The sequence below is a fragment of the Sphaerodactylus townsendi genome, linkage group LG03, assembly GCF_021028975.2.
Source record: "Sphaerodactylus townsendi isolate TG3544 linkage group LG03, MPM_Stown_v2.3, whole genome shotgun sequence".
NCBI lineage: Eukaryota > Metazoa > Chordata > Lepidosauria > Squamata > Sphaerodactylidae > Sphaerodactylus > Sphaerodactylus townsendi.
The window spans coordinates 71286338-71429134 of record NC_059427.1 but is presented as its reverse complement, the minus strand read 5'-3'; the positions used below and the strand labels follow the sequence as shown (position 1 = coordinate 71429134).

The 142797-nt window shown below is 42.2% G+C and overlaps 6 protein-coding genes across 8 annotated transcripts in view; 1 reads left to right on the top strand and 5 right to left on the bottom strand.

The window, feature by feature from the left end:
• LOC125429477 (epidermal differentiation-specific protein-like) overlaps positions 1 to 2937 on the bottom strand; it is a 3477-nt gene extending 540 nt beyond the window's left edge. Inside the window, exons 1-2 of the mRNA XM_048490610.1 lie at positions 2903 to 2937; positions 1 to 1956 (exon numbers count right to left, since the gene is read on the bottom strand). The exon at positions 1 to 1956 is cut by the window's left edge and continues 540 nt beyond it. Of these exons, the coding sequence (XP_048346567.1) occupies positions 896 to 1894 (999 nt within the window). The 5' untranslated portion in view covers positions 1895 to 1956; positions 2903 to 2937 and the 3' untranslated portion in view covers positions 1 to 895. The remainder of the gene's footprint in view (positions 1957 to 2902) is intronic.
• A 31894-nt stretch (positions 2938 to 34831) lies between these two features.
• On the bottom strand, positions 34832 to 51006 carry NLRP3 (NLR family pyrin domain containing 3). Its single transcript, XM_048487742.1, has 7 exons — positions 50983 to 51006; positions 49007 to 49284; positions 45321 to 45341; positions 42598 to 44314; positions 39909 to 39995; positions 37060 to 37227; positions 34832 to 35503 (listed from the first exon to the last, which is right to left on the bottom strand). Exons 2-7 carry the CDS (start codon positions 49272 to 49274, stop codon positions 35407 to 35409), a joined length of 2358 nt encoding a protein of 785 aa, XP_048343699.1. The 5' UTR covers positions 49275 to 49284; positions 50983 to 51006; the 3' UTR covers positions 34832 to 35406.
• A 2210-nt stretch (positions 51007 to 53216) lies between these two features.
• BRK1 (BRICK1 subunit of SCAR/WAVE actin nucleating complex) lies at positions 53217 to 55498 on the bottom strand. The gene is made up of 3 exons (XM_048491905.1): positions 55325 to 55498; positions 55115 to 55197; positions 53217 to 53878 (listed from the first exon to the last, which is right to left on the bottom strand). Exons 1-3 carry the CDS (start codon positions 55440 to 55442, stop codon positions 53852 to 53854), a joined length of 228 nt encoding a protein of 75 aa, XP_048347862.1. The 5' UTR covers positions 55443 to 55498; the 3' UTR covers positions 53217 to 53851.
• Positions 55499 to 58395: 2897 nt separating this feature from the next.
• FANCD2 (FA complementation group D2) lies at positions 58396 to 118078 on the bottom strand. Of its 2 annotated transcripts, XM_048488526.1 has the most exons (44): positions 117999 to 118078; positions 116193 to 116308; positions 115358 to 115495; positions 111908 to 111975; positions 110544 to 110647; positions 109683 to 109746; positions 108721 to 108773; positions 107405 to 107483; positions 106773 to 106897; positions 105003 to 105090; positions 104144 to 104248; positions 103183 to 103283; positions 97703 to 97811; positions 96598 to 96633; positions 95813 to 95956; positions 94974 to 95108; positions 93978 to 94109; positions 93312 to 93419; positions 92065 to 92174; positions 89376 to 89436; positions 87915 to 88034; positions 85632 to 85705; positions 85406 to 85546; positions 84321 to 84421; positions 83835 to 83950; positions 81740 to 81848; positions 80625 to 80726; positions 79386 to 79495; positions 78197 to 78343; positions 77637 to 77753; positions 76529 to 76657; positions 75564 to 75682; positions 75083 to 75193; positions 73570 to 73697; positions 71277 to 71376; positions 69590 to 69712; positions 68607 to 68700; positions 65034 to 65105; positions 63378 to 63416; positions 62457 to 62531; positions 61763 to 61837; positions 61075 to 61221; positions 59819 to 59899; positions 58396 to 59013 (listed from the first exon to the last, which is right to left on the bottom strand). In XM_048488526.1, the coding sequence occupies exons 2-44, from the start codon at positions 116257 to 116259 to the stop codon at positions 58936 to 58938; spliced, it is 4335 nt and encodes a 1444-aa protein (XP_048344483.1). In that variant the 5' UTR covers positions 116260 to 116308; positions 117999 to 118078; the 3' UTR covers positions 58396 to 58935. The 2 variants fall into 2 exon arrangements, 1 of the variants encoding a protein (XP_048344483.1); XR_007243833.1 differs by lacking the exons at positions 58396 to 59013; positions 59819 to 59899; positions 61075 to 61221; positions 61763 to 61837; positions 62457 to 62531 and adding an exon at positions 64266 to 64424.
• Positions 118079 to 130529, top strand: EMC3 (ER membrane protein complex subunit 3). 2 transcript variants are annotated; one of them, XM_048488528.1, is made up of 9 exons: positions 118079 to 118180; positions 119477 to 119696; positions 123050 to 123107; positions 123929 to 124022; positions 125288 to 125392; positions 127045 to 127126; positions 127258 to 127337; positions 127886 to 127968; positions 128926 to 130529. In XM_048488528.1, the coding sequence occupies exons 2-9, from the start codon at positions 119542 to 119544 to the stop codon at positions 129052 to 129054; spliced, it is 786 nt and encodes a 261-aa protein (XP_048344485.1). In that variant the 5' UTR covers positions 118079 to 118180; positions 119477 to 119541; the 3' UTR covers positions 129055 to 130529. The 2 variants fall into 2 exon arrangements, with proteins under 2 accessions (XP_048344485.1, XP_048344484.1); XM_048488527.1 differs by having other exon boundaries at positions 118089 to 118180; positions 119520 to 119696.
• Positions 130530 to 131712: 1183 nt separating this feature from the next.
• On the bottom strand, positions 131713 to 138078 carry LG03H3orf62 (linkage group 03 C3orf62 homolog). Its single transcript, XM_048490680.1, has 3 exons — positions 137227 to 138078; positions 136048 to 136139; positions 131713 to 132076 (listed from the first exon to the last, which is right to left on the bottom strand). Exons 1-3 carry the CDS (start codon positions 137628 to 137630, stop codon positions 131838 to 131840), a joined length of 735 nt encoding a protein of 244 aa, XP_048346637.1. The 5' UTR covers positions 137631 to 138078; the 3' UTR covers positions 131713 to 131837.
• Positions 138079 to 142797: the final 4719 nt, after the last annotated feature.

Here is a 142797-nt window from a genome sequence, read left to right as displayed (position 1 = left end):
ATCATTGATCAAGTATTGTGTAAGGTACTTTATGATTTATGCTAAGATTTATTATTATGCTAAGATGTATTATTATGATAATCACCATTTAATGTTTATTAGTATATAACTATCTACTGTTCATAATTGCTATCATCCTTTATTGTTTACTGTTTATGATACCATAGTCTATTGTATTATATTTTACTTTTTCTTCTTTTTTAATATACTTGTAACTGCTATTGAGATGTGATCTACATTTTTCCTCCCCCCCCCCCCCATTTTACAGAGTTATATAAAATCTTTTAAAAATTGTTTAGGGATTGTAAATTTTCCAAACTGCATGTACCCCTCTTTTTATGATTCCAAGAAAGGAGATGTTTTTGACCTTTCTTGACCACAGAAATACTCTTAAGTAATAAATGAGTACAAAGTTTTTTGTTTGCTTTATCCAGGCACAAATACAAATGTGGGATAATGGATTTGGAATTAAAGATGCCATCAAAATACAGAAGAAAACATGCTACAATCCAGAAAATATCAATTGTCCTTCCTAAATACAACTGAATATGGCAGGGTGGGAAAAACACAGAAAAAAGATAAAAGTATCTGGGGCTGGTGAGAATACCTGTTACACTGGAGTCTGATAGCACTTTAAAGACTCCTAACATTTTTTTCAGCGTCAGCTTTCATGAGTCAGAGCTCACTTTCTCAGATACATAGAACTGTGCATTTTTGAGGCTTGGTTAAATTAAAGTAGAAGACAAGGAGGTGTGTATAATTCCATGTCTTCATCTTCCATTCTGAAAATTGTCCAGTTCCATGGAAACTGTAATTCCCTTCTTGATTATATGGATACTCTAAACAAGGACAGGATGTTAGCTGGCATCATTTTTTATGTTGGTGATGAATTAATCTATGTTTTCTTCTTAATTTGCTTCACAATATATTTGGCACAGATGCTGCTTCCTGAGACACTACGATATTCTGCACATTCTGTTTTTGATTTCCCATTCTTGGTTATGGTCAGTTCGACGGGAACAGAAGCAGTGATTACCTTCCTGATCACACGGATGTTCAGTTCTGATTGTGGTGGGATCTTGGCTGGTATGCTCACCTCAACTTTGTCTTTGGTGACAGTAGAGTCCATGCTTCCCTGTTCCACCAAGAGATTAGTATTTGGATCAATCCTTAAGTAGAATCTCCCATCTATTTTAAGAGCAGAGCTTTTTAACTTGAAACTATGGTTAGTGGTTGTTTCATAGATTTTGCTGGTAGTGGTGGTAAATATCTGCTCAGAATCTGTGTGGTTGACACCATTTATCTCATCAATCACTACATCCCTCTCACTCTCTATTTTCCTGCTATCCCATAAGATGTTGGAAATTATTGTAGGCTGACCACCTTTAAGGGGATACACATGGGAACATTTCTTATTAATATGAAACACAGACTCGTAATTTGAAAGTTTATTTCCTTCCCGAGCTATGTATTGCCAGCCCCTTCTATTTCCGTGTTCATACAAGACCCAGACGCCTTTCTGGACAACGTGGGAAGATAACTTATCATTGAAATATCCATAAATCAAGTTGGTTTCCTCTGTTATTATTTTACTTGTCCCTTTAAAGTCAGGTTTGTCAAACATTGTAATCTGAGGATGTTCCAGGTCTTCACTCACTAGCTGGAGAGAAGAAATGCTATCATTTTGGCTGATGTGGTCATATTCTCCTTCTTCATATGCATGGACCACACCTTTGTAGTCTTGGTCACTGAAGGCCAGCCATGGTTGTCCAATCACCTTAATAGAGGAGATACAGTCCCCAAAGTCCATACTGTGTAGGTCAGGAACATCTGAAGTAAATTCTCTACAGAGTCCTTTAAAGTATCCATGTTCATAAACAATAATTTTATTCATTTTACACTTTTTGATGAGGAGCTACAAAGGGGAAAGCAGCTTTTCCTTCGAAGAATTCCACCCTGTCATGAGAAAAGTCAGAAGAACATAATGAAACAAAAATACATCTAGCAGCATCAACAAATTTTACAGATAAAAGGGGACAGAAGAGGGATTGTTTTTCATCAATGATGAAAACATGTTCTCAGTTTCCAATCTTCCTAGTATTAAAACACTAGCTGCTCAATCCTCAGTAGTAGGTAGGGCTGTCAGTGGTCCAGAATGCACACACATAAACCCCAGCCTTTTGAGCAAAGTGTCAGAAAAGCAAGGGGTAAGGCTGTTTTGTAGGGAAGGCAGAATGGTATAGCCTGATATCACCAGATCTTGGAAGCTATGCCAACTTGGGTGCAATTAAGGTCCTCTAAATGTTTAATGGCAGCTTTTTTTTCACCAAATGGGTAGTTTTTCTATATAGCTTCTAGAGCTGCAGCTACTACAGTCTTGAAAAGATTGACCAGTCCAGATTCCTTGAAGCTGAATGAAAAAAATTAATCATCACAATAATCTCTCACTCAAGAAATGCCTCTGAGCCTAATATATACCTCCAAGGGTCCATTAAGTTGCAAGGAGAACTGCTGCCCCAAAGCTTAAAGGTGTGGGAGGAAAGAAGATTTGTTCTTATGATGCTCCTGCAAGAACTGTCTACCAAAAAATCTACAGATACACTCAATGACATTTTTCACAAAGCATATTTATGATTAGAGTTTTCTTCCACGTGCAGATAGTGGGTTTTCTAAAAGCATTACAAAGATGCTGAGACAGACCTAGAACTTATGAAATGTATTTCTCTAAGGTGTAGAGAACACCATTGTCTGTCTCTTCTGAGTCCTACTTTGTCCTGTTTATTGTGCCAGTTCTGAACTACAGCTCCGTGAACCTTCTGCAACCATGATCATATCTCATATTTTTTCCTGACAAAAAACTGAAGGCTTTACTTGCAGTAATGTAAGTAAAACTTGAACTGACCTTGATATGCGATCTGTGTAAGTGTCCAAACTCCCTCAGCAGCCTAGAATTCCGGCAACTTCTACTTGCTTATATAGGGAGAGATTCACTCAATATGAAACCAATTAAAATGTTTTCAAGGCTAGGGAGCCTTTCTATAAACTTTATTGCCAAGCAAAAAACCACAGATTCATGGGAAAATTTCAGGCCAGTTCAACCCACAAACTACCCAGAGACAACCTTTTATCTTGATTTATAGATTCACTTCCAGTCTGCATGAGGTTCTGCTCTCAGGCAGAGATTAGTTAAAGATAATTCTGACAAGCCAGAGTAGGCATAGGAAGGAGCAAATGAGACATTCCTGGGACTGCCATTGGCAGCCTCGATGGAGAGTGTTCAAAGGGGATTTTATTTTTAACCTTCTCATGGACTACATCTATATGAACAGCATAAATTGCCACATAGCTATTCTACTGCTGACAATAGTAATGATTCTTACTGAGTGAAATGAGTTAGTGAAAAGCATATGTTAAAATAAAATGGGACTTGAAAGTGCTTAACATGGCTGGATTGCATTTCTTCCCACATTGTTTGGCAATAGGCAGGGTACAGGATGTAGGCTGCCAGTGGATTTTCAGCATTCATAAATGGGCAAGACAAGGGAACAGGCCAAGAACAGACAAAAAGAACAACGGGAAAGAGGCAAGGGAGAGAAGAGATACATCTATATAAAGAACTAGCGGGCCCGGCCACGCTTTGCTGTGGCAATTGTCCTTCTCATCACAGTCCGCAACCCACACAGATGTTCATGCAGGTCCAATGATCCCCAACATAGCCTTTTGGGGTGGTCAAATGGAATCCCTCTTTCCCTTTTCAATGCACATCGTTATATGGTCCTGTCTTGTTTTTTTAGTATAAGGTAACCCTTCCCATTCCACAACGGAACTGTCCAAAGTGTGAATCCCACTGCCCATGAGGCTGGTTGTCATGCACAGTCCTGGTTTGGGTAAGGCAGAACTGGGGCAAGGAGGCTATCCTAGTCAGGCAGCAGAGGCAGGGTGGTGAGACGCTCAGATAGAGGCCAGCTCCCTGGGTTCTTAAAGGGCCACGTGCAAAAGAAGCAGAGTGTTGGTTCGCCCCCACCCCGTGGATTTTCTTAGAAGAAAAAGGCAAACTCCGAATATGGGTGAGGAAGTTGGTAAGTAGTGGTTGGATGTGAGGGAGGGCAGAGTGAGGTGTGTGAGGATGAGCTGGATGTGTATGAGAGTATGTGTGTTGTGTGGTAGCAGTGGGTGAGGCACAGAGAGTGAAAGTTACCAGCATGTGAGGGGGGGAACCCCACCTGATGTCTCACATGGCAAAGTGTGTGTGTGCTTCACTTCCACTCGTATTACCTAACAGTATTACCTATTGACTGTTTTCACTGCTCATCTGTGGCCATCTCAGCAAACATTCTAAGGGTATACCAAGCCCTCAGGCAACAGACATGCTGCACGAACATTCTAAGGGTGACAGTTGAACACAAACAGCTTCATGGCCTGGTGCGCCAGGAAAAAGACATTTTACCTGGGTCAGGTATGGACTTTCAGTGATTTGAAGGTCCCATTACCTGCCCGCAACAGGGAGGAATGTCCTGTGAAAATCTGGGGGCGATCCGTCCAGCTGCTTCTGAGGGAGACCATCAGGAACAAACACACGTTAGATTTTTATATATATAGATTTAACCAGTTTAAAACTGGTTTTATTTTCATGACTTTCCCTAGAACTCTGGGACTTAACAGTTTCGTTACATGAGTGGTGCTCTGTGGAATGTTTCACCACTGTTAGCAGTTTTTGTCGGGATTACAGATCTGAAATTTGGGTGCAGAGTCAAGGAGCCATAAAATGCAGGAAGTATAAAGGGAAAGCTAATTATGTAAAACTTCAGCAAGAAAAATACAGAAACCATGTCCCTTATATGTTAAGCTATTCAACAGATGTAAAACATGAAACACATCATTATTGGAGAAGAGCAAGGTATCCCTGGCACAGGTAAGAAGAAATGCCTAAGAAAGAGCAATAACAGCATAAAAGCCAAAGCAGACATGAAGCCGGGGTTCCATTAACAGAACTGTGAGCATTTCTTCCTTTAAAAAGCAGCTGCATAGAAGCTAGATGTGAATTGGAACCATAGCACGAAGCACTATTTTCCCAATCTGAAATGGATCCATGGGACTACAATTTGCCCCATTGGGGAAACTTACAGGTATCGGGGGTGACAATCATGTGGGAAAGATCTATGTGACTGGTACCACCTACATGGTACTTATAAAGCAGTGCCAGAAAAAGTACTCACATGTTGCTGCTCTAACATATAAATGGCACCTGAGTCTGTGGGGGTGCTGTGAATGCAAAATGCTAAAGATTAGAATAGCAGGCAACACTGTCCAGCACAGCCTGGGGAAGGGGGGTGTAGCTCTGGGGCAGGGGTGGAGCCCTGCCCCCAGGCACAGTGAGGGGGTCGCCCAGAGACAACTTGTCTCCAGACACCCCATACGCCTCTGGAGACAGGGACAAGGGGACCAAGGAGTTGAGATGTATAAGGTAGGAGAGAGAACTGGAGAAATCAGATGCAGAAAAATCAGCTGGAGCCAGGGAAGGAAAAACTACCTAGTCACACTCAACAACAGCTTATGTTTTCACATACATGCCTACTGTTTGGTGAGGATTTTACTAGAAAAGACACAAAGGCTGAGTTTCTAGAACATCCTTTCGAATAAAAGAATCCACCCATTTGTTTTTTTTTTCAAAAGTAGTTAGAATTGACTAGACGAGCCATGGACCAGCAATGGCCCTAGAGGTATTTTAGTCTGAGCAATCCCCTGAACAGGGGGATTGTTGAGTTTATGAAATATTGGATTCTAGCACTATGTTTGAACTAAATGTCGTCTTCTTTGTGGTACTCAAGGCTCACTTGTCTCTGGGTAGTTTGAACTGTTCCACAGCATCACACCCTTGTGAGATACACCATCAGCACCACCTTGTGGGCTTCACAGACTCGTTTTGCAGTTGTGTTTTGAGTGTGGGCACATTTCAGGATTTCAGAGTGATTCTGACTGAACTAATAAAACAAAGTGCAAAAGTCCTTGAAGTTGTATCAACAAAAAATTAGATGCATCGTGAAATATACACAGGTGAAATATAATTCAGCCCATATACAAGTGACTATACAATATTTATTTATTTATTTATTTATTTATTTATTTATTTATTTATTTATTTATTTATTTATTTATTTATTTATAATTTGTCTTGTATACCGCCCCTCCCCCGAAGGGCTCTGGGCGGTGAACAACATGATAAAAACAATAATTACAATACTCCCATTAAAACAGATTAATAACAATGCATTGCAGTGGCGTCCAACATAAACAAAGACTTCATAAATCCACCCTGGAAAAACAAAACAGAGAAGTGAAGAACCCAGGAAGTAAAGGGGGAAAAGGAAAAGGGAGGGGCGGGGTGCACCTCAGCGGCCGGCCTCCCCAAACGCCCGGTGGAATAATTCGGTCTTACAGGCCCTGCGGAACTCTCCAAGGTCCCACAGGGCCCGAATAGCTGGTGGTAAGGTGTTCCACCAGGCAGGGGCCAGGGCTGTAAAAGCCCTGGCCCAGGTAGAGGCCAGCCGCATCATCGAGGGGCTAGTATATATTATACATGTGATAGATAATACAATTATAAAAAATGTACAATATGAATACAATATAAGATCATACATTTTTTGTAACACTGGCAACCATTAGTCGTATACTGTGATGAATGGGCAACAGTCCTGCCTCTTTCTGTCTCTCATCAATCCTCTAAGTACCTGCTTATTTTCTGTATGCACAAAGCAGCTAACATCCAACCAGGACCCACGGAATGCTCCAGGAGTCAAATACGAGGAGATTGTTTTGAAGAAAAATCTGTAAAACTGTCATTTTGGGTTAAATAAGGTTTCAGCCACTAGAGTCCGAGCAGGATAAGTGAATGCTTAAGGAGATAAGGTTTGTGCCTTTAGAGGGTTAGGCAGGCTTCAGGGGGATTCTGTCTTAGGACACTACATAGTTCTCAGAGTCCGGCTTTTAGGAAAAGCAGGCCAATTTAGTGAATGCTTTTGGAGGAGGAATGCTTTCTAATTTCATTGGCAATTTTTCCCCCTACCCCTTATCTTAATGTATCTAATCCTTCCCAGGTAAGGGAAGGGTAGGATATATTATGAATTTGACTGCTGACTATTATATTTGTATTTTATTTCCTCTTGAGGAGTCATTAGGCTGTATCTGAGCTGATTTCTTTTTCTTCTTTTATTTTTGAGTCATTTATTTTTATATTGTTTTAGATAAGGCTGTCCTTGAGCCTTCTGGTAGGTTCTTAGTTGAAAGTGCTGCCTTAATCTGAGTATATTTATTCTGGCTTTGCAGCTACTTTTGCAGCTACTTTTGTTTATTTGTTTCCCCCATAACAGAGGCGTAGTTAGGGTCAAAATCTGAGTTTTGCGCCCCCCCCCCCGGTAGGCAAACCTCCCCCACCATGGCCAAACAACAATATTTTGCACCAGGTCACATTATAGGACATGCCACAAATCAAAATCAGCAGCAGAAGAGACTTGGCCAGGAAGAGCAGAGTGACCTGCTGGTGTTCATTTTGGAGGGCTTTTCTCAAAGCCACAGCTTTTAAAACAGTGTTATTTTAACAGGGGTTATCTCTTTTTCTCCTTGTAAGGCTGCTGAATCTGGAAGGTGGGGCTTAACAGGGGTTAACAGAGTTCATCTCTTGTTCCTCTTTGTCCTCAGAGGTGGGGCTTTTGTCCTGAGAGGTGGGGCTTTAGTTCAGTCTCTGGAACCAGCAGAGAGGAGTAGCAGCAGAAGAGACTTGGCCAGGAAGAGGAGAGTGACCTGCTGGTGTTCGTTTTGGGGGGCTTTTCTCAAAAGCCACAGCCTTTTAAAACAGTGTTATTTTAACAGGGGTTATCTCTTTTTCTCCTTGTTAGGCTGCTGAATCTGGAAGGTGGGGCTTAACAGGGGTTAACAGAGTTCATCTCTTGTTCCTCTTTGTCCTCAGAGGTGGGGCTTTTGTCCTGAGAGGTGGGGCTTTAGTTCAGTCTCTGGAACCAGCAGAGAGGAGTAGCAGCAGAAGAGACTTGGCCAGGAAGAGCAGAGTGACCTGCTGGTGTTCATTTTGGAGGGCTTTTCTCAAAGCCACAGCTGTTAAAACAGTGTTATTTTAACAGGGTTATCTCTTTTTTCTCCCTTGTAAGGCTGCTGAATCTGGAAGGTGGGGCTTAACAGGGGTTAACAGAGTTCATCTCTTGTTCCTCTTTGTCCTCAGAGGTGGGGCTTTTGTCCTGAGAGGTGGGGCTTTAGTTCAGTCTCTGGAACCAGCAGAGAGGAGTAGCAGCAGAAGAGACTTGGCCAGGAAGAGCAGAGTGACCTGCTGGTGTTCATTTTGGAGGGCTTTTCTCAAAGCCACAGCTTTTAAAACAGTGTATTTTAACAGGGGTTATCTCTTTTTCTCCTTGTAAGGCTGCTGAATCTGGAAGGTGGGGCTTAACAGGGGTTAACAGAGTTCATCTCTTGTTCCTCTTTGTCCTCAGAGGTGGGGCTTTTGTCCTGAGAGGTGGGGCTTTAGTTCAGTCTCTGGAACCAGCAGAGAGGAGTAGCAGCAGAAGAGACTTGGCCAGGAAGAGCAGAGTGACCTGCTGGTGTTCATTTTGGAGGGCTTTTCTCAAAGCCACAGCTTTTAAAACAGTGTATTTTAACAGGGGTTATCTCTTTCTCCTTGTTAGGCTGCTGAATCTGGAAGGTGGGGCTTAACAGGGGTTAACAGAGTTCATCTCTTGTTCCTCTTTGTCCTCAGAGGTGGGGCTTTTGTCCTGAGAGGTGGGGCTTTAGTTCAGTCTCTGGAACCAGCAGAGAGGAGTAGCAGCAGAAGAGACTTGGCCAGGAAGAGCAGAGTGACCTGCTGGTGTTCATTTTGGAGGGCTTTTCTCAAAGCCACAGCTTTTAAAACAGTGTTATTTTAACAGGGGTTATCTCTTTTCTCCTTGTAAGGCTGCTGAATCTGGAAGGTGGGGCTTAACAGAGGTTAACGGAGTTCATCTCTTGTTCCTCTTTGTCCTCAGAGGTGGGGCTTTTGTCCTGAGAGGTGGGGCTTTAGTTCAGTCTCTGGAACCAGCAGAGAGGAGTAGCAGCAGAAGAGACTTGGCCAGGAAGAGCAGAGTGACCTGCTGGTGTTCATTTTGGAGGGCTTTTCTCAAAGCCACAGCTTTTAAAACAGTGTATTTTAACAGGGGTTATCTCTTTTTTCTCCTTGTAAGGCTGCTGAATCTGGAAGGTGGGGCTTAACAGAGGTTAACAGAGTTCATCTCTTGTTCCTCTTTGTCCTCAGAGGTGGGGCTTTGTCCTGAGAGGTGGGGCTTTAGTTCAGTCTCTGGAACCAGCAGAGAGGAGTAGCAGCAGAAGAGACTTGGCCAGGAAGAGCAGAGTGACCTGCTGGTGTTCATTTTGGAGGGCTTTTCTCAAAGCCACAGCTTTTAAAACAGTGTTATTTTAACAGGGGTTATCTCTTTTCTCCTTGTAAGGCTGCTGAATCTGGAAGGTGGGGCTTAACAGGGGTTAACAGAGTTCATCTCTTGTTCCTCTTTGTCCTCAGAGGTGGGGCTTTTGTCCTGAGAGGTGGGGCTTTAGTTCAGTCTCTGGAACCAGCAGAGAGGAGTAGCAGCAGAAGAGACTTGGCCAGGAAGAGCAGAGTGACCTGCTGGTGTTCATTTTGGAGGGCTTTTCTCAAAGCCACAGCTTTTAAAACAGTGTTATTTTAACAGGGGTTATCTCTTTTTCTCCTTGTAAGGCTGCTGAATCTGGAAGGTGGGGCTTAACAGGGGTTAACAGAGTTCATCTCTTTTTCCTCTTTGTCCTGAAAGGTGGGGCTTTTGTCCTGAGAGGTGGGGCTTTAGTTCAGTCTCTGGAACCAGCAGAGAGGAGTAGCAGCAGAAGAGACTTGGCCAGGAAGAGCAGAGTGACCTGCTGGTGTTCATTTTGGAGGGCTTTTCTCAAAGCCACAGCTTTTTAAAACAGTGTTATTTTAAAAAGGGTTATCTCTTTTTTCTCCTTGTTAGGCTGCTGAATCTGGAAGGTGGGGCTTAACAGAGGTTAACGGAGTTCATCTCTTGTTCCTCTTGTCCTCAGAGGTGGGGCTTTTGTCCTGAGAGGTGGGGCTTTTAGTTCAGTCTCTGGAACCAGCAGAGAGGAGTAGCAGCAGAAGAGACTTGGCCAGGAAGAGCAGAGTGACCTGCTGGTGTTCATTTTGGAGGGCTTTTCTCAAAGCCACAGCTTTTAAAACAGTGTTATTTTAACAGGGGTTATCTCTTTTTCTCCTTGTAAGGCTGCTGAATCTGGAAGGTGGGGCTTAACAGGGGTTAACAGAGTTCATCTCTTGTTCCTCTTTGTCCTCAGAGGTGGGGCTTTTGTCCTGAGAGGTGGGGCTTTAGTTCAGTCTCTGGAACCAGCAGAGAGGAGTAGCAGCAGAAGAGACTTGGCCAGGAAATGCAGAGTGACCTGCTGGTGTTCATTTTGGAAGGCTTTTCTCAAAGCCACAGCTTTTAAAACAGTGTTATTTTAACAGGGGTTATCTCTTTTTCTCCTTGTAAGGCTGCTGAATCTGGAAGGTGGGGCTTAACAGGGGTTAACAGAGTTCATCTCTTGTTCCTCTTTTCCCTCAGAGGTGGGGCTTTTGTCCTGAGAGGTGGGGCTTTAGTTCAGTCTCTGGAACCAGCAGAGAGGAGTAGCAGCAGAAGAGACTTGGCCAGGAAGAGCAGAGTGACCTGCTGGTGTTCATTTTGGAGGGCTTTTCTAAAAGCCACAGCTTTTAAAACAGTGTTATTTTAACAGGGGTTATCTCTTTTTCTCCTTGTTAGGCTGCTGAATCTGGAAGGTGGGGCTTAACAGGGGTTAACAGAGTTCATCTCTTGTTCCTCTTTGTCCTCAGAGGTGGGGCTTTTGTCCTGAGAGGTGGGGCTTTAGTTCAGTCTCTGGAACCAGCAGAGAGGAGTAGCAGCAGAAGAGACTTGGCCAGGAAGAGCAGAGTGACCTGCTGGTGTTCATTTTGGAGGAGCTCTTCTCAAAGGCACAGCATTAAAACAGTGTATTTTAACAGGGGTTATCTCTTTTTCTCCTTGTAAGGCTGCTGAATCTGGAAGGGGGGGCTTAACAGAGGTTAACAGAGTTCATCTCTTGTTCCTCTTTGTCCTCAGAGGTGGGGCTTTTGTCCTGAGAGGTGGGGCTTTAGTTCAGTCTCTGGAACCAGCAGAGAGGAGTAGCAGCAGAAGAGACTTGGCCAGGAAGAGCAGAGTGACCTGCTGGTGTTCATTTTGGAGGGCTTTTCTCAAAGCCACAGCTTTTAAAACAGTGTATTTTAACAGGGGTTATCTCTTTTTCTCCTTGTAAGGCTGCTGAATCTGGAAGGTGGGGCTTAACAGAGGTTAACAGAGTTCATCTCTTGTTCCTCTTTGTCCTCAGAGGTGGGGCTTTTGTCCTGAGAGGTGGGGCTTTAGTTCAGTCTCTGGAACCAGCAGAGAGGAGTAGCAGCAGAAGAGACTTGGCCAGGAAGAGCAGAGTGACCTGCTGGTGTTCATTTTGGAGGGCTTTTCTCAAAGCCACAGCTTTTAAAACAGTGTTATTTTAACAGGGGTTATCTCTTTTTCTCCTTGTAAGGCTGCTGAATCTGGAAGGTGGGGCTTAACAGGGGTTAACAGTTCATCTCTTGTTCCTCTTTGTCCCAGAGGTGGGGCTTTTGTCCTGAGAGGTGGGGCTTTAGTTCAGTCTCTGGAACCAGCAAAGAGGAGTAGCAGCAGAAGAGACTTGGCCAGGAAGAGCAGAGTGACCTGCTGGTGTTCATTTTGGAGGGCTTTTCTCAAAGCCACAGCTTTTAAAACAGTGTATTTTAACAGGGGTTATCTCTTTTCCTCCTTGTTAGGCTGCTGAATCTGGAAGGTGGGGCTTAACAGAGGTTAACAGAGTTCATCTCTTGTTCCTCTTTGTCCTCAGAGGTGGGGCTTTTGTCCTGAGAGGAGTGGGGCTTTAGTTCAGTCTCTGGAACCAGCAGAGAGGAGTAGCAGCAGAAGAGACTTGGCCAGGAAGAGCAGAGTGACCTGCTGGTGTTCATTTTGGAGGCTTTTCTCAAAGCCACAGCTTTTAAAACAGTGTTATTTTAACAGGGGTTATCTCTCTTTTTCTCCTTGTTAGGCTGCTGAATCTGGAAGGGGGGGCTTAACAGAGGTTAACAAGAGATGATCTCTTGTTCCTCTTTGTCCTCAGAGGTGGGGCTTTTGTCCTGAGAGGTGGGGCTTTAGTTCAGTCTCTGGAACCAGCAGAGAGGAGTAGCAGCAGAAGAGACTTGGCCAGGAAGAGCAGAGTGACCTGCTGGTGTTCATTTTGGAGGGCTTTTCTCAAAGCCACAGCTTTTAAAACAGTGTTATTTTAACAGGGGTTATCTCTTTTTCTCCTTGTAAGGCTGCTGAATCTGGAAGGTGGGGCTTAACAGGGGTTAACAGAGTTCATCTCTTGTTCCTCTTTGTCCCTCAGAGGTGGGGCTTTTGCCCGGAGGGGTGGGGATTAGTTCAGTCTCTGGAACCAGCAGAGAGGAGTAGCAGCAGAAGAGACTTGGCCAGGAAGAGCAGAGTGACCTGCTGGTGTTCATTTTGGAGGGCTTTTCTCAAAGCCACAGCTTTTAAAACAGTGTATTTTAACAGGGGTTATCTCTTTTCTCCTTGTAAGGCTGCTGAATCTGGAAGGTGGGGCTTAACAGAGGTTAACAGAGTTCATCTCTTGTTCCTCTTTGTCCTCAGAGGTGGGGCTTTGTCCTGAGAGGTGGGGCTTTAGTTCAGTCTCTGGAACCAGCAGAGAGGAGTAGCAGCAGAAGAGACTTGGCCAGGAAGAGCAGAGTGACCTGCTGGTGTTCATTTTGGAGGGCTTTTCTCAAAGCCACAGCTTTTAAAACAGTGTATTTTAACAGGGGTTATCTCTTTTTCTCCTTGTTAGGCTGCTGAATCTGGAAGGTGGGGCTTAACAGAGGTTAACGGAGTTCATCTCTTGTTCCTCTTTGTCCTCAGAGGTGGGGCTTTTGTCCTGAGAGGTGGGGCTTTAGTTCAGTCTCTGGAACCAGCAGAGAGGAGTAGCAGCAGAAGAGACTTGGCCAGGAAGAGCAGAGTGACCTGCTGGTGTTCATTTTGGAGGGCTTTTCTCAAAGCCACAGCTTTTAAAACAGTGTATTTTAACAGGGGTTATCTCTTTTTCTCCTTGTAAGGCTGCTGAATCTGGAAGGTGGGGCTTAACAGAGGTTAACAGAGTTCATCTCTTGTTCCTCTTTGTCCTCAGAGGTGGGGCTTTTGTCCTGAGAGGTGGGGCTTTAGTTCAGTCTCTGGAACCAGCAGAGAGGAGTAGCAGCAGAAGAGACTTGGCCAGGAAGAGCAGAGTGACCTGCTGGTGTTCATTTTGGAGGGCTTTTCTCAAAGCCACAGCTTTTAAAACAGTGTATTTTAACAGGGGTTATCTCTTTTTTCTCCTTGTTAGGCTGCTGAATCTGGAAGGTGGGGCTTAACTGGGGTTAACGAAGTTCGTCTCTTGTTCCTCTTTGTCCCTCAGAGGTGGGGCTTTTGTCCTGAGAGGTGGGGCTTTAGTTCAGTCTCTGGAACCAGCAGAGAGGAGTAGCAGCAGAAGAGACTTGGCCAGGAAGAGCAGAGTGACCTGCTGGTGTTCATTTTGGAGGGCTTTTCTCAAAGCCACAGCTTTTAAAACAGTGTATTTTAACAGGGGTTATCTCTTTTTCTCCTTGTTAGGCTGCTGAATCTGGAAGGTGGGGCTTTCATCTCTTGTTCCTCTTTGTCCTCAGAGGTGGGGCTTTTGTCCTGAGAGGTGGGGCTTTAGTTCAGTCTCTGGAACCAGCAGAGAGGAGTAGCAGCAGAAGAGACTTGGCCAGGAAGAGCAGAGTGACCTGCTGGTGTTCATTTTGGAGGGCTTTTCTCAAAGCCACAGCTTTTAAAACAGTGTATTTTAACAGGGGTTATCTCTTTTTCTCCTTGTTAGGCTGCTGAATCTGGAAGGGGGGGCTTAACAGAGGTTAACAGAGTTCATCTCTTGTTCCTCTTTGTCCTCAGAGGTGGGGCTTTTGTCCTGAGAGGTGGGGCTTTAGTTCAGTCTCTGGAACCAGCAGAGAGCCACAGCTTTTAAAACAGTGTATTTTAACAGGGGTTATCTCTTTTTCTCCTTGTTAGGCTGCTGAATCTGGAAGGTGGGGCTTAACAGAGGTTAACGGAGTTCATCTCTTGTTCCTCTTTGTCCTCAGAGGTGGGGCTTTTGTCCTGAGAGGTGGGGCTTTAGTTCAGTCTCTGGAACCAGCAGAGAGGAGTAGCAGCAGAAGAGACTTGGCCAGGAAGAGCAGAGTGACCTGCTGGTGTTCATTTTGGAGGGCTTTTCTCAAAGCCACAGCTTTTAAAACAGTGTATTTTAACAGGGGTTATCTCTTTCTCCTTGTTAGGCTGCTGAATCTGGAAGGTGGGGCTTAACAGAGGTTAACGGAGTTCATCTCTTGTTCCTCTTTGTCCTCAGAGGTGGGGCTTTTGTGCTGAGAGGTGGGGCTTTAGTTCAGTCTCTGGAACCAGCAGAGAGGAGTAGCAGCAGAAGAGACTTGGCCAGGAAGAGCAGAGTGACCTGCTGGTGTTCATTTTGGAGGGCTTTTCTCAAAGCCACAGCTTTTAAAACAGTGTTATTTTAACAGGGGGTATCTCTTTTTCTCCTTGTTAGGCTGCTGAATCTGGAAGGTGGGGCTTAACAGAGGTTAACGGAGTTCATCTCTTGTTCCTCTTTGTCCCCAGAGGTGGGGCTTTTGTCCTGAGAGGTGGGGCTTTAGTTCAGTCTCTGGAACCAGCAGAGAGGAGTAGCAGCAGAAGAGACTTGGAAAGGAAGAGCAGAGTGACCTGCTGGTGTTCATTTTGGAGGGCTTGTCTCAAAGCCACAGCTTTTAAAACAGTGTTATTTTAACAGGGGTTATCTCTTTTTCTCCTTGTTAGGCTGCTGAATCTGGAAGGTGGGGCTTAACAGGGGTTAACAGAGTTCATCTCTTGTTCCTCTTTGTCCTCAGAGGTGGGGCTTTTGTCCCGGGAGGTGGAGCTTTAGTTCAGTCTCTGGAACCAGCAGAGAGGAGTAGCAGCAGAAGAGACTTGGCCAGGAAGAGCAGAGTGACCTGCTGGTGTTCATTTTGGAGGGCTTTTCTCAAAGCCACAGCACTAAAACAGTGTATTTTAACAGGGGTTATCTCTTTTCTCCTTGTTAGGCTGCTGAATCTGGAAGGGGGGGCTTAACAGAGGTTAACAGAGTTCATCTCTTGTTCCTCTTTGTCCTCAGAGGTGGGGCTTTTGTCCTGAGAGGTGGGGCTTTAGTTCAGTCTCTGGAACCAGCAGAGAGGAGTAGCAGCAGAAGAGACTTGGCCAGGAAGAGCAGAGTGACCTGCTGGTGTTCATTTTGGAGGGCTTTTCTCAAAGCCACAGCTTTTAAAACAGTGTATTTTAACAGGGGTTATCTCTTTTTCTCCTTGTTAGGCTGCTGAATCTGGAAGGGGGGGGCTTAACAGAGGTTAACAGAGTTCATCTCTTGTTCCTCTTTGTCCTCAGAGGTGGGGCTTTTGTCCTGAGAGGTGGGGCTTTAGTTCAGTCTCTGGAACCAGCAGAGAGGAGTAGCAGCAGAAGAGACTTGGCCAGGAAGAGCAGAGTGACCTGCTGGTGTTCATTTTGAGGGGCTTTTCTCAAAGCCACAGCTTTTAAAACAGTGTATTTTAACAGGGGTTATCTCTTTTTCTCCTTGTTAGGCTGCGGAATCTGGAAGGTGGGGCTTAACAGGGGTTAACGGAGTTCATCTCTTGTTCCTCTTTGTCCTCAGAGGTGGGGCTTTTGTCCTGAGAGGTGGGGCTTTAGTTCAGTCTCTGGAACCAGCAGAGAGGAGTAGCAGCAGAAGAGACTTGGCCAGGAAGAGCAGAGTGACCTGCTGGTGTTCATTTTGGAGGGCTTTTCTCAAAGCCACAGCTTTTAAAACAGTGTATTTTAACAGGGGTTATCTCTTTTTCTCCTTGTTAGGCTGCTGAATCTGGAAGGTGGGGCTTAACAGAGGTTAACGGAGTTCATCTCTTGTTCCTCAGAGGTGGGGCTTTTGTCCTGAGAGGTGGGGCTTTAGTTCAGTCTCTGGAACCAGCAGAGAGGAGTAGCAGCAGAAGAGACTTGGCCAGGAAGAGCAGAGTGACCTGCTGGTGTTCATTTTGGAGGGCTTTTCTCAAAGCCACAGCTTTTAAAACAGTGTTATTTTAACAGGGGTTATCTCTTTTTCTCCTTGTTAGGCTGCTGAATCTGGAAGGTGGGGCTTAACAGAGGTTAACAGAGTTCATCTCTTGTTCCTCTTTGTCCTCAGAGGTGGGGCTTTTGTCCTGAGAGGTGGGGCTTTAGTTCAGTCTCTGGAACCAGCAGAGAGGAGTAGCAGCAGAAGAGACTTGGCCAGGAAGAGCAGAGTGACCTGCTGGTGTTCATTTTGGAGGGCTTTTCTCAAAGCCACAGCTTTTAAAACAGTGTATTTTAACAGGGGTTATCTCTTTTTCTCCTTGTTAGGCTGCTGAATCTGGAAGGTGGGGCTTAACAGAGGTTAACGGAGTTCATCTCTTGTTCCTCTTTGTCCTCAGAGGTGGGGTTTTTTGTCCTGAGAGGTGGGGCTTTAGTTCAGTCTCTGGAACCAGCAGAGAGGAGTAGCAGCAGAAGAGACTTGGCCAGGAAGAGCAGAGTGACCTGCTGGTGTTCATTTTGGAGGGCTTTTCTCAAAGCCACAGCTTTTAAAACAGTGTTATTTTAACAGGGGTTATCTCTTTCTCCTTGTTAGGCTGCTGAATCTGGAAGGTGGGGCTTAACAGAGGTTAACAGAGTTCATCTCTTGTTCCTCTTTGTCCTCAGAGGTGGGGCTTTTGTCCTGAGAGGTGGGGCTTTAGTTCAGTCTCTGGAACCAGCAGAGAGGAGTAGCAGCAGAAGAGACTTGGCCAGGAAGAGCAGAGTGACCTGCTGGTGTTCATTTTGGAGGGCTTTTCTCAAAGCCACAGCTTTTAAAACAGTGTATTTTAACAGGGGTTATCTCTTTTTCTCCTTGTTAGGCTGCTGAATCTGGAAGGGGGGGCTTAACAGAGGTTAACAGAGTTCATCTCTTGTTCCTCTTTGTCCTCAGAGGTGGGGCTTTTGTCCTGAGAGGTGGGGCTTTAGTTCAGTCTCTGGAACCAGCAGAGAGGAGTAGCAGCAGAAGAGACTTGGCCAGGAAGAGCAGAGTGACCTGCTGGTGTTCATTTTGGAGGGCTTTTCTCAAAGCCACAGCTTTTAAAACAGTGTATTTTAACAGGGGTTATCTCTTTTTCTCCTTGTTAGGCTGCTGAATCTGGAAGGTGGGGCTTAACAGAGGTTAACGGAGTTCATCTCTTGTTCCTCTTTGTCCTCAGAGGTGGGGCTTTTGTCCTGAGAGGTGGGGCTTTAGTTCAGTCTCTGGAACCAGCAGAGAGGAGTAGCAGCAGAAGAGACTTGGCCAGGAAGAGCAGAGTGACCTGCTGGTGTTCATTTTGGAGGGCTTTTCTCAAAGCCACAGCTTTTAAAACAGTGTATTTTAACAGGGGTTATCTCTTTTTCTCCTTGTTAGGCTGCTGAATCTGGAAGGTGGGGCTTAACAGAGGTTAACGGAGTTCATCTCTTGTTCCTCTTTGTCCTCAGAGGTGGGGCTTTTTGTCCTGAGAGGTGGGGCTTTAGTTCAGTCTCTGGAACCAGCAGAGAGGAGTAGCAGCAGAAGAGACTTGGCCAGGAAGAGCAGAGTGACCTGCTGGTGTTCATTTTGGAGGGCTTTTCTCAAAGCCACAGCTTTTAAAACAGTGTTATTTTAACAGGGGTTATCTCTTTTTCTCCTTGTAAGGCTGCTGAATCTGGAAGGTGGGGGCTTAACAGGGGTTAACAGAGTTCATCTCTTGTTCCTCTTTGTCCTCAGAGGTGGGGCTTTTGTCCTGAGAGGTGGGGCTTTAGTTCAGTCTCTGGAACCAGCAGAGAGGAGTAGCAGCAGAAGAGACTTGGCCAGGAAGAGCAGAGTGACCTGCTGGTGTTCATTTTGGAGGGCTTTTCTCAAAGCCACAGCTTTTAAAACAGTGTTATTTTAACAGGGGTTATCTCTTTTTTCTCCTTGTTAGGCTGCTGAATCTGGAAGGTGGGGCTTAACAGAGGTTAACAGAGTTCATCTCTTGTTCCTCTTTGTCCTCAGAGGTGGGGCTTTTGTCCTGAGAGGTGGGGCTTTAGTTCAGTCTCTGGAACCAGCAGAGAGGAGTAGCAGCAGAAGAGACTTGGCCAGGAAGAGCAGAGTGACCTGCTGGTGTTCATTTTGGAGGGCTTTTCTCAAAGCCACAGCTTTTAAAACAGTGTATTTTAACAGGGGTTATCTCTTTTTTCTCCTTGTTAGGCTGCTGAATCTGGAAGGTGGGGCTTAACAGAGGTTAACGGAGTTCATCTCTTGTTCCTCTTTGTCCTCAGAGGTGGGGCTTTTGTCCTGAGAGGTGGGGCTTTAGTTCAGTCTCTGGAACCAGCAGAGAGGAGTAGCAGCAGAAGAGACTTGGCCAGGAAGAGCAGAGTGACCTGCTGGTGTTCATTTTGGAGGGCTTTTCTCAAAGCCACAGCTTTTAAAACAGTGTATTTTAACAGGGGTTATCTCTTTTTCTCCTTGTTAGGCTGCTGAATCTGGAAGGTGGGGCTTAACAGAGGTTAACGGAGTTCATCTCTTGTTCCTCTTTGTCCTCAGAGGTGGGGCTTTTGTCCTGAGAGGTGGGGCTTTAGTTCAGTCTCTGGAACCAGCAGAGAGGAGTAGCAGCAGAAGAGACTTGGCCAGGAAGAGCAGAGTGACCTGCTGGTGTTCATTTTGGAGGGCTTTTCTCAAAGCCACAGCTTTTAAAAACAGTGTATTTTAACAGGGGTTATCTCTTTTTCTCCTTGTTAGGCTGCGGAATCTGGAAGGTGGGGCTTAACAGAGGTTAAAGGAGTTCATCTCTTGTTCCTCTTTGTCCTCAGAGGTGGGGCTTTTGTCCTGAGAGGTGGGGCTTTAGTTCAGTCTCTGGAACCAGCAGAGAGGAGTAGCAGCAGAAGAGACTTGGCCAGGAAGAGCAGAGTGACCTGCTGGTGTTCATTTTGGAGGGCTTTTCTCAAAGCCACAGCTTTTAAAACAGTGTATTTTAACAGGGGTTATCTCTTTTTCTCCTTGTAAGGCTGCTGAATCTGGAAGGTGGGGCTTAACAGAGGTTAACAGAGTTCATCTCTTGTTCCTCTTTGTCCTCAGAGGTGGGGCTTTTGTCCTGAGAGGTGGGGCTTTAGTTCAGTCTCTGGAACCAGCAGAGAGGAGTAGCAGCAGAAGAGACTTGGCCAGGAAGAGCAGAGTGACCTGCTGGTGTTCATTTTGGAGGGCTTTTCTCAAAGCCACAGCTTTTAAAACAGTGTTATTTTAACAGGGGTTATCTCTTTTTCTCCTTGTAAGGCTGCTGAATCTGGAAGGTGGGGCTTAACAGGGGTTAACAGAGTTCATCTCTTGTTCCTCTTTGTCCTCAGAGGTGGGGCTTTTGTCCTGAGAGGTGGGGCTTTAGTTCAGTCTCTGGAACCAGCAGAGAGGAGTAGCAGCAGAAGAGACTTGGCCAGGAAGAGCAGAGTGACCTGCTGGTGTTCATTTTGGAGGGCTTTTCTCAAAGCCACAGCTTTTAAAACAGTGTATTTTAACAGGGGTTATCTCTTTTTCTCCTTGTTAGGCTGCTGAATCTGGAAGGTGGGGCTTAACAGAGGTTAAAGGAGTTCATCTCTTGTTCCTCTTTGTCCTCAGAGGTGGGGCTTTTGTCCTGAGAGGTGGGGCTTTAGTTCAGTCTCTGGAACCAGCAGAGAGGAGTAGCAGCAGAAGAGACTTGGCCAGGAAGAGCAGAGTGACCTGCTGGTGTTCATTTTGGAGGGCTTTTCTCAAAGCCACAGCTTTTAAAACAGTGTTATTTTAACAGGGGTTATCTCTTTTTCTCCTTGTTAGGCTGCTGAATCTGGAAGGTGGGGCTTAACAGAGGTTAACAGAGTTCATCTCTTGTTCCTCTTTGTCCTCAGAGGTGGGGCTTTTGTCCTGAGAGGTGGGGCTTTAGTTCAGTCTCTGGAACCAGCAGAGAGGAGTAGCAGCAGAAGAGACTTGGCCAGGAAGAGCAGAGTGACCTGCTGGTGTTCATTTTGGAGGGCTTTTCTCAAAGCCACAGCTTTTAAAACAGTGTATTTTAACAGGGGTTATCTCTTTTTCTCCTTGTAAGGCTGCTGAATCTGGAAGGGGGGGCTTAACAGAGGTTAACAGAGTTCATCTCTTGTTCCTCTTTGTCCTCAGAGGTGGGGCTTTTGTCCTGAGAGGTGGGGCTTTAGTTCAGTCTCTGGAACCAGCAGAGAGGAGTAGCAGCAGAAGAGACTTGGCCAGGAAGAGCAGAGTGACCTGCTGGTGTTCATTTTGGGGGCTTTTCTCAAAGCCACAGCTTTTAAAACAGTGTATTTTAACAGGGGTTATCTCTTTTTCTCCTTGTTAGGCTGCTGAATCTGGAAGGTGGGGCTTAACAGAGGTTAACGGAGTTCATCTCTTGTTCCTCTTTGTCCTCAGAGGTGGGGCTTTTGTCCTGAGAGGTGGGGCTTTTGTCCTGAGAGGTGGGGCTTTAGTTCAGTCTCTGGAACCAGCAGAGAGGAGTAGCAGCAGAAGAGACTTGGCCAGGAAGAGCAGAGTGACCTGCTGGTGTTCATTTTGGAGGGCTTTTCTCAAAGCCACAGCTTTTAAAACAGTGTATTTTAACAGGGGTTATCTCTTTTTCTCCTTGTTAGGCTGCTGAATCTGGAAGGTGGGGCTTAACAGAGGTTAACGGAGTTCATCTCTTGTTCCTCTTTGTCCTCAGAGGTGGGGCTTTTGTCCTGAGAGGTGGGGCTTTAGTTCAGTCTCTGGAACCAGCAGAGAGGAGTAGCAGCAGAAGAGACTTGGCCAGGAAGAGCAGAGTGACCTGCTGGTGTTCATTTTGGAGGGCTTTTCTCAAAGCCACAGCTTTTAAAACAGTGTTATTTTAACAGGGGTTATCTCTTTTTTTCTCCTTGTAAGGCTGCTGAATCTGGAAGGAGGGGCTTAACAGAGGTTAACGGAGTTCATCTCTTGTTCCTCTTGTCCTCAGAGGTGGGGCTTTTGTCCTGAGAGGTGGGGCTTTAGTTCAGTCTCTGGAACCAGCAGAGAGGAGTAGCAGCAGAAGAGACTTGGCCAGGAAGAGCAGAGTGACCTGCTGGTGTTCATTTTGGAGGGCTTTTCTCAAAGCCACAGCTTTTAAAACAGTGTTATTTTAACAGGGGTTATCTCTTTTTCTCCTTGTAAGGCTGCTGAATCTGGAAGGTGGGGCTTAACAGAGGTTAACAGAGTTCATCTCTTGTTCCTCTTTGTCCTCAGAGGTGGGGCTTTTGTCCTGAGAGGTGGGGCTTTAGTTCAGTCTCTGGAACCAGCAGAGAGGAGTAGCAGCAGAAGAGACTTGGCCAGGAAGAGCAGAGTGACCTGCTGATGTTCATTTTGGAGGGCTTTTCTCAAAGCCACAGCTTTTAAAACAGTGTTAATTTAACAGGGGTTATCTCTTTTTTTCTCCTTGTAAGGCTGCTGAATCTGGAAGGTGGGGCTTAACAGGGGTTAACAGAGTTCATCTCTTGTTCCTCTTTGTCCTCAGAGGTGGGGCTTTTGTCCTGAGAGGTGGGGCTTTAGTTCAGTCTCTGGAACCAGCAGAGAGGAGTAGCAGCAGAAGAGACTTGGCCAGGAAGAGCAGAGTGACCTGCTGGTGTTCATTTTGGAGGGCTTTTCTCAAAGCCACAGCTTTTAAAACAGTGTTATTTTAACAGGGGTTATCTCTTTTCTCCTTGTTAGGCTGCTGAATCTGGAAGGGGGGGCTTAACAGAGGTTAACAGAGTTCATCTCTTGTTCCTCTTTGTCCTCAGAGGTGGGGCTTTTGTCCTGAGAGGTGGGGCTTTAGTTCAGTCTCTGGAACCAGCAGAGAGGAGTAGCAGCAGAAGAGACTTGGCCAGGAAGAGCAGAGTGACCTGCTGGTGTTCATTTTTGGAGGGCTTTTCTCAAAGCCACAGCTTTTAAAACAGTGTTATTTTAACAGGGGTTATCTCTTTTTTCTCCTTGTAAGGCTGCTGAATCTGGAAGGTGGGGCTTAACAGGGGTTAACAGAGTTCATCTCTTGTTCCTCTTTGTCCTCAGAGGTGGGGCTTTTGTCCTGAGAGGTGGGGCTTTAGTTCAGTCTCTGGAACCAGCAGAGAGGAGTAGCAGCAGAAGAGACTTGGCCAGGAAGAGCAGAGTGACCTGCTGGTGTTCATTTTGGAGGGCTTTTCTCAAAGCCACAGCTTTTAAAAAACAGTGTTATTTTAACAGGGGTTAGCGCTTTTTTCTCCCTTGTAAGGCTGCTGAATCTGGAAGGTGGGGCTTAACAGGGGTTAACAGAGTTCATCTCTTGTTCCTCTTTGTCCTCAGAGGTGGGGCTTTTGTCCTGAGAGGTGGGGCTTTAGTTCAGTCTCTGGAACCAGCAGAGAGGAGTAGCAGCAGAAGAGACTTGGCCAGGAAGAGCAGAGTGACCTGCTGGTGTTCATTTTGGAGGGCTTTTCTCAAAGCCACAGCTTTTAAAACAGTGTTATTTTAACAGGGGTTATCTCCTTTTCTCCTTGTAAGGCTGCTGAATCTGGAAGGTGGGGCTTAACAGGGGTTAACAGAGTTCATCTCTTGTTCCTCTTTGTCCTCAGAGGTGGGGTTTTTGTCACGAGAGGTGGGGCTTTAGTTCAGTCTCTGGAACCAGCAGAGAGGAGTAGCAGCAGAAGAGACTTGGCCAGGAAGAGCAGAGTGACCTGCTGGTGTTCATTTTGGAGGGGTTTTCTCAAAGCCACAGCTTTTAAAACAGTGTTATTTTAACAGGGGTTATCTCTTTTCTCCTTGTAAGGCTGCTGAATCTGGAAGGTGGGGCTTAACAGGGGTTAACAGAGTTCATCTCTTGTTCCTCTTTGTCCTCAGAGGTGGGGCTTTTGTCCTGAGAGGTGGGGCTTTAGTTCAGTCTCTGGAACCAGCGGACCAATTTTAATTTAATTTTTTTGTTTTTTAAATTAAATTAATAAGGACATATTTGACAGATAGTATGTGCAGATAGCTCCAGGGGGGCAGTGACTAAAAGCTTAATATTTAAATATCTAAACAAATCAGATATGAAGGAAGAGAGCCAGCAGGGTGGTGGGGGGTTTCCAGTGTTTTGCACTGGGTGTCACATGTATGACTATCTGCCACTTGGACATAAGTTGTGAGTGTGCCCTCAGCTGCAATGAGCTCCTGGCACTCAAAAGGAGCGTGTCTGCGTTCTCTTGAAGCCAAGGTGGTAGACCTGAGAAGCTGAAAGAGGCAGAGGGGTGACAGACGAGGCTTTCAGGGACCTAACAGCGGGGTCCACTCCCAAGGTGACATCTCTTCAGATGTCATGGAGAATGAAGGCCTTGGGGATGGAGGGTGCCAGTTCGAGGTGGGGAAAGATGATCCCTTAGATGGGATCCCCTTCCTTAACTGGTGTTCAGCTATCCCTCTCGCACTGAGATACCCCTGGCGGGAGGTGGGGGGGCTCCTTGTAGTGGGTGATTCGATCATTAGAAATGTAGAGAGTTGGGTTTGTGAAGGCGTGATGACCGCATGGTGACTTGCCTGCCTGGTGCGAAGGTTCACGGATGTCCACGCTTCATCTAGATAGGCTTTTAGACAGTGCTATAGAGGTGGAGTCAGCAGTTGTGGACCACATTGGCACCAACGACATTGGGAAATGTAGCCGGGAGGGTCTGGAAGCTAAATTTAGGCTGCTAGGAAACAGGTTGAAGTCCAGGACCTCCAAGGTGGCATTCTCAGAAATGCTACCCGTATCCTCAGCGCCAGAGGCGAGCTAGACAGCGAGGAGATACAGGGTCTCAATGCGTGGATGAGAAGGTGGTGTAAAGGCAGAGGGTTTCAGATTTGTCAGGAACTGGGGAACCTTTTGGGGACAAGGTAGGCCTGTACAAGCGGGGCGGGCTTCATCTTAACAAGAGGAACCAGGCTGCTGGCTCAACATTAAAAGGTGGCAGAACAGCTTTTAAACTGATCACTGGGGAAAGCCGACAGGAGCTGAGGTGACTTTGGTTGGGAATACAGTATCTATGGGGATGCAGTCAGAGAGGGAGGTTTTCTAAATCAACCACATACAAGCGAGGAACATAGCAATGTGCATGTGACAAGGGATAGTATCTACAAAAGACTTGAGGGTAAAGCACATAAATCCCAGGTTAAGGACAGAGACAAGGGGTATACAGGTGTCTCTATGCTAATGAGTAGAAGCATTCACCTAAAATGGAGCTAGAGTACAGAGTTTTGAAGGAGGGACTTTGATATAGTGGAGCATTACAGAGACATGGTGGAATGAGGGAGAACCAGTGGGATGCTGTTATACTCGGCTACAGGCTCTATAGGAAGGATAGGACAGGGCGCATTGGGGGTGGAGTTGCCCTTTACATCAAAGAGAGCAGAGTATCACATAAAATAGACAATGCAAGGGGAGCTGGTTCCCCTACAGAATCACTGTGGATATCAATACCAGGTGTGAAGGACAGTTTAATATTAGGAATATATTATTATACGTCCCCTGACCAAAGAAGTGCACAAGAGGATTCTGAGATGGAAAAAAAAGAATTAGAAGGCCAACAAAACAAAAATGTAGTGGTAATGGGTGATTTTAACTATCCCCATATAAACTGGAAAAATGCATGTTCAGGTCATGCTAAGGAGAGAGCATTCCTGGATATGCTAAATGACTGTGGCTTAGAGCAGATGGTTATGGAACCAACCGGGGAGAGGTGATCCTAGATCTAATTCTATGTGGGACCCAGGACCTGGTGCAGGAAGTCAGTGTTGTTGAGCCATTAGGAACAGCGACCACAATGCTGTCAGATTCAGTATCTCAGCATGTGAGAACAAGTGGCAACTACTAATGTAGTTACATTAAGCCTTCAGAAAGGGAAATTTCTCAAAAGATGAGGGGATAGTGCGTAGAGGAAGCTGAAAGGGAAAATCAAGAGAGTCAAAACTGTCCAGGATGCTTGGTGGTTATTTAAAAACACAGTAATAAAAGCTCAGCTGGAATGTGTTCCACAGGTTAGAAAAGGCAGCACCCAGTCAAAAAAGAAAGCCACCATGGTTAACAAGAGAGAGGTTGAGAGAATTATCAGAAAAAAAAAATGTCTTTTAGAAAATGGAAGTCCAGTTTGGCTGATGAAGAATATGAGAGGGAACACAAATGGTGGCAAAAGAGAAGCAAGTTAGCTGTAAGGGAGGCAAAAAAGGATTATGAGGAGCATGGCTGCGAACATCAAGACCAGCAACAAACAGTTCTTCAAGTACATCAAAAGCAGGAAGCCAGCAAAGGGAAGCCCGGTGAGCCCGGATTAGATGACAAAAGGAACAAAGGGTGTGCTAAAAGATGACAGGGAGATTGCAGAGAAGCTGAATGAATTCTTTGCATCTGTCTTCACCCAAGAGGAGGTGAGGAACATTCCTGCACCTGAACCAAGCTTCTTAGGAGGCGAATCAGGAACTAGCGAAGATAGTGGTAGACAAGGAAGAAGTTCTGGCAGCCATTGATAAACTAAATGTTACCAAATCCCCTGGCCCAGATTGCATTCACCCAAGAGTTCTTAAAGAGCTCAAGCATGAAATTGCTGATCTTCTCACTTTAATATGCAACTTATCCCTGGAATCAGGCTCCATCCCTGAAGACTGGAAGATGGCCAATGTCACACCAATCTTTAAGAAAGGATCTAGGGGGGACCCGAAATTACAGGCCAGTCAGTTTGACATCTGTTCCTGGTAGAATTAGTAGAATCTATCATTAAAGATAAAATTATAAAACATGTAGAAAAGCAAGACCTGCTGAGAAAGAGTCAGCATGGCTTTTGCAGAGGCAAATCCTGTCTTACAAACTTACTAGAGTTCTTTGAGGGGTGTAAACAGGCATGTGGACAGAGGTGAACCGGTGGACATTGTCTACTTGGATTTCCAAAGGCTTTTGACAAAGTTCCCTCACCTGAGACTGTTGAGAAAACTCAGCAATGAAGGAATAAGAGGGAAGTCCTCCTATGGATTAAAACTGGTTGAGAAACAGGAAACAAAGAGTGGGTGTAAATGGGAGGATTCTCACAATGGAGAGATGTAGGGAGTGGTGTCCCCCAGGATCCGTTTTGGGACCAGTGCTCTTTAACCTATTCATAAATGACCTGGAAGTAGGGGTGGAGTAGCGTGGTGGCCAAGTTTGCAGATGATACCAAATTATGTAGGGTGGTGAGGAACCACAAAGGATTGCTTGAAAGAGCTCCAATCGGACCTTGATAAATTAAGGTGAGTGGGCTCCAGAAATGGCAAATGCAGTTCAATGTAGCAAAATGTAAAGAGTGATGCACATAGGGGCAAAAAATCCAAACTTTCACATACAGCTACAGGGGTCAGTGCTATCAGTCACAGACCAGGAAAGGGATTTAGGCGTCTTAGTTGATAGTTCCATGGGAATGTCAACTCAATGCATGGCAGCTGAAAAAAAGCCAAACCCAATGCTGGGGATCATTAGAAAAGAACTGAGAATAAAACTGCAAAGATTGTCATGCCCTTATATAAAGCAGTGAGATGCGACCGCACTTAAGGTACTGTGTCCAGTTCTGGTCAGCCGCATCTCAAAAGGATATTGAGGAGATAGAAAAAAAAGTGCAGAGAAGGGCAACAAGGATGATTGAGGGACTGGAGCACCTTCCTATGAGGAGAGGCACAGCGTTTGGGACTCTTTAGTTCGGAGAGGAGGCTGGCTGAGGGGGATATGATTGAAGTCTACAAAAATTATGCATGGGGTAGAAAATGTGTTGACAGAGAGAAATTTTTCTCTCTTTCTCACAATACTAGAACCAGGGGGCATTCATTGAAAATGCTGGAGGGAAGAATTAGGACTAATAAAAGGAAACACTTCTTCACGCAACGTGTGATTGGTGTTTGGAATATGCTGCCACAGGAGGTGGTGATGGCCACTAACCTGGATAGCTTTAAAAGGGGCTTGGACAGATTTATGGAAGAGAAGTCGATTTATGGCTACCAATCTTGATCCTCTTTGATCTGAGATTGCAAATGCCTTAACAGACCAGGTGATCGGGAGCAACAGCTGCAGAAGGCCATTGCGTTCACATCCTACATGTGAGCTCCCAAAGGCACCTGGTGGGCCACTGCGAGTAGCAGAGAGCTGGACTAGATGGACTTTGGTCTGATCCAGCTGGCTTGTTCTTATGTTCTTATGTTCTTATGAACACAGAAATGATCCTGTGATCCATGGGCAGGGAGGTGTGCTGGGGATTGGGTGTGGGGCTGGCAGAGTTCCTGTGCCCATGGATTAGAGGATCCATGGGCACAGAAAGCTCTGTCAGCGCCCCAGTCCCCAGCAAGCTTGCTGTGCCCATGGATCACAGGATCCAAAGGCACAAGAAGCTCTGCCAGTGTAGCCTCTTTCTGTGGGTTCTGTGGGGCAGTACTTGGAAGGAGTTGCAAAGAACTAAATTTAAAACAAAACAGTTTACTTCTCTTAACAAATAACACTTTTAAAACATTTAACATATAACATTTACACTTTACAGTCCTGTTAAGTTTGCATTTTCAAGTCCTTATATTTACAGTCTACTGATATTGCCAAGTCCAATTCTTCTTTGCTGGTGGTTGACTTTTGAAGACTTCAGAGGCTTGGTGAACAAGATTCAAGATGCCAGTGAATGTTCCTGGAAGCTCCCTCCTTCTGAACCCTGTGCTGTTCCGGAGCCAGCTTTGTACAACGCCAACTATGGCAGGACACCTTGGGGAGACACGTGGAGGGATCCTCTCCCACAAATTCTGCTTTCCTGAGTCCAGGGGGCATGGAGGAGGGTGAACACTTGCCTTATTTATCATCATGAGGAGCTCCTCTGATTCCGAGGCGGAGGGAGCTGGGGGCAATAGCCGCTTGTCCACTCCAAACCATATGGCTCTCATGATTGTGGGTAGGATTGATCTTCCTGTCTTCCAGGACAATCCTTTCAAGCTCCTCATAGAAGAATAGGGCTGTGGTCAGTTTTAGGTTTTGGGGTTTTGTTGCAATTTTGGGAATAATTTAGGACTGAGTAAATTAAATAAAAATAATAAGTTAGGGTTAGGGTTAAAGCAAGGGTAGGGGCTCAGATTTGCCTTAGTATTAAGTTGAGTTTTAGGGAGCAGTCCGAGAATAGCGCAATGGTCAGGTTCATCTTTCAGGTTTTTATAACTATTTTGGAAACAATTTATGACTGAATAAATTCAATAAAAATAAAAAGTTAGGGTTAGGGTTCAGGCAGGGGCAAGGGTTAAGGCTAAACCCCAAAACCTGAAACTCATCATAGCCCTATTCTCGGACTATGCCCTAGAACTCAATGTAACACTAAGGCAAGCCCGAGCCCCTGCCCTAACCCTAACTTATTATTTTTATTTCATTTATTCAGTCATAAATTGTTCCCAAAATTGTAACAAAAAATAAATTAAATAAAAATAATGGGTTAAAATTAGGGACAAGGCGAGGGCAGGGGCTCGGGCTTGCCTTAGTGTTATGTTGAGTTCTAGGGGAAAGTCTGAGAATAGGGCTATGGTAAGTTTTAAGTTTCGGGTTTTTATAACAATTTTGGGAACAATTTATGAATGAATAAATTCAATAAAAATAAAAAGTAAGGGTTAGGGTTCAGGCAGGGGCTAGCGTTAAGGCTAAACCCCAAAAGCTGAAACTGACCATAGTCCTATTCTTGGACGGTGCCCTAGAACTGAATGTAACACTAAGGCAAGCCCAAGCCCCTGCACTTGCATTAACCCTAACCCTAACTTATTATTTTTATTTAATTTATTCAGTCATAAATTGTCCCCAAAATTGTTTATAAACCCGAAACCTGAAACTGACAATAGCCCTATTCACGGACTGCACTCTAGAACTGAAGGTAACACTAAAGCAAACCCAAGCCCCTGCTCTTGCCTTAACCCTACACCTAACTTATTATTTTTATTTCATTTATTCTGTCATAAGTTGTTCCCAAAATTGTAACAAAAAAAATTAAGTAAAAATAGTGGGTAAGGGTTAGGGTTGAGGTAAGAGCAGGGGCTCAGGCTTGCCTTAGTGTTACATTGAGTTCTATGGCAGAGTCCCAGAACAGGGCTAGGGTCAGTTTTAGGTTTCGGGTTTTTGTTACAATTTTGGGATCAATTTAGGACTGAGTAAATTAAATAAAAATAATAAGTATGGGAAAGGGTTGAAGCAAGGGTAGGATCTCAGGCTTGCATTAGTGTTATGTTGAGTTCTAGAGCGTAGTCCGAGAATAGGTCAATGGTCAGTTTCATGTTTGGGGTTTTTATAACAATTTTGGGAACAATTTATGACTGAATAAATTCAATAATAATAAAAATTAGGGTTCAGGGAGGGGCAAGGGTTAAGGCTAAATCCCAAAACCTAAAACTTACCATAGTCCTATTCTCAGACTACGCCCTAGAATTCAACGTAACACTAAGTAAATCCCGAGCCCCTGCCCTGTCCTGCCTGCCCTGCCCTGCCCTTAACCCTAACCCTAACTTATTATTTCTATTTAATTTATTCTGTCATAAATTGTTTCCAAAATTGTAACAAAAAATAAATTAAATAAAAATAAGGGGTTAGGGTTAGGGTTAAGGCAAGGGCAGGGGCTCAGACTTGCCTTTGGGTTACGTTGAGTTCTAGGACAGAGTCCGAGAATAGGGCTATAGTGAGTTTTAAATTTTGGGTTTTTATAACAATTTTGGGAACAATTTATGACTGAATAAATTCAATAAAAATAAAAAGTTCAGGTTAGGGTTCAGCCAGGGGAAAGGGTTAAGGCTAAGCCCCAAAACCTGAAACTGACCACACCCCTATTCTTGGACTGCGACCTAGAATTCAACGTAACACTAAGGGAAACCCGAGCCCCTGCCCTTGCCTTAACCCTAACCCTAATTTATTATTTTTATTTAATTTATTCTGTCATAAATTGTTCCCAAAATTGTTATAAAAACCCGAAACCTGAAACTGACGATAGCCCTGTTAACGGACTGCACCCAAGAACTCAACATAAAACTAAGGCAAGCCCGAGCCCCTGCTCTTGCCTTAACCCTAACCCTAACTTATTATTTTATTTAATTTATTCTGTCATAAATTGTTCCCAAAATTGTAACAAAAAATAAATTAAATAAAAATAAGGGGTTAGGGTTAAGGCAAGGGGTTAAGGTTAAACCCCAAAACCTGAAACTGACGATAGCCCTATTAAGCAACGCGCCCAAGAACTGAACGTAACACTAAGGCAAGGCTGAGCCCTTGCTCTTGCCTTAACCCTAACCCTAACTTATTATTTATATTTTATTTATTCAGTCATAAATTGTTCCCAAAATTGTTATATAAACCCAAAACCTGAAACTAATGATTTCCATATTCTCGGACTGCACCCAAGAACTCAACATAACACTTATGCAAATCCGAACCCCTGCTCTTGCCTTAACCCTAACCCTAATTTATTATTTTTATTTAATTTATTCTGTCATAAATTGTTCCCAAAATTGTTATAAAAACCCGAAACCTGAAACTGACGATAGCCCTGTTAACGGACTGCACCCAAGAACTCAACATAAAACTAAGGTGTTCTCGAGGCCTGTTTTTTGTTTTAACCCTAACTCCTATCTTATTATTTTATTTAATTTATTCTGTCATAGGAATTGTTCCAAAATTGTAACAAAAAATAAATTAAATAAAAATAAGGGGTTAGGGTTAAGGCAAGAGAGGTTAGGATTAAACCCCAAAACCACAAATTGTGATAGCCCTATTAAACAGCCCAAAGAACTAGTAGTAACACTAAGGCAAGGCTGAGCCCTTGCTCTTGCCTTAACCCTAACCCTAACTTATTATTTATATTTTATTTATTCAGTCATAAATTGTTCCCAAAATTGTTATATAAACCCAAAACCTGAAACTAATGATTTCCATATTCTCGGACTGCACCCAAGAACTCAACATAACACTTATGCAAATCCGAACCCCTGCTGTTGCTTCAACCCTTACCCTAACTTACTATTTTTATTTAATTTATTCTGTCATAAATTGTTCCCAAAATTGTAACAAAAAATAAATTAAATAAAAATAAGGGGTTAGGGTTAAGGCAAGGGCAGGGGCTCTGGCTTACCTTAGGATTACTCTGAGTTCTAGGGCAGAGTCCGAGAATAAGGCTATGGTCAGTTTCAGGTTTTGGTTTTTTTTACAATTTTGGGAACAATTTATGACTGAATAAATTCAATAAAAATAAAAAGTTCAGGTTAGGGTTCAGCCAGGGGAAAGGGTTAAGGCTAAACCCCAAAACCTGAAACTCACCATAGCCCTATTCTCGGACTGCACCCTAGAACTCAATGCAACACTAAGGCAAGCCCGACACCCTGCCCTTGCCTTAACCCTAACTTATTATTTTTATTTCATTTATTCAGTCATAAATTGTTTCCAAATTGTAATAAAAACCAGAAACCTGAAACTGACGATAACCCCATTCACGGACTGCACCCTTGAACTGAACGCAACACTTAAGCAAACCCGAGCCCCTGCTCTTGCCTTAACCCTAACTTATTTTCATTGAATTTATTCTGTCATGAATTGTTCCCAAAATTGTAACAAAAAATAAGGGCTTGCCTTAGTGTTACATTGAGTTCTAGGGCGGAGTCTGAGAATAGGGCTATGGTCAGTTTTAGGTTTCAGGTTTTTGTTACAATTTTGGGAACAATTTATGACTGAATAAATTCAATAAAAATAAAAAGTTAGGGTTAGCATTCAGGCAGGGGCAAGTGTTAAGGCTAAACCCCATCCCCCACTGCTTCCAATGGGAGCTAATAGTCGATGGGGCTACCCTTTTGAGGGTCCATAACTTTGGACCCCCTGAACCAAACTTCACTAAAGCTGGGTTGTTTCATCAGGAGAGTCTCCTGAAGATAGCCTAAAATTTTGATACTGTTAGCTTAAACATTGTTCCCCTGAAATGCACCCTCAAATTTTTCCCAGGTTCTCCCTTTAAATCCACCCGCTTTGGAATGGATTTAAAGGGAGAATCTGGGCTCCCTAGATTAAAAAAAACATTGAAAGTATTGTTGAAGGCTTTCACAGCCAGGTTCAACTGGTTGTTGTGGGTTATATATATATAGACTTCTCTCTGTGATACACCTCTGAAGATGCCAGCCACAGATGCAGGTGAAACATTAGGAACAAGATGACAACGAAAATCAGTCTGTGTATTTCACAATATACCTATTTTTATTCTTTTAGTCTCTAGGACTTTTGTACTTGGTTTGTCTGTGAGGTTTACCTTTTCCTGATTTTATTCCTGAAATGTTTTTTTCTGCCATTTAAGGCACCAAACACTGCTTCTGGAACCTCCTCTGAAGCAACCACAAATTTCTAAGGCTGAAGATATGATTGAAACTCAAGTGATTTACATGTTGATATGAATGCACCAGAATTAAGAACAAATTGTATGGGATAAGGTGAAAACCTACAATTACAATGTGTGAATTAGCTGCCTCGGAGAGAGCATACGAGATGGCCTTACATTTCCTGCTCTCCCTTGCTGTTGTTCTCCAAGGCAAAGGCTTATGTAGATGCCTTTCCCCTATCCTCCTAGGTTCCTTTAGAGATGTCAGTGTTTGAACATGGGAACTTATATATACACAGAGTGCACTCTATTGTTGAACAAAGAGATGTACTTGTATTAGGTGGTACTCATCTTGTCTTGGCACACAGACACCTGACAATTTGTTTTCCTAACTCACAAGTGTGAGTTATTGCACCTTCTATAGAATACTGTTGAGACACCACAAATTGATTTCTTAAGGCTACAGCTTAAGTCCAAAATGAGAATTCACATATTGGTTGCCTAGTCCTGTAATAAAATCATCTTCTCAAGCTGTTTGTGTCTTGTTAATCCCCTGAGCATATTCATCACATTCCTCAAGTCCATCTGCTCCTTTTGTTATGTAACATACTTGTTTTTAATTACGATCATCATCACTTAACAGTTTCTGGGAACCATATTTCCTGCATTAATACATAAATTGTCACATCTGCTTCTGCTTAGAAGCCATTCTCCATTTGGCACTTTCAGAACTCCAAAGACTTGCTAGGGAGGCATCATCCGTGCGCCAGGACAAGAATATCAAGGGCACATGAAGACGCATATTTAGCAATAGTTCCAAGACTACAAATTCCTTTCCCTTGAGGTCCATCCAGGCCTTGCTGTGCTCTGGAGGCAATGCAAAACGTTTTCAAGATGTGGGGGAAGTTTCCTTTTACAGATAAGTAATAAAAAAGACCCTAGCTGAAGTTGAGCACTTGTGAAGTATGGGCTCAATTATTCTGCTGGATCAAAGTGACAAAGGATTCAAGCCTAAGCATGTTTTCCTGGGTGTAAGTTCCACTGAATAACATGGGATTTTCTTCTGAGTACTTACTTAGGATTGTTCCCTTAAGTATTTACATTTTGCAGGAGTATGCCCAGTGACTTTAATTCTTTTAGTCAACTGCATGTTTTTATATCATTACTGTGAAATTTCACAACTTAGCTTATATAAAGATCCATACTGTGTTTTATTGACTGACCTGAACAACAGTACTGGCAGTATAAAAGTGGGCATGTTATCTTTATTGTTTGAATAAGCAACAGGCAGGGTGGGTAAAGCTGATTTCCCCCCCCGTACATTTGTTACTGCTGTTTGCCAGGTAACAATAAGTGAGTTCAGCTCAGCAATGTAATGAGGCGCAGGAAGCAGGCGTTCTTCAAAGCAAAAGGATTTTATTGCAAGTGGTGGTCATAGCTCGGTCAGGAGAATTGCCCCTTGCAACGCAGTGCAAGAACTTTTATTCCCAAAACCTCAAAGGGGGCAAAGGGGCAGGAAATGGGAGGTGAGGGGGGGCAAGTCCCTCACCCAAACACCAATCAAAATAAACAACACGCAAACAAGATACATTTACAACTTCTGAAAGAGATTACAAATCCACAAGCTGTCAAAGAAGAGTCTTCAACGAGACCTCGCTTTTTGGAGGTGCTAGAGCTTGGGAAGAAGCAGATAAAGTTCATTCAGAAAACTCCAGGTGGGCTCGCTACCGCACCCAGCTAAGTCCCTTATCAGATGGCTGTACTCCTTAGTAATACCCTGGGGCTCCCGCCCTGCATCGCTGTAACAAAGGAAAATTCAAACTGTCCAATGGTGGTCCCTGCATGTCTTCCAACAGCTTGGGGACCTTTGGGTGCTGGCAACAGATTCGATTTGCAAGTCCAAAGAAGGTCTTTGTCTTTGTCCAAGTGTCAGCTGGGCATTGATCTAAACTGCATTCCAGGGTCAACTTTCTTGTCCCTTAATATCAAATCTTTCTGGCCACTGCTTTGGCCATCAAACACAAATTTCAAAAATAACATTTCTAAACGTAAACATTAGGGAAACCTTAAGGAGATAAACACATGTATTTATACTTATGGGCAAGACTTTACAGATACTTATTGGCATGGCTTTCTTAAATCTAACAATAACAAAACCTTAAACTAGCTGAAGAACCTAACTAACATCCTAAACTGCAGACACATCATAAATTCAACTTAAAGGGTCTTTTATTACATCCTAGAAAGGCATAAGCAAGAGGGAAACCATATAGTATTGGCACAAACACACAAATGCGTTCTCTGTGAACCTTATGGAGGCTTCTGAACCACACAAGTCTCCGCGTCCGGGCATGGAGCCAGTGTAGCCTGGCAACCTGACTCAGGAAAATATTTTTTTTTATTTTCCTGGCGGTAACACTTTAACAATGCTCTATGTGCCTGCAATAGAAATAAAAGATTAAGAAATCCTATTAAATGAATAATGCTAGCTGTACAAACTTAATTAAGGAATTTTGAAGAATTTTGAATCTTTCTGGTGAAGTAGTTCTAACAAGTTGAAGTCAGATACATACACATACATAAATATGTATTTATTTATAGCCTGCTTTTCTCCCCTCCCCCCTGCTCCCCTTGGAGACCCAAATCAGCTTGTAGCACCATTCTCCCCTGTTCCATTTTGTCCCCATAACATTAAGCCTTTGAAGTAAGTTAGTCTGAGAATGGTTGGCCCACTGTCGGTCACCCAGTGAGCTCTCATGTAGCCTTTTACCTATGGTCCCTGCTTTTCAGAATGTCCAGGTTTTGCTGCTACCCGACTCCCTTCTGCAAAGGATGAACAACTCCACTGGATTCTACCAGTATAGGAACTTTGAGTGTCAAGGCTCCTTCTGAGTAGACTAAAGTGAATGCATCACAGCCACAACCAAAAAGGACGCTCCAGCTCAATTTTTTTCACTTGCTGTTTCAGACGTTTTTTTCCTAGGTCATCAAATCCATTTCCATTCAAACTAGAAGTGGGGAAAAAGAAAATAGGTAGATAAAAGCAAATTCCTGGATGGGACACTGCCATTATCGATAAACTACCATGCCGGCCTCAGTGTCCCTATTCTCTATGGCAATGAGTAGCACACAGAGAAAGATTCCATTGTTTTATGAAAAACAATTAAAACTGATTAAGTGAATATAGAATTTCCTTTAAAGAAATACATGGAGAGCAGGCAGGTGGGCCTAGCAAGAATGGAACTAGCTGACTTGTTATGTGACAAAAATTCCTATATAGACAGCACCTCCACCTAAGAAACAGTGTACAACAGCTCATTGCAAAATGTGCTCTTGAGTTAATCATACGCAACAATCTACTTGCAGGCTGCTTGCATGAAATTTCCTATATAAAACTCACTTCCGTGTAGGAAATCTGTTTTATATGAAAAACCTATAAGCAGAAGCAGGGAGGGGACTGGATGGATAAAACTGTTACTGTACATATCACAAAATATGAAAGCAGCATCACATCTAATCCTATCAGTAGATGCCTCTTTTAACTAATCAAATCTATACTTTTTGTATTCAGGAATAAAAAGCCATGAAATTGAAATACAAAAAATATATACATAATGCCATAAATTGTAAACAGTGGACATTTGTTTAAACTACTGAATCTCATGGCAATAAACATGGAAGTAGGGCTCAGTCATTTCCCAATCACTCTGCTTCCATTTGTCACATAGGAAAAATTGGCCATTTATATGCCCTTGCCCACACTATGCACATATTTTGCACAAAGAGCTCTTTTCCTTCCCATGTTCCCAGTCCTCTCCCAAATCCTTCTACTCACCACTCTTATTGTCCCTTTAAGAGATGGTCCTGATTTTGACCCACACAATGTTTGCGACATTGTTTGGAGATGCTGTGGACAAGCTATTATCTCCCCCCACTGTATCCTCTATCACTGAATTTAGTGAGTCTTCTACTGGCTAGAAGCAAAACTGGTTGGTGATGTCTGCAGAACAATCTGTCTCTAGATAAGACCTAGTGCCGAGCAGAATAAAAGAGGCTGCACAACAAACTGTTTACTGCAGAAATACTGCGCTGGATAAGATGTTCTTATGACAATGTGATTTCTGCGTCTTTGCAAGATGTCCACTAATTGGTTTTATTCCTGAATATTTACATTTGTAATGATGACTTACCTCCTACTTTAATATTTACCTTTGTGCCAGGAAGAGGATTTATGATATCTGGGAATACATGCAAGCTTGTTATTTTAGTCTGTGTAAATATGTTTGAAAGGCAGTTAAAAACCTCCGAATAAATTAATCTTTCTAAATAAATGCTTGAAGAATCTGCTGCTGATCTTTTTTTACTGGCCAAGCTGTGAGGTTTGTTTTGTTCAGATAAAGCTTGCTTGTGACGTCTCACTATTCTCTCAAATTGGCAATAAATATCACAGAAAGAGGGTTCAGTTCCTAGTCATCTTGGTTTTATGAGCATCTCCAGTGGAACAATAGTCTCCATTTTCTTTAAGGCAAGGTAACTTCTCATTCCCACCCTTTCCAGTACTCACTATAAAACAGACAGGCTTGTGCAAGTCTTCAGGAGGTGTAAGATGAACGGCACAGATGCCTCTGAGAAGGAGTTATCATTAAGGTTTAGACTGATGAGTGTTTTGCTAGTGCTAAGAGTCGCAAAAAGTTCTTGGGCACAGGCATGCGTGAGGAAGTTTTCATCAAGACTGTCAATGACAAAAAGAAAAAGAAACACTAGCATGCAGGTCATGGAACTAGGTCTAAGCACTTTCATCTTTTCTTCAATGTCATGGTGACAACACAATCAAATGACAGTACAGAGCTCTACTTCTGTAGAATCTGCTCCCAGCCCAATCCATAGCCTTTGGGATATGTTTCATCTACAACATGACTCAGTTTTGTAGGTCCATTAATGCTGAGTGACACTGATTATACAGAAGGGTTCTTGGACACTTACCACAGACACAGACCACTGCCACATTGGGCACTGATTGCTTCATTACTATAATGCACAGAAGTAACAAAAGTGGGTTGATGGTACCATCAATACCTTCAGAAAATTGCCATGCAATTGATGACCACTTTCAAGTCAACAGGTTACTGAGAGACCATTTTCTGGCATGTGACATCCTAACAGAGACATTGTGCTCCTTTCTGTTACAGGTTCAAACTATGGTCAGAATCCACAACGAAAAAAATTACTGGAAACTCTCTAAACTGGATTCTTTTCACCAGAATCTTGGGAGGAAAATGAAGTGAGACAGTCTTTAGAAAAATAGCCCATTCCCACTACAAATTATTATAACTCCACCCTCAAGGATGATCTCCTTTAGGACGTCCCCTGTCCCGCTGATTACTGGACTGGAGTGTTTAGGCCTCCATTGGGACTCCCCGGAGAGACTGGATGTTCTGCTGGTGTACTGGTTGCCTAGCGCGCCAGCAGACAGCCTGTCTTGGCTCCTGGAAGTTGTCTCTGAGTGGGCATTGTTGTACCCTAACCTATTAGTGTCCATTTGACCTCCTCTTCTGTATCCGTTGATCTAGTGACAACCATGGCGACATTGGGCCTCTCACTGGTAAATACTGGGAGTTCCACACATCAACAAGGTCACACTCTGGACCTGATTTTCACAGCAGGTGTGCATGTCAGCTTATCCTCTATTGACAGAGTGAGGTCTGACCACTACATCCTAAAGGCCCAGATTGATGCTGCTGCACACCCTGTTTAGCCAAAGAATGTGTTTTGGCCCACCCGCAGAGACTAATGGACCCAGAGCGGTTCCAGGACACTCTGCAAGAGACCTTACCCACTGGTGACACCCTTGATGAGCTGGTAGAGGGCTGGGATACAAGGCTCTGAAGCCATTAAGGCTGTCGCTCCAAGGCGCCCTCTCCGCACCCACACCAGACCAGCTCCTTGGTGTACTGAGGAGCTGCAACAAATGAAACAGGAGCTGAGATGACTGGAGCGATTGTGGTGGTGGGTTTTTGATGAAGGATCAAGACACTCGTATCGAGTGTTTATGAGATCATTCGAGGGAGCTGTGAAGGAAGCGAAGAGGATATATTGCCCCATCAGGTCCCTCCGATCCTCGGAGGAGAACCTATTGGAGGCCTCCGGCTCAAAACACATCTGGCTGTCCTCCAGCAGCCGGCCTCCGCCATAAAAGGCCTGGCCCCCCTCTGGTGAAAGGCTCCCTAGAGAGTCCAGGGCCCTACAGGACTTGCAAAGCTTCCGTAAGGCCTGTAAAGTGGACCTGTTCTGCCAGGCATTTGGCCAGCCGGGTTGACTGTAAAATCATTACATCTAGGCCTCCTGTGAGCACAGTAGGGAGTGGGGGGTGGGGTTTTTATCGCCATCCACTGCTGTATAGTTCCTAATTATAGTATTTATTCTTTTTTTGTTTTAATTGTTAATAGGATTGAATGTGAATTATATATTATAAAATATTGTATTTTATGTTATTCACTGCCCTGAGCCCTTCAGGGGAGGGCGATCTAAAAATAGAAAGGAAGGAAGGAAGGAAGGAAGGAAGGAAGGAAGGAAGGAAGGAAGGAAGGAAGGAAGGAAGGAAGGAAGGAAGGAAGGAAGGAAGGAAGGAAGGAAGGAAGGAAGGAAGGAAGGAAGGAAGGAAGGAAGGAAGGAAGGAAGGAAGGAAGGAAGGAAGGAAGGAAGGAAGGAAGGAAGGAAGGAAGGAAGGAAGGAAGGAAGGAAGGAAGGAAGGAAGGAAGGGTGGGTGGGTGGGTGGGTGGATGGATGGATGGATGGATGGATGGATGGAGCAAGTGTCTCACATTTCCAAAGCAAGAATGGACTCAGCGGACAAAAAAAAATAGCGAGTCTGGACTCCAGTTAGTTGACTGGGAAGCTTGAAGATCCACCCAATAAATCAGCATGATCAGTGTCAAAGGCCCTTCATGAATTACTACCATAGATTCCAGAAGGAATGGCAGGAGAGTGTAATGTATATGTATCAAGCTGCAAGCCAAAGACTGCCCCCCGCCCTTACTGAAGGGAAAGGCTGGAGCTGTTACTGAGGCCTGCACCTAGCTATAAGGCCTCATATGAGATCTGTACCTTAAGGGAAATAATCCTCTGTCTTGGAACTGACCCCGGTTCTGATGATCCTGCTGTCACTCCACCCATCTCTGCTGCACCCTATACATCTTGCCACCTGCTCTCAGCATCAGCACCCAACTACTTCTTTCTGCTGACCACTGCCTAACACTGGTTTCTCTTTTGCTGCCAGTTCTTCCAATTCACACTCAGTGCTCCTGGATGTCTAGCAAGCCTACTCAAGAACAATGCAGCTATCGAAAAATCTGAACATGAAGACTGGGAAGGCTACACGTGAAGTTCTAAAATCTCTGCTCCAATGTTACTCACTTCAGGGTATTCACACTACAATCTAATTCCTTCAGAATGGTGCAGAGAACATGCACGCCTGAATTTCCAAGTCTGTTGCTTCCAAGTCTGTGGAGGGAAGAAAAAAGAGTCTCAGAGGCATATTCAAAACTTCCAACAAATATATGAAGTTGCAGTCTACATGGCTGGTTGTTGTATTGCAATTAATTAGCAGAATAAATAATATGGCAGAGATCCGAATGAGTTTTTTGGCAGAATTTTACTAGATAATGAATTTACACTAACTATAGGAACAGCACACTCTATTTATGCAAGTGCTCAGTCTGGGTGCCTGTGCAGTCTATCTGTGCCTGTGTGTCTGCCTCTCCTCTTTTTCTGAAAGAAGATCGAGAGATCTTTCCAAAAGATCATATGATTGGAGGCATGCAACTTCAACTGTTAACTCTTGCTTCACTGAATGAAGCAGGAACTTATAAAATCTTAACACTGGTCCTGCCATTTCAAGAAGAAACCTCAGATTCTATGACGGCCTCAAGTTTTCTTTTAAAAAAATAAATTTCTAGTAAAAATGGATGTGAAAAAGCTTGAAAAGATGTGGTTATTGATAGTTTAAATATACTTTCTAGTACTTAAGATGGAAATCCTGCATTTTGCACGCTTTGGCTGTTTCCACACGGGCGGTACACTTCGCCCCAGGGACGCCAAAATGGGGAGGAGTTCGCACATGCTTGTGCCACCTAAGCAGCACGAAATTCCACTTTTGAACCTTGCTCCATGAGCGAGGTTTTTCAAAAGTGGAGCCTTCCACCCGCTGCCGTGTGAACGGCAGCAGGTGGAAGGCGGCGTTTCCCTCTAACTTTCCCCAACCGGCTTACCTGCTCCTGCTGGTTCCTGTCACGTTGCTTTGGGGAGGCCAGGGGACACATCTCCTGGCCTCCGTCTCCAGAGCCATTGCTCTGGCCAGGGGGGCATGTCCCCTGGCCTCCCCAAAAAGACAGGAGCCAGCAGGAGCGGGTAAGTCGGTCAGGGACGGAGCAGCCTGTGCAAAGCCTATGCGAATGGTCTCGGGGGGGGTGCATTGGCATAGTTTATGTTGATGCACCCCCGCTCGCTGGCTATGCGGAAAGGGCCTTTGTTATCATCCTTTTGGCCTCTCCACACTTATTGCTTCCATATGTGCATTCCTTCCTGAATTTTGCAAAAATTCCAGAATTTGCAGTTCCAGAATTTGGCAAAAACTCACAACATTTAATGTATATTTTTGGTTTTTTAAAAAATTCTGATTGACTGCACTGAACTTTCTAAATGCAGGTTTTTGTGTTCTGAGCAAACCTACATCCAATACATAGATGAAAACTCCTACTGATCAGATCAAAATGAGATTTTTATGAGGAAGATTAGTACCCATTAAGCAAATGCACTTTATTTTCTTATCTCAAGTTTCCCATCCAAAAAGAGGATCAAGATCTAGAACATGTTAAATGATCAAATCAACCTTTTCCCCCAGGTGTAGGATGCAACCAGTAACATATATCACAGTTTAAATCATGACTATATGTTTGATTTAGCAGGTCTAGTATTTCCTGGCATCCATAACACACTATTCCACGCAGGAGAATAAGGAGATTGCATAGAAATTTGCACGAAGTCTACAACAAATGAGCTATTAATATTCAGCTTTGTGACACCTACCAAATTTTGGCCAGCCTATTTCTCATCTGGTCTATTTTGTGTGAAGTCCACTTTAGCTCTGGGGTGCCTGCCATTCAAACAGGAAATTCTCAGGCAAAACTTTTCTTCTACAGGTAGACAAACCATCTATTAAGAAAGTTATGTTCTGACACGAGGGAACCTTGTACCATTTATCAGTTTTAGATCACTGGGTAGCATGGGCTCTTCTTATATTCCTTTCAGCTTTATAAGGGAATCTAGCATTCTCAGTTCCTAACAAAGAGGTAAATTTGAGGAATGTCTCTGCCAGCTATGTAATATCTATGGTGAACTTCTGTTTCCCTTCCTGTTTGCATGTATTAAAGCATGGGGTTAGCTGCTTTGAGCGTGAACTGAAGGGCAAGATCCACAGGACTCCTAGCCATTAGCTTGTCATCCATGGTCCAGAATGAGGCCTGCTCATGGATCCAGGACTAATCCAGGATGTGGCATATTATACCAAATTGCATTTTGGTATTTTGAAAGCCACTCTGGGTCTTTACTAAGGAGAAGAAAAACAGAACAAAAATTCCTAAATAAATAAATCATGTTACAGAGGAAGGAGAGCTTCATATCAATTCAGCCCTTTAAACCACCATTCTCTGCTGACATGCATAATGCAGTAATATCAATGAACAGGGAATCATAGAGTTGGACGAGACCCCAAGGGCCATCAATTCTAACCCCCTGCAATGCAGGAACGCATAATCAAAGCACTCCTGACATCCAGCCTCTCTTTAAAAACCTCAAAAGCAGGAGACTCCACCACACTCCGAGGTAGCGCAATTCTAATGATGAACAGCCCTTACTGTCAGGAAGTTTTTCCTGATGTTTAGGTGGAATCTCTTTTCCTTCACCTTGAACCCATTACTCCTAGTCTCTGGAGCAGCAGAAAACAAGGGGTAGCAATAAAAAAAATTAGGTCATGATATAGTCCTTCTGCACACATTTCACAATCTTTTATTTATGCCTACAACAATAATAGGATGAAGTCACTTACTCTAAAACTGTACAGTTTTTTATTCCTGGGGCCAAAGCTTTTATATGATGAGATTTCAGCCTGCAAAAAGTTAGATCAATGGAGTGATCTTGGATTGTGCTGTGCTGTAAACAGAATGCCAGAACCCTGCAGTCCAACACTGAGAGCGTCTTGAAAGAAATGTCAATAGTCTGGAAACGATGCATCACGCGCCTTGCAAATTCTGCTTCCTGGCTCTCAAACAGACAGTGGAAAAAATTCAACAGGTCATAACCTGCTCTAGGAGGATCCTCAGCAGCCACTTCTTCTGCTCTCTGCAATAACAGTGGCTTGACAAGGTCAGATGTCTTACACTGCAAGGCTTCCTCCAGGAAGGCTCGAACCTTATCACTGCTCAGGCCAAATATGAAACGTACAGTTAAGGTCAGGTGTTCATTGCCTAGCTTTTCACATACATCTAAGAGGTTCTTCAGGTCCATCTCATTATCACCTGGGGCTCCCTTTTTCTCATCTGTCAGAATATAAAACAAGGCAGCACAAAACTCCTGAAAGCAGAGGTGGAGAAAACTGTAGAGGCTGTGGAGGCCAATCCCCCTGTGGAATGTTCTTCTGTCAAGAAACAGGCCTTTAAGATCAGACACAGCCAAATCATGTTTCTTGAGGTCATCTTCTTCAAAGAGGATTTTCTGTTCTAGAATGCCTACTCGTGCTAAGGAACAAAGATTCCTGAATTCGTCTAGAAGGGACTTCTTCATTTTCTTGGAATCGTGCTTAAGGAGACTACGAGAAAAGTGCACAAAGACCTTGGTTGTGGTATCCAAAGTGTCTGCAATCTTATCCTCAGTTTCCAGTTCCACTTTAATGACAGAACAGATGATGCAACATACCATAGGTACAAAGCAGATGGTGGACACTGCAGTGGTATTTTCAATAAATTGCAGTGCCGTGTTGGCTTTCCCCTCATCTTCAAAGAATTTGAAAAAATAGTCACGGCGACCCTTTTCAGAAAATCCAAGGATCTCAGCGAATCTGGGGAACTTCACATATCTTTGTAGTCTCTCTGCAGCACCAGGCCTTGTGGTGATTAATAGATAGGATTTGGGCAACAGTTTCTTCCTCAGCAGGTTGCTCAGAATATCTTCCATGGACATCTTTGAACAAGGATTGGAACAGAACTTATCATCTTCAGGCTGTAAGGAGAAACAAAGCTCATCGAAGCCATCAATGATAAAAAGTAGTTTTTCAGGGAAGGCTAAGATCTCTTTCACTGGGGCAAACATGTCCTGACATTGTTCTACAACAAGGTCAGCCAGACTTTTGGCTTCTTCAGTTAGGCCCAGTTCTCGGCAGCGAATGCAGAATACATAGTCAAACATGCCCTGGTAGAGCTCCCCCACAGCCCAGTCCAGCATGATCTTTTGCACGGTCATGGATTTGCCAATCCCTGCAGGTCCCTGGAGCACCACTGTTCTTGGGGTTACTCCAGATTCATCAGGTTCAAAAAGGTTTTCAATGGCAGTTGATGAATAATCAGAAGTGGTTTTTTCCAGGATCTCCAGGTGCCTCCGGCCAGTCGCACATAACTCATGCTCCCTCTGCTGCTGAGGCCGATGGTTCCTGATAATAAGCAGCCCAATGTACCGTGCATTTAAAGGGCTGCTCTCACCAAGCAAACTATTCCTGTCCTCTATTAGCTGGTAGTTTTCCACCACAGTCTCTGCATACTTCGGTTTGTAACCTAGTGCAAAGCAAAAAGAAGAGACTCATCATTTTGTGATATTATTGTAACGCAGTAGCTTCATGCAAAAGGTCATCACTTCCCTACGGTTCTTCCTCTATTTAGCCTTTTGCTCAGAACAATCAACTTCTATATTTACAAGCTTACTCCAAAGCAGACACAGTGGTTGCTTGCACTGTAACTGAAGTGACTGGGTAGATATGGGAAACAACAAGGCTAGCATTTGTCTCTTCTGCTTCTCCTTCCTTATACAACCCACCACTTCTCAGCATATTTGGGTGCATGTTCCTACAGAGCCTACATCACAGTCAGTTTCCGCTCAGCAGCACTAGCAGAGCCCTTCCATTAAAAGGGAGTTTATACCCGCCCCAAAAAATCTTGCTGGTCTCTGTGGTGCTACTGGACCATCCTAAGCAGAGTTATACTCTTCAAAGTCCACTAGTCCGCTATTATTTCTGATATCATGTTTATCCCAAGAAAAACGAACCAAACACTCCAGCTTTAACAATGAAGTCCTAAGTAGCCTATTCAGTAGTACTCCCATGTAAGTGTGCACTTGGCCCAGGTTGGTTCAATCTCGTCAGATCTCAGAAGCTAAGCAAGGTTAGTACTTTGATGGGAGACCACCAAGGAAGTCCAGGATCACTATGCAGAGGAAGGCAATAGGAACCCACTGCTGTTTGTCTCTGGTCTTGAAAGCCCTACAGGGTCACCATAAATTGGGTTCAATTTGATGGCAATTTTCACTATCACCAAGTGTACACAAGACTGCAAGTTTTGCACTGGGACAGCAGAATTCTACAAACCAAGGGAGTGATGTGCATTCTTTCCTGATGCAAACTTTGTTCATTGTCATCCTCTGTTTCTCTTCTCAAAAATGTTGCACAGCTTATTGAGCCCTGAGACTCTTCTTGCCTCTATGGCTGACTGCAGTGTAATATGAGAAGATGTCCACTTATTTAAATTCTAGACAAACAATTGTAAAGGCAATTAAGTGCTCACCTACCTTGAACTTGCTTCCCAAACACTGAAAAATAAATGAAATGATCGGTAAGGCATTCTTGTATTGTCAAAGGAAAATTCTTAACTCTAATGGGCAAACTGAATATAATATAACATGTGGAGGACCTGCTAGGGCCGTTGTGGGCCACCTCGCTACTCTACGCCGGCAAGAGTTCTTGGCGTGGGCGCAAGGAAGGCCGCTCGCGACGCTAGTGCTGCGAGCAGTTGCCGAGAATTCTGCAGGAGAGGCGGCTCCGTGCGGAGCCGCCTCTCCTGCGGAGGCCTCTGCTTGGCCTTCCCGCTCCTCCGTCCGACTCACGATGTCCTCGTCGTTGCCTGCTGGCTGTCTAAGCCCCGCCCACGCTGCCCTCCGACCCCTGGAGGTCGGAGGACAGTGTGGGCGGGGCTGCGACGGCCAGCAGGCTGGCTAACGAGGGACATTCTGCGAGTCGGACGGAGGAGGGAGACAGCTGCTTCCCCAACAACAACCCTTTGTGCGGGGGTTGTTTAGGGCTGCCTGACGCCGCCCTGGGGGGAGGGAAGCGGAGTCAGGCTGTAGCAGCGGAGTCAGGTCACGGCTGCTGCGTTGCAGCAGCGGCGCTTCGTTAATATGGGCCTGGGGGCTGCATTTTTACCTTGCGTCAAGCCGTCGTTTATGGGCCGCGGCGAAACTGCCTAGGACTTGCTGGGAGCAGAGCATCCCATCCCATCCACTGTTTCCTCCTTCCTTCCCTAAAAATTCATTAGCCTCTCATCTTTTCTTATATCTTCTCTCCTTCCCAGCCAAAAGCCAACATACCTTGATCTGCCCTCAATGCATTCTGGATCGTCAGGTTTTCTTCCCCTTCACAGCCTCTACCCAGGAAAACTATGGTTAAGTTATGTAGCGTCAGTTGCCAGACTTTGCCCAGTTGCTTGTTTCTGGCCATTGGGCTCAGAGTCCTATGGTGGGGACCTCATTTTGCCCATCTCGCCCTCACCATACCATTTCTTTTTTCTCTCCTCCTGGCAACATTCATTGTTTCACCTTTCCCTGCTTTCTTCTCCTTCCCACCCACCAACTAACCAATCTTTTATCTACCCCCATCTTCAGGCTGTATGCATTATTTATTTACTTCATTGATGTCCCACCTTTTTTCACAATGGTATCCCAAATCAGCTTACATAATTTTCCCTCCTCCATTTTATACATGTAACAACCCCGTGAGGCAGATTAGATTGAGAATTTGTGACTGCTCAAAGGTCAACCAGTAACCACCCAGGACAGAAAACGAATTCAAACCTGCGTCTCCTGGATTCTCGCCTGAAACTCTAACCCCCACACAACACTGGCTTTTGAATAGTACCAAATAACTAGTGTTGGGTGAGGCATGCAAGGCACATGGTATCAAGTCAACTAACTGATGGTTGCTCCATGGAGTCCTCCTTCAAAGACAGAAACAACCCTGAAAAATGTTCCACCCCCTCCTCCTGCCTTTTACTGACAATCATAGTTGAAAATACTGTTGTGGTTTCTTAGCAACCCCCAGTGAGAATGAATTCATTTTTTGGAGATACAGGCACTGCTTCTATTATATGGGAGGTCTATTTGTGGGCTTTAAAAAAGATTTTAATGCAAATCTGGAGCTTTTTCATGTTTGTAGAAAGATTTGTCTTGTCTGCTCATAGCCCAAAATTCTAAATTTAAATATCCAAAAATCTGGCCATACTGGGAATTAGTTATATTGATCCCGATCAAGAATTCCAACTCCTTTGCTAAAAATCTGCATTACTATCATCTTTTGAAAGACTTTATATTAAATCCAACCTGGAGCAAAAGTCCATTCCATGTTGTAGGGGTGAGCCCGCGAACCCCGCAGAACCGTAGAAAGAGCGCCTGGCATGCCGGTGCCGGCTACGGCCTTCCGGGCGCACACGCTCCCCCAACCCCCGTTCCCCCCGTGAGTCACGGGTCATGAACTACCCGGCTCACGATCACCAGGTGTCCCATACAAAGGGACAAAAGGGCCCTTGCCCTCAGGTGAGGATTAGACCCAGACAGGATGCTTCCTCCCGCACGTAGCAGCCCGATGAGATCATGCATCACATTATGATCTCCCGCTCTCCCGCTCTCCCGCCTGCCCGACCCCCTTACACACCCCCATTGAAACCCTAATAAAAGGTGTGAGGGGCGAGCGCACGGCAGAGTTGCCAGGATCACAGGATCCCGCACTTCCTGCTGCTGGCCCTCTCCACCAGATGAAATCTCCGCGTCTCGTCTCTTCATTGGGGCCTCGTGGGTAAGACTACACATGTTATCATAGAGTTGGAAGGGGCCACAAGGGCCATCTAGTCCAACCTCTTGAAATGCAGAAACACATAATCAAAGCACACCCAACAGATGGCCATCCTGCCCTCTGTTTAAAAACCTCCAAAGAAGGGGACTCCACCATACTCCGAGGCTGTCAAACTGTCCTTACCATCAGGAAGTTCTTCCTAATGTTTCTATTCTATTCTATCCAATCCCACTGTTCTGTTCCACTGTCGAACAGCCCTTACCATCGGGAAGTTCTTCCCAATGTTTAGGTGGAATCTCTTTCCTCTGCAGTAGCAGAAAACAACTTTGCTCCCTCTTCAACATGACATCCATTCAAATATTTAAACATGGTTATCATGTCACCCCTCAACCTTCTCTTCCGCAGACTAAGCACACCCAGCTCCCTAAGGTCCTTTCCGCACGGGCCATTTACAGCGGCCCAGGGATGGCAAAAACGCCATCCCTGGGCAGCTGTTCGCACAGGAGGTGCTGCTGGGTTGCAGCAGCACCATCCTGGCCGCCCAGGAGTGGTGTGAAGCCGCTCCCAATAACCTCACTTGTTGAGCGAGGTTATCCAAAAACCGCACCGCTGGGAAGATGGCGCTTTCCCCGTCCCCTCCACTCACCTTGTCCTCCAGCATGCTCTGGAGGCCGTCACGGACCCACCCACTCTGCCCTCCAACCTCCAGGGGTCGAGGGCAGTGTGGGCGGGTCCCTGACAGCCTCTAGAGCAACACTGGAGGACGAGGTGAGTGGGGAGGACACAGAAGAGGCGGCTCCGTGCGAAGCCACCTCTTCTGCGCCGGCTTCTGAAGGGCTGCTCGCACGCTCCCATGCGAATGGCCCCCACCCCTCCACTGGCATAATTTCTGCCGGTGGAGAGGCGCCCTTTCTGCTGTGCAGAAAGGGCCTAAGTCTCTCCTCATAGGGCATGGATTCCAGACCTTTTACCATTTTGGTCACCCTCCTCTGGACATGCTCCAGCTTGTCAATATCCTTCTTGCAATGTGTCAAGTAGGTGTAGTTAAATTTATTTGTTACGGCTTACATCTCTAGTGATAAAACTAGCTTTATTGGAAGGCAGAGAGAGGAAGGAATCAGATGCATGGCTGAATGCTGCCAGGCTCTGGGATGACTGCAAGGAAAGACAAATTCTTCCCTCTCTCTCAGCAGCGGAGCCACCAGTTACTCAGAGTGGGAAAGAGATATCAATAACGTGTGTGTTCAGCTAAGTGAACACGGGATGCACAGATTAGTGATGAGGGAAGGAATGGAAAGAGTGCTAACAGGGTGAACAGATCTTTGGAATGAATAATTTCTAGCAAGACTAAATTTAAATCAAATTATGTATCATATCAGATATCACAGGGCTCATCACATGTGCAGATCCATACCCTCACTGAGTTTTGAGGCATTGTACTTGAGACCAATGTCCTCAAAGATGGTCACAATCAGGGCAACGGCCGTGTCCTCATAAAAGTCTACCAGGAGTTCCACCAGCTCCTCCCGTTTTGACTTCTCCAGCCGTCCAAGTGGAATATTCTTGCCTCCAGGAGCAGCAGTGGTACGCAGCTTGAATTTCAGCCTCTCAAACTCTTCTTGACCAAGGTCTTCCAGGGCATCCAGCAGGAGGTCCTGCACCATTGGTCCTCTGGATGCCATTGCAGCCAGACTGCAAACAAGAAAGTCATTTTGACTGCCAGAACAAATGATGTACTCTGTGTTGGTGATTCTTTCTGGTAAGAGATACCTTTGCACTGAGGCAAAACACAGTGAAGCTTACCCATGTGTGTAATGGCAACAAAAAGAATCTCAGAGCCAATTCATAGTTTCTAACTAATAAGAGGAGTCTTTATTAGTGAATTCCATTCCGGATAGAAAAGTGGAAAGGCAGGTTCTCTATTCTAATCTATCTAGCTGGATGGTGAGAAATGCTGTCTGCATCTCTCTGCACACATGGTGTAAGATGGAAGGTATGTGTAAGAATGGTGGAGAAAGAAGGAGAAGCAGGAAGGAGGTTCCCTGAAAACAGCAATCTATTCATCAAGGGCTAGTGTCAGAGCGGTAGAGAAAAAGTGCCCAGTGATTTGACCCCCTCTAGCTGTCTGAATCACTGAAGAGGAGACAGTGTAAAGTCAGAGCTGTAGCAAGAGGGAAAAGCGACCGGTGCACCAGTGTGTCCTCCGCCCTGGAATGCCCCCACCACACCCCAACAGGGGGCGCCCAGTGCGTCGCACACCCCTTCCCCCCACCAGCTACACCTCTGTGTAAAGTTGTTCACTTCCAGCACTCTGTCTATTGTGCAAGAACAGTTTTTTCATCTTCCGGCACAGAAGAAAGCTATTGCTTCATCCTTGGGATATGAACATTCTCAGTCCCAGAAAACTGCAGAAATACAACTTCAGTGAATAAAAAATGCCTGTATTTATCTAGGATGGAAAGGAAGTTCCTATTCCACCTTTACTTTCCCTTTCTTATCTTGAGAAAACTGCAAAGGCCCTCCCAGGCCCAAACCATTATGATCTGAGAGGTTCTTGAATGCTCCCTCACAAAATTCAGGAGTAAATGCATTTAATTGCTGGGTTTTTAACAGCATGTTGATTTCAACAAAGTTTGTGTTTAACGATTTTATCACACTTTACTTTGTAATCTGCCTGCAGCAGTTTCTGTAGAAAGGCAACATCCATTTTTCAAATAAATAACCCTTCTCCTTCCCCAATACCATCTAAACAGCGGCAAAAAGCCTGGTCTCCCTCTCTGGGCACTTTCGCACATGCAGAATAATGCACTTTCAATCTACTTTCAATGCACTTTGCAGCTGGATTTTACTGTGCGAAATAGCAAAATCCACTTGCAAACAATTGTGAAAGTGGATTGAAAGTACATTATTCTGCATATGCAAAAGTGCCCGCAGCCTCCTAGAACCCCCTGTGGATTCCCCTTCCAGTGCACAGCAGGTCAGGGTGCCTAGCTGGTTTGTAACGTCGGAAGTGGCCCAGAGGCATTCCAGTGAAAGCCTGTTCCATTTCCTGATTCACAGAAACAGCACTGCAGGGCGTCCCACTTTGTAAGGTTGCCAAGTCTGCATGGAGAAACACACACCAGATTTAGGGAGCGGAGCCTGGGACGGGGAGAGACCTCACTGTCACCGACATAGAATATGCCACAGAGTTCACCCTCTAAAGCAGCCATTTTCTCCAGGGAAACCAATTTCTGTGGCCTGCGGAGTGAGTTGCAATTCCGAGAGCTCTGCAGGCCGCACCTGGAGGCTGGCAATGCTGAGTCCCTTCCCTTCTAGACAGCTGCTCGTGCCTCTGCTCTGCCAAACTGGCCCAAGAGGGGAGTGATCGGGAACAAAAGCATTTCGTACCTTTCTGCAGCCAGTTGCGGAAGAAGAAACTGCAGCAGTCAACAGTGAAAGTGAAAGTAGCACAACCGGCCGGGAAGAGGAGCAGGGAGGGGGGCTGCTAGAATCAAACACAGGCTATGGACTTCGCCCCTACCCCCTTCTCTTCCGACACCGGGCAGGGCACACTCACACACACACACACACACACACACACACAAGTTTTAACTCCCTCATCCAGCATTTTACTGATTGAAAATTCTGGTTGTACTAAAATCTAGTGAGGATAAAAATCCAGCACTTTTCCCCTTCTCCCTGTGCTTGCCTACTTTTTATAACCAGTTTCCTTGACTGGAATTCTAGTCATGGATATTTAATCCAGATACTGGCCTTTGGGTAGGAACCCCATTCCCCTCTCCTTCTGCAGCCGCAGATGGCATCACAGGGTAAAGCTATTAAATTCATCCCCTAGGGGCATCATAATTCTCTCTCCTGCTGTTGAACAGTGGGTAGAAAGAATAGTGGTGCACAGCACACCAGAAAAAAGGGTTTTCAGGCCAACACCACACATTTGCAAACATATACATTCAACTGACTTTAATGAGAGTATGCAGAGAATTGCTGTTTTAGAACAGGAACTACAATTGAAACAGGTTTCACTAGCAATTGAGAACTAAAGCAAGATAGGGTGACACACACACACACACACACACACACCCCTCCCCCCAGCCAACTACAATAAAGGTGACTTGGGGCTATCTGGAAACTCCAGTTCCTGTTACAATCTATATAAAGGGCATTGATGCATTAGATACCACGAAGTTTGAGGAGAGGAGACAGGGACAGACCCACCTGCTTCTTTGTGTTACCATCTTCTGCCAGCAGGCAAAGACTTTTTTGTTCCACCTGGTGTTGTTCTCTCAGAGAATCCCTCCTTCCTGCCCTGCTTTTATGCATTTTATTGCACTATATGGATATTTTAACTGGATTGATTTCTTTGCATTAGGTGTTTTTGTTTAGTTTTCATGGTTTTTGAGATGTGTTTTTACTGTGTGTGTTTTAATGTTTGCTGTCTTGGTGACTCTGATGAGAACAGAGTGGTGGGGGCATAAATTTTGTAAATAAACAATAAGGCAGAAACAATTTTGAATATCCTTTACAGGATTGCAACATTTGAACATAATTTGAGCCTTTGATCAGCTGCTAACACACACACTCACACCCCGCCCATATTATATGGCCAACAAAAACTTCAAGGATTAACATTTCTACTTACACTACACCTCCCCATTTGGGGTTAAAAATTCAGCAACACTTCCTTTAACTAACAAAGATCCTGCTGACCAATGCATGGAGTAGTTGCAGGTCAAATAATTCACAAATTTAAGATTTGGTAGTGGTGAGCAACCTCCAATTAACATGCAGAAGAGCATGTAGCCATTGCAGGGGGCCTCCTTTTTACATACCACAGCATTAAGGGGGAGATATGTTTTTTTCCTTATGCCAAGACCATACAGCTCCTCCTTTCAAGATGCTTAATTTTAATCAATTATGGATATTTTGGAGAAAGGTAGTTTCTCTTCAGAAGCCCACAAAAGAATTGGGTAGTGTGAGAAGACAGTAATGTTAAATACTTACTGGAAAGTTAGATAGCTACCAATTCTGTTCTACTCATATTCATTCTAATATGAGAAGGGTAAATACTTATTCTGGCAAAAGCATAGTAGCTTTTAGACAAGTAACATCACAACTGCCAGATCAGAAGAGCTAAATGCCCAGTAACATTAAAATACAATATTATATAAGAACATAAGAACAAGCCAGCTGGATCAGACCAGAGTCCATCTAGTCCAGCTCTCTGCTACTCGCAGTGGCCCACCAGGTGCCTTTGGGAGCTCACCTTTTTTTTGTAATAAAAAGATATGTAATTTAAATGACTCAGAAGCAACAAAACAAGGCAGAGAAATCTTTCTACATGGTACCCCAACTACTTCCTATTTCAGGTATCCTACAAAGCTTGGGTATAGCCAGAGGAACAAGAACTTGCCCCTTTTTCACAGCCCACTTCTCACAGCCTGTGGCGTCAAATAAGCCAGTCAATGAACCCAACATAATCTTCAAAAGGTCCTGTCTGTTTATTATTGTGGTACCGGTATTTAAGGATGACCAGGAAAAATAGGATATAAATATGTAAGTAGCTCCCCCACCCCTGAAAAAAAAATACATCCCAGAATTCAGAAGCAAACCAACCAGGCATGTTAAGCAGAGGTGGTTTTACTGTGGAAACACAAATGAAAAAGACGCCCCAAGTTACATTAGATTATACAAAATACTTAGAAAACACAGCCACCCATCCCTTGGCACATGATAGACCCCCACCCCCAATACATATGGAACATTTATTTGATTGAGCAACTGCAACAATGCACATTATTCGCTACCTTCCAGCAACAAAAGCCAGCTGCAGGATGCTTACTATGTATATTGAAACTGCCACTACAGCCATCCATTATGCACAGTGCTGACATCCTGATTTGTTTAGATTTTAAAAAAACCAACTCAAATTGTGTTCCCAGAAACTAAGATTTGGTTCAATGTGGATTCCATTGCTGCAAAGCAAGAGGGCTTTGCAAAGATGTGGGGGTATGAACTGTATTAATCTGCTTGTATAAAACCACATTAATTAAACATGCTCTTGTACAATTTAGCTGTTTCAGCTGGAATCATCAGCACAAAGTCACAGACTCCAAATGTGGGATACAGCTTCCCAAGGGGTAGAAACAAGCATAACTCCCATCCATATGAAGTAATGAAGAAACTTGATGTCTGATCATCAGCTTTGTAGACAGCATCATACTTTTCTGGGTTGGTCCCCTGCCAGTCTCCAGCATACCTATGTCAGTGTTTCACCTTTTGTTACCTGCCAAAACAAAACAAAAAATCTCATTTTCAAATGTGGTTTCTTAAGGAGGGGAATAGAGAGCCCAAATATTTATTATTTTTATTGTTGTTGTTAACAATGTTTGTATCCTGCCTTTCTGACCTTACAAGGGCCACCAAGTCAGCTAACAACTCAATATAGTACAATTATAATAAACAGAAACAAAGCATTAGTTGTAGCACATAAAAACACAATACAATGACGGTACAACCATTAAGTACAGCTATCACATGGGATAATTTCTTCAATTTGGCTGATAGTTACAGTAAGTTCTATGTAATCTGTCTGGTAATTAGTAATATGATATTGTGTGACAGCTATCTTATATTTCTGTTTGTTATAGAATAACAGGGTCAAAGTTTGAAGAAGAGATATTGAAACTGGAAATTAGCTAATAATTTAAAATGCACAAGATAAAATTACATTATAACGCGAACATATTAAATCCACCTTAAAGGGAGAATCTGGGGTCCACAGTTTAAATAACATTGAAAGTGATGCTGTTTCCCCCAATTGGGAGGACTGGGTACAACACCATAAAATGTTTTCATAGCAGTATAAAACATTTGGAAACATTTTGAAATTGTTTCCAAAAGAACATTTCTGCTGTGTGGCATGGCCCATTGCTGTGTTCAGATTTGTGAGTTGGGGCATGTTCTACAATGTGATGGTGACTTTGAAACGACCTGGTGGAAAAAAGCATTGTTTGGTCATGTTGGGGGAGGGTAGCTGCCCATGGGGGGGGGGGGGGGGGGGGAGGCCATCAAACTCAGGTTTTGCCCAGGGCTCCAGTTTGCCATGCCACTGCTGGCTGGCCACTATGTGAGACAGACTGCTCGATTAGATGGGACCACTGGTCTGATCTGGAAGGGCTCTTCTTATGTTACACCTTTCTCATCTTGATATACGCTTCCCATTTTTAGATGTGGAGCAGGGAGAAGAACACACAAACATGTAGTGTCCCAACTGTAACTTGCACTGATTCATTCCAGGAAAAGATTCAGTACTGTCCAGTTTATCCTACTGACCCTACCTCCTGAGCTACACCCTATAGTAGTCCGATGAAGAAAAGCGGGGTTAGTGGGCAGAAGCCCGTTGTAAAAGGGCGCAGAGTAACGGGGGAGAAGAGCTAATGATAACTGTGAGATCGTCACGACTGTCTTCCGGGATCTCCCCAAAAGCTTCTTTAAAGGGTCTGGGAAGGAACGGGCTTACCCGGGCCTCGATGTATTCAATCCGCCTCTCTAGCGCTGTCAGCTTTTCATTGAGTGTGGCCAGGCGAGAGCGGCAGGACATGTCTGCAAGGGAAGGAGAACAAAAAAAGGAAGTAAACGAGCAGGAGCCCCATCTCTCTCCCCTCCCACCTTACAACCAGATGGCCCCGCAAAAACAGCCCCCATCACCACTGCCAGAGGGAAGCCCTACCGAACGAATTGAGGAAGTCCGCGATCTTCTTGATAGAGCTGGTGATCACCTCGATGTACTCCCGGTTCGCCCAGTCCTGGTGAATCTCACGCTGCACCGGATCCTCCTGGACCGACATGACCGCCAGCTGCAAAACCCTCCGTGAATTACTGCGCCTGCGCACAACGCTAACCCGGTTAGGCTGGGCTTTCTCGGAGTAGGCCGACAGTAGCAGTGCGCAGGCGCCCGGTTCCCCCGCATCTGCGCATTAGACGAACTTGTAGTCCTTGCCAAGTGCTGGCAATGAACTTCGAAAACCAGCTGAGGCGCAGTTGTAATCCCATGTGAAGGAGCGTTTGTGTAGGCTGTTTCCTTGCAGCTAATATGATCACCATTTATTTATTTATAATCATGCTTTCATTTCTCAAACCATGGCAGCTTTATACAGGTTCTTTTCTCTCTCCTGTGAGAGCAGGAGATTAAAAAGCAATGTTTAACAAATGGGTTTTAGTTTTAGAGTCTGAAAGGAAAGGGCTTTAAATTATGTTGATGCTGCCTCTTGTTTGACATTTCAATGATTTCAGACACCTTGATGGATTTATAAACCAGGAAATCATAGAATCGGAAGAGATCAAAAGAGCCATCAAGTCCAATCCCCTGCCATGCTGGAAGTATGTTTATAAAGCTGCTTGAGCGTGTTGTATAATTTCATAGTTTATAGTTACAATTTAAGAGCTTTTATCCTGAAAGTTTAGCTAGATTCCTGGGGGATCTTTTATCCTTGTAGTGTAAGAGAATACAATAAAACTTTGAAAAGAAGTGAGACATTGCCATTATGTTTACTCTCCACTTTAGCATCAAAGCAACTATACTATCACAGAACACTTGATTTCACCCCAAAATAGTATGTCAGATACAAGACTGACCATGTGTAATACAAAGATCAATGTTCCATAATCTTAATTTACATACAAAATGAGTTAGCAAATGTCCACATGTTCAGCAGTATTCGAAATTTTTTTGGACACTAATCTATTTTAGAGCCAGTAGAGAAAACAAGCGTAGAAAGTAACAAATTTGATTAGCACACAAACTGAGGTCCATGAGAATTTCACTCTTAGGGTGTGACCGACTTTGTGAACCCACCATTCTATGCCCTGGCCCTGTGTGTTGAACCCAAAGTCACTGGAATTTTGGTCAGGAATGAGTGAATTAAACGTGTGATTTAAATAATTGCAACATACTTCTTTCAACCTTTAATGTTTCAATTAGAATATGTGCTTCTCAGGTTCAGCTCAAAAGTCTGTGGGTGGTCTCCTATTGCCAACTTAAATTTGCTTATGAGAAGCCAGTATTTTTTGTTTTTTGCCCCTATTTTATGGAATTAGCCTGGGGACAAGTAACTTCACTATCTAGCTTTCATAAAGATGGTACATTTTAAATTAAGCTTTTAAACTGTGAATGAAGCAATGTCTATGGCAGGTGCTTCTGAATTGTGTTGTATGTATTGTTTACTGAGCTGTTTGGTTTCAAACTGATGAATTATTCTTAAATTGGTTTAAGCTAGACAGCTAGAGCCAGTGTTGTCAGATTAAGATATCTGTGTGTGCACATATGCATGTGTGCATCTTCACGTGCTCATTTAGTCATAAAACTCATTGGCCAGCTGCTCTGTCTCTCTTTGCCTAACCTCTATCTCATAGAGTTGTTAAGAGGCAGAATGGAAGAAGGGAGACATGGTATGTGTTACCCTGGACTCCCTGGAAGAAGGGCTGGGTTAAAATGCAAGAGATGGCTGTTAACAGGACTCAGACTGCTGTGTCACCTTGTATGCACACTCATCCCTCTGTTCTTATGAGTTATTCAAGTCTATTTATTTAAATGTCATTCTCACATCTGCCTGCTTGAAGCAGCTAACAAAATCAAATTGCACAAATTACATTAAATCAATACAAGACAGAAAAATAAGGACAAGCTCCATCCTCTGCTGCTGGAAATTGCTTAGCTGAATTACCCAAAGGGCTGACAAATGAGGACTGCTCCCCTACTTCTGTAATTGGCAGTTTCTTTAAGGCAATAAGAAGAATATATGTTTCAAGTACTTTAAGTGGAGAGGTGTTATGTATGTAAGAGAAAGGTTAAGGATACATTGGATTTTAGCTTTCAAATGGTAGCAAATGTTGTGGTTCTCCTGTGTTTGGTCAAGATAAAATAAGGCTTCATCAGTGTGCTGGAAAAGACAGTTTGTCTAGCTCTTCTAGATCCCCACATTTTTCTAGATCCCCAGGCATTTTTCAATTTGCCTTGTCAGGAGGATGTTTACAAAACATTCTCAGCTCCCACCCTGATCAGTTGTTCAAGGTGGGAGCTGACAAATTTCTAGAGAAGATCTCTGACGAACCAAATTGTGAAACATGTAGGGACCTAGAACAGCAAAATAATCTCTCAACCTTGCATCTTGCTCCCTTGGTCTTTTCCTCTTGTTTCTGAAACAGATCTATTGGCATACAATAGAATACCATTCTTATACAGTGGAACTGATTCTTATCTAGGCTTGAAGGCAGTTTCTCATAGCATCAGTTCCTCCTACTTGTTTGAGGCTGTCCCCCAAGCAGTACAGCTACACCAGTTGAACACCAGTTGAATATAAGGAGATGCTATATTTAAACTAGCAACACCCCCCAAATTTACACTATGACCTCTGCTGAAATTATGACTGATGCATGTGTACCACCCCCTCAACTCTTACATTTTCTCCTAATGTAGTCCCTTCCATTTGCAACATTCACTGTTGTGGTATCTAAATGTAGTATTGCTGTGTCACTGTACAATGGTTTTCAGATATACACACAAATTAAAAAAAGAACAGAACCTTTCAAATAAATAGTATTAGCTAAGTATTATCTGTTCGATGTATGTAGACATGTCAGTACACTTTAAGTGATGTTATAATTCACGCTTTGAGTGTTTATAGGGTGTTTATAGGCCTTGAAATGGCTTGGATGGGGAGACAAAAGTAGTTGACTGTTAACTAAAACAAAAATAAGCTATCAATGGCCCTATAGTCCTATACAAACTTGAAATGGCCCACATTAATGGTACAATTTTATATTTTAATCTGTAAGTATGTGAATTAAAGTCAAGATATCATTATACAAGTTCTTGCATACAGCACAGCAAAAACTTCTAGAATATAATATTTCCATGAACCAGCACTGAAAACTTGTGATAAGCATATTCCCCCCTCCAAAATCATTTCTGTACAACATTTAAAAAAGGAAAGTAGGGCATTTCCCCCTAAAAGTGCATAAGTACAAAGACCACACTCCAAAATATAGTTAGGTTCACGACCTGTTAGATTAAGGTAAAGAAGCAAATAAAAGGAATGCCGTTGATAAAATGGAAACCAACAATAAAAAGTGCTTTGTGTTCTTATTTAAAGCTTTCTAGAGATAAAGAGCTGAACGTTAAACAACAATGAGCTCAGGCTTTATATAGTCCCTTTTATAATCCACCTTGTTTTGGCATGCTTGGCAACCAGTTACACAACTCATCAGGATCACCACAGTTCCTGAGCTTTCAAATTACAAGTTATAACAGATCACCATAAAGTTATCCTGATATGGTCAAGCCTAATCAGAGCTGTCTTCATCACTGTCTCTGATATCTGCCTTGCTCTCACTCTCTGAATCTTCTTCTTCTCCCTTGTCCTGGAGAAAACATAAACAATCATTAAGTAGTAAAGATGGGGGAAAGCTACATATATTTTTTCCCCATTAGCTAGGTATCAAACTCACGGCCCTCCAGATATTATGGACTACAGTTCCCATCATCCCCTGCCAGCATGAGCAATTAGCCATGCTGGTAAGGGATGATGGGAACTGTAGTCCAGAACATCTGGAGGGCTGTGAGTCTGACACCTATGCATGATTAGCACATCTGCAATATTAGCAAAATAAATGAAGTTGGATTGTACTGCTGATTTATTTACTTGAATTTCATTAATTATTTTTCACCGCCCATTTTCAAAGAGATTACTGCATGGATTGGCACAAAAATCATCCAATGAATCCTGTGAAGAGAATGCCCAGGTGATGGGAGTAAACAACCAAAGTATTCTTGCTATGGTAGAACTTGATTGAAGAGGAAGCTGCTGAACTAGCATTTAAGTAGCAGTACAGATACAGCTAGAATCTTCTTCTTAGGAGAAGCACAACTGGAGGCCTCTGTTCATAGGACAGATTTTGAAAGCTCAGCAGAATTACGCATCCTGGCAGCAGTTTTCTCCAGATCAAGTCAGAGGAAGAAAGAGAAGGGACAAGAAGAAACAGTTTGGACATGAGAAGGATCATACTAACCTCCCAGAAACTGTCTGAAGGACAATGGGCACGTATTTTGATAACCACAAGTAAGATATATCACAGCTGCAGTTGATGCCAAGAAAAGAGACTGATCATCCTTGCCCAAACTCAAGTGTAATAGATGTTTTTTAAAAACCTGCCACAACAGAAATACCTCAGAATCCTTCTCGGGAAGCATGGACATTTCTTCCTCTTCCTTGCTTTCTTGGGATGCTTGTGAAAGGATCTCTTCACCCTAGAGTAGATACAATAAATCTAAGAGGAAACCCATAAGACAGGAAACAGAATCTTCACCAGCACAATTGCCTGTCAGCATGGGAGCTACTTCCCACTGCATAAGCACATGTGGAATGTAGACATTCTGAGCAGAATCACTTTGAACTGTTGGCAGAACACAGACAAAGAGGGTAAAAAGTAGACCTTCTGTGAAAGGGCATTCCCAAGCTATGGTGTTATTGAAGATGGCTTTCATCTCGTGGCCTTCCACGCGGTGGGGTATGCAGAGAAGGATCACTGCGGATTGTCTCACTGTCTGGACAGCACCACATGGGAGTCATAAAAAAACAGAACTGGGAACTCGGGAATGACAGGCCGCTGACAAAAATGATATAAAATAAGTTCCAGGCAGCTTGTCAACGACCTGAAGCTACTTTCTGGACTGGTTATAAATTCTGATTAGGTCACCTCACATAAAACCAGCTGTTAGTCTGGATGCCACCAAGTCATGATCAACCACAGCTAAATCCTTTAAGTTTAGGAAAGAATGTCATTGGTATTCCAGCTGTGGCTGGTAAAAAAGGATCACTGGTCAGCACCCTCTGCCTATCCAGCAGTCCTGTTGTTGTTGTTTTTTCCTATTTATTACACATTTTTGATTTTGTTGCCTTATATATTGGTGTCTAGCTTTTCTGCAGCCAGATTTGGTCATTATTCCTTGTTTCCTTGTTCTATTATACAGTTTTATATTATGAAGTTTTTCCTTAACTAAGCTTATAGATGCCTGTGGATCCTTACAAGATGAAAAGGGAAGGATAGAAGTGTTTCATTAAATAAATGCTGGCTGCAGCTAGTGTGTGGTTCATTACAATTCTATCATCAGAGAAGTAAAAAAAAGAAAAGAAATGCTGTTATGGCATCCTCTGCCCTGGAAGGTGAAGCCAAGATTAATATTTATACACTAGGTTAGCATAGGCACATTTTTACCTTTGATTTAGTATTCCTGATACTTGTTCAGTTTTAAACAATAGCATCTGATTAAAGATGTGACCTTATGCATGCTGACTTAGGAATATGTGCAGAGTCACCATGGATAGGATCAGACTGTTCATTTTCAAGCCTGTCTCAAACAATGTTCATTAAAAATGGCAGTTGTTAGACATGAAATATTACTTTCTGCCAGCCTGTACTCACCTGCAGGTCTCTGTTTTTGAGGATGCCAACCCAAAAAGCCTCCTGACAGTGATTCAGAGCCAGCATTGCTTTCACTCGGTACACAAACTGCTCAAGAGACTTCTTCAGTAGAGGAATGTGGCTGGTGAGTCCTGTGTCTTGGCGAATCTAAATGTGGAAGAAAAGCACAGTCCTTTGGTGTACATAATCATTATTGTTCAGTGGAAGGCTGGAGGGCAGCTGTGTTCATATGTAAGGAAACATAAATGAATGGACTGAGTGACCTTCAAGAAACCTCTGCACCTCACACTGTAAGGATCAAAATAATAATGGCAGCTTCAGTATGAAGCTGTCATAAGAAAAGTACAGAAATGTATAAGGGTTGTAAAATATCAGAATAGTGTTAAGTGTTATGAAACATATATCAAGTATTATTGAACAAGTAGTTTGCAAATGGTAGCTGTTACAGTAAAAAGGGAATGACAATGGTGTTTTTCTTTGCTGGGAATCTCCCTTGTCTGGAAAACATCCTACTAACCAGCCATCATCACTCAAGTCCTCCTGATAATCACCTGCTAAGAAGGTATCCTTCTAACATAGTTGGCCATGCTGGCAGGAGTTGATGGGAATTGTAGTCCATAACATCTGGAGTGCCAAAGGTTCGCCACCACTGTACTAGAGCAAGCCCCTTCTTGTAGCCCCCTCTTACCTTGGAATGACCACACATGTGGTGGAGTTGTCTGGTACTGAGTTGTAAAGTTTTCAGCAAACTCTGCACGTCTTCCTGCAAACCCAACAGAACCCATTTACAATCCAATTCAAAACTGCAGTTTACTGGGCTAGCTGAAACAAGAGTTAGATATAATGGAAACATTTATGGCTCAGCAAAATATATTGAAGCAGGCAGGGCTGTTTTTCTTATTAGGTGGCAGCATAACCCAGTACACTCAACAGGGAGTCACAGGCAGTCTTGACTCCCTGAGGAATATACCTGTTTTTTTGAAGCATTCACATGTTCCTCTTTTAAGTATGCAGCTAAGACACCTCAGACAGACACCTAGAAATGGAACATGTGAAGCAATGATTAAATGAGATACCATCTAAGCTGGACTCCATGCTCTGATTGCAAAAGACGTGCCATGAAAGGAAATGCATTTCTTTGTTTTGTGGCCAGCGCCAAGATAAATTACACGATACCTTTTGAGCATCATCTCAAATTTTGTGTGGCGACCAAACTAATTACAGCTCACATAGTTTTTCTCAAGCATTTATCAGGTTCTCTCCCATGCTTTTGTCATTTTATGCACACCTAATAACCACAATCCATGTTCTAGTTTGAACTAGGACCACCATGAACTGCTCAGTTTGTATCCATAGGAATCACAAACCCCGAGCATTCTTACCCTGTGCCTTTTAAAGCTGCAGTCCAAGAGGGGCATGCCAAGTTTCAAAAAGATTTCCATGAACAGACGACCATACTGGGAAAAAATACAGAAAGGCAGAAAATGCATCACATACCTTTATCTCACTGTGTGTGACTAATCTGTGCAAAAGTCACATTGAAGCCTAGAACCACAGAATAGGAGCCTCAAGGAAATCCTAGACTGGCTGGGATTTAGACAATTAAAAGTGCATTTTGGAAAATGTCAAAGGTTTGAATCTCTCCTAGTTTGTAACCCTGGCTGTTTATCCTAAAATATATTTGGAGTTAAATATGAATGAAATAGCCACAGCAATCAGGATCTCTGTGCTCTCAACATAGTAAAGCAGCCATCATGGAGCAACTGTGACCACCAACTCTATGCTAGGGGAATATGGTTTGGCGAAAGGATGCTTCAGAAGCAACACAGGAAGTGTGATGGAAGGAAGGGCAGAAAGGTGCCTTTCAGGGTGACTAAAACCATTTTTAACTCACTGGTGGCAAAGAGTGGGAATTAACTTTGCCATTGAGGTAAGCTAGAAAAGCAGAACAATTTCTTTATTTGTGCCCTCACAATCTGCATGAAGAAGTGGCCAAGCAAAGACCCAAGGGTGTTGCACAAGCAGCATATCAGTCTGGATGTCCTCAGGGGATCCCTGAGTGGTGGCAGTGGTTGGAGAATCTTTCCAGGGAACCTTACTGGGAGTTTCCCAATAAGGAAAGGCACCTTTCCCCCTTACCTCTGTCGCAGGGAAACATAGATGTCTGTGAAGAACTATACTTTTAAGGATCAGGCCAACAAAGCTGCTGGCTGTTGAGATTGGCTTAGCCTGCCAGCTGCAAACTGGTACTGCTCTGGGAAGAGTCTGCATTTCTAGGCCTGTAGTATCTGATTTTCACTCACCTTCAGGCAAACACTGAGCACAGGCCTACTGTCAAATACCTATTTGAAAAGACCAAAAAGTGCAAAAGAAAAACAGTGAAAAACTATGATTTTTTTTATCATTCTCCCGACTGAGAATCTTGTATTATAAAATGTTCATGGAACCCCCTCCCATATTGGTACTACTGAATATCTGGAGTTGAAGACGTGTTCCTGGTTTAGCGTGAGGGTTTTTTTACTTCCTTGTTGCTCTTGTTGTATGCATGCGCATACTCATGCACACTCACCCACACTTCCCCACCCTTGGAACAAAACTACATAAGATGCTGACTTATAAATTATGTGGAAGGCCCAAATAAATTTAGCTTTGTTGGCTCAAGAGCAATTCACAGGAAGAGAGGCTGTAGCTCACTGGTAGCAAACACTTGCTTTGCATGCTCACAGTTCCAAGCTCAATCACTGGCATGCCCAGTAAATGAAATGGTCACAGGACTGGGAGAGACCACTGCTTTAGACCTTGGAGAGCCACTACCTTTCCTAGTTGACCAGTAGACTGGGACAGAGGGCCACTAGTCTGCATTTCTAGGCCTCAAAAAGCGGCTTCAAAATTGAATATGTTCTGTGGGATGAAATTTGACAATGCATTCATCATCTGAAGTCAGCACTGACCATAAGGAATTTACTTATCTTAGTTGTACATTCTAAGCATTGTTCCTTAAGACAGATAGTCCATAGCTGATTCTGTTTGTTTGCCGTGGCCTTACAAAGTGCAATTTTGCCTAATCCAGAATATCCCTCCTAATGAGAGGTACAGAGGCTATGTCTGTTTGGCGATTGCACATCTGGATTCCAGCCCCCCCTCCCCCCCCCGCTGTGGTATAGCCCAACTTGCTGGGGGAGAGCCCTTACCTGGGTGGTTCTGCATCCAGGATGGACTGGTGGCGGGGCTGGACAAGCGAGCGGGGTGGCAGGAATGATGGGAGGAGAGGCCAGCCCGCAGCAAAAGGCATCCTCTCAGTATCAGGCCGAAGGCGGTGGGAACTGAGGCCCAGGGACAACCACAGATGCCTGGAGGTGAAGACCCCAAGGCCCAGCTTGGCAGGAAGCTGATGCAACCAGAGGAAAGCAGCATTCCCTCCCCAGCAGGATCACCCAGATGATGAAACAAGGCCTGGGAGTAGCCCCAGCAGTCCAGGATGGCCATAGAGGCAAGATTGCTGGAAAGCCAATCCCGCCCCACAGCTGCAAAGAGGTAGACCTGGAAAGGCTCCTTTAAGGCTCTGAAGTAAGAACCAAGGAGAAGGGCCCAGTCTGGGGGAGGAGGAAAAAGCCATGAGGGCCTGGTTCAGTGCAGGATCAGCCAGTGGCCCCTTGTGTGTGTCAGAAGCAGCTGAGCCTTGTCTGAAGCCAAAGGAAGCAGGACCCTGGAGTGGGAATGGGGCTGGGCACATTGGACCAGGGGTCTGATAATGTCACCATAGGTCTTTAGGCTAGTAGGCATGAAAGGCATATATAAAGCTCTCACTGACCATGAGAAAGTGTGACCTTTCAACCAAAACTTGGTTCCCAAGGCAGCTTACAAAAGTTACTAGCCAGCATCACAGTAGAGTCCACTGTAGACAACTGCTTATTTTAATTCCACGAACAAGGAAGAAATATACCGAAATGGCTACTTACCTTAACTAAATTAACAAGTATGTGGAAATCCCGCACAGCCATGTTCCAATGTAGCAATTTCTCTAACTGAACCTGTGCAGTGGTAAAACAGTAGATAATCCCTTTTCAGACATCATTCTAGTGTTGCCACAAACAGAGGAATAATGGTTTGCTGGTTAAGAGTGGCATACTCTAAACTGGAGAAACAGGTTTGATTCACCATTCCTACACATGAAGCCTGCTTGGGCCAATCACAGAACTCTCAGGCCCACCTACCTCACAAGGGGCCTGCCGGGGGGAGATAAAGGGAAGGTGGTTGTAAGCCACTTTGAGACTCTTTACAGTAGAGAGAAGTGGGGTATGAAAACCAACTCTTCTTCTTTCTCATAAGAACATAAGAACAAGCCAGCTGGATCAGACCAGAGTCCATCTAGTCCAGCTTTCTGCTACTCGCAGTGGCCCACCAGGTGCCTTTCGGAGCTCACATGCAGGATGTGAAAGTAATGGCCTTCTGCGGCTGTTGCTCCCAAGCACCTGGACTGTTAAGGCATTTGCAATCTCAGATCAAGAGGATCAAGATTGGTAGCCATAAATCGACTTCTCCTCCATAAATCTGTCCAAGCCCCTTTTAAAGCTATCCAGGTTAGTGGCCATCACCACCTCCTGTGGCAGCATATTCCAAACACCAATCACACGTTGCGTGAAGAAGTGTTTCCTTTTATTAGTCCTAATTCTTCCCCCCAGCATTTTCAATGAATGCCCCCTGGTTCTAGTATTGTGAGAAAGAAAGAAAAATTTCTCTGTGTCAACATTTTCTACCCCATGCATAATTTTATAGACTTCAATCATATCCCCCCTCAGACGTCTTCTCTCCAAGCTAAAGAGTCCCAAACGCCGCAGCCTCTCCTCATAAGGAAGGTGCTCCAGTCCCTCAATCATCCTCGTTGCCCTTCTCTGCACTTTTTCTATCTCTTCAATATCCTTTTTGAGATGTGGCGACCAGAATTGGACACAGTACTCCAAGCGGCTCATCTTCACTGGCTTTATATATAAGGGCATGACAATCTTTGCAGTTTTATTCTCAATTCCTTTCCTAATTATCCCCAACATAGAGTTTGCCTTTTTCACAGCTGCCATGCATTGAGTTGACATTCCCATGGAACTATCAACTAAGACGCCCAAATCCCTTTCCTGGTCTGTGACTGATAGCACTGACCCCTGTATGCAGGTATGTGAAGTTTGGATTTTTTGCCCCTATGTGCATCACTTTACATTTTGCTACATTGAACTGCATTTGCCATTTCTTAGCCCACTCACCTAATTCTCCTATCAAGGTCCGCTGGAGCTCTTCGCGAATCCTTTATGGCTCACCACACTATAATTTGGTATCATCTGCAAACTTGCCCACCACGCCACCCACCCCAACTTCCAGGTCATTTATGAATAGGTTAAAGAGCACTGGTCCCAAACGGATCCTTGGGGACACCACCTTACATCTCCATTGTGAGGAATTTCCCAGGTTTACACCCACTTTTGCTTCCTGTTCCTCAACCAGTTTTAATCCATAGGAGGACTTCCTCTTATTCCTTCTTCATTGCTGAGTTTTCTCAATAGTCTCCTGCAGGAACTTTGTCAAAAGCCTTTGGAAATCCAAGTAGACAATGTCCACTGGTTCCCTTATCCACATGCCTGTTCTACACCCTCAAAAGAACTCTAGTAAGTTTGTAAGACAGGATTTGCTCTCTGCAAAAGCCATGCTGACTCTTTCTCAGCAGGTCTGCTTTTTCACATGTTTAATACCTTATCTACGATAGATTCTACTAATTTGCTACAGGAACAGATACTGGAACTGACTGGCCTGTAATTTCCTCGGTCCCCCCTAGATCCTTTCTTAAAGATTGGTGTGACATTAGCCATCTTCCAGTCTTCAGGGATGGAGCCTGATTTCAGGATGTTGCATATTAAAGTGAGAAGATCAGCAAATTTCACGCTGAGCTCTTACAACCTCTTTTGGGTGAATGCACCCAGGCTAGGGATTTGGTAGCACCTAGTTTATCAATGGCTGCCAGAACTTCTTCCCTTGTCTACCAATTATCATCGCCAGGTTCCTCAGAATCAGCCTCCTAAGAAGCTTGGTTCAGGTGCAGGAATGTCCCTCACCTCCTTTCTGGTGAAGACAGATGCAAAGAATTCATTCAGCTTCTCTGCACTTCCCCTGTCATCTTTTAGCACACCCTTGTTCCTTTGTCATCTAACTACCTGGGCACGCTTCCCTTTGCTGGCTTCCTAGCTTTTGATGTACTTGAAGAACTGTTTGTTGCTGGTTTTGATGTCGCGAGCCATGCTGCTCTCATAATCCTTTTTTGCCCCTTTTATAGCTACATCTTACTTTCTTTTGCCACCATTTGTGTTCCCTCTCATATTCTTCATCAGTCAAACTGGACTTCCATTTCTTAAAAGACATTTTCTTTTTTTTTCTGATAATTTCCTCAACCTCTCTTGTTAACCATGGTGGTTTTTGACTGGGCGCTGCTCTTCTAACCTGTAGGAACACATTCCAGCTGAGCTTTTATGATCTGTGTTTTTAAATAACCTCCAAGCATCCTGATACAGTTTTGACTCTCTTGATTTTCCCTTTCAGCTTCCTACACTATCCCCTCATCTTTGAGAAATTTCCCTTTCTGAAGGCTAACGTAACTACATTAGTAGTTGTCACTTGTTCGGTGATGCAGAGATACTGAATTCGACAGCATTGTGGTCGCTGTTCCCTATTGGCTCAACAACACTGACTTCCCTGCACCAGATCCTGGTCCCACATAGAATTAGATCTAGGATCACTCTCCCCTGGTTGGTTCCACAACCATCTGCTCTAAGTTACAGCTCATTTAGCACATCCGGTGAATGCTCTCTCCTTACTATGACCTGAACATGCATTTTTCCAGTTTATATGGGGGGACAGTTAAAATCGCCCATTACCACTACATTTTTGTTTTTGTTGGCCTCTCTAATTTCTTTTTCCATCTCAGAATCCTCTTGTGCACTTTGGTCAGGGGGACGATAATATATTCCTAATATTAAACTGTCCTTCACACCTGGTATTGATATCCACAGTGATTCTGTAGGGGAACCAGCTCCTCTTTCATTGTCTATTTTATGTGACACTATGCTCTCTTTTATGTAAAGGGCAACTCCACCCCCAATGCGCCCTGTCCTATCCTTCCTATAGAGCCATGTATTCAGAAGAAAAAGGCACAGGTAAAACAGCCCAGACCTTTTAGGTAATGCACCTGCAGTGCTGAGCTAAAGCACCACTGTATCAGCCATATTATCAACTATTAAACCAAGTCTACTTTTCATTTGAATTTGACAACTTCTATTTGCTTGGATGCTGCAGGGCTGCATTTGATATTCAAACTATTTTTATATATTGTCCTCACCCAAGCCCAGCCCTATTCCAATTTTCCTTTAAAAGAAAGCAAAATGCTATACTAAGAAATGCAGATTCTATACCAACAGTTAAACATCTGCCAGTAAATAATCTATGTCAGTTCATTTGATTTGAATGTTATCTTTTAATATAGTTTGTCAGCCTACCTCACTTGAGTCTGATGATCGTCCAGCAGGAATGTTCCTCACTGAGTTTTCTAGCTGAGCCATCATTACTCGGAAGAAAACTGGAAATGTTTGCCTGGTTAAAAAAAAAAAGGTGGGCAGGTGAGAGAACTAACCCTATCTATGCCAGTAGCTCTAACAGCTTATTTCTGGAGCATTTAGCTACTATCTGGCATTTATGATATCTGCCTCCAAGACCATTTTTTCCTTTAAGAATTGCTTAGTGGAAGAAGATCTCAAGGTAGCCAGTATAATAGAAAAACAAGAGTTGCACCTACCAACTCTTAGGAGCACTTTTAGAGGGAGATGAGAATGCAAACACAACACTGGCAACAAGGAACCTCAGTCACTGTGTTCATGGCATTATATGATCAAAGTTACTCTACACATGTTAGAGGATACTATGTGAAATATTAAGGTCTTTGAGCCATTGTTATTCATCAACAAAATAGTCTTGGACAGATTTTCAAATATGACTAATGAATAATACAATGCAAGGTGCTGTTTATTCTGTACTGGTCACATTCCACACTGCATCTAGAGGCAGAAAAAAATGGGCTTCCTAAAACATTTTTATCTTTTGTCAAATGAAAGCTAAAAAGAGCCAAACCTGCTGTCCTTATGGCTGCAGAGAAAGAATTGAATGTATGAAGGTAATGTAAACATATACACCAATTAATAGCCTTGCCAGATATCCTGTAGTCATATTTTAGGTAGTTAGTGCCCAAGAGAGCTCTCTGCTTCTCTTCTAGAGAGTCAAATTTCCAACTCCATAGCCTTTCCTCTATCCCCACAAAATATTCTTAAGAGGCAAACAACATATCTTTCATTTTTATATAAGTTATTTACAAATTCTGGTATACAAATTGGATCTTTTTTTCAGCACATACTTTATTTGGGGGGGGGGGAGAGGAATGCAATAGATACCTTTAATCTAAATTAGCTACGCTAGTGGATGTCTTTACCTGGTCAAAGTAGGGTAAGTAGAAGAATGCCCATCTTTAGCAGAATGAATCAGCTCCGGAATCCCAATTCTTGAAATGTCTTCTATAGCTTTCAAACAGTTGTCTGTGTGCTCCAAATAGATACTGCATGGAACAATGTTTTAATGAAAATCACAGCTTTCTGCAGCAATATTAGGTTTCAGTCTGCACTATACTTGGCTTAATATACTAGAGCAACAACAGAAAACCCATTTCAGCAGCATCATTAATTCTGCAGCATGTAGCTCCAGTCTCAGTTTCCTTAGAAATTGCTACTCTATTATACACTTCTACCTTCCTGGTAGTGTATGAATATATACATTGTTGCCTCCTCACATCATCGATATGGCTGGGGATGAAGGGTAAAAAAAGAGCATTAAAGAATTATCCCCAGAGTGCAAGAATTTTGATTCTGAACTGTTGTAGCATACTTTAGGAGTCAGTTAAGCTTTGAATTCTACCCTGAAGCAAATATTTCATTTCAATTTTCATTTCAATTTTCATTTATACCCCTCCCTATCCCCAAAGGGCTCAGGGCGGCTAACAACATGGTAAAACTATATACAATTATAATAGAATAAACAGTAATGAAACAATGAGATACATTAAAACTGAAAATAAGGATCAAATTACAGATGGTGACTTAAACATCAAATCTAACAGATCAAAGATAACCACAACAGCAGAACTATAACAACATCTCAGTACATATTAATATGAAATCCATCCTATAGCAATACATCAATAAAACAGTGCATTAACAATAATACAATAACAATAATATATTAACATGTTAGAAATATCAATACATGGACAGACAATACATTTATAGTAGATTAATACATTTAAAGCAGTACGTTTAACAATGTATTAATACATTAACACTACATCAGCAAGACTAAAAACTGCTCCATGCTAGACCATAACTGCTGCAAGAGCCAATCTAATAATACTACCTATTCAACCTATTCTCCTTAGTAATATATAACATATAAGAGAGGCTAACTAAGCTAGTATGTATCTAACAGTCAACCTACAATTAAAGTAACAGTAAAAGAAGGGATCATTGTGTAGAGATAAATATGTATCCATTTCAAGGTCTGTAAGATGTGCTCCTCATAACATGAGCTGGTCAGCAATTACTGCTTCATTTTGCATTAACTGAAACTTCCAGACATATTTCAAGGGGAACCCAATGTACTGTGCACTGCAGGAATCTAACATGGCTGTGATCAGAGCACAATACTGGCAAAATCATCATTGTTAAAACTGTAGCTAGTGTAGCCACCAAAGCTGGTTAAAAAGCATTTCATGCTGTAAACAAGGCTAGGACCTCCATCTCTAGACACTGAATTAATAAGTCCCCCCCAAATTGCAAACCTGCTTTGCCAGGAGAAGTGCAACACCATCCAAAACACATTGGTTGATCAATCAACTGGCAGCACCACACACGTAACAAGGCATCTTTCAAACTTCCCATACTGTTGGGTTGAGATGAAGGGTGAGAAACAGATCAGACTGACACCTCAAATTACAAGAGGATGTGTTTTTAAACAGTTGATAATAGGTAATTTTAAATACTTTCACATAACATGGATTAACAGATACATAGTAGCCATTTTGTAGAAGTGAACATGTCTTGGAAAACAGCACAAGATAGCAGTCTTACCAGAACAAAGCATGGAGAGCATCATTAAACTGCCTTCCCTTCTGACGAACTCCACTGGGCTCTATCCAAGATTGGCAGAGAAAATATTTAGTGATGGAAGCTGTCAAAAAACGAGCAGGAAAGAAAATGAGTGATTAATCCCACAGGGCACACAACTGTATAGTCTTATTTGCCTTCAGTATTTCAAGTATATGGGCCAAATGCAATGCAACCTTGGTTTAATATTACCTTTATATTTCTTCAATGTTTATTAGGCAATTAGGAAACATAAGTACTAGAATGACAAGTTAGCTTGCTGTAGTTCAGTGTAAACGATTTGCTACCAATTGAATGTTCAATCATACTTGATTATGAGTAGGCACCCCCACCCCCACCCCATCCTGCCCTTTATGGAGTATGAATTTCTGCTGCTGAACTTAATGAAAATAGGTAGTGACCTTACCCACAGCAAGAACTAGAGTTCCAGTTTATCTCAGGACCTATAACCACAATGTGAAGCTAGTTTCAAATCCTGGGTTACTTCTAATTTTAGTTTATGTCACTGCCAATATAAAGATAAACTGTAGTTAGACTCAGTTGGGGTGGGGTGCACTAACAGGAAGGAGGGGTGAGCGGAGGGACCTTGCAATCACTTGGCCTGGCTGCCAGGATTGCTTAAGTATGGTTACAGACAATGTTTTGTCTGTGCTGTTCCTAAGATGACTAATGACTGACGGCTGCCAACATTAAGACTTTTTTTTTGCTGCTGGCATTAAATACCTTTTAGAAATCTGTTTCTTGACCTGAAATACATTAATAGGTGGACAGAAGAAAACAAAATGCAGAATAGCAAATGTATAGATTTTAAGGTCTACTTTTGTCACCAGCATCTGCCACAACTGTCATTATTCAAGTTAAAATTGACAGCTTCTGGTTCCATCGAGTGAAGGTCGTATTTTCATCTCTCTCCTACAATTTCTGCTGTCTTAGGTCATTTATATCTGTTTTATTCAGTTGCAACTGTCTGCTCTTTGAACTGATTGATCTAAGGGACATCTGAGAAAAGGAGAGTGTTAAAATGCAAAGAATTTGCTGAGTGAGAGGCTAAAGTGAACAGCTGCATTCCGAGACCTTTCTGGTCTTCTGAGTCTTCTTGACAACTTAACAGTTATAAAATACCTCCTTTAAGCCCAATTATACTCCATTCAGGAGCTTGGATCCTTGCATTCAGCATTTAATGATGTTTAATCATTAGAACTGTGTAAAAAACCTAAGAGATCACACTAACTGGTTGTTGTGGGTTTTCCGGGCTGTGTGGCCATGGTCTGGTAGATCTTGTTCCTAGCGTTTTGCCTGCATCTGTGGCTGGCATCTTCAGAGAGAAGTCTGTTACACACTGTGTCTAATGAGAAGGGAATGTTTAGTGGGGTATACATTGTTCATGTCCCAGGATGGTGAACCAATCAGTAAGCGTTTGGGTGGAACTTGCTATGCAAAGGTGTGGTTGAGTGCACTGTATTGCGGGTGGGGTTATCAGTCTATTTACATTTGTAGTCGCATTTGCATTCCCTGCAGCAGCAGCAGTATTGGTGAATGCAGATCCTATGTCTGGGTGGAGTCTATTGTCCATGAATTTAGCATGCCCTTCGTCTTTGATTCTGGTGTTTTTAAGTACTGGTAGTCAAGCTTTGTTAATTCTCAGAGTCTTCTTTCTTGTTGGTTGTCTTGGTGTTTGTGAATTTCAATGGCCTCCCTGTGCAGTCTGACATAGTAACCTTCCGAATTGTCCAGAATTTCAGTGTTTTCAAATAAAATGTTATCTCCAGTTTTGTTAGAACATGTTCTGCTACTGCAGATTTTTCAGGATGGTTAAGCCGACAGTGTCTTTTGTGCTCCTTAATACGAGTCTGAATGCTGCATTTTGTGGTTCCTATATAGACCTTTCCTCCAGGGTATGCAATAGACTCCTGTAGAAGTGAGGGAGTCTCTCTTGGCCTTTGCTGAGCCCATAGAGCGAGTACAATCGACTTTTCTGAGAGCCCTTTCACCCCTAGAAGCACCTCAAACGCAATTCTCAAAGTTTAGGAAACACGAACTAAATTATCATCTCATAAAAGGAGTCCTCTGCTATTGATTCTTGTTGCTCAGGAATGATCAAAATGCATCAGCACACAGATAAGGAAGTTTCCAATACATTTTTAATACATTTGAGGTGTTAAGTCATCTGCGTTAGTGCTCATGAAACCCAATGATTTGTAGGTTTCAACTGATCACAGGATAGTACAATATAATTAGAAGAAATGTTGCACGTTACCTATTTTATCATTTTTCAGATTGGTTCCAGACTTTTCAGCGATGCCAAGTAGAATTTGAGTGAGGCTCAGTGCACAATAAATATTGGGGACGCTGTGCTGGAAATTTTGCAGATACTGAAAACTCTGCCTGCAGAGAAGACAAAAGAAAAAGAGGATTGAAATGGCTTCGTGCCAAGCTAGGTGACAGAGATGCTGCTGGAAGCTTTTAGCTCATAATCTCCATCTGAAGGTAGACAACATCTATACCTCTTTGTAGCTCCTACTGGATTTATCTACTGCATTTAATACAATAGGCCATGTTATCTTGTTTAAATGTTTGGAGACAGAAGAAGGGGATGTACTTTGGATTCATTCAAATCATTCTTTAGGGACCAGACTCAAAGATTGCACACTGGAGACCAGTTATCAGTGTGAAATTTGTCCTGCGGAATTCCACAGGGTGCATTTTGACGACACACGCTATTCAATCTCTTATTCAATCTTGGGGAAAAAAACATTTGTAGTTTTGGAATTGAATGTCAGCAATATGCTTACAACACTCTGTTCTATATCTCTATATCCAAATCCCCTGGGAAAGTGGTGGAAGTCGTGAGCCACTGGCTGGTTGCTGTGTTTAAATGGCTGAAAATACACACATTGAAACTGAACTCTGATGATACAGAAGTGATGCCGGTTGGGAAGACTGGGAGGTTGAAGGACATCACGCTTCCCACTTTTGATGGCATTCAGCTGGCCTCTTCTGATTTGGCCAAGAGCCTAGGAGTTATACTGAACCCAGCATTACTACTGCAGAAGCAAGTTAATATAGCCACAAAGACTGTTTTTTTCCAATTTAGTATAGCCTGGAAGATGGCTCCCTACCTTGATTTGGGTGATCTGGCCACCTGGATCCATGCCACAGTGACATAAAGACCAGACTTCAGTAATGCACAATATATAGGCCTCCACTCTGAATCCCCAGTTAATAACAGAGCTGCAGCATTCTATACATCAATAATTTGGTGGTACATGAACATTATTCTCATTCTGCAATTGGGTGCCTATTAGGTGCCATGGTCAATTCAAGACACATGCAAAACCCTTCATGGCCTTGAACCTTCACATCTAAAGAACTACCTCTTCTCCTTTGCCCCACTATGACAACTTAATTCATCTGAACAGGGCCTTCTACAGGTACCCCCTTGCAAATGAACAAGATCACCCACTGTCCATACATGTGCACTGTCTATCATCCCACCACCCGCCCTATAGAATAGTCTGCCTCTGGTGGTCAGGAAGGCTCCCACAGGTAAAGCTGGACCCAGATGGCAGGGAAACGCTGAACAGGAAGATATGAGGCAGGGTCACCCTGCAGGCTAGTATGATTGTCTGAGTGAAGGCCACTGCAGTAACTATGGTTAATCAGGGTCCATCAGACCAGGCTGCACAACCAAGGTCTAGTTGGGTTATTCAAAATACTATTTTAAAACCACCAAGTGTTGTTAAGTATAAGCATCTTTTTCTTTAGCCTACCTGAGCAGTTCCTCAAGAGGGCATTCCTTCTCCCCTGGCTTGAGTCTGTGTGCAAGAACTTGGAGGCCTGCTTTCAGCAGCCTATGATTCTCATGTTGAGAAAATCCACTCCTGAAAAAAAAATCATATAAGCTTTCACTACCATATCTAGTAACTGAGAGAAGGATAAAACAGTGTTCTGCCAGCTTTGTCTATCTTTAATGCAAGACCCAACTGCCAGAGCTCATCAAAATTTTGGGACCTTCTATAAACTGAACAGGGCCATGAGAACTTGTTGCACAGTTGAGGAACCCAGTCTTTTGTTTTTGTTTTACTTTGCCAGACTTTGTAATAAAGCTTAGTTACTTTCTGGCTCAGGTTGCTTATAGACGTCTCTTACTGAGGTGGTCTGCTGAATGTGAGTCCCATCTAGAAGGAAAACCTTATAATCGGCTAATTTATATATATGCACACCCTCGTACTTGCTATTTCACACACTCACCATCCAAAGAGGAGATGAAAGGCTTGCAGTAAGCGCTGGTAACAGGAGGACATAAGCTGGTGTTCCTGAATGTTGACTCCAGGTGCATCGACTACTCCATGATTCTCTGCAAGTAGTGCCTTAATCGAAGAAAAAGCTATTCAGTAACATAGTTGCTACACATTTGCTTACATGTGTTAACTTGCCAAACCCCAAAGAGTCCTGAGCTGGCCATGATGAACTGAGCAGGTCCTTTTCAATAGCTAAACACAGTCTCTAGGCTGTGAAAGGAGCCTAGAACAGTTGCTGGGAGCCTGGTTGACAGCATGAAGATGGCAGCAAGGCTGTGGCACAGCCATAACAAACCCAAGTCAAGCAATATGTAGGAAAATATTTATAGGAACATCAAGGAACACTTGGAGTTATATGAGGGAAAATGGCAGCATGAAAAAAACTGAAGTGAGGTACCTCCTCTAAGAAAAAAGGTACAAAGTTTAGGGACCAGTTTCTTTATGATCCATTTCTTCCTCTGTCCTCTTTTTTCATTACTCTGTTTTCCTGATTCCACTTGCATTACAATTACAACCAGTTTCCAGAGAGATAGCCATGGACTTGCTTTGATTAAGCCTTTAACTAGGTGGGAGGAAATTGATCAGGAAGAGAGAATGCTGTCAGGATGAAACTAAACTCATTGATATGGAACCATTTGCTTTTTGTCTTCACTGTCCACATGTTTTATCATATATTGCTTCATGCAATGCATTTAACAGTCCTAGATAATTTATTCATCCCCTGGATTGTATCAAAAACCTGTTTAGTTCATTCAGTTTGTGTTCTTTACTGGTTCAACATGATCTAAAACAGAACCCAGATTTGTAAAGTGTTGACCCAGTTAGTTTCCAGAACACTCATGATGAAAGCAAAACCTTACCATTTGTAAACCTCATATTACATGCTGATGTACTCTAAATAATTTGTCTTCAGACCTGGAAGAAGTTGTGCATATTTTCCATGTGGTTGCATAGTGGCATCAACAGTTGTACAGCACACTCCATCACGTCTTGAGATGATCTTTGACAAAGATGTGAGAACCCAACATTCCTGCTTCCTTTTCCCTGTGGGACAGTCAAGGTTTTTCCAAAATGCTTAATGGATCTAAGTTTTTTTTAATGAAGCAGTCATGCTTCAACATAAACAGTTTTTCTGTGGGTCAGCAAACTGAATAATTTAGAATATAGTTTGCATATTGATCAAGACCAGTACCAATGTAAAATATGGCATACACTGAGGCACGTTATTGTTATTAACACAGCCTTGCCTGGGATAAATATGTGAGCAGAACACAATGGGAATTCAAGATCCTGATTAGTGTTGCCCTTATTAAGGCAATTTTTGACTTTGCATTGGACACCCTGTTCAATTTTCAAAGGAAGTGTTATGCATACATGTACGTTCAGTTACTCTCTAAACACTAAACATATTGTCCTTGACGTACAATGTCCAGAAACCCAAATTCACTAATATATAAACATGCAGCAACAAAAGTTACACTTCCAGAATCACAATCCATTCAAATGCTAATGTGGTTGCAAGTGTGATTAAAATGAACTCCACCCAGATACATGTAAATGTGCCTCACCTGCTTGTGAGATGGACAAAACATGTACACCATCACACAATCACTCCACACTGTGCCACAGAGAAAAACATCTCTCACTGTGACATGCCTCTGAAGATGCCAGCCAGCAGGCAAGATGTTAGGAGAAAAACTACAAAACCACAGCCACACAACCCAGAAAACCCACAACAGTTAATTATATATTTAAATTAAAAATAAAGTTATTACAGAACATTGTAGCTCATTTTCCATAAGTCCATGCACACTAAGATAACAATGGTGAGGGAAGGGGGGAAAACTGCACCTTGCTTGGGGTGACAAAATACCTTGAGAAGGCCCTATTGGGTAGAAAGCCTGCACTGAACCTATGTATTAATATAGTCACTGCTTTCAGCAGGATCTTTACATAATAAAATTCTTCTTTTGTGTCTTTTCAAGCAGAGGGACAATGTCTCTGTCTCTTTATTTGCACATACCTTTAAGAAAGGGGGTCTCCTTGAAGATATGGGTATCAGTATATATTCCAGTTTATGGCACAGATCTTCCAGAAGGAATAGGAGCTCTGCAGGCCCAATCTGCACCACCTCACGGGTCTGCATTTTAAATGAAGAACATTGCAATAAACTAAATGCAAAAACGAGCCATCAGTAATGGCTTAGGAGCTGACACTGGACTGTATTCCCCTTTGCCAATTTCATACTGACAAATAGTTTCTTTAGAAACAGAACTTGCTCCAGTTGCTACTCTGGGTTGCAGCGAAGATCATATCTAGGAAACAACCCACAAATGACAGATACAAGTACATTCATAATGGAGTTATTGCTGATTCTGCTCCTCTTGCATCAGAGAGCAGACTACTGTTTTCCCCTCACTGCTTGTCCTTTATGGTTAACCCAGCTATGGGACCAATCTTCTTTCTTTTTTGCACTAATGAAAAGACCCCCCCCCCCCCCCCCGCCAAATTCTGAAAAATCCGAGTGAGAATTTTCATCCTCCTCCTCTATCTATCTTCATACAGTTCTTTAAATCGGCTTGCCTTTGTGTGCATCTCTGTGTCCAGCACAGATTTCATCAGCAACCCATTGTGAAGGATGGTAAAAACTTCAAAGTCTAATTCACGAAAATATGCACTGTAATTCTGCAGCTGTACCAAAGGGGCATCTGTTTCACTCTCTTTGGAATCCTACAAAGAAATCATTAGTGAATAAGCAGCTATGGATGGTTTATTTTTCATATTTCTATATAACAAAGGATTGTCAAAACAGCTTCCAATGTCACCTGAAGCAGTGCCAATCAAATACAAAAGTCAGATTTGCTATATGTTGCATGGAAACTTTCACAAGGGAAATGAACAGGCTGTAGATAGACACAACTTTTGCATATCCCCCTTAGAATATTATAGGAGTGCTGCCAGTCATATACAGAGGTATCTGAACAGCATTTCATCCAGTAATGTCCAAAGCTGTTCTAAGAAACTGTAGAACAAGTGGAGCTTAAATTTTTTATCAAGATGTCTATTATATATATATATATGGCATACCCAGATAAATGAATTAAAGAAAAATAATGAAGCCATGGTGCACCAATTCAAGGATGAAAAAAATCCTAAACACCTAGAAACATGATGGTGTCTCTTAGCTGAAATATTTATTTATTCCTGCCTTGTCCAATTTCACTATGCACTGACTGCTCCCCTACCTTGCTTGCACCATGCCATTTTTAAAAATACAGTTCTCTCTATATGCTTCTGGCTTGTGAGACTTTTATAAATCATCAGGGACCAGCCCAGAGATCATATTCATGCAGAGTCCCAGCAAAGAAATGACTCCTCCTGTATGTTCCTGTGTCCCAACAACAGTCTTGAGGCAATCATGTGTTGGCTGTCACACACTTAAAGTAGACTTCTCTATCATGGCCCAAGCTCTGTGGAATGGGATCCCTGAAAATGTGTGTGTGGGGGAGGGATCTTTGCAGATCTTCAGGAGCTCTTGCAAACCTCGCTTGTTTGCCAGAGCTTTTAACTGGGGGAGGATTTGGGAATTGTTATTTTATTCTGATTTTAACTGGAAATGGTTTTTTAAAAATATTATTGTAATTCATCAAGGACCATGAGGAAATGTGGGATATAAACATTCTGATTAAACAAACAAACAGCATCCAGCCTTCTCTTTTTAACTCCTTTTGAAATTTTCTTCCCCCAAAAATAATAACAGGGCATCTGGAACCTTTTCTGGTTGACTGGTTTCAGCTTCAGGCACATTTGCCTCTGTGTTTTCATCCCACTGTGAATTGTCAGTAGAGCTGTTTTTGCTGTCAATTTTTTTCCTTTTCCTTCCTGAAAAAAAAAAACAGTTTAAAAAAGAGAGGGCTATGCCAGCTTTTAGATGGTTACATGCACACCGCAAAGCAGCCTGAACTGTCACATACGTGTACCTGTTTAAGAAGCCTCCATAAAGTATTACACAAACACTATCTGAGATTTCAAATGTCAACATTCTGAGCCCTCTTCACAAGGGAATGTAAATTCAGCTTGGTTAATTCAGCTATTTTAAAAATGTAATACAGCATATTCAGTGGTTATTGGTAAGAGCTAAAGTGGGGTCATGGACAAAAAGCTGCACTTGGACATGGGGAAAGTGGGTCAAACTCCCTGTTTAGTCAAAAAGCTTACTTGGTTGACATTGGGCCGCTCACTTGCTCTCAGCCAACTGGGAAGTTGTAGGCAAGATAAAATGGGATGCTTTCCCTTCACCCAAGATACAAATGTGATAAGTGACGTCATTTCCCTTTGGAAAATGCTTGTTCCCATTTTCAAAGAACCCTGACAAGTTGAGAAGAAGGCGCAGAGGAACTTCAGGGAAAAGGAACGTGATAAAAATGAACATATAAATGGGACAATAAAAATAGATTCATTAAAAAGGAGGAGGAAACAATTTTCACATACAATGATGCTTATAATTGATTTTTTTAAAAGAGGGGAGCTACATGCAAAATTCCCAGGTTCAATTGCTGGCATTTCCAATTGAAACTACCAGGGTTGGGAAAGATCTCTGATAAAGCTACTGAGGGCTAGACAATTCTGAGAGTTAGACAATCCAATAACAATCCATAGGTTCAACTGGTTCTGGTGGGTTTTCCAGGATGTGGCTGTGGTCTGGTGGATCTTGTTCCTAATGTTTCGCCTGCATCTATGGCTGGCATTTTCAGAGGTTTATCACTGTATTTCAGAGGTGTATCTCTGTATTTTCTCTGTGATACACCTCTGAAGATGCCAGCCACAGATGCAGGCAAAACGTTAGGAACAAGATCCACCAGACCACAGCCACACAGCCCGGAAAACCCACCAGAACCAGTTGAATCCAGCCATGAAAGCCTTCAACAATACAACATAGCTTTGCACTTAGTTTCAGTGCAACCACACCACCAAGACAACCATTTGCAGATGGATCAACTGCATATTTTACCTTTGCTCTTGTTTTTGGTCGGACCAGCGGTACTGATAAAAGGGACTCCCTCCAACATCTCAGAATCAAAATTAGCAGGGGGAGGAACAAAGCCAGGGGTTGCTGTGAAGTCAAAGGAGATGCAACTCTGTTGATTGCTTCACATACTACAAAATTCTTACACAGAAAGTAACTCTACATGGGAATTAACATGTTAATGGTACACAAATCGTAACATGCCACAGCTGCCCATGTAGAGCCAATAGCTGATGCTCAGCATTAGAACTTGTAACATTTGGATATGTGCATTTGCATAAAATAAAATGTACATTTTATTTTATATTTTAAAGTTATTTTATTTTATTGAGCTCCCTGAGTTGCTGTTGCTGAGAACTAACCCAGCCACCATGCCAACTGAAAGTCATCTGTTATGACGTGAACACGTGTAATGGGCTAATTCTGATGTATACTTTCCATGCAGAAATTGTGTAACATGTGTATTTGCCCAAGAACATATGAACAACAGATAAAGAACAGACTTCTGAGAAATGCTTTATACTTACTCCTATATTTTCCCCCCTAGAGCTTACAGATCACAAATCTTCACATCTAGCCTTCAAAACATTACAGTAGGCCTAACCTACATGTAGACTCTTTCATATATTTGGTTATAGAACTTTTTTTTTGTTGGCTACCAATAGTTATAAACAAAGTACGGGAGAAAGTGGCTGACTATCACTGACCATCACGGCACTCTCTGTGTGTGTCATGCATGGCTCCACAGCTTGCTTACAATCCAGCTGCAGAATAATCAAAAGGCTAGCTATAGATTACCATGGACTGAAATAGTCTTTTGCTTGGTGTGGCTGAAGTCAAACAGACATTGAATAACTTTAAATTGAATTATTTTATATTTTAAAGTTATTTTATTGAGTTCCTTGAGTTGCTGTTGCTGAGAACTAACCCAGCTACCATGCCAACTGAAAGTCTACTGCCAGACAATAAGAGGGAAAACAGCTAGCAAATACTAAGTGTACCTGACTGAGAAGAGATGCTCTCTCTGGGAGTCTATTTGCAGATAGTGGACTTGATTTCCTCCTACCCCACCTTTAAACATGTAATTTGTGCATGCTTACCTGCTAAGTACTTTTCTAATAGACACTGTAACTCTGTAATGTTCTGTAGCCGAGTCAAAACTCTTGCTTTCAACTCAGGGTCTTCTTGTTGGCAGAAAGCATTCACAACCTTGAAACACAAATTACATCTCTAATGTATAGAGGAGGACATGAAACCATTTCCTTTTAAACCATTGATTAAACAAATGATTAATGTGATACCTTCACACATTAAAGCCTCACAGACCTCAATCTTATGTAGAATCAGGATACAAAAGTCAGAAAAACTTATATGCATTATCAAAGTTACAAGTTCCTAAGGGACAGGATTTGTAGACATGTTCTTGTGCATTTATGATCCGATTCCAGCAAGCAACGTACTTTTAAGCAGGAGCCTATTTTGAACAGCACGAAGGCTGAAAAGCCCGTGACATTGGCTTTGCCCACAGAAAACACAGCCAAAAGGTCCTCTTTTCTCCATCTGGAACAGTTTTCTCCTTATTCATCTTAGCTACTCATTCCCATTCACTTACATTGGTCACATATTTAGAAGTCATCAACTGAGGTGCACAAAGGGAGAACTCTGCCTAAGCCTCTATTGCTGTTCATATATCTGCCATGACAGCTTTGCTCATCTGAGCAAAGTCTTCTGCAGGTGCCAACCTGCAAGTGGGTAAAATCAACAATTGCCCGTACATGTGCTTTCTTTGTTCTGGCTTCCACCTTGTGGAATGGCCTGCCTGGGAATGTCAAAAAAGCCTCCACAAACTATGCAAAACAGAATTATTCAAGAGGATTTTTCTACACAGGCAACAGAAAAGCACTGTATAAAAATGATTTGCAAAGTTATTTGGACAAATTATTGGGGATTATGGTCTGTACTACTATGTATAGTTTGCTGAGGACTGAATCTTATTGTGTAATTTTGCAACATTTAGAGCCCTATCCAAAGGAAGGGTGCCAAGAGGGTTTGAGGGAGCAGCACGCCCTCACATTTGCCCTCCATGGAGCACTCACCCCGGTGGAGGGGAAGATGCGCCAGTGGCCACCCATCACACAGATCTGCCGCTGCAGAACCCAGAAGTCTGGGCTGAGACAGTTCTGTTTTGGTGTCTGGCTCAAATGCCAACATGGGAGGGGGCGGGCTGGGGTGTTCCTGGAATTGAGTGCCGGCAGTGAAGCACACCAGTCCTTTGAGCTACACCTGCCTTTCGGCAGCAAATGTCCAGTCAGCCCCATGGGGCTTTTTGGCAGGGGGAGGTTTCAGGGCTTTTCCTTGCTCCCCGCATTGCTGAAAAGCCCTTTCAGAGGCAGTGGGGAAGCCGCGCATTCCACCGCTTCTGAGTTTGGATGGGGCTGCCCATGTGTCATTTTAACACTTATGCGTTGCTTCAGTCCTGTTTTTTTAGACTTTTGGTTAGTTCTACAACCCAAATCCTATTTCACTGTTTACAGAATGTTCCATTTTGTTTATTGTATTGACTAACTCTGTGTAATATATCCTTATTCCAAATGAAAAAGGCAGATGATAAATAACATACATTCATAAACACAGAGGTTTGAGAGGGGGGCAGAACATTTTCCACATCCAAAAGGAGAGTGCCTGTATTGAGACAGTTCCTTGTAAGGCACTCCAGTTCAGTAATTGAAGAGGGGAGACCCTGGCTATGCCCCCAAATAGAACTATGTCTCAGAAGTGTGCTAGGAGGTTGGAACAGAGGATTCGAATGTTTTCATAAGTGATGCTGCCACCAACAGAAGCAAAAAAAAAGGCAATTGAAAATGGTGAGAAATTGAGGGATCCTTCATAGTATGCATGCTCAAAAAGCCACTTGTACAGTCAACAACATGCAGTTAAAAGCATGCTTTCTCCCCAAGTACTGAGAATACGTTTTTCTGTCAAGAATACATAATGAGTGAGTCTACCATGAAAGTCTCCATTATAGAAAAGCATACATTATGTGGGAAAGCTTCCCATTATGCTCATTTCAGAAAGGCCTTCCCATACCACAGCTAGATGTACCTCAGCTGTTAGCTAGACACTGAGTGGGTCAGAACATTTCTAAGAATAGTAGTATTAGGGGAAATTCCAAGGGACTGTAGTAGGATTGCTTACCTCACGGAACCAGTTAAGTGTATGAAATAAGAGCGAACAGAGTAGTTCACGCTCTTGATTTGATAAGGAGTCTAACTTTCCTTCTTCTGGCCAGTCAGTCAGATATAAAGGACACCCTGTGACACAATATGGTGAAAAGAGGGCTTTTAAGTCTGTTCAATTGAAATCAACATGAGATTCTCTACCCTGCCAACATCTTGAAGATCTAAATCATCAACAGTATTTGAATAGAATAACTAGAATCTTTGTGAAAAAGAAGATTCTGAGCTCAGCTCTCCCAGGAAATACTAGGTCTAGTGATTACTAAAGGGCACATTTCAGTTTTTACAAAAAGCTGAATATTACAATTTAAGAGCCCACAGATTGGGTAAAGAAAACCACTGTGTTCTACCTCAACCCTGATTGAAGGCCTGTCCCCCCTCACTCCTTACAGCAAGTAATGGAAGCAGAAATTATACAGAAAAGCCAAGTCTCCATATGCTTTACCCAATAAGGCATCAATTTCTTCCATGTTTCCATTGTTCATCTCTGATACGCAGTGCCTCAGCAACCGGAAGAATGGTGTCAAGCACACTGGAGACACTAAACTGTAGCAGAGGAGGGGGAAAAAAACTTCTGTGCACACAGAAAGAATAAAATCAGGAGCACAGAATTCTGTGCTACAATTTCTGAGTTTTGTAATAAGACAGTGCTAGTTTTACTACACAAAGAGATAGCGCCAGTTGAGCAAATGTTTAAGAATGCACTTTTTGCAGTTTCACAAAATTGTTACTGTCCAGCTTCTATCAAGGATAACAGAAGGAAAGTTACTACACCTAGGAAACAGAAATGCATTTGAAGATCCCAGTGTAGTATTATTGGGACTACTTAATGGATGTAGTCCAAAAGTAAGGATGATTCTTGGTATGACTATAACTGCAAAATTGGTAACAGCAAAAAATCCAGAAAACTGGTAAACATCTATCATATTTTAGATTCAAAAATTAAATTATTAGAACTTGTTCAACTATGAGGTGGTGTATTAAAAAGCATGCTTTCCTGACAGTTGGAAATCCTTTTTTGAAATTTAAAAGAAGGAAATTAATTTGACTTGTTCAATTGTTCCTTACTTTCACATTAAATTGGATAATGGAAATGAGTAAATATTAAAACTGAATGTTAACTGAGTAACTGTTATCGTTACAAGATTTAAAGAAGCAGCTGCAATATTGTAATCCTCTGGTGTCTTCTTTTCAAAATGAAAAACGGTTACTTGATATTGTATTGTACCGTCATCTTTTTTCACTCTGAAATAAAAAGTCTATTTAAAAAAGAAGAAACAAATGTATATACAGAACCAGAAGGGTCATGATTGCAAACTACAGCTAAGAGGGGAAGGTGCTGGAACCTATCCTCCCATGACAAATACTCCCTTGTTTCTGAGTAGATAGAAATGTAATATTTTTGAAAAACAATTGCTTAGATTTGCATGGTAATTGCAAGATTTTGAGATAACAGCAATATTATATCCATGCCTAGGAACTCATGCCTTAGCAAATTCTTTATTCACCCCAATATGAAGTACTACTGACCTTTTCTCCTGGCTGAGGGCTGCTGTTTCTTCTGTGCTGACATAGCTTTGAGACAGCAGAGGCAACAGGTTAATAACAATAATTCCCTCACTCTCCTCATCTTCTAAGCTGTACAGGGCCTTCACTGGGAAGAGGCAAATACTGCAGAAGAACCAAAAACTCGTGATTAACTCTGTAATAGCAAATGCAATTACTTTTGCTAAAAACACTGACATTTCTGACATACCTGTCACCTGAAGGAGGAAATTCTGTCACAAATTCTGCCTCAAAGTCCTTCACTACACTATTCTCAATCCATTCCTGGAGAAGAAAAAAATAGCAGATCTGCAGAAAAATTCACCATAAAAACTGTACCAGAGAAGAAATATTTCTCAGAGGTAATCTCTATCTTCAAAGTTGCAGATAGATTATTTAGAGGGAAAACCAACTATGTAAATCCAATGAAATGTAATTACTGTTAGAAAACTGTAGCTGGATCCTCCTTTATCAAGCTAGTTTGTAGTATGGACTTTGGCATGGTAGACTTGGGAAACAGAAAATACCCAGCATGTGCAAAGAGCAGATTCACAGTGTTTCACACAGGACAGACATTTTTAAAAGACAAAGAAGGACCCCATTTTTGCTACAGGTGAACACAGAATGTTCACATAGAGAGAAATCTCCATAGTGTCAAACAGTGTATCATCTTTCCTCTGTTTCAGGCAGTCTATCTCCAGATATGACATGTGACAGATATCACAGAGAATCAAAGTTCTCCAAGTAAAAGAGAGACAATGAAACCTACATTTTGTCTTGAATTTTTAAATACAAAATCTATCCAACTCTTTGGCCTGTTCAAGGTACAAAGATTATGGGGAGCCAAGGCAGCGTCTCCTGAAGTCTTCTCAATTTTAGAGACAGCAAGATGCAGAAACAGCCTTCAACGGACTTGATACATTCACAGACCAGCAACACTTACAGAGACAGCACTGCAACCTGCTTCAGAATATTGCCAACATGATGAAATACATCCAGAAATCCACTTTAAATACAAACATATTTTCATTTACAGCTATCCAGAAATAACCTGTGATACTTTGCAGATATGGGCCTAACCATGATGAACCACATATAGGATATATAGAGAAGAAAACCTGAAAAATGCACCGAAGTCTGAAATAAATCAATAATATACTATACTTAAGGAAACCTTTTCTTGCCCACAAACAGGCTCCTAAACTTAAACCAGTTTCTCATCCACAGCAATCCTCTTCCTAACATGGACAAGGATTCTGGGACCGGGGCCTGCAACAAACCCAGTTGCCACCTCTGTCCCCAGAGCTACTATGGCAACGCAGTAACTAGACCTAACTACACCGGCCATAACATCTCAGGTTCATCCACTTGCTCATCTTCTAACACTATATATGCCATCAAATGACAGCACTCTCTACACATGTCTACTCACTACATTGGGCAAACCCATACAAAAGAAGAAATGGGCATAGATCTGGCATTAAAAACAGCAACTCTCAAAAGGCAGTGAGAGGACTTCCAGATCATTCCATTGCTGACCTAAGAATGGCTGTCCTCAAACAAAGAAATTTCCAAGGGAAATTACAGTGCAAGATTGCTAAACTCAAGATCAGAACAACGGATCTCTCAGGGCAGAACAGGGACATAGGTTTTTTTATCTCACTACAGCCCCCTAAGCATTTCCGCTCTGCTCTAATCAAGCTGATTGCAATATGCACTGTATCTCTGCATCCTTTACAACCATTCTTTACAACACTCCCCACCTCCTGACTAAGATAAAAGGACACAGATCTCCACCTCAAAGCTTATGCCTTGAAACTCTTGTTGGTCTCTAAGGTGCTGCTGGACTCAAATCTAACTGTTCATCATTCATTAGTTTTCCTAGGCTATCACCATGGCCATCGACCAGCCACTGAACACCTTTTATATTGTTATACATAAACAGATATACTTTCTACTGTATTCAGTAAAATAATTTCCAGAGAAACTGATCAACTAGGAAAGGCGGATGATCATATGTCAGGAGTGCTTTGATTGTGTGTTCCTGCATGGCAGGGGGTTGGACTTGATGGCCCTTATAGTCTCTTCCAACTCTATGATTCTTTTCTATGAATAGGACTCATAGAAATGAGGGATGAACTGAGAGAGGAGAAGCAATGGAGAAGAGAAGGTGCTTAATCCTTTCCCTGTTCCATATATTACTTCCAAGTTGCTTCCCCACTCTCCTTCCCCACCAAAGGTTTCAAAGCAAGCATTTGAAGCTGCATGCACAGTGCCATTTGAAGCAAGGAAACAATATACTCTCTGCTCCCTTCAGACTCCCTTTACTAAACAAGCTTTGTTAAATAAAACCAATGATTTCAGAATTATCTACAGCAATAAAGAATCCTCACAAAGTTTGGGGTGCGACCCTGTCCCAGCTGTACCCATGAATTGTTATGGTTATGCAATTTTAATAGTTGAATGGCAGCAGACTGATAGTTCGGTATCCTACCAGGATCTGTAAGTCCAGATTCCCTTTCCGAACTAAGCTGGCAAGTTCATCGTAGTAGAGAGCCACGGCTTGGGGAACCTGCTTGCAGCTGGAGCACACCAGCTCCAGCAAAGATGTAATCTGAAAAAGCAGAAAGGAAGTTTTGTGAGCTGTAGATATATAAGGTCCCTTGTACAAATTTCTTTTAAAATATTATTTCATGTTATTAAACATATGCAGGAGTGATCGTGCATTCAGCTAGCAGTACTATCTGAATCCTCTCTCTGAGAAGCATTCATCATGTCACACAAAACTACACACAGACCCCTCCCATTCACCTCTCAGCTCCTCTTTGTTACCCAGCATCAGACCTGCATGTTAATTCTTGCGATATTGTGTGTTCTAATGCCCTCCACCCAATAATTCACACCAACATTTTCAGTTAATGTGACTGCCCAGCTGCAATCTAGTAGCTGCCAGACCAGAAAGGGTTGAAGAGAAGAGCCATAAAGCTGCCAGTACAAACCACTCAAGCTCTTCATGCTAACGGCACTAGCCAAAGCAGGACAGTGATATACTACTCCACACTCTGATACCAGTTTACACCCCCTAGGAATAGAGACTGCTAAGAAGAGCTGGAAAATAAACTCTTCCTTTTGTGGCAGGAAGATCCAAATAACCCCCACGTGGGATGGACATCCCCCAAGGTTGAATACAAATGTTCAGGACACACAGACTCTCTTTTCCACAGATCAGAATCAGAAATACCAAGTTGGACTAAGTTTTACCTAGGGACTCCATCTTGTTCACACAGCCAGGGACAATGGAGCGAAGCCCTAACCATGAGAACTAAGGTACTGCTGAACTTTAAAACTACTGCAACTTCAAACAAAGTGTTGGGATAGAGGACTGCGTGTTTTCGCCTTTTCTTTTTTCCCTTACTCAATCTGAAATGCTTGAACAAAACATGTGTTTTCATCTGAGTTTTTAAACTTACTTATATTTTCAATGCTTTATGCTGGAAATTAACTATGGCTATTTGGTCTTTCTAGCTGAACTGTGTTAAAAGGGAAGGGCAGCAGGGCAGCTCACCCTCCCTGGAGCACAATAGCTTGAATGCACAGAGCTGCAGTAAATCGCCACTGAGCTAGTTTGTGAAATGAAGTGGGCAGGTATAACAAGGACACAGAGCCTTGAACAGCAATACAGATACAGAGTCCTAGACACATGGCTCCATTTAGCAGAAAATATTTCCAGAGTGTTGGTGACAGTGGGTACCCAAGAAATTCCTAATAAAATATTGGAAATAATTAACAGGAAAATGCACAAATCTGGCCCAGCACATTATGTAACACTGATCTGAATGTCTGCCACAGTATTATATGGACCCATCACTTCCATTCAGAAGGGACTTCTCTGAAGATTCAATTCTCTCTCAACAGCCTACTAATTTGAGTACACCATATACAATCGCATACTTACCTGTCTACATTGCTCCTTGCTTAGTGGTGCTCTTTCCAATATTTGCCCATTTTCTTTACTCCTGAAATCAGCAGGTAGATATTAATTAATGCTGTTTGATGCAGACGGGCTCATGAGTGCCAGTTTCATGTTCAGGGGTGGCAAATGATTCAAAGAATTCTTTTTTTAAAAAACCTTACTGAATAGGTAAGCCTTTAAAGTCACTGAAGTCCTACCGACATCTTAGTGGTCATGATTCATAAGCCAATTCATCCTTGAGCTAATATAATTATCACTATTTTACAATAATGCTCTTGGACACAGGTGCCTTCCAAAATGAGAGGGGAGAGTTCAGTTGCCCTCACATCCTCTTAAGTTTCTTTTTCGTATTACAATTTTTTTTTAATATACAGAAAACAAGCAAGTGAATCAGGGCTCTTCAGGACAGCAAGAAATCATGATTATGAGACCCAGGTAGAACAAACCTTGACAGCCAGTAGAATAAATCTCATTTGGATAACTGCAAATTATCAGCTTAACATGACACATAACCGACAGGTTAAATAATATTCTATAAACCTTCTGAAGCCCAAACATAGGTTTATGCAAGTCGCTTATAAGAAAGTAGCACACATAAGGTCTCACAGTAAGGAACAAATAAGCAATAACACAGGGTGCTAATGAATATGAGTGCATTTGCATAAATCTGCATATTATTTGTTTTTGGCAACTGTTCATTTCTTTCCTTTTCTCTAAGTGCCACAAAAATCTTTGTCTGCCATTCCCTCCATGTACAAAACTAAAATGAAGTACAATGAAACAGTCCAGGATTATAGGATTGTCCACTACAATATTTATTATATGTATCACCTTGTTTCAACAGCACAATCTTGTACCTTTGTAACCCAGTGTCTGCATTGTTTATGTTATGCCTTAGTATGTTTGTATTGTTTCCTGACTTCTTTGATTCTTGTCCTACGGCATTGTTTATTTGAGGTCCTATGTTGTTTCACTGAATTGTTTTCTGCATTTTGCAATCTGCCCTCTCAGTGAGAAAGGCAGGCTACAGATGAAGTAAATAAATATACAGTAGAACTAGCTCTTCCCTAATTCACAGCATGCATTTTGATGTAGATCCTCAAATCCCAACCCCCTCAATGTAGATTTGATTCTTCTCCTTTATAATGCACCAATAACTTATAGACGACTGGAACTCACAATAAAAAGCATCTACACAATAACAAAAGAATAATTTCTGTCTCTCATGTAATGAACGAGGTCCTGTGACTGGGCTATGGTGACAAAGGGGGAAGTGGCCACCTCCCTGCTCTTACTTACTTATTTATTTATTTATTTATTTATTTATTTATTTATTTATTTATTTATTTATTTATTTATTTATTTATTTTTATTTGGTTTTCTATACCGCCCTATTGCCAGAATCAAAGAATTGGAAGAGACTACAAGGGTCATCCAGTCCAACCCCCTGCTATGCAAGAACACACAATCAAAGCACTCCCGACAGGTGGCCATCCATCTGGAATACAGCTAACACTGCTGCCAGTGTCAGGAGTTTGGGAGTGTTACTTGATGCCTCCTTATTTTTGGAGGCTCAGGTTACAAGTGTGGCCAAACTGGAAGTTTACCATCTTTGTCAAGCCAGGTTATTGGAACCCTACTTGTTGTGCCCTGACCTAGCCACAGTGATCCATGTAATGGTCACCTCCACATTAGACTATTGTAACTTGCTCTATGCTAGGCTGCCCTTGAGACTGACCTGAATACTCCAACTGGCTCAAAATGCGCCTTGCACATTCACCCATCCTCCTGGCACGGGCTTCCAGTGGAGTACTGAGTCAGGTTCAAGGTTCTGGTACTAATCTTTAAGCCCTGAGTGGTCTGACACCCTCATACCAGTGGGACCGCCTCTCCAAATACACCTCAAGAGAGCACTTCGCTCTACAGAGAACTACTGAGTGGTGATCCCTGGCCCAAAAGACTTCCAGCTTTCTCAGCTCTGGCCCCATCCTGGTGGAATGCTCTGCTGAATAAGACTCAGGTCCTGGGGACCTATCACAGTTCTGCAGGGCCTGCAAGGCAGAGCTATTCTACCAGGCCTATAGTTGAGGACAGCAACAGCATTCCAACATGACTGCCCTACCTCTGCTGCCACTTCTTTCTCTACTTCCCCCCTTTTATCTTATTTTAGAATGGACTAAGGCGCCATTGGTGGATATTGTATTGGGAAATTCATTCAAATTGCTGATTTTATGAATTTGTTATACTTTTTATAATGCTGTTTGATGCTGCTAGGTTTTATGAAATTGGTAAATTGTTTTTAACTTAACTTAATTTATTTTATTGTGTGAAATGTTGTTTTTGGCCTATTGTGTGCAATATTGTTTTTGGCCTGTTGTACACCGCCCAGAGCAATCTATAAATCAAATTATAAATAAATAAATATAAATACATTGCATGTAACACATCACAGATCTTGCTGGTTGCTTTTTCTAAGGCATACTGACATTTGCCTTAATTAAATATTGCTGGATTGCAGAAAGCAGCACATTTTATGTAATTGAACATCTTTTTTAAAGCTTTATTCTCTTGGATCTCTATAGTGCAATTATCAGGACACACCACACCTATCCTTTTCTGAGTCTAAAATGGATTCATATGACAATGTGCATATTTTTCATCCCTTACTCACTTTTTTGCTGCCATGCTGCTCACCATGGTAACTGCACCGATAATCCCAATGCGCTTATATTTGGCAATAGTGCTGGAGAGTTGCTTCCTGATCACCATGTGCATGTCGTCCTGCACAGAAGAAGAGAAAGCAGTATGTAGCTCATCCAGGAGTACACATGATAAATGTCATGCCACCAGAACTCAGGTGAAAGGAGAGAAGCAGCATGAACCATTCAATCCACAACCTCCATTGCCCCTGTCCTGCAAATCTTAAGGGTCTCCTTGGGGTACATTTTGTCAGAAAATCCTCTTTTTTTCCTGTATTTCTCAGATGACTTGAGAATACAGACCAAATGTTCCAGTATCTCATAAAATGTTCACAAGATACATGCCTCAAATTTTGAGTGGAAACGAATTAGCAAATATGGAAGATAGGGAAAGAAATGAAAGACAGTTCATAGGAAAAAGGAAGAATAAAGAGGCAGCTGAACACCAAATATGCATTCCTGAAGCAGGGCTTACTATTAAATACTAACAATGCAATTCTGAATATAGTTATAGCCTTCTAAGTCCATTCAATAGACTTTAAAATGTAACTGTGCACCAAGAATTGCTGGACAGTAGAAGACTATGTAATCAAAACCACTCTTTTGGCTACCAAGAACCCAATTATGCCTACATTATACAGAAAGTCCATAATGTATTAGGTCTGTGGTGGTGAACCTCTGGCACTCCAGATGTTATGGACTACAATTCCCACTAGCCCCATCCAGCATGGCCAATTGGTCATGCTGGCAGGGGCTGATGGGCATTGTAGTCCATAACATTTGGAGCGCCAAAGGTTCGCCACCACTGTATTAGGTTGTCTACATTCACATGTGAACATAAACAATCTCTAAGTATATTTTGTACCTTTCTGAAGACTCAGTAATCTACCAAGAAATTTCCGATGGAAGCCATGGAGTTTTTTTTTTACTCCAGCCAAAACAGAGAATATTATGACATCGAAAGGACTGACATGCTAAATTATTTCCTAGAGTTTTGTGAGCCAGATGATGACAATGCTTATTCTTTTCAGGGTTCACAAGCCCCTCTGTTTTATACTAACCAATTCTGATAGTCACCTATACTTGTTTATTGGCATTCACTAGTCTGAACAATGGGGAAACAGATACATATGTATGGACATATGAAATTCACATCCAATCATAGACATTCACCAAACTTTAGACATTCACCGCAACTGTACACTACATTTTAATTCACCTGAATGTGGCTGCTTCTGTGCTCCTGACTGAATGCTAGCATGCTAAGGATGTGGAATAGCTTCCGGATTTGCTGTGGACTTAGATTGTCCATGTAGTCTAAAATGCTCTGAAAGGAAAGAGAAACGAATAAGGCAAAACTCTGCAATGACTTATTTCAACAACAGATTTTCAATACAGCAAAAGATAAATTAGAATACATACACGGGCTTCGTCCAGACAGGCAAGGGCAGAAGGGCCATCCAGTGCCTACTGATCGTTGGGATTCTTGAAAAGTTAGATGGACTAGATTTAGCTTGTTCAGTGAAGTACCTACTCAAGTTGTTATACAAGAGCAGATACTCAGGATTTACCTAACATGGACCAACTGAGCCCCAATTGTCAATAAATTATTAATGTGCTAGGATTCTAGACAGGGACTGTAGTGAAAGAAGTAAGCCACAGGAGGCTGAAATCAGAGCACTCCCACTTACATGATGTTTATTAGCCCTTAAACTACGCAGAACTGAAAATGTGCTTGGAACTTGAGATATTCATAACTTTTGTTTTAAAATACTTTTTGTTTTCACTGCCCTTAAACAAACAAACAAAAATGACTATTTTTGACACTGTCTTTGAAAGGTTAGTTATTTGCCATTTGTTGCTACAGTCAAAACTCTCTGCTTACCTTCAGAAAGACAGCATATGGAACTACTGATGAGGTATGGACAGAAACAAGGTCAATGAGAACTTCTAGAGACACATCCACTTCAACATCATTTCCGCCACATGTATGCGTCACCAAAGCACCCACAATCTCCTGGAGGAAGAAGCCACCAAGAAATCAAAAGAAAGAATTCTTAAGCAGGCCCCACCAGCTTTGGAACAAAAGGAACTGGATGGAAATCAGTTGAAAACGTTGCTATTTCCCCATTATGTAAATATTTGTCTCTCCAGCTACTGATTATCATATACCAGGGCACCTACACAAACTAGTTATCAAAGAATAAAGTTGTATTCTCCTCAAACCAGGGTTAAGACAGTGCAAAAGTAGTACAAAGCACATTTTACAAACTGGGTGGCAGACATTCTTAAATGAGAAACAGTTAAGAAGACAAGTAACAGAGGCCGTGAAGGTGGTGTTGCGTTATTCTCTTGCTCTCATCTCTCTCCCAGTCATTACAGCACAGGCAGCTTTGTGTCCCCCTCCACACATCAATCAAGCTATGAAAACCCACTTGAGCTTTTACCTGCGTAAAGTCATTATTTCATTCCACCCAAGACACACAACAGTTTATTTAGATGAGATGGAACAGGAAAAAGAGAACAGAAAATATAATACCTAAAAAACCCACAACTTTGGGATCCAAGGATTTGAGCGATAAGATTGTCCCTTTCATGCTCCCTCCATTCTCATGTACTAACACACAAAAGATGCTCAGCACTACCTGCTGCAGTGGTTAGAAGATTTGGGGGACCCAGGATCAGGTGTCCACTCTACTACAAACTCTCGGGTGACCTTGGGCCAGTTATCCTCTCTCAACTTACAACCTATCTTCACATAACTCTGAGAATGAAAATCGGGGAGGGGAGAATGATGCACACCACTCCTGACAGAAAAGCAGACTAGAAACTTATAAAAACATTGCCTACAGAAGAGAATGATATTGCTATGTTACTGTACCTGCTGGCAATATGAGTCAAAGGTTGCATATGCTTGCTTGTACATGCAGCTTCCAAAAGAGACAATACAGGGATCCACAGCGTGCAGAAAGATCTCAGCCAGTGACAGGATGGCTGGAAAGAGGTCTCTCATTACCTGAAAATATAAACCAATCAAAAAGGTCTTTAATGCACAATTCCACTGCCCTCCAAAGCTTTCACCAGGCTCTGACAGGGTGTTTTTCAGTTTATTGCCCATATAATATCACCATTTCAACAATGCAATATCCCTACTGATTGCTGGAAGCAGTGCAATATCTCAGCAGAGGAGATAAAGTGCTTCACTGGGATTTGCAGAGGCAGACACAATTATATTTCCAAAATTATGTGGAACAATAAAGGCAGTAATGCAGTTAGTATGTCTCCCCAAAAGGAAGAATACAGGGTTCAATACTGCCTTGTCTTAGAAGGAAACTGACCTCCAGTGAACTTTAGAAATCCTCTGCTGTCAAGTCACAGGTTTTAGGATGCCAACTGCAGAAGTTCAAGGAGACTATATTTGTGAGAGCCACTGACTCTCACAGTTCTACAGCTAATTTACAGATAAAAGATTCACTTTCCCCAAGGAAATGAGCAGCAGGTAGAGACACAACTGGCAGTAATTTCTGCAGCTTATTTCTGCATGTTTGTCACCTACCAATTTACAGGAATTGTGGTGCCTGTATCTAAATATCAACTGCTTAAATGTAAGATTTCTCTATGCAGTCCTACTCCTATAACAACTGGGTAGTAAAAAAGCATATGTGAACTGCAATAATCTTGCAGATTCTAGCAGGGATGGTGGAATTGGGGAGTACTCACCTGTGAGTGAAGCCGGAAGGCATTTTGCAGCAACTTCTCTTGCATATCACCTGACCGAATCTTGTTCCTCAGGACTCTTTCTATTTGCTTCTTGTTCTTGGCATTTGTCGCACAGATTATCAACAGCACTATCAAATCCAGAACCTTTTCACAAGTATGACAATGAAGACTGTGATTATACAGAAGTTAACACTAAGCAAGACAGAACAACAAGAAGCAGGTCTGGGGAAATAATCTAAAATGAATGAATGAACTCACAAAACACAGAATCTATGGTGGTTTGCATAGAATCGTGCAACAAATTTCTTTCTCTTTGTCATAAGGATAAACTCCATATTCTATCAATAATCCAGTGAGACTAATAAGCAGCAAATAAATTTACACTGATTTGAATACTTGGAAGAAACTGCCTCATAATAAAGTATCTTAAACCAAATTCTTGGCCACAGAACAGAAGGCATTCTCTGACATTAGTTTCCCGGCAAGGCAGAAGAGGTCTGCCCTTCCACTATCGCTACTACTTCCAAATTGCACTGAATGAACAGATTATTTGATGCAAAGACTGAGCAGAGCCAGGGCCTCCCTTCCTGAAACACGGGGAAAGCAGATAAATGACAATTTAGACTTTCTCCATGTAGCAATTTCTCATTATTTCAAACTACTATAGTGAAGTTTTCAATGAGAGTGCCATGAAGAAAATCAGTTCTCCCCCTCCAATTAACATGCCTCAAGAGAGTTCCACATGGCATACAATTACGACAACATTTGTATGGGATATGTATTACCTTATGCTCAGAGGCAGAAGCAACATTCTCAATAACCTAAGAGAGGAAATGCAAAAAACAGTTATAATATACATACACACATGTGGATCAACCTACATACACATGTGTGTATCTCATCTCTCAGCGACAGAACACCGAGTCATGCCAAGATGACAGTCCATTCTGGCATAGACGGGATATTAAAAACTTGTCAGAATAAAAACTGTTCAGCTACACATCCCACTACCTTAGGATAACAGTTGTGGCGACGGCACAGAATATACAGGAAGTGGGAAGGAAAAAGTATTTTGGCACTTCAGCTATGTGTCAGAATGCTCTGAAACCTAATTGGAGAACTCCATCTTTTTCATGAAGATAAAACAGCTGCAAAGAATCAACTCCAGGAAGCAGAATTTCCTGCTCAAATTTATATGATCAACCAGGCACCTGTCAGGAGATCCATAAAAAAGATGGAGGAAAACCTTCACTCAATTTAAGGCATCTAACCTGACAACACCTCCTATCTTCCCTCTCCAGCTATTCCATGTTATTACAAGTTTATTACAACCTCCTTTTGGCTGCTGTAACAGTGCTGAAAACTACCCCAGATACTCAGTTCAATTATTCTTCTTACACTGCAAGAATTTAGGCACTAAGGAGCCTCCTTTGAACTCCAGGATGGCAATAAGGAAGCCACAAAGACTTCACAGAGCAATTCAGTGTAAAGTACTGAGTAAGGAGCATAACATTGTGATTGTCCTGATTCACACTTTCCTACTGCAGCAGAATGTGCCTGGTTAGCAAGACATTACAGTACCAACACATCTTTACACCAGATGTTCTTTGACATCTATGGCTCTGTTTTATTCCTCTGATGTGTCTACAACATATTTTTTCCTAAACAAGAATTCTTCCAGAGTATTCGTAAGCTTTGAACTCAGAAACAGAACTATAATTTTAATAACAATAATTTTAAAAATTTCCACACACTACTTCAATTTAAGAAACAGATTTTTCAACAGGATTCTTGGATAAAGTCTACAGTACACGACAGCTGTGAAAAACTGTATGAGAAAGAAAAGGCAACATGCAAAAAAGCAGTTCCAGATGGAAATACCAATCTGACCTTAACCCAGGCTTCCAAAATCATCTTCTGGAATTTTACAGCTGACTTTATGACTTCAAAAAGGAGTTTGACACAATCCTGACTGATGTTCACTTGGTTTGCAGAGAGACTGAAAAGAAGCAGGGGGAAAATATGAGGAATTACTCCAGCATATGAACAAAATAAGCAGTTTTAGATAACGCTTGCTCCAACATTAAGTTTAGTGACTATCACCCAGGCAGAGCAACACTAGCAAAAAGCAATGAAGTAGGATCCTGCTAAAATGAAGGTAGTGATACAGATGCCACACAATAATAAAGGTAATCTGATGAAATAGCTGTTTCAGCCATGTATATGCATGCTTAAGGATAGTAGGTGCAGTTGGCATAAACTTTCTCTCACTGTGCCAAATCACACCCATTTGTGGGGAGAGTGGGCACATCTCTACCAGATATATGCCACCTGTTGTTGATGCAAAAACTTTCTACATGATTGACAAATAAAATGGCAACCTCTCTATACTTTACAGCCATCACATGAAATAGCTAGCATTTGGTAACTGAAGGTTGTTTCAAGCAGTACACGTGTCCCTGAATTTCAAGCCTCATGCTTTGATAGCCTTTAAGATCAACCAGGCACCTGAGAGAGCATTCCTGGATATGCTAAATGACTGTGGCTTAGAGCAGATGGTTGTAGAACCAACCAGGGGAGATGTGATCCTAGATCTAATTCTATGTGGGACCCAGGACCTGGTGCGGGAAGTCAGTGTTGTTGAGCCGATAGGGAACAGCGACCACAATGCTGTCAGATTCAGTATCTCTGCATGCGAACAAGTGACAACTACTAATGTAGTTACATTCGCCTTCAGAAAGGGAAATTTCTCAAAGATGAGGGGGATAGTGCGCAGGAAGCTGAAAGGGAAAATCAAGAGAGTCAAAACTGTCCAAGATGCTTGGAGGTTATTTAAAAACACAGTCTTAAAAGCTCAACTGGAATGTGTTCCACAGGTTAGGAAAGGCAGCGCCCAGTCCAAAAGAAAGCCACCATGGTTAACAAGGGATGTTGAGGAAATTATTAGGGGAAAAAAAGATGTCTTTTAGAAAATGGAAGTCCAACTTAACTGATAAAGAATACCAGAGAGAACACAGAAATGGTGGCAAAAGAGAAGCAAGTTAGCTGTAAGGGAGGCAAAAAAAGGATTATGAGGAACGCATGGCTGTGAACATCAAAACCAGCAAACAAACAGTTCTTCAAGTACATCAAAGCAGGAAGCCAGCAAGGGAAGCGGTAGGCCCGTTAGATGACAAAGGAACAAAGGGTGTGCTAAAAAAGATGACAGGAGATTGCAGAAAAGCTGAATGAATTCTTTGCATCTGTCTTCACCCAAGGAGGAGGTGAGGAAAATTCCTGCACCTGAACCAAGCTTCTTAGGAGGCTTAATCAGGAACTAGCGAAGATAGTGGTAGATAAGGAAGAAGTTCTGGCAGCCATTGATAAACTAAATGCTACCAAATCCCTGGCCCAGATTGCATTCACCCAAGAGTTCTTAAAGAGCTCAAGCATGAAATTGCTGATGTTTCTCACTTTAATATGCAACTTATCCTTGAAATCAGGCTCCATCCCTGAAGAGACTGGAAGATGGCCAATGTCACACCAATCTTTAGAGAAAGGATCTAGGGGGGGACCGAGGAAATTACAGGCCAGTCAGTTTGACATCTGTTCCTGGTAAATTAGTAGAATCTGTCATTAAAGATAAAATTATAAAACATGTACAAAAGCAAAACCTGCTGAGAAAGAGTCAGCATGGCTTTTGCAGAGGCAAATCCTGTCTTACAAACTTACTAGAGTTCTTTGAGGATGTAAATAGGCATGTGGATAAGGGGGAACCAGTGGACATTGTCTACTTGGATTTCCAAAGGCTTTTGACAAAGTTCCTCACCAGAGACTATTGAGAAAACTCAGCAATGAAGGAATAAGAGGGGAAGTCCTCCTATGGATTAAAAACTGGTTGAGAAACAGGAAGCAAAGAGTGGGTGTAAATGGGAAGTTCTCACAATGGAGAGATGTAAGGAGTGGTGTCCCCAAGGATCCGTGTGGGACCAGTGCTCTTTAACCTATTCATAAATGACCTGGAAGTAGGGGTGGGTAAGCGTGGTGGCCAAGTTTGCAGATGATACCAAATTATGTAGGGTGGTGAGAACCACAAAGGATTGCGAGGAGCTCCAAGCGGACCTTGATAAATTAGGTGAGTGGGCTAAGAAATGGCAAATGCAGTTCAATGTAGCAAAATGCAAAGTGATGCACATAGGGGCAAAAAATCCAAACTTCACATACACGCTACAGGGGTCCAGTGCTATCAGTCACAGACCAGGAAAGGGATTTGGGCGTCTTAGTTGATAGTTCCATGGGAATGTCAACTCAATGTATGGCAGCTGTGAAAAAGGCAAACTCTATGCTGGGGATAATCAGGAAAGGAATTGATAATAAAACTGCAAAGATTGTCATGCCCTTATATAAAGCCGTGGTGCGACCACACTTGGAGTACTGTGTTCAGTTCTGGTCACCACATCTCAAAAAAGGATATACGAGGATGATTGAGGGACTGGAGCACCTTCCTTATGAGGAAAGGCTGCAGCGTTTGGGACTCTTTAGTTTGGAGAGGAGACGTCTGAGGGGGGATATGATTGAAGTCTATAAAATTATGCATGGGGTAGAAAATGTTGACAGAGAGAAATTTTTCTCTCTTTCTCACAATACTAGAACCGGGGGCATTCATTGAAAATGCTGGGGGGAAGAATTAGAACTAATAAAAGGAAACACTTCTTCACGCAACGTGTGATTGGTGTTTGGAATATGCTGCCACAGGAGGTGGTGATGGCCACTAACCTGGATAGCTTTAAAAGGGGCTTGGACAGATTTATGGAAGAGAAGTCAATTTATGGCTACCAATCTTGATCCTCTTTGATCTGAGATTGCAAATGCCTTAACAGTCCAGGTGCTCGGGAGCAACAGCCGCAGAAGGCCATTGCTTTCACATCCTACATGTGAACTCCCAAAGGCACCTGGTGGGCCACTGCGAGTAGCAGAGAGCTGGACTAGATGGACTCTGGTCTGATCCAGCTGGCTTGTTCTTATGTTCTTATGTTCTTAAGATGGAACATCCCTGCAGTAGAGTTGCTGCAGAACCCACGTGCCCTGAAGTATGAAACACCAAGGAATGGATGGATGGCTGAGTTGATCATGAGCCAGCTGCCAGGATATCTGACCCACAGGGGGCTCGAACTCCTGACCATGTGAGTGGCAGTGCAAGCACTTAACCACTATGCCACGCAGCTCCTGGGCAACAAGTGCTCTCCAGCATTTCCAGTCTTAGGCGACTGTTTCAGTCTCTTTCCATGCAATATTCAGCGCCTTCAGGTCTTGCTCAAATGTTCTCCAGGTGTTTCGGGGGGCATCCTTGTTGTCATTTGCATCAGGAGGTATCCACCTCATTGCCATCTTTGGGATCCAACCGTTCCCTATGCGAAGGACATGGCCAGCCTGTCAAAGTCTCCTGTGTGCAACAATGGTGTTGGAGTTTGCACACACCACTCCTTCGAAGCACCTCTTCGTTAGTGATGTGGTCATAATATCGGATCTTCAGGATTCGGCGTGGGCACTTCTATTGGAAGATGTCGAGCCTGTTGTTGATACTTGTTGATGCCTTCCAGGTCTTGCTAGCATAAATGCCTGTTGGGATCACAGGGGAGGTGAACAGGCGGATCTTGGTCTTTAGGGCAATGGTCGGTGAGCATCAGATCTTGTTCATTCCAAGTACTGGATATATTTGCAATTTGTCTTACAGAAATCTAAGGTCATTTATGCATTTACAGATGGCTGCAAAATTTGCCTTCAATTGATCCACAAGATTTTCCCCTGCAGTGTGTGCTTTGAATTTTACACTTTCCTTTCCCCATCGTTTTTTCCCATATCTGCTGTCGTTCCTTCCTGTCAGCCATTTTTCTCCCCTCCGCCTCTGTTTTTGAAAGGACTCCCCACCCCCACCCCCTTTACATTTGTGGACTAATGTTAGAGCAAAATGACACAAGCCGTGCTGATTGTGTGCTCTTTTTCAATTTCACCTAGTATTTGTGAGTGAAACATTAAGGCAACGCTACATTGTGTCTGCAGTTAGGAAGGAGTCACACTCCTGTCTGTATGGAAAATCTTTGCCTTTAGTTTCACTTGCAAATAGTAAGCAAAATTGAAAAAGAGCACGCAAACAACTCAGCTTGTGTTATTTTGCCCTAACATTAGTCCACTAGTGCAAAGGGGGAAAATACTTTAAAAAACAGAGCGGGGGGGGGGGGGGAGAAAATGGCTGATGAGGAGGGTTGTTTTCAGCAGTATTGTGTAAAAACTGAATAATAAATGCAAATGAAGAGACCGGGGGCGGGGGGATGACGGGTGGGGGGGGGAATAGAGGTGCCCAATGATTTCACTAGTACAAAAATTGAAGGAGAGGGAGGGAAATGAGTGGAGAGTGGGCAGATGAAATGGAGGAACATTATCCCCATCAAGGAAGGGAAGAAGGTGGGCAGGAGGGGAGAACATGAGCCAAGGAAGGCACGGGGCACTCTTTCTGGATCGCTTTCCTGGCAAAGTTGAGAAAAAGATTGCAGCTTGCCACATTGGGAAACTCCAGCCTTTTATTCATCCATGGTGCAGCGGCGTAGGGACAGCTGCGTACATGAAAATTTAATCTGGATAATGTCCCAGCACTGTTGCGTAAATGAAAATCTGCCCCAGAGGAAAGGTAAGCTTGGTGCAGCAAGAAGCTCTGTGAACAAATAGCCAAAGATATTTATACTTTGAAATTACATACATATTTATAACAATACAATTTTCTAAATTATAACTGATTTATTTTATATTGTTAAATCAGTAAAATATGTTTACTTTTGAAATTTCATCTGATTGGAGGGAGGTATCCAGTGGGGTGACACATTTGCCCTCTATGAATCTGTCTATCCCTTTACAGATAATCTGTGTTCATAACCATCGTTACGCCCCCTGGAAATTAATTCCACAATTACTTACTGAATAAAGAAGTTTTAATAATGTCCTGAAACCATTTACCCAATAATTTCACTGAGTGTGGGAGAGGCAGAAAAAGTTCTCTATCCACTTTCTCCATCCCATCCATGATTTTACAAGACTCTATAATTTCCCCCTTTACTTGTCTTTCTTTTAGATGGAAAAATCCTAGACTCTCCAGCCTTTTCTTACAGGAATGGTGCTTCAACTTTATGAGAAGACTTTTAAATATCTGCCTTTAAATGTATGTAGCAATCCATCTGCCTGAAACTCCATCATATTGCCCTAACAGCACATCATTACAGTAATACATTGTTTTTTCACAATATATTGTTATTTATTTTCTCCTCAGAACTTGTATACTGTCACAGCAAATTTTAGGATGGTGGACTGAACAAAAACTGACACAAATAACATATTGATACCTTCCCTGAGGCTGGCTCATGAGCTTGCTCTGAGAAGCATGAATTCGTGGAAGTGAAACACAAGAATCCAGGTCCACCTTCTTACGAAGATCAGAAATTACCTGTAGGACAGCAAAGGACATGTTTTTTGTGGGCACACAAAAATACAATTAAATGTTCCTGATCACGCCTTTCAAGATGACAATTAAAGACAGAAGATGATAAAAAGCTCTATTAGGTGAACAAAAGTCTTCAGAAAATACAAGATACAATTTAGTCTTGTTATCATTAAGAGAATTGCATACACACACACAAAACCCTTTGGTAATTATGATAGTATATTTTTAAAAAATCTTGTTATCTGCTTCACAGCAAGGAGAACTGAATGTAAAGTAGGAAAAGGGAGAGGGAGGATCTTTCAGGGGATGTTAAGCTAGGATTCTATATCATAGTCCATTAACTGTGATATTGTTAGTTTGAATGCAGAAACCCCAGTGTGTTCAGGCGCTGGCCCTGCAGCCTGCATACACAGACTGAAATGCAGAGCAACATTGTTGTCCCACTGTGTTTGGCTGGACAGAGCTTCCTCAGGAAACTCCTCCCTCCTGGTTTCTCTCCATGTCCCTGCCTACACCTCCATAGAGATGACATACAAAGCAGTGCAGAGCTTTAGAGACTTCAGACGTATCCCTCAGGAAATATTTAAAGAATAGTACGATATTCTTGCTTAACAATGTTTTTATAGAGTTTGTCAGTATACATAATAGAAACTGCTCCACATGAACCACTGTCAAAAGCAGTTCACAACCTACCCACTACCATCCTACTTCTCCATAAAGAGTTTCCCTTTCAATACCCCCTCTAATATTCCAAGATAGAATGAATGATGATTATAGCCATGATCGTGTTTCTCTTCTCAAGGTTTTAACTTCTGGCAGAAACCTAACTGACAAAAGTGAAAAGACGTTGAAGATCAATGTACCTCTACTGCATCAGCGGTCTTGATGGAGCGAAGAATAAATTTGACTACTACAGGCAAATCTTCCATTCTAACAGCAGCCACTGTAATCATGACAGACTGTCGCACCTAGTGAGAGAACAGCCAATTTTCCACCAACATTTATTTATTTGTATCTCTCAACTGCCCAATCCCCAAAGACTATGAGTGCACTGTACTTGAAAGCATACATACATGAAGACAAAATCTAGCTAAATACAAATGGCCTGTATCCAGCCATTCAGCTGTGAAGAATTATGGGCACTTGAGTTTTCTTAAGAGAGGGTGATGTGTTCTGCCAATTCCCTCACTTACTGCAGCTCCTGTTTTGCCCCCTGTGCTATTCCTGAGGGTCTGATGACCCCAAAGAAAAATTTCAGAGGTTTGGTGAATTAAAGTATATGTGTATGCTGTACATATACAGAAACCTCCAACCCCTCCTAAGAAAACTTGTGCTCTTAAGTCTTTGAACTGCACAATTAGAAACAAGCTTCTATATGCTAACATCCCAGGGCCTTTAGAATCTCATATCTAAAACCCATCCCATATTTACAAAATTGCCCATCATTTTACAAAAGCCCTCAGAGGCCAGCTTAGGAAAACCTTCCAGGAAAATCTTCATTGCTATGTTGGGAGTGACTAGGATAATTCCATTTGTGAACAATGAGACATCAAGACTGCATATGATCCCAAAAAAATGTCCTACTTCTAGACAAATAAAATTCCTACAATCTTTTCTGACCTTCTTGTGCATCCTTTTAATGTTTGTGCATGCTTCTGGGCAAAGTATTTTACTCCAAAACTTTATGCAGAGCTTTTACTTTGCTTGTGGAACCATCCCTACCTGAGTCAGAAGCTCCAGATCAAGATTCAAACTAGAAAGGGCATCCAGAATTGGAACAGTTAGTTCAGTTTTCTCCTTTAACAATGAGCTAAAACACAGAACAAATAAAGGAGATACCAGTGACATTCTAAAACGCTGTACTTAATTTCATTCAGAATCCATTTGCGTCATGAAACATTCATATACTGCTAGAAAAAGTTGATTTGCCCTGTCAACTTTTGTACAAACAGGACAAAACAAGGTTATTTATTCCCCTCACTTATATGCTGCATTTTGTTTACAGCCTGCATTTCTCCTCAGTGGAGACCCAAAGGAGCTTACATTGTTCTTCTCTCCTCCAACCTATGAAGTAGGTTAGGCTGAGAGTGCCCCAAGGTCATCCAGCAAGCTTCCATGGAAGAATGGGAATTTGAATCTGGGTCCACCAGATGCTAGTCGGACACTCTGACCACTACCCACCCCCCACCCGCAGGTTGTGTGTCACTACCTCAAAATGAATTAGGTTGTGTGTCACTACCTCAAATGAATTACAGGTTGCCAATTGTTACTTGAAAATATAGCAATAAAAATTACAAGCAACATCTCCAAAGAAAAGCAGTTAACTTATATTACTTCTGTAATGCAAGATAAGACACAGCATGGAAGATAACCCCTAAAATACAGACAGTAACAAACTTCAAATGAGACTAAATTGAATTTTGGAGTTAGATGTTATTTTTGAAAAAAAACAAAAGCCACTTTCAACATTACAGCTCTTATACAGACACTACTGAGAAGAGTCTGCATGCAGAACTGAACGGCTCAGAAAACAGCTACATTACAGGCACCGCAGTTACATCAGCCAGGTGGTTTTATTAAACTTATTCTTTATATACTATCATCAATGTACATGGTGCTATAAAGAGTACAATATAACAGGTCTCTTAAATGTTAGACTTACCATGTAGCACCAATATATTTTCAATCTCCACATGGGAGCCATACAGTTTAAATCTACCATAGACTGAAAACTAGTATAACCCAGACAAGAGTTAATACTTTTATGTGCATATATATGTTTGTCCCAAATGCATATTATTTAATTACTTGTAGTAGTACTAGCCAAAAATACTTTGGGATCAGTTCAGCTTAAATTGCTATATTGCATTATAACTCCTAGCAGACATAGTGCATCCAACAGAGTAGAAAGGCAAATAAAAATATTTTACTAAGTTTTTTAAAAATTGAAGGAAGATGGATGAATTAGAAGATTTAATAAGTTCTCATGACTTTATAGGTGAACTGCAGACTCAGAGGTCATATTCTTAACTGCTAGGAGTTTTTTCCTATTCATATTCATGATTTACCCAAGGCTAAAATCTTGCATTTTTGAGCAGAACTGGCAAATATAAGCAGAACGTGCACCAAGGTGAACCTGTGCTATGGAAACAGTGGAAAAAATTCCGAAAATTATGTAGTCACAACTGGAGGATGGATTTTTCTGTACACCAGAGAAGGGTGAATCCATAGGCAGACTTTCCAGATCACAGCCCCTCAGACTCTTAGGTATATAGCTGCAGTCTGTTGATAGCTAAGAAACAACACATTTAAGTTTAAATAGTTATTTTAAAAGAGCTACCCTGATTGTATAATAGAAACAAACAGCAAAGCTGAATGTTGTTTGCATTGTATCACTAGCTGTGCTAGGTAGTCTCTTCAGCTAGGGCATCACTACCAGCTAAGACAAAATCATAATGAAACAAGAAGACAGAAAACATCAGTTTATCTCACCTAAGCTCTCTGGCAACCTCACCATGCTGGGAATCTTCCAGGATTTCTGGCAAACTTGTGATAATATCGTGTTGGATTGACAGAGGAGAAACACAGATAATCTGCATTATTGTCAATACAAGTTCCTGCAGATGACAAAAATATTAGAACATTAGGAGCAAAGGAAAAGCTGATGCTCTTCATACCAATAGGTTACATGCACAGTCCATAGTGAAGCCAGGAGACTGTACAGTAGTGAATGGAATGTAAGCAAGTGATTTATTTATTGTAAGTGTAATGTACTGGATCTAACACTCCCACACACTCAGGCATAAGACACTGCTTTTCACTTGAAGTGGAGATGGGGAGGGTGGGGGGGCTGTGAGTTCTCAACTCCAGTTGCACCTTCCCAAACTCCACCCCATACTGTTCCTGAAAGCTCCTCAATATAGAGGAATAGCTGCTGATGGTGGAGAGATTTATGTGAGTGGACTTCTACCTTTCCTCTGGAATTCAGGGATGGCTAATCACTCACCACTTCGTACAAGCTGGAGCAGCAAGCTCCTATCTAACAAATTAGTTCATGCTAGCTGAATATTACATAGCATAAGGAAGCAGAGAAACAGGATACAGACAGGCTTGGCAGCGCTTACCTTGCTATCAACTATCCTGTCGAGCCATTTTAACTGATTGATAATGAGCCGGGGCAAATTGAGTCCATCAGTGCCCACACTGAAAGATAAGGACAAAGAGGGGAAAAATAGATTTGGTACAATTATAGTTCCTGTCTTCTTACTGAGAAAGAATTCCTAATGAAACCAAAGCAGAATGTAGCTATATAGTAATCTGTTCAATCCTCTGCACACATACCTACATCTGATTACATTAGCATTTTCTGTTGGGATGACATCTTTATTTTTTAACAGAAAATCAGCTTATTCAGAACAGCCAAGAGAAGGTACCCTCTAACATTACATTTCACGATAATTAGACTCATCACAAACTGCAGATGCCTACAAGCAGGGACCTGAAAGGAACTTTCCTCTGCTTCTCCCCCACCCCTTCTCTGTCACTCTCCCACCCTCATCTCTCTTCTTTCTCTGGGCTGCTCCCACAGTAGCTCAGGCTTCTGCCCTTCCTCTCTCTGCCAACCCAGCGCTACCCTCCCTCACCCGCCTCCAGCATCACTGCCTCAACAGGACCTGGGGGTAGGAGTGTTGCCACCTCAGCAGCAGGCAAGGCTTAGGGGTCCCATGCCTGCTTCTCTGTCCCAAGAGTAGCTGCCCTAGTGTGGCAGAAGGGAAAAGGGCCACCTGATTTCATGCCTCCTCCCCTACCCACTTCCAGTTTTGGCGGCTTGGCAGTGGGGGGGGGGGGAGATGAATTGCTGCCTCAGTAATGGGAAGGGCTGGTGGATCCCAGCCTCCTCCCTCCTTCTAGTTTTGCCACCTCAGTTGTTAAGGGAGTCGGATGGCAGTGGTTTTTGCTCATTCTTTCCTGCCCTCCTCCTCCTCCTTGCGTACCCCCTGCCTCTGAAGAACAGTTGTGTAACACTTGTACAGACAACTGTTTTCAGGTTTGTTTGTTTTTGGTAAACCGTTCTTTTTTACTTTTCAGTTTATTTTGCAAACCTCCCCACCCCCCACCCTCCCAAGGTCTGTAGAAACCTGTTTTGTATCTACACAGCTCTGGTTCTGGATTTAAACATCTGCAGATGGTGCCATGTAAAAATTTAGATATATTGATTTATCCTTTAAGACTCACAGCAGGCAAGAGCATATAGTGTACTCTTGAGCATTGACACATGCAAGGAAGGACCTGGGAGAAACTGTAGTATTCGACTGGGTTTTTTTTTCTTTTCTCTGTGCTCATGAGAGTTAGATTTTGTGATTTCAAAAGGTAATTTGGAATAACTAACTAAAAATCACCTAACAACCAATGTTTTGAGTCAAAGTACCAAAGTACTAACCTTTCATGAAAAAATTCAGGAAGTTTCTCAAACAATAGTCTTATAATAGCAGGCTTCAAAAAAAAAGAGAGAGAGAAACATTTTGAAAAAAACACACACACAGGAATACTAACAATTATTTTATGCAATCTCAGGTACATTAAAAGCAAGCGTAAACATAAAGCCTAAGACAGTCATGAACTTTCCATTACCACATTTATTTCAATCTAAGAAATCACAATTCTAGTTGCTTGATCATGAGTGGCAATAACCCAGATTTTCTCTCTGAAAATTACAGAGGATTTGGAGGACAGCTGTGTCTTTCATTGAGCCAGCTGTGTCTTTCATCAAGAACAGACAGACATCCCAGAGAAAGAAAGAAAGAAAGCAGCTTGCTTCATAATGGACTTTGGAGAAACAGAGGTAGCAAGAGGGATTTGTGCTCCTTTCCAAGCCTAGTGAGGCAGTGGTTTGCCAGGTCACAGCCTAGAACTCCTGGGAATATTTGTGGGAGGGGGACAGGCATGCCAGTCTCACACGAGCACTGACATCACTTCACGATGTGGGGAAGCCTCTGTCACAAAATCTTTGTGTTTAAGCCATAGAGTTTTGGGGAAATCTTAGAGCATCCCTGATGCCATGATTGGTTTTCACTGGAAATGATGTTGCACACTGGTGTGATGCTTGAGCATTCCCCATTTGCTGCCATTTTTTCTCCTTCCCCTGCCTTTTAGACATCAGAAGACAACAATGACGATTGCAGAGAGGTCTCCAGCAACTGTGGGAAACCTGGCAATCCTGGAAAAAATCCTACTGTTTCCCCAGAAGATGTGAAAGGGTCAGGGGTGACAAGCGATTGACCAACAAGCCAAGATCTCTCAATCCTTGCTTCTCTCGCTTGTCTATTTTCTGTCTGTCTTCCACATTTGTCAGTACAGATTGTCAAGTGTGATTGGAATGAGTACATTGGAAAGTGACCATACCTGCAATATCTCAGTTCCAAGGAGTAGTTTAATGAGACTTTCACAATATGAATGAACTGCATTACTGTATTTAAGAAAAACAATTTATTACTGTTACTATTTAAAATACCATTTCGGATAGATTTTTTTGTTGCATAATCAAAGGCTGCAGTCCACAAGGCAAAGAAATGGGTGTGGCTGGATTTAAGTATCACAATCTACATTCGGCTAGTTCTATGTACATGGCCTTCAAGTCCACAGAGAAAGGAAGCGACACAAACGTGTGCTGCTTGTAACTCGTTGATTGTGTTTTATGCATTTGCTGTTTGTTTTTGCTTTGTTAGCCACTTTGAGCATAAGAAGACAGGACATGAATATTTTAAATAAATGAAATTACTAATATATATGACACTTAGAAGAAGAGTTTGGCTTTATATCTCCCCTTTATCTCTTGTAAGGAGATTCAAAAGGGTTGACAATCTCCTTTCCCTTCCCCGCCCCCGACAACAAACACCGTGAGGTGGGTGGGACTGAGAGCTCTGAAGAACTGTGACTAGCCCAAGGTCACCCAGCTGACATATGTTGGAGTGCACAAGCTAATCTGGTTTACCAGATAAGCCTCCACAGCTTAAATGGCAAGCAGGGCATCAAACCCAGTTCTCCAGATTGGAGTGCACCTGCTCTTAACCACTACACCACACTCGCTCTTAAAAGTGACCCAGCTGACAAAGCTCCCCATTTGCAATCCAGAAAATGTCTGGAATGCTTACAAGCAGCCATTTCCTTTAATGTTTGTTTGTACAACACATTTCCTTTAATGTTTGTTTCATAATTGCTGAACAGAACAACATTTTTAGGAAGAAAAGATACTTTTTCACAGACCTCATTTCCTGACTCTGTGCTGGCACACAAGGAAGAAGACAGTTTCTGAACTGATCTCTGTTTTCAATGTGGTATTCCAAACCACTGACAAACTCTCCAACAACCTGCACAGAAAACAAAAGAACAAAGCAATAATAGGTACTACTATTTAGGATGCTTTGACATGCAAATGAAGCAGAAGAAAAATAACCCTGAATAACCCAGTCCTCTAATAGCCAGCAACACAAGGAGTTCCCTTCCTCCTCCCCCACCCCCGCATTTCTGCTTCCCCAGAAAATTGTGTGTGTGTGAGAGAGAGCGCAACTGAAATTTTATAGGTAAGAAAGAAGTTGGATCATCCTCTCAATGTGTCTCTGGCTCTCTGTCCCCTTGTCCACTGAAAACAGGAATAATTAGGAAACTCAGAAAGCAGTTCCTAAAGTCAGAAAGCTTGGTAAAATAAGACAGATGTAAAGGTAAATGAAGCCTATAATAGTATAGACTTTTAACTTTCCTTTCTGAAAAGTGGACACAAGGAGACAAAGGTTCCCTACTTGGGAACTTGTGGCAAAGAACCAAACTGAGCTTCCTGTTTCAATTTTTTCTTCGCAGCTGGGAATTGTCTGCTTGAAACCAATAAGAGTGCTGGGGAGCTGGCAAAATCCTTCCTGCTAAAACCAATTTTCCCCAATTCCCTGAAGTCTCAGTAAAGTTACTTTTGGGGACCTTGGGATCAGATGCTGAAAACAATCCATCCTGTGCCAGCTTTGCCAGATGGCTGGAGCTGTCACTGGTATTCAACCCATTTGTCAAACTACAATTGTTGTTTTCCATGGTCTGGAGTAACTTGAGCTTTTTAAAGGCTATCTTAGGAAAACAGGGCTGCAGTTTATTCAGCACATCTTTCATCCCTTTGATTACAAATATCACACTTCACTTGAAAGCTGCCAGCAGCATTCCTTAAACAAATCTTCAAAAGAACTCTATATGATCTTCAAGCTATTTCTATTTTCCTCTCATGTGCTATGTTGAGAGTCATTAATATATTAACAGCGCTATCACAAAATGAGTTACACTCGTCGACGCTCGGTGAAGTCAACAAACTTGGAAAAATGTAATTCTGCACAGGATGGCATTGTAGAGGATTCACATCAAGTAGAAAATAAGAGAAGTGGGTTCAAAAGGAAAAAGCGGGGTGTGGTGAGCATAAAGCCCTGGTGTGATTGAAGAGCAAAGTTCCCATCTTTTCATCAATAATGCAATCTAGCAATCAAGTCTGACTTCTCCTCCAGACTTGATTCCTGGCATCCATTACAGATGAAAGGATACCTGTTTTTTTAGAATATAAAACTCATAATGTTCGGAATATATATATCTCAAAATACCTGTGGATAAGAAGAATGCTTCCTCAAAGCCTGACAAAGCTTCTTCTGGAAAACAGCACCATCTATAGCTTAGGAGCAAGAAAGCCAAACATTGACATCTCAGTACAGAGTACTTTCAACTGCTGCAAGAAAATTTTATCAGGTAAAACTTTCACTAGCATGGAGGTCCAGTGATACTGTTGTTCACCATCTTCATTTTCACTAGGGCTTTTGTATCTTTAGCAGCTATATAACCAGCAGACAATCAGCAAGCAGAAGGAAAAACATGATTGCCATTTGTCACAGAGTTGTTAAAGCTGTTTGCAACATATATTACATTAAGAGAAGAGCTTCATCTGCCAGATTTCTTTTTGTCACACTACTGTTAAGGCGCAGGAACATAACCAAAAAATGTTTACAACCCTAAATGATAGGAAGAGTTATTCCCGTTGAATTTTTGGCCTAACTACACTATAGTATCACAGCTTCTATCAATAAAAATGTAATAATCTCACTACATTCCAACTGTCACTCCTAATTGACTAAGTGATATATGTAAGTAGTATAGAACCAGCCATGCACTGTTCAAAGAAATGCCTTCCCTGCCCTGTCAGAAAACAACTGAGAGATACTACCTCTACTCTTATTCACTCAGGAAGAAAATAAATGGACAGAAAGCAGTGAGGAACACTTAGAAACACACCTCAGTATACACACATGCACCCCATCCTAAACATACATACACATACAAGGCAGCTCCTTCAAACAACACAATTATGCCTCCCTCAGACAAGTCTTTAGCTGTCCTTTTGGTGAAAACAGGCACAGAACTACAAAAACACAAGCCCTGTCAAGCACCTGACAGTCCACAATTAACAGCTGGTTAAACACAAATTGTGCTGGCCTCGGGCAGCTTCAAAACAATCAGGAAGCTATATTAATAGATTTCAGAAATCTTTCCTCTATCCCAACATCCAGAAAAAAAATAGGTATCCTTCCACTTTTCCCAGAATCCCCCAGTTCATTAGGAACTATTCGCTTACTGACCAAAATATCTAAAGAAACAACCAATTCAGCATTCCTGTTTCATTCTTTTTTGTCCTTCCCTGTGTCAGTATATTTTCATTCTTTTTTGTCCTTCCCTGTGTCCGCCGGGCCTTTGGGGGAACCAGCCGCTAATAGTGCCCCCTTCCTTCGGCCCTTGACAACTAGGCCACCTGCCATCCAACGAGACTCGCCATGCCTCCCTCTCTGAGGGGGGAAGGATTTTTTATTACTGGAATGCTGGACGCCATTTTAACTTGCTGAGTTTTTATAATTGGAATAGGAACTGATAACTTTTTATCGCTGCCTTAAATGGTTACTTATTTTATATTGTATTTTATATGTTGTGCACTGCCCAGAGCCCTTCGGGGATGGGGCAGTATAAAAGTCTAATAAAATAATAAATAATAAAAAATAATATAGAGACATTGCAGACTTCAACTGATTTTTCTGAAGCATTTGCACCTTGTAACATTTGCTGTAATCTTTCTAAAATAATACCACAGAAAATTGAAGTGTAGAACTAACAAGCAAACTCCACTTTACCAGGAGTGATTCTTACTACAACTGAACTCAAAATGGCCACTTCCCTCGGCTTCAGTTTTCAGTTGAAATTCTCTAGAACAGCTTCTTTCCATGAAAGTACTCACATACCAACTTTGTTCCTACTATTATAACTGTATCCATAAAACAGATGCACAACACAAAGATAATAATAACTAAACCTTGAAACAATACAGAAAAATAGTCAGGAGCTAGATGTATAAAGTAGCTTAGTTGTCCCTCTGCTAGAACAAATCCTCAGAAAAAAACAAGGTGCCTAAGTAGCAGATGAATTGGTGTAACATTGTATACTTAAAAAAATAAGACAAGCAGAGTGCATAAGTATAGAGACATAAGATAATGCCAGAATTTCTATCAAAACTAGTGAAATTAGCTTTTTAAGTAGGGGAATAAGCTTTTAGATATGAAAAATTCCAGACAGAAACATAGATGGTGATAGATCACAGGTTGCAATGTGCATGGCTCCATCTTATCACATGAATTTCAGAACAGTATTACACATACAAAAAAAAATAATAATGCTGGTCTGCAAACATTTTAAACCATTCTCTATTTATGTTTGAACAGCCAAGAATAAAAGGATCTAGCTGTTGTGGGTTTTCCGGGCTGTGTGGCCTTGGTCTGTTAGCTTTAACATTTTGCCTGCATCTATGGCCGGCATCTTCAGAGGCATGTCACATTATGTTACAATAAGACACATTGTGACACACAGAGAAACACATCTTACTGCGACATGCCTCTGAAGATTCTGACAATCATTGCAGGCAAAATGTTAGGAGCAAAAACCACCAGACCACAGTCACACAGCCCAGAAAACCCACAACAGCAAGTTGATTCCAGCCATGAAAGTCTTCGACAATACAATAAAAGGATCACTCCTCCAGAACCATGGACTGTTGTGAGAACAGCTATGTGGTGAGTCATTGGAGAGGTTTGATCAGAGGTATGGTCAGTTTCTTTAATGGTTAAAGTTTGATCAAAATGGAAAATATCAATTTGCAAATTATTTTTCCTTCCAGCATATCTGTTGGATATACCAGCCTATCTCCACTCACATAGTCCCACAGGCTTAAGGACACTTTAAGCTTTTTTAAATGAAAGTGTCAGTTTCTGCTTGATTCTCTGAGCTCCCTTAATTTTTTTCCTAGATGTCAGCAGACATTCAGACAGCAAGCAGAGGAGGGTAATATGGTGGGCTTTGTAGTGGGAGAAGCAAACTGATAAAGACTGCTGTTCCCTCTCAGGCCCGTTCTGCATGGGCCAATAAATACGGGTGCAGGAAGGTAAAAACCCCAGGGGTTTGTTTTTTTGGGGGGGGGGACTTTGCACAGATCCCGACCCTAAAATGAGTCTGCCCCATGTTATTTCCCCTAAACCTTTTTTCCCCAGAATCATACTATTAGTGAGTCAATTCAAAAATCCCAGGTTGTAGCCACTTACAAGTGAACAGTCAGGCAGGAGGCGCTTTATTCACCGGTTTTCCTTTAAAAAAAAATCACAGCTTACATCTGCATAACTATGCAGGTGCAGATGGTCGTATCGTGAGATATCAGCATGACTACAGGGGCTCATTTGTACACGCTTGGGTAGCTATGCATTGGTGAGAAGTAAATTAAAAAAACAGACACGTCTCTGTGCGAAGGTGCAACAGCAACCCAGATTGTTTCCAATCGCTGCCTGCACAGATGCATGTGAATGCAAAAACAGGAAAACGGGTTACTTTATCCTGACTGCTACCTGTTATATATTTGCTGTGTGGAAGGGGCCTCTAAGAAACATAAGTGCCCTTGTGTCTTTGGAATATGTGGCAAGATACAGGCTATCACCCGGCAAGAAGACTATAATAAAAGACTTGCTTTATACCAATTTCATTCTGTTTTTCTCCAGCTTTCAATGTAATTCCCGCTGTCTTGAGGAGCTGTCCAAAAACATTGTTGTTTTCTACAACATCATCTTGTGGGACTGCCTTTTTCTTGGCAGAGATTCGAGATTTCTTCGTTTCTAGGACAGAAAAGTTACTAGTGTAAGAGAAGCAAATCTCAACCAATTAATATGAACAAAGTTTCTGAGGTCCATGGAAATTTTAGAGGTTATCCTAGAATATGTTCTCCAATCGGTTTCATCAATGGGCGATGTACTATAGGACAACTATTAAGAATGGTCTGAAGTAGACACTATAGAAGATGACACAAAGTAGGCAATTCTCAAAAACACTTATTTAAGTGCTTTGTAAATTGTAGTTCAGATTTCTAAAATCACCAAATGAATTAAAGAATTTTATATTTAATCTCCCAATGAAATCTATGGTGCTCAAATGTACCTAATCTTTTGCTTGGATCATGCATCTCAGGGCCTCTCAAGTACGATTGAGTCCTAAAATTACATATACAACCATTCTTGCTTGCAATAATATTATTTGCATCTGTGCAGGAAGCATAAGATGCAGATATTGATTCAGTCATTCCCATGAATTGCAAGAAATTACTTTCTGAAAAAATAGAAAATATTTTCCCTCCAGTATAGAAATTTTCTCTACACTGCAGCCAGATTCGTGCATTCAGTGCTACTAGCTATGGAGGAAACTGTTTTCCAGAGCTGAAAAACATTTCTTTGCATGTTCATGTTGCCGCAGATAGATGAAATGGTGTTTTTGACCAACAAAATTTAATGTAGGGGAAAAGGTGCTTGCTTAACATACTTGGTGACTCTTCTAATAGATGTTCTTCACGGGCAGTAGACTTGGACAACTTCCGCCTTGAATTCATGACAGCAGGCTCTGATATATTCTATTAGAAGAGGTAACAGCAGTGCGTCCTGTTTGAACCATGACATTTATAAAAATGAATACAAGTGACTAGCAGAAGGGATTGCCACACGTGGTAAAGCAGACCATTTATTACAACAGGTTAGATTGGTTATAAACAACAAATAGTACAGCAGCATCTTATTGGCCTATTTTAGATGTGTGTGCATACCTAGAGGAAGCTGAGCATACCTAGAGGAAAATGTTGGTTGCCAAGGTACAATTCTGAAAAGATGTACATCTTCTGGAGAGAGTTTTGGCCTAGGAAATCATGCCCTGGTGGAGGAATCTGGTCTGATAATCGCACATCCCCACAGGAATTATGAGTTTAACATATTCATCAATTACTCAGGATTTAGAAAGCTGCACAGCAATACCAAGTTCTCCCCAGTACTACATGCAATCCTTGTGCAACTTCTGCAGTATAATTAGAAGACAGTTTTATTATCATGGATTACCACAAGGAAACCTGGAAATTGTATGGTTTAAAAGAATGCAAAGAATTCCCTAGTCATTTATTTTACTTGTTTACATTATAGTCCACCTTTCCTGCTGAAACTCAAGGTTACACAGAATCAATACAATTGACAGGATGATACATTCAATAAACAATACAATAGGATTAGGGTTGTAGAACCAATCAGAAATCTAAAGACAGAACTGAAGCAAAGCATAACTATTAGAGAAACACTGTTCCAAGTTCCTTGGCAGGAAATCATGACATTTAAATTTGGTAATAGAGGCATGCAAACGCCTTGCATTTTATAATAAAAATCAATGTAGAGAACAATACAATTTTGTAAGAACTTCAGTGGATTGCATAGGCCAGCGGTTCTCAACCTGTGGGTCACGACCCCTTTGGGGGTCGAACGACCCTTTCACAGGGGTCACCTAAGACTCTCTGCATTAGTGTTCTCCATATGTAAAATGTATAAATGTTAGGGTTGGGGGTCACCACAACATGAGGAACTGTATTAAAGGGTTGCAGCATTACAAAGGTTGAGAACCACTGGCATAGGCAAACCAATGAATGTAACTGAAGCATTTCCCAAGTATTTTTATTCTCCTGCCCAGTCTAACCAATGATAGTTTCTGAAACAGAAAAATAAGGGGGTTCTGACAGCCTCTGACTTATTACTTGACATGAATGGGATGCAGCTCTGTTTAAGTCGTATTTGAAGTCACAGCTAAAAAAAACTAATACAGAGAGTATTTCCCAAATAAAATACAAACACTTCAAAACATTTTTACTGATGGTTCACCACAAACTACAAATAATCGTGTTGAACCTTAGCAGAAGAAATAATGGCCATAAGCTTTAGCGAGACAGCTTTTTTTTTTACGGAAAAGGGCTCTGGCTTATGAACGATTAACCCGTAATAAACATGTTAGTCTTTAAGAGACCAAAAAGTTACGTATTTGTTCAACTTCAGTCCTCTGCGGACTTGATTAGGATCACTCCCAATTTTTAAAAAAGTGAGACTTAAAGCAAGTATAACCTTCCACTTTAGTCAAGTAAGCGCCCCTTGAATTAATGGGACGTATTCTTATATAAGCAGGTGGAGAATAACTGCCTCTTCCCACAATACTACTGAGCAGAGGCACTCAACCCAACACCTGACGAGCGCAGAGGAAGGCTTTTCTAAAACCCCGGCCTTCCCTTCAGCCTAGCCAACCTGGCGCTCCCGACTCAGCCTTTACCGTCAGGTCACACCACAAAAGGCGCCTTTCTTCTCTCAAATGATCCCGCCAAGCGTCAACCGAAGGCACAGCTCGATGACATCATCAGGCTCGTGACGCTCAGTCTGCCGGGCGCTTGGCAAAGGTGTCAGTCGTCGCTCCCGGAAGGGTGAAGTGGGACCAGGCCGGCCTGAGGGGACGAGGTAAAAAGCGGCACTCGGGCTTTTGCGTGTCTTCGTCTCTCCCGGACGGAAGAGACGGGCGCGGTTTCTCTCTTTTTCCTTGCCTGCCAAATACGGGCTTGGTGCGGCTGATGTGTTTTCTCCACCCCCATCCCCCGCGCATAACTCTTAAGACAAAAAGTGGCGGGGCTCCAACTTGGAAGCCCTTTGCCTTAATGCCTGCATAGGGAAAGCCGGCTGTGATTGTTTCATAGGAACTAGAAGACGTTTAGACTCCGAGAACCTGCCTGTGAATATGGTTTCATGTGTCGTTCAAAAGAAATCGTGCTCCTAGTCAGCTCTGCCAATGTTATTTCACTTCGTTACCTACATCCTCTCCCCCCACCCCACCCCACCCCACCCCACCCCTTCATCGTCTTCTCTAGCCTGAAAGTAAAGGCGTATAAACATGTAACCGTTTCATACGTTCTCCTTTCCTTTAGTAACAGTGCCGGCAGATGGTTAGGCATATTTTTTGTTGCTGGAGCACCAGTTGGTACGAATTCTCTGAATTACCGGGGTGGGGGGTTCTCTTGCTTAATTGGTTGGAACTCCTTATTACTTGCTTTATTCAAATCTCCATTTGCAAACTCTGACTGAATGAGCTGGTCAAGTGTAGATTAGTTTCAAGCTGATGTAGCACATCAGTAAGATCTGTCTTGGCCAGGAGTGGCTACAGCTGACTCACAATAAAAGCTGGTGAAAGTTGCTCCTCATCACCCCTGCCACCTCTTTATCCAACAGATGGCATGGGTCCAATAGCACTCCCAGGATATGAAGAGAAGATTAACCTCATCCAAAACAAGAGATATCCCAGTTCCTGGATCAGTTTTTTGCTCTGGAATGATAGTTACAACTAGCTATTGTGGGTTTTCTGGACTATATGGCAGTGGTCTGGTAGATTTTGCTCCTAATGTTTCACCTGCATCTATGGCTGACATCTTCAGAGGCTTCTCATCATGACATGCCTTTGAAGATGCCAGCCATATATGCAGGTGAAACATTAGGAGCAAAAGCTACCAGACCATGGCCACACTGCCTGGAAAACCCACAACAGCCAGTTGATTTCAGCCATGAAAGCCTTTAACAATACATTGTTATGATTGTCAGGTGTTTAGTGTTGAGAAATTGGGAGGCCATCATATTCTGGGGAAATTTAACTGTTTGAAGCCCATAACATCCCTTGAAATGAGGAACACCTAGTTGTCAACACACCAGCTGTTCTATTGTCTTGCACAGTGTGATTTAGTTAAACTTGTTTTTGATTGTGTTGGCTAGATGAAATGATGCATCACAACTTGTATTTCTCTAAACATTAAAGACTGAACTGATGCACATAAACAATGAGTGAACCAGAGCTGCTGCTGGACTCCAATATCCGACTATGGGTGGTGCTTCCCATAGTGTTCATCACTTTCTTTGTGGGAATGATTCGCCACTATGTGTCCATCCTGCTGCAAAGTGACAAGAAGCTCACTCAAGAACAAGTGTCTGATAGGTAAGAAACATAACTGCTCTCAATGTTGTCTGGTGTTTCCTCTAATAATAATGCTAATGCAAAAGCTCTACAGGGGTAATGGCAATAATGTATTGTTGTAATATTCACAGGTGGTTTTAATTGCCAGCATAGGGGTGTAATGGATGAGATGTATTATTATTTTGGTGTTTGTGCAATTATGTTATTGGTGTAGCAATTACTGGACAACGAGGAAAGTAGAAGTACCTCTATGGTTAAAAAGAATACATAACACAGACTACACAAGGAATGTCTAGATAGGCTGTTAGACAGTTCTGGGATGGAATCAGCAGTTGTGGTTCACATTGGCACCAACGAGATTGGAAAATATAGCCAGAAGGTTCTGGAGGTTAAATTTAGGCTGCTAGGTAATAGGTTGAAGTCCAGGACCCCCAAAGTGGCATTCTCATAAATGCTACCTGTTCCACGCGCAGGGCCAGCTAGGCAAGCAGAGATACATGGTCTCAATGCATGGATAAGAAGGTGGTATAAGGCAGAAGGTTTCAGATTTGTTAGGAACTGAGGAACCTTTTGGGACAAGGCAGGACTATTCAAAAAAGACGTGCTTCATCTTAACCAAAAAGGGACCAGGCTACTGGCACTCAACATTAAAAGGTGGCAGAACAGTTTTTAAACTGATCCCTGGGGGAAAGCTGACAGGAGCTGAGGTGACTTCGGTTCAGAATACAGTATCTATGGGGATGCAGACAGAGAGGGAGGTTTTTCTAAATCAACCACATACAACTGTGGAACATAGCAATGTGCATGTGATAAGTGATAGTGTCTACAAAGGGCTAGAGGGCAAAGCACATAAATCCCAGGTTAGGGACAGAGACAGGGTATACAGGTCTATTCTAATAGTAGAAGCCTTCAACCTAAAATGCGGAGCTGGAGTACAGAGTTTTGAAGGAGGACATTGATATAGTGGGCATCACAGAGACATGATGGAATGAGGAGAACCAGTGGGATGATGTTATCCCAGGTTACGGGCTCTACAGAAAGGATAGGTCAGGGCATATCGGGGGTGGTGTTGCCCTCTTCATCAAAGAGAGCATAGTGTCACATGAAATAGACAATGCAAGGGGAGCTGCTTCCCCTACAGAAGCACTGTGGATATCAATACCAAATGTGAAGGATAGTCTAATATTAGGAATATATTATCGTCCCCCTGACCAAAGTGCACAAGAGGATTCTGAGATGGAAAAAGAAATTAGAGAGACCAACAAAAGCAAAAACGTAGTGGTAATGGGTGATTTCAACTATCCCCACATAAACTGGAAAAAATGCATGTTCCGGTCGTAGTAAGGAGAGAGCATTCCTGAATATGCTAAATGACTGTAGCTTAGAGCAGATGGTTGTGGAACCAACTAGGGGAGAGGTGATCCTAGATGTAATTTTATGTGGGACCCAGGAACTAGTACGGGATGTCAGTGTTGTTGAGCTGATAGGAAACAGCGACCTCAATGCTGTCAGATTCAGTATCTCTACATGCTAGCAAGTGACAACTACTAATGTAGTTGCATTCGCCTTCAGATAAATTTCTCAAAGATAAGGGGGATAGTGTGCAGGAAGCTGAAAGGGAAAATCAAGAGAGTCAAAACTGTCCAAGATGCTTGGAGGTTATTTAAAAACACAGTAATCAAAGCTCAGCTGGAATGTGTTCTGCAGGTTAGGAAAGGTAGCACCCAGTCCAAAAGAAAGCCCCCTTGGTTAGGGAGGTTGAGGAAACTATCAGGAAAAAGAATCTTTCTGAACCATTCCATTATAATATTCCTATTACCTGTGTAAATATGCCCTCTTAAATAATTCAGTTTTGCATCATTTGTGGAATGCCAGGAGAATGGGAACCTACTTGACCTCTTCAGGCAAGCTATTCCATAAGCTTTTGAATATTGCTTTCTGTGCTGCTGTTTTTATTCATGTTTTTGGTAAATGTTTAGAAACTATTTTTTAAAATAAGATTTATTATCAAGGATATTTGACAAAATATAGCTTTCCTTAGAAGCTTTGTACTATGCTGCAAGACCACAATCATGATGAGATGTCTACTGCAAAATGTGGGAAGTGGTACAACTGGTGTACCTGCATGAAATGGTGCTTGGGGACAAGTACTGACTGCGCACCCTTGGACCCCACATACATTTTGCCATCCCCTTAAAATTGCACCTCCCTCATATTGGGGCAGGTGGGTGAGTGAACGGGGTGAGTGAGTGGCTGACGGGGCAGGTGGGTGAGCAGGGCACGCAAGTGAGCAGCTGAAGAGGCAGGCGAGCCGGGCAGGCAAGTACGGCTGCTGAGTAAGTGGCGAACAGTGCAAATGAGCCAGGTGGGCAAGTGGCAAACGGCCAGGTGAGCGATGGCAGCCAAATGCAGACTCACATGATCCAGGCAAGTAGCGCCTGGGTTGCGAGCCCCTCATGCCCCCCAGGTATGCCATTGCAGGTACTTATTAAAGACTGCAGAGCTAATCTAATTGTCTACACCTTAAATTATAGGAGTGTTTGGCTTGTTTTGTAACTACTTGCTGATTTTACAGTCTGGAAATAATCTCAGTATAGGAAAATACGTGGATTAACTAACTGCATGATTCAAGTCCTTAAAGATCAGTAAGATTTCCAGGGAATAAACTTTCAAGAGGTTAAGCTGTCTTTGTCAGATACGAAGGAAGCTTTGATTCTCAAGAGCTTATCCCTTGGAAATCATGTTGGTCTTTAAGATGCTACTGGATTTGGATCTTGATCTTCTACTTAAGACCAACACAGCTACCCACCTAAAACTAATTACTGCATGCATTAATTTTGTACATATTGTTTAACAAAAAAGTTAGTTCTCTCCCCCCCCTCCCCCCCCCCCGCAAACAGACAGTTGATCCATAGTTTACAGTGATATTTTGTTATTTAAGTATCCTTACATTTTCCTACATGGAAATCATTTTGATACGGCAAAAATGCAATGAATTTGGCATATTTTAGATCACCTTTCCATTCAAAGGTCCTAAGGTGATTCCCAACAAGTTACACACAATTGCAATTAAATATAAATGAAACAACAATCAGTGGCAAAGAATACAGTCTGTGGAATTATCATTTTGAAATTCACCATGGGAGGGAATCTGTTCCCAAAACAGTACTTGTTGATTTGGAAATCATGTTTGGTATATTTCCTTATACTATGTAAGGAGGATGATACCCTGCAAATGGAAGAAAGTGTAGTACTGTGGCTTCTGTATGCACTAACAGTTTTTCATCATTGTCAGATGTAATGGATATTTGTCTGCCTTCTTACTTTGTTTTCTGTTCATATTTCACATGTTTGGTAATGGCTTTATCTTCCAGCCAAGTTCTAATCCGAAGCAGAGTTCTCAGAGAAAATGGCAAGTACATTCCAAAGCAGGTATGTTTTCATGTTTGTGACAGTACCTCCATATTGCATTCACTTTTGAATATTAAAATATTACAGGAAGACAGAACCTTCACTGTTTCAATGGTTGAAGCTTTAGTTTTCATAGTCTAGTCATGTGGTAAATACATTGTGCTGCGGAAATATTTCTATTCACATGAGCAGTAAGGAAGTACTTCCAAGATGATAAGGTAGTTGTATCTGACAGCAGAGGATCTAAAACAGGTAATGCATATAGGGCCTTTATTTTAACCAGAAATACAGTGGTGCTTTAAAGTGTAGTCCTAAAAACGCTGTCTTGGGAGTAAGCCCCATTGAAATTATGAGGTATGAAAGTAGCCTACTTGTATTGTCATTGAACTTGTGAAAATTTGAGCTGTTACAGCAGTTATCTATAAATAACATAAAAGTGAAATATTGAGAGAAAGACAGTGATTGAAAATGATGTAGATTGCAGTAATCGCTGATGAAAATTTACTTGTTCATTGTGGTTACTGTTCATAAAATTCATACATGTACGATAGTATTAATGTTTCTGGTTTGTTATATATGGATATAAACATGTTTCTGTTTAACGTATGTCATAAGCAACTAGAGATAATGCAATCTGTAGAGATGATTGGAAGAGAAAAGGACTTTTAACTGGTTTCAAGATTCAATACATATCACCATTGTAGAATCTATGGTGCCTTGGGAATGCAGTGGGGGTGGGGTCAGTTTATATTGTAAATGTTGCACAGCACAAACCATTGTTTCTGCATTTAGGATCTTCTGAAACATTTCCTTTGTAATTAGAATACATCTTTTCTTTTCAGTCTTTTCTAACACGGAAATATTTCTTCAATAATCCTGAGGATGGATTTTTTAAGAAAACTAAAAGGAAGGTAGTTCCCCCCTCCCCAATGACAGGTATGTCTGTAGTCACAAGAAGAAGCAGTCTTCCAAAGCATTATTCCTTTTATGATGCATGTGTGTTGCCTTCTAAAATACGAATTACACGACAGTAGTAATGGGCTAGTTTGGTCTTGTGTTATCAGTTTTGAAGACTCTTATGTTTGAAGAAGAAGAGTTGGTTTTTATACCTTGCTTTTTCTCTACTGTAAGAATGTAGGGGTGAGCCCACGGACCCAGCAGAACCGTAGAAGGAGCGCCAGGCATGCCGGTGCCGGCTACGGCCTTCCGGGCGCACACGCTCCCCCAACCCCCGCTCCCCCATGAGTCACTGGTCATGAACTGCCTGACTCGCGGTCACCAGGTGTCCCATACAAAGGGACAAAAGGGCCCCTGCCCTCAGGTGAAGATTAGACCCAGACACGGATGCTTCCTCCCGCATGTAGCAGCCCGATGAGATCATGCATCACATGATGATCTCCCAACCTCCCGACCTCCCGTTCTCCCGCCTGCCCGACCCCTTTACACGCCCCCATTGAAACCCTAATAAAAGGTGTGAGGGGCGAGCGCACGGCAGAGTTGCCAGGATCACGGGATCCCACACTTCCTGCTGCTGGCTCTCTCCACCAGATGAAATCTCCGCGTGTCGTCTCTTCATTGGGACCTCGTGGGTACGACTACAAGGAAGTCTTAAAATAGCTTACAGTCACCTTTCCTCCCCCTGTGCCCAAAGAATCAGCTTGTGAGGCAGGTGGGGCCAAGAGAGTTCTCCAACAGGCTTCATGTGGAGGAGTAGGGAGTTCAACCCAGTTCTCCAAGTTAGTCTGCTGCTCTTAGCCACTACACCACACTGGCTATTTGAAAATATTTTATTTGGAAAATTAAAAAAAAACATTCTGGCTCTAAGACTAAGCAATTATCTATCAATATCTGACAAAAATAGTTTGGCTGTCTTTATATTTTTGAAAATGAAACATCACTGAGAAAGCCCCTGAGATCTGGTCTGTGAGGCCCATGGATATTCACCATAAGCAAGAACAAGATCCACCAGTTCACAGCCACACAGCCCGGAAAACCCACTACAACCAGTTCACCATAAAGTTATGAAAAGCGTAGTCTCATCAGTCTGAGGACTTTTAGCTCAAAATTCAAGTTAAATACTGAACATAAGATGAAGCTAGAATCACTCCTTTTTACAAGAATGGTTATTGTTTTTACAAGACCCTTCTGAGCTGTGGCTGAAGCTTACTTAAGTGTGTTCATTGGAACTGCTTTCCTTTCAGATCCTACCATGTTGACAGACATGATGAAAGGGAATGTAACTAACGTGCTGCCAATGATCTTAATTGGTGGCTGGATTAACATGACCTTCTCAGGTTTTGTTACAAGTAAGTGTAAATCTAAGACTTTTTACTTGTGTGGTTTTGAAGGCCTTGCATCTCTGTGGTGCACTGCTGCATCTTTGCAGTGGCTTTGCAGTCATTGGTTGGAGTTGAAAATTTTATTTGAGGAAGTCAGTATTTCTCATCTTCAGTTTCATATCTCTATAAAACCGAAATAGTGGTTTGCCTTGCATTGAGGCTGCTGCTTTGGCATTCGATAGCAAAGCTGTCACTATGGAACTCACAGCCATTAGAGGCTGGGAGTGGCTCTCTCCCCACCAAAAGTAAAATTTGTTCTAAATGTTGCCTCTTGCTATTAATTATCACAAACACATCATTATAGGGTCCATCAAATGTCTTGTCTTTATCAGGCCTGATTCCTGCCTTTCCTGGCATCAATAGGGTGGTACCAAGGTCACAATTATAAATGTGGAAAACACTGCCAGTCCTACTGCTACTGCAGTTGATACCCATACATCAACACCTGTGTTGAACAAAACTATTTACTTAGTGAGGTGAAAAAGTAATTAAGGTGCCTTAATAATCTAGAACAGTATAAACACAAAACCTTCCACCATACAACAGAACACAACAAATATAAAATCAAACAATTCCCTTAGTAACAGTCTTGACTGTATTGTAGGGGACTAAAGTGATGCTGTACTTCTTCTTTGGAGTGCAAAGTGTTCAGCAGAAGGCCATTCGATCTATAACGCCGTTCATGATAGTAAAGTGTTTTCATAGGTTACTTCCTCAGTAGATGTAAACAATCCTCTACGAATGGATAATTCAGTATCTCATTAATGCAGCTTGTTTAACCATTCTTAAGGCACAAGTTTCAGGACACAATCAGGTGTAGCTGTTATCTGTGTATGTTAATGGACCTTTTATTTCTGTTTCAACTGCTGTGCTTTGCAATGAGTGAAATAGGCCTCCCTCGTCCCCGCCCCCAGGCCGGATTGAGTCTATCGCCTGCCCTTGAAGCTGGAATGCATAACAATACTGTCTTTACCTCACTCATCTGTTTTTCACTCTATTGTGGGAAAAGGTGGGAGGAGGGAGTCCGAAGAAGTGGGAAAACCTGTAGCTGCAAAAGCCAGGCCCTCCAGCTCTGGCTTTCTGCAACAAGGATCCTGACACAGTTCTGTAAAGCTCTTGCACCCTTATTGAGTCTAAATTATTGACTGCAGTAACAGAGCCTTACAATCTTATCCCATCTTAGTCTTCATCTCTTACCTCTCTCATTGCTCAGAACATATGACACCTTTTGACAAATCTCTGCACTGACTTCTTATCTCATTCCATTTCCTGAATAAATGGTTGCCACTCCTTGTGTCTGGAATACCTGTATGGCACTACTTTTATTTCTTCAAATTTTTCTTCACATGCATTTTTTTTGTACGAAACCCTTAAATTTCACCTAAACCTCAACTGAAAAAAACCAAGGCTGTATGTGTGTTCTCACTCTCCTCCCTTGCTTACTTTACCTCTTCCTTTTCTTGCCTGCCAGTTGTGTTTCACCAATTGTCAAAATTTCAAGTTTATGTTCCTTAGAGCAGGAATGTGTCTTTTTTGCTTGCATTCCTCTGTGAAGCGGTATGTGTTTTGGTGATATGTAATATTTTGTGACCAGGTTTTCCCCCCCCTGTTTCTTGCAGCAAAAGTCCCTTTTCCTTTGACACTGCGGTTTAAACCAATGCTGCAGCAAGGCATTGAATTGCTTACTTTGGATGCATCCTGGTAAGATCGCTCAAAGTTCATCTTTCTTTGAACAATGTAGAACTGTGAACACTACTACAGAGTTAAGAATTGGGCACTTGTACAGTTTTATGTATTCTCATTTAACAAGACCAATGTCTTTGTTTTGTTAGGGTAAGCTCTGCTTCCTGGTATTTTCTGAACGTATTTGGACTTCGAAGCATTTATACCCTCATTCTTGGCCAAGATAACGGTAAGCTGTTCTGTTTTCATAAAGTTAAGCACAGTTTGAAAAAATTATAAGAGAGGTCAAACCTTGCTTAATGAAAATGCTGGCTGCTCCTTCCCAGCAGTGCTGAGTTATCAGGAACGTAATAAGTTCTGGATGAATTGCCTTGCAGCTCAGTTGTTTGGCCTAAATTCAAATGTTTAGCTGGTTAGATTTAGTCAGAATCCCTTCATACTGTTCTTGAGACCCTGTAGATAAAATGCCATCCTTTTTCTTGAACATTATTGTGTTTGTTATAAGTTCTGACTAGTTTTGCTTATTTTGGTATTCATTTTTCCAGGAATTTAAAGATAAAATACTTCCACTTGTTGAGGATGAAGGAATTGGAACCTGTTGATTTTCTCAAACTTTTCTATCTAATTGTGCATAACACCAAAAGGATATTTTATTTGTCTGGCTTCTGAACATTGCACTGTGTTTCTGAAATTCTTTCCTGTTCCTAGTCCATGCTCTTTTTACATTTATATTTTACATTTACATTTACATGAAATGCTCTTTTTACATTTCTGCAGCTGCAGACCAGTCTAGGGTGATGCAGGAACAGATAACAGGAGCAGCAATGGCCATGCCTGCAGATACCAATAAAGCATTCAAGGTACAAGGCTTTAGTTTCAAACACTGAAATGGGCTGTCCAGATTTTACGGTAGTATAACGGGGGCACCTGTGACAACATGTGGGGGAAAAGGAATTACATTCCCCCTGTTCTTCTTGTCTGTGTTCTTGCAGAACACAGTTAAGGGGACCAGCCAGTTGATAGGGGGAAAGGAAATGCTTGAATAGAGAAGTCCCCGGAGCATACTTTCTGTTTAGTGCCTAGACCCCACCCCATAATCCAGCTGACTAAGGGAGCTTTGGAGCAAAAAGCCTGTCCTCCAAACTTCCTTTCCATGCCATTGCTACCACCTTCTTCCTCCTGCTGCTCCCCCTGCACCTTTCCTGCATCCTTCTTCCTCCTGCTCTGTCTCTGCTGTTGCCACCTTGCTTTCTGCTGAACTTTTCCACCTTCATTATCCCCTCCTCTTACTGCTACTTTCTCCCCATCAAACAATTCCAATAGCTTCATGCATTCTAAAATATGGTTCTCAGGCAGAAGATCATTTTGTGTATCATTCTGTTACATATCTTTTCTGCATCTCTTCAGAAAATTGCTGTCATTGTAGAATGTTAATAACGATGAATCATAGACATATCTTGACCAGAAAGGCCAGGCAGTTTTGGCCAAAACTATCACCTTTACTCTTTGCTACTCACTCTTTCCACTCCAAGTTTTCCTGTTGTCAGTTAGCCCCACAATTTGTGGCCCTGCTCCATAAGTACCATGTTGTTTTCCACAGTCTCTTAATCCATTTTCACCCAGAGCTAGCCAGTTTGGGAATACTTGCCTCTGTTCTAGCCACAGATCTTCACATTGTTTTGATGACAAATTCGGAGACTGATCTATCATGAATAAATTATGTTGAAGTTGAACACAGACTGAAGACAGGGATCAAGAGTGAAAGCTGGTGCTAGGTATAACTCTGCTAGCCTTGTCAAAGCTATTTCTCATTGCAGACTGAATGGGAGGCTTTGGAGCTGACTGACCATCAGTGGGCACTAGAGGATGTGGAAGAAGAACTCATGGCTAAAGACCTCCGTTTTGAAGGCATGTTTAAGGAAGAATTGCAGACATCCATGTTCTGAACTGGTTTTAAATTGGTTATGTGCAGTGTATTCTGATGGTCAGAATAAACACAATCAGAACTTCTGTGAGCTGCAGGAGAGTTTTGCTTCTCCTCTGATGTCTTTGTGTGTTGGAAACTTACTGAGTGAGTCTGGTTGGAACATAAATGACTAAACTTGGAACCATTTACCAAGCTTATTAATAAGGCTGCAGTGTGTACCGAATGTTTTTGGTTTTTTTCTGTATAAAGTTAAGGTAAGATTTGGAAGTTGCCTTTTCTTAGAAGAGGCACTATTTCCTATCTCCCGCAAAAAGGGGAGTACCTTCTCTGAGTGCATGCATCTAGAAACAAAGGGTGCTTTTTTTCTTCACACTATTTTATTCATTTGCAGGTTAAATCAATTGGTTAAGCTGTCTTTAATAGATGGGCAGTCTAATTTATTAAAATAGCAGTTATAATCTCAGCACAATTGGGTATGAAAAGCAGATTAATTGAGTGGACCAACTACTAATCTAAAAACATTCCTAGTCTTATTAGCTTAACCTTTCTTAAGATACTGGTACAGGAGTCAGCCCTGAAGTCTTTCATTGGCGGGGCTCAGCATTGCTCTTTAAGCAGAATGCCTTCTCTGCCTTGTAGAACTGCTAAGCCTTGAATTTAGGTGTGAAGAGTTCCCAGGGACTGATTCTGGGAAAGTTTTACCCCTGTCCCTCTTACTTCAGAAAAGGAGCCTTGATTTTTATCATAATAATTCAGCTGAAATCAGTGTAAGATGCCTTTGGGGTTAGATTTCCTTGACTTTGGAATTTCATAAAAATGTTAGTCAAATAGGCTAGACAGAAAGGAAATCCTTTTTTTATTAAGAAATTGTTTTTGTCTTTGGAGAACAGGCATGACATCTTGTTCTTATTACTCCCTAAGGAAAGAAGCAGCTAAACTATCAAAGTGTATATAGCTTAAGTTGCTTATATACAAGTTGTATGCGTTGCTTTGTTGAGACATCCATAAAATCAAAAGCATGCACATTCTTTCAATATATAATGCCAAAACTGGGTTGATTGAATAAAAAAATCTTGTTCTTGTGCATCAAACAAAAGAAGAGCGGCTGTGTCAGTTGTCAAATATGTTGACATGGTGAAAACGACAAACCAGCTACTGAAGCATTTTTCACTTCAACAGCTGAATGTCTTGCAGAATTTGATGGTTTTGTGTGCATCAAGGAGGACAATTTTAAATTGCCTTGCAAGGAGTATGATGCGTAAAGGGGAAGTGTGGTATATAATTAAGGTATATAATAAAGCTGTTATATTGAAGTATAGAACGCTGAGTTCAATTGAGTTTTTATATTTAATTGTTCTGATCCCAGTTTAGTTGCATATAATAGCTGGTATTGTGAGACATCTTGAACTAGGAGGAAAGGTGGAGTATAAATGTTTTGACACATGAAATAAATAACAGTGCAAGAGGGAAGATTTGCATTTGTTTCATAAAAAGGCTAAGTGTGTGTAGTCCTTTTATTGAAACATAGGTAAGCATTATGATGCACATGGATTGGTATCTATGAAATGTGCCTTGGTGCAAATATCTCCATTGGGGTATGTGTGTGCAGGATTACTGAGAACAGTATATAATAGTGTAATATTGAAGAGACTGAACTTGAACTTTTTAGATTATTTCTGACTTTGGCCATTAATCTCCATCCCAATTCAATTTATGTCAAAATGGATATTACAGTGACAGACTAAGCCTCTATGAACAGCATTGAAATTTCAATGATGGTACCTCATCTCTAATCAGTAAGAAGTCTCCAGATAGTGAAAGCCACAAATACATGAAAAGCAACAGAAGATATACTTGACACAGCCGTAATGTCTGGGTACTATGAGAAAGGTACAGCTACTTTTCTGTTTGATGTATTTTAGCAAAATAAACCCTTGAACTGCTCTTTGGAAGTATTTTTGGAACATGATATACTGCTTAGTGTTCAGGACTGAGGTCTTGTGCTCTGTTACTGTCATGAAGAAAGAGGCAATAGATCACTAATTAGCAGCAGTAGACCACTAATTAGTTATTTCCCCTCTATTCAGTCCTGAACTTCACTATGATAGTTTTCAGCGAAGCTCTTGCCATCTTTGACAAACCATTTCCTCTCATTTCTATGTAAGGATTATAATTCGTTCCGCATTTCATTTAAAAGCTTAATATTTTGTTTTGCATTTGAACCAGTTTAATATGACCTGTGCCATCTTGAGCACATGAAAGTGCCATATTAAATCAGAGCATTGGTCCATTAAGGTCAGTTTACTTGTTTACTGAGACTGACAGCAGCTGTCCAGGGTGTCAGGCAAAGGTCTTTTACATGACTTACTACCTGATCCTTTCAACTGGAGATTCTGGGGATTGAACCTGGGACCTTCTGCATGTGAAGTCGATGCTTTATCACTGAGCCACAGTCCCACTTTAATCATAAGCTGTTAAAAATCTACAATCTCTGAAGATCCCAGCCACAGATGCAGGCGAAACGTCAGGAGAGAATGCTGCTAAAACACGGCCATACAGCCCGAAAACCACACAGCACCCCAGTGATTCTGACAGTGAAAGCCTTCGACAATACTACGTGATACTGTTATTCACAGGTGGCCAATAGGAAAAATATATAGCTTCACCCAAAAATTTAAATCATTTATTTTAATGGTACAACTTGCCCCAACAGAGAAGTTTGCCAAAATTGCTGTGGTTCAGAAGTACTGCTTATTATCAGAGCTTTCTAATAGTTCACACCTTGCACCAGTTTACCTCATCCTAGTGCAGGGTGGAGCTGTTTAGTCTGTAATCCTCTTCCATATCCAGCAGTGTTTCAATGATCTCTTCATCCTCTGGGCTGTTCTCCAGGATTTTTTTAAAACTGCTCCTTATTTCCTGGCCAAAGGCTGCAGCCTCATCTGGAGGCAACAGTTCTATTGAAAACCTGCTGATTTGCTGTAGGTCATCAAAATCTGGCTTCCTTTGCACCTTTTCTTCAGGGCAAACTATTGCATTTCCTTCAGTTAAAAGATAAAAATTGAACAAATATCAGTCCTTCAAAATATGTTTATAGGTTGATTAAAGAGCAGATAGATATCTAAAGAGTAATGTTTAGCATGAATATAGAATAGAACATACAGTAGCACTACTTCTGATTTATAATATAACCAGCCTACTAAGTGTTATTAAATTAATAAGTATTGTTATGGAGAACCCACAATTTTCATGGTCTGTTCAGATAACTAATTTCCTGTCTCCCCCCTCCCCCCCAACTATAGTCAACTATGAAAGCTACTAATGGAGGATAGGGGACTTTGAGAAATATCATAGGGAGGGAAGGACTGCAGGAGGATGGAAGAACCAGAGAAAAGTGACAGTTTAGGCTGGAGCCAGCACCATATTTCAAATATCAATGAGGATTATTCTTTTTAACACATGACAGGTCGTTCTATTGGTTTGCCAATGCCAGCATTGCCTACTATAAGTGGCAGCAGCTCTCCGGTGCCTTTCATGTAAGGTATTTCATATCCCCAGTGTAGTAGTAATAGGTTTATTGTCTTGGCCTTAGGCCTTCACAATCTCCTCATAAACAGCATCATGAAATAAAGCATATACACAAAGCACCTCCTGTATACTGACATAACTAAAATAGACTAAATTAATACTAATATAATCTCCCTATCAAATAATACAACAGAACATCATTGCACCACACTTAACCCTATCCCTAATGCCTTATCCTTTAAACTGGAGACTTAACCTTCTGCACACGAAGCAAATATTCTACCACTGAGCTGTAGCCACATCCCCCAAATGTCTTCAGCTTTATCAAGGACTAAGAGAAGCATAGTGAAGCTGAAGTATTCTAAATAATAGATGCCAGTTGAACCACTTGTGCCTAGAACATACAACTGAGTCCCAAAATGAATCATATCTCTACACAAGATGAATGGTTGGCCTTTTTGCCTTTCTGTCAGTTTCCTGTCAAAATTATTTGCTGTGGTGCACCTTGCAGTCACACCTTTGGGCATATTAAGCTGAAAATTTAGAGTAGTTTATACTCTATAATCACAAGTTCTAGAACACTGATCTGTACACTAGATAGGAATTCACACCTTATAGACATGAAACTCTGGGACTACACCATATAAAATATTTTTATAACAACATTACATTTTTAATCAACTGCTACCAGTATACATTGTGTTACAGTGCAGTGTGCATTTCGCACTGCATCTGTAAACATGCAGCTTCATGTTTATAGGGTATTCATAGAAAGCAAGTTCTTTCCTGCCTCCCCCTGCAATCTTTTTGTGGCTCCTTACTGATGACTGTCAAGGACAATGAATTATGTGCAAAGGAGCGCCATATAATAGAAGAAAAGGAAGAAGAGTTAGGATTTATATCCCACCTTTCTCTCCTGCAAGGAGACTCAAGGTGGCTTACAAACTCCTTTCCCTTCCTCTCCCCACAACAGACACATTGTGACATAGGTGGGACTGAGAGAGTTCCAAAGAACTGTGACTAGCCCAAGGTCACCCAGCAGGAATGCTGGGGTACGGAAACACATCTGCCGCTCAGGTGGAGTGAGGAATCAAACCCGGCTCTCCAGATTAGAATCCATCTGCTCTTAACCACTACACCACGCTGGGTTGGTGGTGGGGATTAATCACTTTTTTGCATGATTGTTTAATTTATGTTGCTTTTTAATTTCATTAGTGGACTTTGTTTCATGAATGCAAATAGGTGGAGATTTCATTTGATAACTCTTCTTCCTGCTTTCTCCCATGTCATTAGCATCAGTGGGGTGTGGTGAAGGGCTACTGGGAAAGGCAGAAAAGATCCACTTCTGCAAACTCCCTGTTCAATGAGTTGGGATCCAACCCATTTTATTTATCTTATGGCATTGTTTTGTATTACAGAGCAGTTCAATCAAAGGTGTATGCATCACTCCATTTAAAGCGCCAGTGACTTAAAATATAAATACAAATTTTAAAATAATACATAATCATAAATCAATTCAAGCTTTCCCAAATATTGTGCTGTTTCTGCTTCCAACCGATTGAAAATTATATGCGTGACAAGCTCAAACCACACTAAATCCTCAGTTTCATTAACAGTATGGAACAAACATCTATCAATTCCTTGCATCAAAATCTGGCCAAAACCTGAGACGAAAATTGATAGTTTCAAGGAAGTCATTGCAAACTTTGATCTAACATATTAAGTATTTAAATTAGTTATTCAATGGTGAAAGCCACAGGGAATTGAAAATCTTGCACAGAAGGTATACTTAATTTCTTACATAGGGACAAATCATTCCAATCCCTCCAGCAAGGACATAGGTAAGGGAGGGTTCCTGGGTTTAACCCCCCCATTACATGTCTGAAGCTCCGCACCCAGTTTGTGGTTTTTTTATTTTTTAAGTATTTTTTTCAGTTTTTCGCCTGCAGGGGGCGCATGTTTTAGGCTAGCAGCACCAAAATTTCAGGGTTTGGGAGACTCTCCTGATAGTACCACCCAAGTTTGGTGAGGTTTGGTTTAGGGGGTCCAAAGGGGGTGCCCCATCCCCCATTGTTTCCAATGGCAGCTAATAGGAGATGGGGGCTACACATTTGAGGGTCCATAACTTTGGACCCCATGAACCAAACTTCACCAAACCTGGGTGGTATCATCAGGAGAGTCTCCTAAAGATACCTTGAAAGTCTCCTAAAGATACCCGCATGAACAACTGTTCCACAATCCAAAGTTGCTGCTAGCTTAACAATTGCATCCCTGACAGCAGGCACCCCACAAATTTCCCGAGATTCTCCTTTAAAATCCACCTCCTTTGGCATGGATATAAAGGGAGAATCTGAGGTCCCCAGTTTAAACATTGAAAGTGATACTGTTTCAGGGGGGAGAATCCACCCCCAAACAGCATCACTTTCAATGTTGTTTTAACTGGGGACCCCAAATTCTCCCTTTAAGGTTGATTTAAAAGGAGAATCTGGGTGTCACAGCCTGTGGGACTGAGTCTGTGAGCACTCACATCTTGCGAGCAGCCAGTCTGGCTGATCTCCGCTGCTCTGTCAGGTCCCGCCGCAGCCATTGCCGGCGCTGCTCTAGCGGGGTAGGGGAACCAGGAGGACTGCAAGCTGGGCGAGCTGGAGGCGAGCACTGGGACTGTTCTGGGGGTGCTTGCTGATCTGGTTCTGGTTCTGTAACGCAGTGTAGCCGCAGCTGATGCCTCATCCTCCAATGAGTCACTGCTGCCAGGTCTGGCTTTGGGGGGTCTCACCTTTGTTGGAGTCAAAAGACCGGCATGTCAGGTCCCGCCGCATGAACAACTGTTCCACAATCCATCAATTGTTATCAAAGGCCTTCCAGGAAAAAATGTTTTCTATTTTGAATATGTGACAGAAAAGCCAGTGTGTTGTAGTAGATAAGAGCAGCGGACTCTAATCCGGTGAACCAGGTTTGTTTCCCCACTCCTACACATGAAACCTGCCTTGTGACCTTGGGCTAATCACAGCTCTCTCAGAACTCTGTCAGCTTCATCTGTCTCACAAAGTGTCTGTTGTGAGGAGAGGAAGCAAAGCAGTTTGTAAGCCACTTCGAGACTACTGACAGTTGATAAAAGCAGAGCATAAATCCAAGCTCTACTTCTATAACTACTTTAAATAAATAAAACCATACAGGGTGACCCCCTGTTTGTCTTGAAGGAGTCTATCCTTGCTAGGACTTGAACCAAGACGCTTCTACTGCACATACTGTGAATTTATCTCTATTTTACCTGAGCTGCTCCTGTTTGTTCCATAATGCTCTTAGCATTAATAAGGATTTAGTAGGTGTTTGTAATGTCATATATATTATTTTCCAGAGTCTTTTAATAGTAATCTATTATTAATATTGCATGAGCGTGTTACTTTGTATTGCATTCTAGTGCCCATCGCAAATAAAATTGGAATGATAGCCACGTCTCCAGAGCAGAGCAAACGTAACTCACCACTCATATCCGCAAGATCTTTAGAACTCTCTAGGGGAGCATCAGTGGCAATTACACTTGCATCTGGCTTCACTAGCCTTTCATCAATTTTTCTGAAACACACAAAATCCAAGAATATTTTTAATTGAAAAGGCCACTTCCCTCTTTGACAGCAACATTCTCAAAAAGGTAAGGATATTATCATTCTAATAAAGAGCAAACAGTAGAGTACTTTACTTTAGAACGTATGCACTGATGTGGCTGTTACTATATTAAACATGTTTAATTGAACCCACAGGATTGGCAGTGTAAGAAGCAGTCTATAGTGGTTAGCAGTTACAGAGGAGACTATGATCTTTGCAGTTCTTGGGCAAGGATTGGAGAGGAAAAAATATCCAGGTCATAAGAACTGTATGGTCTACTATGCAGTAAAGATTGTGAAATACAGGAGATCCATAGTCTAATGAATGACCTTATATAGGGAGAGCAAGCCCAAGTATTTTAGCACCTGAGGCAGAAAAATCCAAATGGCACCTCAATAATAAATATAACAATCAAATTACTTTTCCATCCTTGGTACTGGCTTGGTACTCCATATTGTTCATACTCTGCCTAATAGTAAGGCCACAACATTACAGGAAATAATTATGAAAAACATGGGGGGCGGGCAGTGAAGTTGCAGTTACTTGTCTGTTTAGATTGTCCTCATTACTAGTCTCAACAGCCACAACTGCCACTTGACCTTTGAAGGAAACATTCCAGACTGTGTCTAACAGTTTCCTGCAGAAGACTGACCCTGCCCATCTGCCTGGCCATTTTAGCAAGGCCAGAAAGGGCAAGAGCCACACAGTAGCTGTGAACGTGGCAAGTGCAGAGTGGCAAGCAGGAGACAAGGCAGAGGCAAAGTGGAGTGGGGAATGTAACTGAGCTACTATCTCAAACACATCCATGCTTTACGCCAGCCAGGGTCTCCTCTGCATTCAGCAGCAGCCATCTCAAGTGGCATATTTTGGACGCTTCTGTAGGGCTGCTTCTTGTTCGTTACTGCAATTTTTATCTATGGGAGCACCATGTCAGTTTTCCTCCAACATCAAAATGTCCTAAGTCAACCCTTTGTATCAGCAAAAAGCCAGATGAACTAGCATGGAAACAGAATTTCACAACAATACAACAATTATGCCTCTAACAGGTAAAGCATACCCAATGAAGAACTGCTTGTCTTGAAAACTGGAGGGTGTAGTCATGAAAACTGGAGGGTGAAGATATGTATTTTCCTTGCTTATTAATGGCTCCCGTTTTGAACAAGGAATGTTGGAGGTTATAATCAATGGAGTGAGATTTGGCTTGAAAAGAGGATTCTCTTTTTCTGGAACAGTAGAATCTGTTAAAGGCTGGTGAGGGAAACATTCAGTGGGCAGAGTTGGCTCTCCTCTGTGACTAATGAGCTCTGTACTGGAGGGCATTAAGGATTCCACTGTCAGCAAGTCGAAGTCCAGGTTGGTGGTACTATCTGGGGAGTGATGGAGTGGAACTGAGAGATCTTCCAGTGCTCTGTCAATAGCTGCTGTTAGCTCCTTCCGGCATCTGTTTAGTTTTTCAGACATCTCACCTGAAAGGGAGAAAACCCTTCATTATCTATCAGATTTTTGATTACATAAGAACCCTTTTTAGTCATTGTTAAAGATTCAGTCTCACATACCAGGACAGCACTCCTAGTAATCTTCCCAATAAGTGCTATTGTAATTTTGTGTAAATAGGGCAGTGTGCATATTTTCTAACAGATACACATTTGCTTACACACAAGCTTAAAATATGGGCATTGCCCTGTTTACTCAAAATGGCAACCACACAGCATGAGACGCAAGCACTAGAAACAGAACAACTAAACAGCATTACAAAATTACACAGTTGGAACAAATGCAGAAAGTAGCTAAATTTAATACCAAAGCTACCATTCCCTCTTGGTGCTATTCAGTCAGTCCCATCTTTAGATTTGTCATTAGGTACTAAATACATAATAGCTCCATTAAAAAGCAGTAGCAATTTGACAGACACATACCATTCTTAAAATATCCCTCAAAACAAACACTGGTTTTCCATGTGGCTGTTGAACCAAGCACTAGCTGAATTCAGGTGGCCAACAGGATTGGCCTAAATGCACAGCAGTTCAGCATGGCAGGAATGCTCTGGAGTTAGTGTGGTGTACAGTATATTGGACATTGGATGAACTAGAAAAGCACAGATTCAAAGTCCCACTCAACCATGACAGTTGCTGAGTGACCTTTGGGGAGCCAGTAGGTGTCTATTGAACCTATCACATGATAGCTTTGATCATAAAATGGAGAAAGCCTCACACATGGTGATCTTCATTTAGAGGAAGGGAAGAACAAAAAATCATCACTAAACTGTTTTATAACACCAAATTCAGGCTTTTAATGGGAGATACTGAAGTCTGTTGACACACCATATTGCTTGTTGTACATCCATCTATGGTTTAATCATACTTATTGTTGATTTTACCTTCAACTTTCCCCCACTATTGGCCATCTTTCCTGAGGGATCATTTGTCCTTGCAAGAACACCAGCACTGTGGCTCACACTAGCATAGATTATGTTCTTGGGCATCAGTTAATTGCTTATAGAGAAGCTACTTGCTACTCACAGCTACTAAGCAAATCAGAACTTCTCACCTTCCTCTAGAGCCTTGTAATGAGAAAATATAAAATCCATCCCTTCATCTAAGTAGCCTGAATGGACTATTACTGAGTGGTGTTAACAAGTGTTATGGATCCATGGATCCATATTAATTGATCTTATGAACACTTTCTAACATATGAAACCCTCCAGCCAAATCAAGTTTGAATGTTTCACCTTTTATTGAGCTATCCCAACAGTGAGACAACAGTAGTATAAAACAGCAATTGCTGAAAAAAATTGATTAATAAAGATGTCATCAGCTGGATCTACAGGTGTCCAATTGACAGCATGGTCCCCTCCCCACCCCCCACCCCTCCCCAGTTGAAGGTTTCAACTGTCACGGAACCTTTGTCTCAGCTGGAACTTTCTCACAAGAGTATACTCACTATATTTCACCCAGTAGAACAAGGAAAAGTCAAAATGCACTTCAATTATCTTTGAATAAAATCCCATTATTAATCATCCCTCTTCCACCTAGGACCTCATCACCTTTAATATATCCCTCTGGCTCCTGGAATGGTGTGCTTGGTCTTTATTACATAGTCACTTCTCTGTCTCTTAACTATGAATCTTTCTTAATTCCTAGAGTTGCCACCTACAGGTTGCCAAACTCGTAGAGATTTGGGGGTGGATCCTGGGGAGGACAGGGATCTCAGTGGGGTGCAGTGCCATAGAATCCACCGTGCAAAGCATCCATTTTCTCTAGGGGAACTGATCTCTGTAGTCTGGGGATGAGCCGTAATTCTGGAGATCCCCAGGCCCCACCTAGAGGTTGGCATCCTTGTAATTTTTTTGACCTTTCCATTAGATTTCATCCACATAATTAATTAATACAGGTTTACTCTTTCTCCACTTTGAAACATGGAAAAAGTGAAACTTAACTGTAGTACGTCATGAATCATATGTACTTCTTACAGACAGGAATTTGAGGCTGAAAAAGTCACCCAATGCTGCCAGCAAGTTTATGGCTGAATAAGAATTTCAGCGCTAGTTCAGGCCCCATGTTTCCAAAGCACCACATTTCTTGCAAAGACAGCTGGATACCTATGCTATATGTAAGTCATAATCATTCTATAGTATTAGATTATGATAGTTGGTACATGGACTTTAAAAACAATATCTGTGGGAGACCCCATGCTGTTTAGAAGTCTGTACCACAAACTATTTTATGTAAAGATGACAGGATGCAAAATGGGAGAATACAACTTATTTGAAGAAAAATCATATGTTAGACTATCTCTGTGGCAGGAGAAAATGCCATGCAGCCCAGAAACCACACAACATCCCAGATACAAAAGAACTACTCATTTTGCAAAGTTCTAAAAATTCAGACCAGCTTGTGAACTGAGGAAAATTCTTTAATATTTGGTTGTTAATGTTGCCCTTTTTATTAAGAACAGGAAGATAAATGTCAGTTGCGGCTATCTGGAAGACCAACTTCTGTGTAGCAGATAAAAAACACTGTGAGAAAAACCTAATATAAAAACTCACAGAGACTGACTTTGGCCACGTATACTCAGACATGTCCATTGAGTGCAATGTGATTTACTCTCAAGTACAGTGATTAACAATGAAGCATATTTCTTCTCTTGTACTATGGTCAAAAAATTTAACCAAGGTATTTGTCTTCATTGGCATTTGAGCTTCCTTACTACAGAATTAATGGAGAAGAAATGTGCCATTATGCATATGCTGAAAAGAGATTGTGGATTGCAAGATGATGAGTACAATACCATTGTTTGAGGAAAAGTGTGTTCTTTGAGAAGGTGATGGGCAAGAAGCTGAGCCTGAGGGCCCCTTCTCAAAGCCTAAAAAAACAAAATCTGGATATGTTTTGCAGGCTCAGGCATTACCACTTCTACTGAAGCATTTCTATCCTGCTTTTTAATTAACATTGTCAGATGGCTAATAAAAAATTAATCAAGAAACATCTAGCCTCCCGTGGGTGCAGTAAAGGGGTGAATAAATGTCGCCATCTGAGCCAGTCTGTTTTATTGTGTACATCTGTTTTTATACGGTATAACTAACTGTGATTTTATTGTTTTTATGACCATTGTTCACCACCCTGAGTCCTTCGGGGGTGGGCTGTCTAAAAGTTTAAAATATAAATAAATAAATTTTCATAAAATATCAAATGTGTTCAGTAGTCAAGGCCGTCAGAAGAGTATAAGGTACCATGCATTACAGCAGTGGTGGCGAACCTATGGCACGGGTGCCAGAGGTGGCACCCAGAGCCCTCTTTGTGGGCACGCGAGCAGAGAGTTCATCATGTGGGTGTGTGTGGAAAATTGCCCCCCACATATCTAGGCCAGCCTGGGCTGGCCAGAGGAATGATATATGGGCACCACAGCGAGGCATGGTAAGGATTCCAGCTATTTTGTGGTGGGGGTTTATTGGGTTTCAGAAAGTAAAAGTTTTACTTCCCTCTCCCCCCACACCCTCCCCTTCCCCGGCCCCCAGTGTGATAAATAGTGTAAATTATTTCAGGAGATTATTAGCATTAAACCTAAGACCTAGTTTTGGGGAAGCAGTGGTAGGTAACCCTGTTGCCAGCACTGTTAAGCCCCACTGATGATTTTCAAGTGGGAAGAAATAGAGCGCTATCCTTTCTCTGGGCGTAAGTTCGGTTGCTGCCAATGGAGCTTTGGCTTCTGAGTGGAACCCTCCTAGGGTCATGATTCACCCTATTTGAAGTGGTTGCACAGTTAGCTTCAAAGCAAAGCCACCGACTTCACCACCAAGCTTACTCCCAAATTACGCATACCTCGGAGCCCAACCATTTTTCTAGAAACTAAAACCTCAGTATTCAGTGTTAAATTGCTGTGTTGGGTGTACACTTTGAAAGTGATGTAAATAAGTGGGTTTTAGGTTGCAGTTTGGGCACTCGGTCTTGAAAAGGTTCCCCATCACTGCATTACAGCAACATCCAGATGATTCATCTGTCTTTCACACATTTTGGTTTGGTTGTGGGACTGGTTTAGAAAAACCAGACTGGAATTTAGCCTCTACTGAATGAACATCCTCTGGCTACAAAAAAAGGATAGTGACAATGTCTCTCTGCTTAATTTTTTCTTACATCTATCGGAGCATTTGATATTGTAGACTATCAACACATCGTAAACCCTGGGGAGGGTTTTTAAAGGAAAAGCGACTCTACCGGGTGCCTCTTTTATTATGATATTACAGCTGGTTTTAATGTGAATTCTAGTATATTTTAATGTTGGATGCACATGAATTTCCAGTCATTTTAATTGCATGGTTTGCCTTTTTATTTGTTTGTATTAATTTGTTGTGCACCGCCCGGAGCCCCTTGGGGATGGGGCAGTATAGAAATCGAAATAATAAATAAATAAATAAATAAATAAAAGAATACAGGGATTATTGAGACTCCTGCTGGTTTGGGGCTTTTTATCAGAGCTGAGCCTTCAGTGTGGAACTGTGATGTTTACCAGTGTTCTAGTCACTCACCAATGCATTTTACTGAACCATTGAAAGAGATTATCCATAGTATTACAGTTTGAAATCAATAGGCTATTGACATTCATATCATGGCCATCTGGTCAATGTTTCCTATAACTAGATTCCCAAAATCCATGACCAATCGCACTTGGATATCCTACCTGCGCTTGTGAGAAGTTCTGGCTACTTCTCTTCCTCTCTCCTTGGACCTCTTCATTTCTGAAATGGTAAATATTATCCTCCCAATACCCTGATCCATTCCTGCTATTATTCATCCCTGTATTTCCCCAGGATCCTTAACATTGTTTGTTTGCGACTTGCTGTGTATTTTGATTTTTTAAACCCCTCAACAAAATTGTAACCTTCATTCTTTCAATCCTTGTTTTTGAGTGGATTTCTTTGGGGTACAGACCTCTCTAAACACTGGTAGAGATTCCCTATCCACCTCTTGCATAGCAGGTCTGTTCCCAGGTAATTCCCCTAACCATTCAAGGGAACAGACCAGGCCAGTTCAGGTAATAACATGGATTTCTGGACCACCCTCCTAATGGTTGGAACAGTTGCCAGAGTATCTTCTTTCATCTCATTAATAAACTAGTCAGCTGACCTGGCTAA

Coding starts and splice junctions, on each gene's coding strand:
- NLRP3 (XM_048487742.1), bottom strand. CDS start 49,274: ATGGCATCCAGAGGACCAATGGTGCAGGACCTCCTGCTGGATGCCCTG. Junction 44,315..45,320: donor GTTTGGGAAGCAAGTTCAAG/GTAGGTGAGCAC, acceptor GCTTTGCACTAG/GTTACAAACCGAAGTATGCA. Junction 39,996..42,597: donor AAAAACTGTACAGTTTTAGA/GTAAGTGACTTC, acceptor TTCCCTCCACAG/ACTTGGAAGCAACAGACTTG.
- BRK1 (XM_048491905.1), bottom strand. CDS start 55,442: ATGTCGGTCCAGGAGGATCCGGTGCAGCGTGAGATTCACCAGGACTGG. Junction 55,198..55,324: donor GGACTTCCTCAATTCGTTCG/GTAGGGCTTCCC, acceptor CTTCCCTTGCAG/ACATGTCCTGCCGCTCTCGC. Junction 53,879..55,114: donor TTGAATACATCGAGGCCCGG/GTAAGCCCGTTC, acceptor TTGTTTTGGCAG/GTAACAAAAGGTGAAACACT.
- FANCD2 (XM_048488526.1), bottom strand. CDS start 116,259: ATGAATTCAAGGCGGAAGTTGTCCAAGTCTACTGCCCGTGAAGAACAT. Junction 85,706..87,914: donor ATCTGGACTTACAGATCCTG/GTAGGATACCGA, acceptor TTTCTTCTCCAG/GAATGGATTGAGAATAGTGT. Junction 79,496..80,624: donor GACCAAAAACAAGAGCAAAG/GTAAAATATGCA, acceptor TTTTTTTTTCAG/GAAGGAAAAGGAAAAAAATT.
- EMC3 (XM_048488528.1), top strand. CDS start 119,542: ATGAGTGAACCAGAGCTGCTGCTGGACTCCAATATCCGACTATGGGTG. Junction 119,697..123,049: donor CAAGAACAAGTGTCTGATAG/GTAAGAAACATA, acceptor TTTATCTTCCAG/CCAAGTTCTAATCCGAAGCA. Junction 123,108..123,928: donor GCAAGTACATTCCAAAGCAG/GTATGTTTTCAT, acceptor TTTTCTTTTCAG/TCTTTTCTAACACGGAAATA.
- LG03H3orf62 (XM_048490680.1), bottom strand. CDS start 137,630: ATGTCTGAAAAACTAAACAGATGCCGGAAGGAGCTAACAGCAGCTATT. Junction 136,140..137,226: donor GACAAGCAGTTCTTCATTGG/GTATGCTTTACC, acceptor TGTGTGTTTCAG/AAAAATTGATGAAAGGCTAG. Junction 132,077..136,047: donor AGATCTTGCGGATATGAGTG/GTGAGTTACGTT, acceptor TTTTAACTGAAG/GAAATGCAATAGTTTGCCCT.